This window comes from Suncus etruscus, chromosome 13 (genome assembly GCF_024139225.1).
Source record: "Suncus etruscus isolate mSunEtr1 chromosome 13, mSunEtr1.pri.cur, whole genome shotgun sequence".
NCBI lineage: Eukaryota > Metazoa > Chordata > Mammalia > Eulipotyphla > Soricidae > Suncus > Suncus etruscus.
In genome coordinates, this window is record NC_064860.1 from 8,084,661 (window position 1) to 8,228,839 (window position 144,179).

General features: G+C 33.7%; 1 protein-coding gene across 1 annotated transcript; it reads right to left on the bottom strand.

The window, feature by feature from the left end:
* Positions 1 to 12,912: 12,912 nt before the first annotated feature.
* Positions 12,913 to 80,340, bottom strand: MEOX2 (mesenchyme homeobox 2). Its single transcript, XM_049785699.1, has 3 exons — positions 79,827 to 80,340; positions 30,729 to 30,901; positions 12,913 to 13,137 (listed from the first exon to the last, which is right to left on the bottom strand). The coding sequence occupies exons 1-3, from the start codon at positions 80,338 to 80,340 to the stop codon at positions 12,913 to 12,915; spliced, it is 912 nt and encodes a 303-aa protein (XP_049641656.1).
* Between the last annotated feature and the right edge of the window lie 63,839 nt (positions 80,341 to 144,179).

Genomic DNA, 144,179 nt, shown 5'->3' on the forward strand with positions numbered 1-144,179 from the left:
CCCTAGGAACACAAAAATACAATACAAAAACCCCTTCCTTACACCTTTATTCATTGCAGCACTATTTACCATAGCAAGACTCTGGAAACAACCAAGATGCCCTTCAACAGACGAATGGCTAAAGAAACTGTTGTACATATACACAATGGAACATTATGCAGCCATCAGGAGAGATGGTCATGAAATTTTCCTATTGAATCTATTATGCTGAGTGAAATAAGTCAGAGAGAGAGAGAGAGTGAGAGAGAGAGAGAGAAAGAGAGAGAGAAATGCAGAATAGTTTCACTCATCTATGGGTTTTTAGAAAAATGAAAGACATTCTTGCAATAATAATTTTCAGACACAAAAGAGAAAAGAGCTGGAAGTTACAGCTCACCTCAGGAAGCTCACCACAAAGAGTGATGAGTTTAGTTAGAGAAATAACTACATTTTGAACTGTCCTAATAATGAGAATGTATGAGAGAAATGGAAAGCCTGTCTAGAGTAAAGGCAGGGGTTGGGTGGGGAGGAGGGAGATTTGGGACATTGGTGATGGGAATGTTGCACTGGTGATGGGTGGTGTTCTTTACATGACTGAAACCCAAACACAATCATGTATGTAATCAAGGTGTTTAAATAAAATATATATAAAAAAGAATAAAAAAAGAAAATGAACCTAATTTAAACGTGGACAATTATTTTCTTTTGTAGTTGAAATGCATTCAGCTTCAGGAATGTGATAAAAAGGCTAAGATACAACAACTTGCAAGACACAGGTGGCAGAAATGGGTGTAAGCAAAGGAAGAATGAATTCTGTAAGGGAAATACTTTGATAGAAGAAAACAATCAAACAAAACTACAAACTAGTATCCCTGATTAACAAATATGTAAAACATTTCAATAAATCTTAGCAAACTTAATCTAACAAGTCATTAAAGGGATCATACATATAACTAAGTAGGATATATTTCAAGTATTTAAGGATTCTGTGACATATACCAATCAATTAAGGAAAGAGCATGTTATTTTATTAATAGACACATTGGGAGAGGATGGTGAAAATAAAAAAATGGAAATCAATTATTGAAAGGACAGAAGAAAGAGAAGAGAGAGAGGAGAGAGAGAGAAGAAAGATGGTATGAATCATCATACTGAAACTCATTCATGAGCAACTTCATAACTTGGTGTTTAAATTAAAGGAGAAAATAATAGTTCTGCCTTATACCCTATGAGAGACTTCTCTAATGTAATATTTTGATTCTTCGTGGAGAACATAGGTTTCCCTAAACAATTGGGTTTTTTTTTTCAGAATTTCTTTAAACCAAATAAGTCTATGTCAAAAATGTATTAATATGAATTTATTCAAACTATTTGGGACTGGAGATTTAGTACAATGAGCACATGTCTTATATATGAACAGCTGAAATTTGATCCCAGCTTTGTTTGTATTTCCTTTAGAAAAAACACTAAGAGTATTTCCTGAACACAGAGTCAGGTATCATTTCACATCAGCAAGAGTGTTGTGGTATATATCTGCCAGAAACAATAAATATTGACAGAAGCATTGCACAATAAAGGGAATATATTAAAAACTTGATGTCATGACTTTTGTGTTAACATGAATGAAACTTGTAGATGTCATACTCTTTTAAATAATTAACAAGAAAGACAAATAATAAATAATGCCACTGATGTATAGAATATAATTAAGTGAAACAATGGAAGGGACCAAGTTAAAAAGAAACACTCAGTGGCTCGAGAGATAGTATAGTTGGTAAGGCACTTGTATTTAGCCAACCAGGATTCAATCTCCCCATCCATGTGTTCCCCTTTGTCCACCAGTTGTAATTCCTAAATCCCACCAATGCTGTGAACCACAGAACCAAATGAAAAGAAAAAAAGGAACACTTGAACCCTGATGACAGAATTGAGGTTGCCAAGAAGAGCAATTCACTGGTCTGTGATGGAGATTTGCACTTTTAGGATGGCTTTTGTATGGCACCAGTCTAGAAAATGTGTGGTATTTTACCCTATCAACCAAAGTTACTTCAGTAAAAAAAAAAAATTATGATCTTTTTTTCCCCTTATAATCTGATGGTAAGAGTCAATACAAAGACTCTCTTTTTTTGTCTTTACCATACATTGCTGCTAGTAAACAGAAAAGTTGGGATTTCCTAAGAATTTCACTCCATTTCTGCATTTGTATCCTGAGAAAACTGGCAGAAATGGTTTGAGAGAGTGTCATCCGGATCATCAGAAACTGTAAAGTAGTAAAATAATTTCCCCTTCCCCTTTTAGAGAAGGTGCTTTGTTGAGGCACCTCATAAATTTATAAACATACTTAAATTTAAAGCTCTCTTTGTGGGGACAGAGCAGTGGTGCAAGCAATAAGGCATTTTGCCTTGCTTGCGTGCTAGGACTGTTTGATCCCCCCTTTCCCATATGGTCCCCAAGCCAGGAGCGTTTTCTGAGCACATAGCTTGGAGTAAGCCCTGAGCATCATAGGAGTGGCTCAAAAAAAAAAAAAAAAAAAAAAGCTTTCTTTGTGATTAGTGCAATATAAGCAATATAAGATTAACTTTGGTAAAGAAACCAAATGTTAAGCCTTAAGAGTTTACTCACTGGCAATCTCAAAAGTGAAGCCAATAGAAAAAAGGCTGGAATTTGAAATGGATTCTATTGCAAGATCTGTGGAGTTGAAATCCTAAAGGGACTTAAGCACAACCTTCTGAGAAACAGAGAAAGCATCTGCTCAAGAAGTTTGATATTTACACCAATGTCTGGTTACTCTTAGCCTACAGGGGCTTGGGGTTTTTTTTTGTTTTCTATTTTTTATATGGGAACTGTTAAACAATTAAACTAATGGATTTTTTAAAAATAAACATTTTTAAGTAAAATATATTTGAATCAAAAGGAGTGGAGGTAAGTATAATAAAAAAAATTTAGAAGCATAAGGAATTAGGGACAAAGAAATTTAATGTTTCTTTGGATTTCCTCTTCACATCTCAACTTAATTCAGGCCCAGAGCAGAAACTGGTGAACCCTCGAGATAAGAGACTCCATTTCCAAACAAAGGCTTTGTTAAGAATTTAAAGGAATGGAGAAACTATTCACCCAATACCATCAGGTAAGGGGCTAATCTCTAAATATACAAGGTACTGGAACAACTTAGTAGAAAAAAAATCTAACCCCATCCAAAAATAGGTAGAAGAAATGAACAGACACTTTCTCAAAGAAGAAATACAAATGGCCAAAAGGCACATGAAAAAATGCTACACAATACTAATCATCAGGGTGGTTAAATCAAGACAACAATGAGGTACCATCTGATACTTCAGAAACTGGCACACATCACAAAATTTAAGATCAGTGTTGGCAGTGGGGAGAAAGGAACTCAAATTCACTGCTGGTGGGAATACCATCTAGTCCAGCCTTTATGGAAAGCAATATGGTGATTTCTCAAAAAAAACCTGAAAATTGAGCTCCCATATGATCCTGCTATACTCCTAGGGATATACCCTAGTAACACAAAAACACAATACAATAATCCCTTCCTCACACCTATATTCATTGCATTGCTATTTACAAGAGCCAGAATCTGGAAACAATCAAGATGTCCTTCAACAGATGAATGGGTAAGAAACTGTGATACATATTCACAATGGAATATTATGTAGATGTCAGGAGAGATGAAGTCATGAAATTTTCTATACATGGATGTACATGGAAACTATTATGCTGATTGAAATAAGTCGAGGAGAGAGAGAGACACAGAGTAGTCTCACTCATCTATGAGTTTTTAGAAAAATAAAAGACATTGTAATAATGACCAGAGACAATAGAGATAAGGGCTGAAAGGGCCAACTCACACTCTGACGGTTCTCACAAAGAGTGGTGAGTTCAGTTAGAGAAATAACTACACTGACAACTATCGTAACAATATTAATGAGTGAGAGAAGTAGAATGCCTGTCTCAAACACAGGCAAGAAGGAGGGAAATGGGGGGCATAAGTGGTGGGAATGTTGCATTGGTGAAGGAGGGGTGTGTTCTTTTTATGAATGAAACCCAACTGCAATCATGTTTGTAATTCTAGTGCTTAAATATTGATATTATCAGAATTAAAATATATTTTAAAGGAATCATCAGTTTCTAATTAGGAAAAAAATGATTATTTGGAGTTTTAGGACTGCAGTTTAAAGACCCAGAAAAATCCTGAGGAGCCAGACTGATAGGTTGGTTGCTTATCTTGATAGCAGCTAAATCCTTGACATCACATGAGATCCTCAGAACAACACAAAGAGTAATTCCTGTATGCAGAGCCAAGATCAATGCTTGAGCATCAACTGGTGTGGTCATTTGGGTGTTGGATCTTGAGTTCTGTACTTTAACAATGTAAAGTTGGTGAAGAGTTAATAATAATTGGTTGAGAATCAAACAGAGACAGTTTGTGTTTTGTGCCTGAGAATGAAAGAGTAAGAAAGAATAAAGTGCTTGGACACCTGAAATATATTTCTAAATGGTTTCATCAAGATTAGGATTTTTAAAATATATACACATAATTATATGTAGAGATTCACATAAATTCAAATATATAAATTCAAATTATATATTTAAACAAAATGATTAGTGTGCTTTAAGTCTCTTGATATTAAAAGACTCACTTGGTTGATGATGAAGGTTAGACATTCTAATATACCTATTTGCCTATACTACCATGACCAACTTTTAGCAAAGAATGAGCCATGCAAAAATAATATTTTTAAATGTTAATTACATTTTTATGACAACCTGACTTAATAAGAAAAAATATTCTCTCTCTATATATTTGTATATGTTTAGGGAAAAGGCTATTTTATAAACAAAACATAAGGTTTGGGACTCTGGATATAGAACTCAATGTTTTTGTGTGTTGGATGACTCCAGCCTTATATGGTCATAAATTTCCAGAGATGAAGATCCTGCCCACCCCCACACCCCCACACCAGATACCTGGCAGGTGTGATTATGAAGTACTGCAACAATAAGATATCAAGTAAAAGGCCTTAAGGTACAACTAATTTGAATTAAGGTCCAGTTTCTATTTTGTGGAATGTGAGTACAAGCAAAAGACTTCAATATACTGAATTTCAGTTATCTCCCCTGTAACCTGGAACAAAATGTCAATAAGAGTTGCCATGAGGATTAAATAACAATGTATTAGTGGGGCCGGAGAGATAGCACAGCAGTAGGGCATTTGCCTTGCAAGCAGCTGACACAGGACTGATGTTGGATCAAATCCCACCATCCATCCCATATGGTGCCCAGTGCCTGCCAGGAGAGATTTCTGAGCACAAAGCTAGAAGAAACTCCAGAACAACTCCAGGTGTGGCCCAAAAACCAAAAGAACAAAAAAAAAACAATGTATTAATGTATTGATCAGATAGAAACAATAAATAAAAATACAAATATGGCAAATAAAATTATATTTTATAATTTAATATATATAATTAAATATTTATATTACCAGATAAATCTCCATTCATATGTGAAATTGTTGTCTGAGAAGTTTAAACTGATAACACAATATCAAATAAATCAGTATCATCAGTAAGTGGTGCATGTTAAAAGATTATTATATTATGATTAAATATATACTTGAATAAACCAATCATTCTCTTGAGGAAGCTAAATAATGCCATCAGAACTATTTACTTCGATATATAATGCATGCATTTAGTGACCATGAAAAAATGATTTGAATAATTGTAAATAATTATTTTGTATTTGGTGGTTATGCTTTTGATTTAAAAACCTGTTTTTCCTACATGGACTTTTCATAAGAAAAAAATAATCATGATGTTTAATCAGGGAAATCTATAACTTTGATCTGACCAATTGTCTTGATTTAAAATAAAATTTTACTCCATTCTTGATGGAGGAAATAGTTTAAAAATTTGTTAGCTTTGTTAGGCAGTCCAACATTTGCAAGATACCCCTCAAAACGAAATGCTTACCTACCTGCTTATATTCCACATTTCAATATGGTATAACATTCATTTTTCAATGCAGCAGTGATTTTAGACAGTTGTAAGCTTGACACCTGATTTTACTTTACAGCACCTGCTCAGAACGTAATTAGCAGTCCACATCTAAAAAAAGGACTTCCATACTGCACAGATGGCATTCCTCAGACCAGACAAGCAGCAAGCAATATCTATTGGCAACTAGCCAAACAGTCTGCACAAAAATTGTGAGAATTTCAAGACAAGAATCTGAGTGAAAGGCATGCTGTCCTTTTTCTCTCAAACTATAAATGAACATCTGTTTTAAAAAAAACTTTCTTCTTAACTTTTCTTTGGACTATAAATGAATGTATTATTAGTGGTCTTTTTTTTTCCACAGTTACTTTTTATTTTATTTATTTTTTTAAATAATACCTTTATTTAAGCCCCATTATTAGTGTTCTTTCAAAAACTATAACCAAACTTTATTTTGCCTAATATATCTACCTGCTCATTAGGATTTTTGTTTGTTTGTTTGTTTATTTTGAGCCCCACCCAGTGAGGCTCAGGAGTTACTCCTGGCTATGTGCTCAGAAATAGCTCCTGGCTTGGGGGATCATATGGGATACGTGGGATAGAACAAAGGTCCGTTCTGGGCCAGCCGTGTGCAAGGCAATTGCCCTACTGCTGCTCTATCACTCAGGTCCTGGATTATATTTTTTATAAAAGTGATTTATTTTTTTCTACAGAGTTCAATTTTAGAACTAATCTAGATGCGCACACACATACATTTGGATAAATATATAGAGTCAAATGGATTTTGTGATTTTATCAGTGCATCAATTAAGCAAGTATTTATCAATTGCTATAATTTGTCTTCTTATGAATAGTTATTCACTGATCATTACCGGAGCTATAATTAACTTTCCAATTATTATATGGTTTTATAATGATATAATTGGAAAGAATTTCTTAAGTAGAGATCATTTTGTACCCTGTAGGTCACTAGGATATTTCAAGCAGAAATGAGTGCGAATTGAGGGTGGTATACAAATAAGACTCAGAGACCAACCTGGAAAATGAGAAGCCTTAAGAAACAAAGTCAGATGGGGACCATAGTTGAAAAAGATGAGACTCTCTGAAGTAGAATGCCAGTCTAGAATACAGACAGGGGGTGCGGAGAGAAAGGGGTGGGGACATGGGTTGTGGCAATATTGCACTGGTGAAGGAGAGTGTTCTTTTTATGACTGGAAGCCAATTACAAGCATGTTTGTAATCATGGTATTTAAATAAAGATATTATTTTTATAAAAAAAGAAAGCTTAGAAATTAACAATAAATATAAAGAAATAAATGAATATGTCTCCATCCACAGATAATTGTTCTTAGTATTTAGGTGTATATATAGTTACATATTCAAAAATAGGATAAAAAAATAAAAAGAGACTCTCTGATGTAGGCCACCAAGTGTTGGTATTATAATATTTTGATACAAGAAATCACTTTTCTAATTTACATAGATGCAGTATATGGTCTTCCAGAGACCGACCAAAGTGCTGGGCATATAAGAATATGCCCAATGTACAATATATTTGGTCTCTTCAAGTCTTCAATCAATAAGAGAAAGAAAGAAGCAAGAAAACCAGTCTTATTTCTAAAAGGGTTAGAGGTTCAGGTTTTGCCAATACAGAAGTAGAGACTTACACTAAATGACAAACCTGTTTCTGGAAATGTGTGGTCATAATTTCAGGTAGAAGGATTAGGGAATACAAATCCTGTTTAGAGAAGTGTAAACTCCAAGTGATAAAGAGAAATTGTCCTGTGGCCATGCAGGGAAAGTGTCAGACAAGACTGTGCCATTTGTGGGCTGATCTATCTTGAAGCCTAGGTAGGAAATAGTGTTATTTTTGTTCAAACTCATTCCAGTGTTATATGAAAAGAATCTGGTTGCTTTTTTAAAGAGAGTGAAATAGAGAGTAAGTGAGAGAGAGACAGAGAAAGACAGATAGAGAGAGAGAGATCTGCCATTGTAAGAAGGGATAAGAGCAGAGGGTGGGAGTGAAACTGGAGAAAATGTGCACTAGTGAAGGAATGGGTGTTGGACATTATAGAAGTCAAACTCAATAAAGATGTTAGACACTGTATGACTGAATATCAAGCATGTACAAATTATTACTGTATATGTTGATTTGATTAACATTTTATTTTTCAAGTGTCTATATGTTTCATTTAGTTTAGTAGCTTTCACTTGACATTTTACCTTTGGAAAGAAAGGTAACCATGACTCACTAATCTTATTGCATAGTGTTATTGTTACTGCTACTGCTGTTGTTGGTCTAGGGAACAGAGGGAACAGAACTGGTGGTGCTCAGGACCTAGTGTCTGGCTTGATTTTTGTGGCGTTAAAGAACCCATACTGTGCCTGAATTATAAGAGTACATCTTGATTGCAGGGCAAACACTAGAGATTATTGAGAGCTGTCTCTGCCCCTAAATTTTGTTTTAAAGGAACCATTTAATTGAATGAATGATAAATCACACTGATAAAACCAAAAGTAGGAGGACTGCTAAATGCGTTACAATTTTCTAAAAAAGTTTGATTGTGGCTTCTCACGGTCAGACTAATTCATTCATCTGTCATCTTACCTAGAGAATCCTCTAGAATTTCAAACGATGTTGGGCATAGAGCCACTATTTCATTGCTGGGTTCAGAAATCTTCTCAATCCCTGTGTGCTTACACCCTGGGAATACTCATGGTTCCCAAATTAACAATACACCGTGTTGCTGTGTGGGAAAGGGGGTATTAGGCCATCTGGAGAGGTTCAGAGCTCACTCCAGTCTCTTTGCTCAGGGACAACTCCCAACCTCCTCGACATAGTAAAATGTTAGCAAAAACAGGAAACTGATAAATAATAAAAGAAAGAAGAAAGAAAATATATTTGTTTTCTTTTATTTTCTTTTTATTTGTTTGCTTGGTGTAGAGACCACTTAATTGTTGTTAGGATGTCACTTTTGCTCCGTGCTCAGGTATCACTCCTGGCATTATTTGGGGGAACATATGTTTTGCTGGAGGTCAGCATCATACAAGGCAAGCCCATAGAGCAGTAATGCTTTAAAAATGTTTCTAAAAAGGAACATTAGAGACGATAAAATATTGAGCTTGAGCAATAGTTCAGTGGGTAGAGTATTTGCTTTACACACAGCTGGCCTATGTTCAATCCCTGGCATCTCATATTGCCCCTCTCCTTTCAGCCAATTAGGAGGAATTTCTGAGTACAGAGCAAGGAATTATCCCTGAGCATTGTTAGCTATGGCCTAAAAACAAAGTTAAACAAAAAGATAAAATAATAACTTTTATCATTTACTTTGCTTTTCCATCTGTCATAACATTCTGCCCACATTTATATATGTGATGTTATGCATAATGGTATTAAAGTTCTTTTACCTTGATTTAATCCATGAGAAACAAAGCGTAAATTCAAATCATAGAAGAAAATATATGCTGACAAGCTTAGGAACTGTGGGAAGTAAAGGAAATCCCGGCCCTGTTAATAATGTATTAAAATATGCTGTTCAGATTTAGAAAAACTTTATAGCATTCAGTTTTTTGAATCTTACTGGATAATAAAATCCCAAAGCCCTCTTACATGATTCTTACAAAATTCTTAAAATACTGTGTGTGCTATTAGGAAGTTCCACAGCGTACATGATCTGGGTTAGAATTATATCAGTAGATAGTAATGAAAAGCTACAATGCATGCCAGGTTTATAATGTAGAATAGCATATGATTTTTACAGATCTTGCCAAACTGGAAGCAAATTAACCACAATAGTAAACAATAGTATCTACAATTTCCTTATCATAATAGGTAAAAGGGATTAGAGCTTTGGTTATACAGGTTATGTAAAACAGTTTTGTGGCCATAAATCTAAGGAACAGACTCAGCGGCACAGAGATCTAAACAAGTGAGATCTAAACTGCAACCACCAAACTTTGGAATTTTCCTGTCAATTTAGGGAAAACGGGATGATAGGGCATGCAAACACTGGTGATGGGAGTTGACAACGGTGGTGCAGTTTGTATACAAATTGTATATACTTAAAACACAACGGCCAATGACTTTGTGCATCAAAATTCTTTAAATAAGTACTAAAAACCAATTTCTTTGAGGACATAACTCTAGAAGGGTGTTGAAGAATTATTGAGCACATTTACATTAAGAGAGGAGAACAATGAATATATTATGCAAATTAGAAAGTTTGGGAGAGAGCACGTACCCCCAACCAGTGCTCTGAAAGCATAAGAGTAAGTCCCTGTGATATTAGTTTGTACACACAAAATGATTCTGTACTAAGGGTAGTGAGGGGCAGCAGCTCTTTTAAGTTAAAAGTAATCTAGTGAGTTTAATTTAGTTTTCAGTCTATCATCATTGTTCTATGAAGTCCCAGTAACTTAGGTGGTGGATTGTTTTCATCATTTATATATTAAATAAGGCCCTTTTGGTCAGCTGGTGGCTTTTTTTTAATTCTTCCTCCCCATTCTTTGAAACCATGTTCTATTATATTACTTTAGAAGAGCTCCCAATTTTCTTATAAAATCATGACCCATAATTCCAATGTCTCACATTTGCTGTATGTCATCTCTGTTCAGAATCACTTTTCCCTACTTCATTTTTCTTACCAAATTGTTTGACCACAATCCTGATTTCTTTCATTTGCTACTTCAAATCAAGGTTTTTTTTTGCTTATTTCTGGAAATTATTTCCCTGCCAAAGTGAATTATCTTCCACTTTGTCTCTATTAAACTCAATTCATTTTATAGTTTTCCACTTCTCCAATTTGTCAAGATGTTTCACGTTTAAAGCTTACAATATGAATGTCAGTCCTGCCAAGATGTCACCAGTGAAAATATATACTTTGTATTCTTACAAGTGAATGACAAAAGAGTGTCTGTTTTATGCCTGAAAAACAACATTCTGAAAATTTTTACTCAAAGTTAATTTAGACATACCGCTAAGAACCATGCTGAAATTTATTACAAAAACAGAAAAATATGATACATGTTTACCAGTTACATTTTCAATACCCTGAATCATGCTGACAACAAATAAAGTGACTGAATCTGTGTTATGCTAATGTGATTATTCTAAAGCAAATTGGTGATGTGTTGATGATGTGTGTTACTGATTGTTTTTTCTACTTCCATTCCTAATTATCTGGGCAAAAAGACTTGATGAATGTTTCCAAACACTTCGAGCTAAAATATAAAAAAGTAAACTCAGATTTGTGAAGTTAAAAATAAGATTCAGATATCCAATGTATATAAACTCATGCAGGATACAAAATACACTATATTAGCATCATATTGACTTCTTTTACTGGTAATGTTGAAAAGAACAGGTTGTTTATTTAGCTTTTTTTTCAAATCAACTTGAGAAACAGTTATTGGATAATCTGATAGAGACAACTATTGAAATGATTAATATCTATTCTATAAAACTTTTAAGATATGGATATTGTTCATCTTTTTTTTCAAAAATACTTCACTTTTTCTTCTAAATTTTTCTTTGATTTCATAAGGTATACAAGAAATCCATTTGACAAATTATTCAAATAGAAAAACAATTAAATATACACATGTTTTATATAATTTGTCTCCCTATTAATTGAATTAGAAAATAACATATAAAGGAATTCTTAAATATGATGTTTTGATTTATAAAATTTCAAATACATTCAGTACTTTTGCAAGTATTAAAATATGTAAGGCATTTAAGGAGTTGCAGTAAGAAAAAACAAACTTATTTATAAAGGATCATTTATTAAACAAGATTCATTTACAAGATACAAATATTGTTGTTCTGTGTGATACATCATGTATGAGAAATAATATATTTATTCAACTGAATCTGCAGATATTCAAAATTGTATTATCTACCACCAGGAGAACTCAATTTTATTTTGGCATTTGTCTGTCATTTCCGTACAAGGGTAAACAGTTCTTTGTTAATTAAAATGTATTTGTAAAAGAAACATTTTATAGAAATAAAACCAGTGAGTGTAAGAGAAAACCTCTGCTGCAAAGTAACTCAATTGTTTATGATCCTAAATTTTTCAAGCTATAAGAGAGGAAGAATGGAGGCGCAAGGTAAGTTTTATAATAAAGTATGAGCAGCAGATGATAAAAAAAAATGCAACATAAGATTTGTTTTGTCTGTGGTACAATATGCCCTATCAGACTCTAAAGAATGTTTCTCTACTTGAACACAGGTAATCATGTGTTGATTGTTTCTGGAATGACAAAATGTATAAAAAGACAAGACAAGAAGTTGGTTCTGATTGCTTATTTCATCAGCTAATATGAATGCACTGCTAAACTTAGTGAAGACAGGACAATGATTTTAGGTTAATATATACAGAGTTAAGATACATTTTTTTTTAAATCCACTTACGAGTGATTTTAGGCACAGTGGCTGTCCAGGATAAAATGTTTCCTGGTTTATATTTTGAAAGCGATTTGTCAGTGCAAGCTAAAGCAAAATACCTGCTTCCTTCATCCTTCTCGCCTTGTACATCTGGAATGTTCAAAGCAAAGTTCATCATTTTGTCTTCATTCTGAAGCATCTTGAATAAACAAATATGTCTCATGCTTTGCTTTTGGCGGCAAGGTAACTTTCAGTGCAAGCAAAGCAAACACGTCCTTGCTGTCATATACAAAACTTACACATTCGAAAGGCAATCAAAGCAAGATCACCTTCTCTAGCTTCTCTGTGGAACTATCAGTGGCACTTAGTGGAAACCCTTTGGGACCTATTGAAAACATACTTGAGATGCCCGGACTTAATAATATTAGAAATTATTGTCATGGTCACCTCTGTGTGTAAACGATTTTTGCTTAAGGCTTGCGGTCATAACACTCATTTCCTGAGAACGGAGTGGATCATTTCTGGATATCATAAGTGTGCGTGATCAGAGCTGTGGTCGCTGTCGTGACTGTCGTCATTGGCTAACGAGTCCCCTGTTTGCTGGAGTGTGGCTGCCCCAATCCCTGAAAGCTCTGAGGGGAGCAGGGTTCCTTTTTTCACATTCACCAGTTCCTTTTCTCGAGCTGCAGCTCCTTGTTGTCCTCCTTTCACTCTCTTCCACTTCATTCTTCTGTTCTGGAACCAAACTTTCACCTATCACAAAGAAAAGAAGCACAAATAGAAAAAAGAAATTGAGTGGCTGGTTTTCTTCTTCCTCCCCCATTTTTTTTTCATCTATGAAAAGTCATTTCTCAAAGACTTTTACAAGAACACTGTGATCGAGAGACTATGAAAATAAATCAGTCTTCAAAGGGTGTCTAATCTAGCGTTGTTTCATGTTTCACAACATGCAATACAAAAGCAGACACCATTTACGTTTGCTCAAAGTTATTTGCTTCCAAATGTTAGGATAACCTAAATTGACTTAGTTTTTAATTCTCACGTCAGTTGAAATTGTATTTGGGAAAGAAAGAGAGAGAGAGAGAGAGAGAGAGAGAGAGAGAGAGAGAGAGAGAGAGAGAGAGAGAGAGAGAGAGAGAGAGAGAGAGAGAGAGAGAGAGAGAGAGAGAGAGAGGTCTAACATTTTCAAATCCCCAGTTCTTTACTCTGCCAGAGGATTGGGAATGAAGCTGTATCTCACAAGTTATTATGTCACTGAAATTTACTCCTGCAAAAATTCACGAGCCTATTTGATCATTCTGGTTCAGTAAAATTCTATCCTCTTTTTAAATACCTTTTTTTTAATCTTGGTTTGCCATTTAGTACTTTAATTTAACTTGAAAATGTCACTAATAATTTCTGAAAAGCAAATCAAAAATGTCATCAGCAAACTAAATGATAATTGTAAGTTTTTCTTATGATTCTATTAGATTCAAAGCAACTTTGAAGATAATTTTTTCTTTTAAAAATTGTCTAGAGTACAGGTAGGGACGGGGAAAGGAGAAGGGATATTTGGGTCATTGGTGATGGGAATGTTGCACTAGTGATGGGGGGGTGTCATCTGATATGACTGAAACCCAACCACAATCATGTTTGTAACCAAGGTGTTTAAATAAAAAATTTTAAAAAAAGAGGAGGAAGACCTTGAAAAATAATAACAATTATTATTTAGGAAAAAATTGATTTTAACTAACATATTTGATATATACCATTAGATAAAAATCTAAACACATGCAATGATCATAAATCATCAGAGCCAGAATGATGTTGGCATTAGTATTTTTAATTTCATTTAATTTTAGATTCTGGATGTATTCTGGGCTTGTTACTTCAGATAAAGCTTGGTGATCACAATGGAGCATAGAAGATCAAGGACTCTACCCACCGAACACTCTTCATCTGCATCATTGTACCTTCTTGACTAGGAGACATTTTCTTCCTCTCACCATATTTTTTCAATATTTTTTATTTCTTTCATTTGGTTTTTGGTTTTGGAGCCACACTCAGTGACTCAGGGATTATTCCTGGCTCTGCCCTCAGAAATTGCTCCTGACTTGGGAGACCATATGGAATACTGGAGATTGAACCCAGGTCTGTTCTGGGTCAGCTATGAACAAGGCAAACGCCTATAGCTTGTGCTATTGCTCTAGTCCCTCACATTTCATTTTTATATGTTTTTATTAAGCTATGTAATTCTGTTACCTTGTATTTTTGGTCTAACCCACTTAAGGTTGTGTCTAACTCACTTAAATTTGTGGCACATATAACCCCCAAACTTTATCTCAGACAAAAAGTAAAGTAAAACAACATTTTAACATGTAATCATTAGAAAATATTGATTTTAGGTTTATCCAAGTGGATTATCAACTACAGACTTTTGTATTATTATTGATTAAAATCTTGCAAAAATTCATTTTTATAACTATTGTTTCAATGTGATAATAAACCATAGTTTAGCCATTTTTCTGCATATGGACAGTTGACTTGCTTTCACTGTTTTCCTTTAAAAATGATGTAATATTTTTTGCTATTGTATTTTTTGGGGGAAGGATCACATCCAGTGATGCTCCGGGGTTACTCCTAGCTATGCACTCAGAAATCGCTCCTGGCTAGGGGATGATATGGGGCATTGGGGGATCAAACCGGACTGTCCAAGGTTAGCGCGGGCAAGCCACAAGCCTTTCCCCTTGCGTCATGGCATTGGCCCCTGCCATTATATTCTAATAAATATGTCATAATATTTTTTTTGGTATGTTAGGGACCATATAGATAGCTCAAATAATTAAAGCACATGTCTTACCTATAGGATCCCCTGGTTTAATTCCTAGTATTGCATGATTCTTTGAGTTCCATGTGGTATGATCCAAAGACAAACAACAGAATAACTTCGTTGACTATATATTTAGGGATCTAATTGTTGGTGACTAGGTATAGGAATGTCCAATGTTTTCAACAAACATTGTTTTTGTTTTTGTTTTCGGCCACACTCGTTTGATGCTCAGGGGTTACTCCTGAGCTAAGCACTCAGAAATTGCCCCTGGCTTGGGCGGACCATATGGGACGCCAGGGGATCAAACCGCGGTCCTTCCTTGGCTAGCGCTTGCAAGGCAAACACCTTACCTCTAGCGCCACTTCACCGGCCCCTTGAATAAACATTTTATGTAACTTTCACTTTAAAGTTTTCATCCCTACAGGCCATTATGAGGTTTTAATTTATATGCACCTTATTGAATTGGAGAGTTAGTCTTCTTTTTCCATGTTCAGTGACTATATATGTTAACAAAACATGCCTCTTGTTTTTTATTTTTTTATTTTTCTAAAGAAGTTAACATATTCAGAATACCAGGTTTTTAGATAAGCATCAGGATATGGACTTAAAGAATGCTTGCAGTGATTTGATTTTGTTAATAAAGAAAGCAAAACTAAAAATGAATGGAGCTCTATCAAACTTAAAAAGTTTCTACATGGTACAAAAGTAAATGTAAATACAAAGACATTATGCGCATGCAATACATCAGAAAACAAGTTAATATTCAAACTATAGAAAACACTCACAAAACCATATCACAATAAACCTTGAAAACCCATCAAAAATTTGAAGGGGAAGTGACTATAAGAAGATATATGAATTTTCCACAGGTATATGAAAAAGTATTCATTATCAGTTATTAATGAAATACAAATATAATGAAATGACAATGAGATGTAAGCTCACACCAGTGATAATGGTATACATCACGAGAAGCAAAAGGTCTTCATTTTTTTTCTTTTTTCTTATTTAAACAACTTTATTAAATACATGATTGTGTTTGAGTTTCAGTCATGTAAAGAACACCACCCATCACCAGTACAACATTCCCATCACCAATGTCCCAAATCTCCCTCCTCCCCACCCAACCCCTGCCTGTACTCTAGACAGGCTTTCTATTTCCCTCATACATTCTCTTTATTAGGATAGTTCAAAATGTAATTATTTCTCTAACTAAACTCATTCCTGTTTGTGGTGAGCTTCATGAGGTGAGCTGTAACTTCCAGCTCTTTTCTCTTTTGTGTCTGAAAGTTATTATTGCAAGAATGTCTTTCATTTTTCTTAAAACCCATAGATGAGTGAGACCATTTTGCGTCTTTTTCTCTCTCTGACTTATTTAACTCAGCATAATAGATTCCATGTACATCCATGTATAGCAAAATTTCATGACTTCATCTCTCCTGACGGCTGCATAATATTCCATTGTGTATATGTACCACAGTTTCTTTAGCCATTCATCTGTTGAAGAGTATCTTGGCTTTTTCCAGAGTCTTGCTATGGTAAATAGTGCTGCAGTGAATATAGGTGTAAGGAAGGAATTTTTGTATTGTATTTTTGTGTTCCTAGGGTATATTCCTAGGAGTGGTATAGCTGGGTCGTATAATGGGGAGGAAAATGTACAGACACTTTGACAAAGAAGAAATACAAATGGCCAAAAGACACATGAGAAAATGCTCCACATCACTAATCATCAGGGAGATGCAAATCAAAACAACTATGACGTACCACCTCACACCACAGAGATTGGCACACATCACAAAGAATGAGAACAAGCAGTGTTGGCGGGTGTGTGGAGAGAAAGGAACTCTTATCCACTGCTGGTGGGAATGCTGTCTAGTTCAACCTTTATGGAAAGCAATATGGAGATTCCTCCAAAAACTGGAAAAAGGTCTTCATTTTAGAAATGCCATAGACAACTTTTTTGGTTTACTTGGTCTACTATATAAGTGACTAATAAAAGACTATATTGTTTTGAGGTAGCTATACATAAAGCTTCTATTTATATCAAACTTGTGATGTTTATAGAATAATTTTTATTCTTTTATTTTATTACCTATAGTGATTAGATTACATATTTGTTGCTGGAATTCCATGAAGTAAAAGATCAAAATATGATATATACTTACATTTTAAAGAAATAAAAAGATGAGTACAAATATAATGTTATCATGTCCAAGTTTATTTGTTTATATATATTTTTTTGGGGGGCCACACCCAGTGACACTCAGGGGTTACTCCTGGCTATGCACTCAGAAATCACTCTTGGCTTGGGGAACCATATGGGACATGTGGGGATTGAACCTAGGATAGAGAGTGCAAAGCAAGTGTCCTACCACTTGTGCCACCATCTGGCCCCTCCAAGTTTATTTTTAAAGATTATTCTAAGACATCAGGTGGCTCAAAGAAAGCTATATATATATTTAAGAAAATAATATTCTTTTCTAACAAGCATTTCTTAAAAATATACAAAATTACAGATTACATATCAATATTGTCATCTCGTATTTACCTGAGTGTCTTTTAAACTGCTTATCTTAAAAAGTCGAGAGAGAGCCTAGATCAAATATTTTACATAAAATTTAAAAAAATCTCTCATTTGGAGAAATGATATATAAATTGAGTGAATCTTTATAATTATATTTTGTCTTAATGTCAATTTATCTTACTAGTTGATAAATTATTTTAAATAAATAGGAAGATGAGTTTTAAATAAATTATTAAGCTTTAGTCAAGTTTTTTCCCAATAAAAACTGTCATAGTAATTTTGAACAACTGAGTTTACAAATAAATCTAATATCTTTAAAATTTAAGAAATAAAAATATAATTCATAAAATAAATATATGATTTCAGTCTAACATATCCTTACATGACCATAACATGTTTTTTGTTTTTGTTTTTGTTTTTGGCCACACCCATTTGACGCTCAGGGGTTACTCCTGGCTAAGTGCTCAGAAATCGCCCCTGGTTTGGGGGCACCATATGGAATGCCGGGGGATCAAACTGCGGTCCTTCCTTGGCTAGCGCTTGTAAGGCAGACACTTTACCTCTAGCGCCACCTCACCAGCTCCAACCATAACATGTTTTAATAATAGCATCACTGTGAAAAATAAATAACTGTGTAACATTATTTTATATTTCTAATAGATATTCAGTTATGTAATGTTTTAACATCAGTCTCATGAAAAAAATCTTACTTTTTATACTTAAATAACAGAATTTATTATTTCTATTTCCAGATTGGTCAAACTACTTTTTAAATACATAAGAATATATCTATTTCCAATTTGACTCCTTATCAAGGAAAGAAGATAAGAGAATTTCTGCATTACTGAATAATAAAATTTTAAATCTAGAAGTCATTCTATTGTCTTAAATGAAAAATTCCATAAGAATCTTTCCATTTGCCATACATTGAATCCATATCTTCATTAATTTATCCACTCACATTTCTGTCTGTGATATATAAATTCACAATATCTGTTCAATTAAGTTTCAAATACATTACAGGAAAACCAGTGAAAATATGTAACTGTATTTTCAAACAATATTCTAGATAGGCAGAAACAAATGGATTGATAGCTAAATAGATAATTAAATAACTATATTAGTAATGTAATTAATAGATTGATAGTTAAAATAATGCTATAGCTATATTTAAATATCATCCATGGTATTTCAATATGTTTCAAGTAACAAAGAACCATAAAACCAAACATCTGGATAAAAAGTAACTACTTTAGGGATGAATCTAAATGTCTCTAAGCATCTGGAATTGATATATTTAGTATTGTAACTGTTTCAATTTACTTCTGTGCAGTTGAAATACTGGAGACACTGTCAACAAATATTTATTCACATCTTTAACATGAAAACATGCAACAAGCAATGTTAGAAATAAAATTTTCATATTTAAGCACATCCTCTGGGATTAAACTAGATCATAACAAACAATCTTGTACTGTATTTGCCGGCGTATAAAATGACTGGGCGTATAAGACAACCCCCTAATTTTACAGTTAAAACATAGGTTTAGGCCTCTATTCGCTGTATCAGACAGAATGTTCCTGTGCTGCAACTGTATGTACCACAGTGAGCCAATCACAACAAGCAAAGGTTCAAAGGCTCTACTGTCATAGACTTCCTCTCTGACTCTGGCCACTCTGAGCAGGCTTTTGACAGTGTAGATTCGGGTCCAGAACATTGTCTAATTTGCATGCATCAAAAGCCTGCTTGGATTGGCTGAGTTAGAGAGGCGGTCCGAGCAGCCTTGCAGTGATTGGTGCAGAACAGTGTCTAATTTGCATGCATCAAAAGCCTGCTTGGATTGGCTGAGTCAGAGAGGCGGTTGGGGCAGCCTGGCAGTGATTGGTGCAGGATCGAGTTGGAAAATTCGTTTTGTGGCAATATTCAGACAATTCTCATTTAGAGGAATATTGAAACATTTTGGGGGATATACTCGGCTAAGGCAACCCCCCATTTTTGGTTGACTTTGTTTTTGTTTCAAAAGTCATCTTATACACTGGAAAATACAGTAAACCCCATGCAAATGAGCCTTAAAAAGACTTAGGTGGTTCATTAGTTTAGTCAGTAGCTGTGTTAAAGAATTAGAACCTGGGGCCAGAGCAGTGGCGCAGTGGTAAGGCATTTGTCTTGCAAGTGGCTGACCTAGGAGGACCACAGTTTGATTCCCCTGGCATCCCATATGGTCCCCAAGACAGGGACGATTTCTGAGTGCATAGCAGGAGTAACCCCTGAACGTTACCAGGTGTAGCCCCAAAACCAAAACAAAAAAAACAAAAACGAAAAAACAGGGATCAGAACCAAAGATGCACTCTAAGGTAAAATTAAAAAGTAGCAAAAGGAAGTTTCTTTTTTCTTTCTTCAGATTGATACCGTATTAAGTGAAAGAATTTTTCAGCTATTTCCAAGAACACTTGGGAGCTATCAACTGGCTGTTCAAATGGTGTCCAAGTAAGAAACTTGGTATTTATATTGGAGGTTGAAGAGAATGATAAACAACTATGTTATTTTCCACCCATTCCTCCTATTTTAGTGTGACATTAGTGAACAAGCAAACATTAATTCCATGACTTCGTTTTTCTTTTCTTTTTTTACATGACTTCATTTTTCAGTTTTCAAGCTAACTTTCTTTCCTTTTTTAATATATATATATATATATGTATATATATAATTTTATATATATATTGATTGTTGGGCCACACTCAGCATTGCTCAAGGGTTACTCCGGATCTGCACTCAGAAATCAGTCTTGGGTGACCATATGGGTATGGGGAATCAAATTGGGTCCCTCTCATGGTGGCCACATGCAAGGCAAATGCCCTACAACTGTGCTATCTCTGTGCTCGCTATTTTTATTTTCTAATGAGGATCTTTGTTGAGGCTTACCCTAGTCCAGTTTTTAATATAACTTAAAGCTATTTGGATGTACTTTTTAGTTTTTTTAAGTTAAAATGTTCAACTATTTCAGAAATTAGTAGTGTCTGAAAGTCTCAGTGGAAACATTAAAATAATATTGTTAGTAGCATTGGTAATCTTAATATTGAATTTGGAAAAAATTAAGTGAGACCCTACTGTAGAAAAAGCATTGATCACAAGAAAATTTTGTATTCTGGGCTACTTGTTACTTATATTCATCTTTTCAAACTATTGAGATCAACTAGAAATATGGCTTTTGTTCCCAAGATTTTACCTAATTTCCTGCATGATTTTTAATAATCACTGTCAGCGCAGAACTAATATATATGAATAGTGAATGGATAGTGATGACAATGGGAATAAACAATTGCAAGGCATGTGTGTAGCAACTGAATATGGTGTCATGTATTCTATGCACTTTTAGTGTGAGAAAATTTATTTTCTGAGACACAAGTAAATTTATGATATCTCAACTAAGTGTATATAAAGTAAATATGTATACCATTTATATATTTATGGCTAAAGCATATCTAGCCATGGGTATATAAATCTAAAATATACTTTGTTGAATCATGAGTTCTATCATTATATTTTTATTTAATGCAAAGCCACATTGCATGCATTTGTGTCTTTTTTTATTTGATTTGTTTTGGGGGGCCACACCCATTTGATGTTCAGGGGTTACTCCTGGCTATGAACTCAGAAATTGCTCCTGGCTTGGGAGGAATCATATGGGATGCCAGGGGATCAAACCATAGTCCATCCTAGGCTAGCATTTGCAAGGCAGATGTCTTATATCTAGTGCCACCACTCTGGTCCCAGCATGCATCTGTTCCAACATGACACAATGCTCTCCTCAGTGGTTACTTCCCTCCACCACTGTTTCAAAATACCCTAACAATTACTCTTTGGGCCTTATGTTTGGTCACTCCTCAGGTTCTGTTCCTTTGGTCCATTTGTTATTTACATATTTTGTTTATTATACTCCACATATGAGGGAGATCATTCTGTATCTGTTTATGTCCTCAACAACTTCACTCAGCTTGATAATCTCTAGTTTTATCCAGGTAGCATGATTTCACATTTTCTGTGCAGTATTCCTCTGTTAACTCTTTTGTTTTTATGTCATACCTGTTAATACTCAGTTCTTACTTCTGGCTATCTGTTCAGGAGACTTGTTCAGAGTCCCTAGTGGGGCTTGGGAGAACATATGGAGTGCCAAGGATTGAATCCATGTCTTCCACAATTAAGGCAAGAACCTACCCACTCTACCTCTAATTTGTTAGGCTATCTTATTGTAATAGAAGTTTCTTTCATGATGCTGAAATATCTTAATGTAGTTCTATATTTTTGAGTTGTTTTTATTGCTGTTGAAATTGAATTATTTGATGCCAATAGCATGTACAGTTTATGTTTCTTCAAAGGTTTTATTAATGGATTGTGATGTAACATCTGAGTATTTTAATCCATTTTGTGCAGGATGTAACATAATGGTATAATTTCAGCCTTTATCACGTTTTATCAAAGCTTTATCATTAACAATGACCAAGAATTTATTATAAGCAACCTTCATAATTTTATATTCTTGGCTCTTTTGTCATAAACTAAATGTCCATACATAAGAATATTTTTCTGGACTTTCAATTCTATTTTATTGGTTGGTGTGTCATCTTTTATTCTAATTAGTATCACAATGATTTGATTACTATCACTGTAATTTAGTGCTCTATACTTTGACAATATGCACTTATTTTACTGTAGGTAAAAAAAGTTAAACATTGATTGGGGGGAATTTACAATGCAATATGGGACAGAGTACTCATTTACAATATAAGGGAGTCTATTATACTAGATAAGAAAGGAATAAATATCCTAGAATCTCTGACTATAAAAGTAGTCTTAGATTATCTTGAGTGGACATTATTTATGGCCATGAATTTATACTTTATTAGCTAAAAACTAAAATACTTCATGTAAATTTATTAAAAGGAAAACCTCCCAAGATTGTTCCCATTGCTGATGAAAAGACAGAATTGATAATTTAGAACAAGAAAAAATTCGCTTGATAGTTATTCCCAAAAAAATGCCTATTTTGAAAACACATGGAATTGAACCATTTAGTAATTTATGAGTAACAAACAAAACAGAATTCTCATCTTCACTGCTGAAAAAGAAACCGACTAGGTATGATTCTCTATTTATTTTAGCAGTGATATCAAGAATCTATTGTGGAGAGAAAGAGGGAGGGGGGACTCCTTGGTGATGCTCTGAGTCCTAGAGCCAAATTGCTGCTGAGCTCAGGAACAATTTGAAGGTTCTGGTCATTGGCAGGAGCGTCTCTGGGAAGCCCAATCCGAAATCTTTCTGGAAGCTTTGGGGAACAAAATTAAGTTAAGGGAAGCCATGGGGACCTTGAAGGTCACTTTATATTTGATCTTTGCCATCCCTGTGGCCACCATAGGTTCCTTCCAGTTTGGCCACAACACCGGTATGATCAATGCTCCAGAGAACATAATCAAGAAATTTCTGAATAACACTTTGATAAATAGACAAGGAACGGTACCTAGCAAGGTGGTCACCATGACCCTCTTCTCCATCAGCGGCATGATGGGATCCTTCTCTGTTGGAATCTTCATTAACCACTTTGGCAGGGCAATTCCATGCTTATTGTCAACTTTTTCGCTGTCATTGGTGGCTCTTCCTGGGGTTCTGCAAACTGACAAAGTCATTTAAAATGCTGATCATTGGCCAACCGATCATCAGCTTCTTCTGCCGTCTCTGCATGGGTTTTGTCCCAAATGTACATTGGGGAGATCTCTCCTGCTGCCGACTGGGGGGCCTTTGGCACCCTCAATCAGCTAGCTCAATCAGCTAGGCATCGTCATTGGCATTCTGTGGTCCAGGTCTTTGGTCTAAAATTTATCATAGGGTCTGAAAAGTTATGGCATATGCTGCTGGCCTTCCCCATCATTCCAGCCATCACCCAAGTCTTAACCCTTTGGTTTTGCCCAGAAAGTCCTCGATTCTTGCTCATTAACAAAAAGGTGGAGGCAGAGGCAAAGATAAACTTCCAACAATTGTGGGGCACCAAAGACATGGATGATGACATCCAGGAAATGAAAGTAAAGAATGTCCGGATGTTGCAAGAGAAGCGAACCACCCTGTTGGAGCTGTTCAGGTCCTCCAAATATCTGCAGCCCATCCTGATCGACACCATGCTCCAGCTCTCCCATCAGCTCTAGGGAATCAGTGCTGTGTTCTATTACTCAGCAGGGATCTTCAAAGGTGAAGGTGTGAAGGAATCCACCTATTCCCCCCTTGGTGCCGGTGTGGTTAACATCTACTTCATTGTAGTATCTCTGTTTCTGGTGGAAAGGATGGGCTGGAGTACTCTTCATTTAATAGGCCTTGCAGGAATGCTGAATGCTCCATACTGATGACAGTCTCCTTGTTACTGAAGGCTGAATATGCTTCAATGAGCATCGTTTGCTGGTCTTTGTGGCTTCTTTGAAATCTGCCTAGGTCCCAGTCCTTGGCTTATTCTGGCTGAGCTCTTTAGCCAGGAACCCCAGCTAGGCCTTTTGCCATGGTTGTGGCTGGATGTTCCATCTGAACCTCTAACTTCCTGGGGGGCCTGCTCTTTCCTTCAGTCACATTCTATATGGGACACTACATGTTTGTTGTCTTCACTTTGTTCCTCTTGTTTTTATTTGTCTTCCCCTACTGGAAAGTCCCCAAGACTTGGGGCAGGAAGACTTTTAAGATCACCGGAGCCTTTGAAGTAGGGTGGGGGAAGGTTAACACTGATGTGTCCATGAAGGTGATTGACTCCTCTGTGACTACTACAAAGCTGAGGACGATGACTCCATGGTAGCGCAAAGCAAAAATGAAAGGGTCTAAGCCAGACTCTCACCTTCTCACCTCTCTCCCAACACAGAAAAGCACCCTCTCACAGGAGGTGAGGAGGCACCTCATGAGTATGGAATCCAGTACTGTATACAAATGCTTCTACTTAATCTCTTCTCATTCAGGATTGTCTAATATGGGCTCTTGAGGTGCCATTTTGCGTTGGTTGTCTCTTCAATGGCTGTCAACAGTTGTTCTTTCTTGGATATTTCTCTTCCATTGAGGAGAAATAACTTGGCCATTTTTCCCTTGGGTTATAATATTGCTTCCAGGAAGGGCACTTTGGAGGGAAGGAGGATATCATGATGCCATCTGCCAACCTCAGAAAGCAGCAGATGTGCCATGGAGCATGGAGGACAAGAATCAGGAATCCCATAAGGCACCTTGCCTCCCTTCTGTATAGCTCAACAGAGCACCTTCACTTGAGTTTTATTCATTTTTATCTTCTATTGTTATTTCATAAATATTTATATTTTAACTGTAAAGGAATTTTACCAAATAATTATTAAAAATAATAAAATAAGGGAAATTTGGTTTAGAAGGAGGTATCTGAAGAGAGGTGAGGGAAAGATAACTGGGATGATGAAAGTGAAGCTTAAGAGAGGGAAGTGAGGAAGTTCTCTGAAGTTGGCCTCAGTCCCTCTGAAGGAAACACTTTCATTTCTCAGATACAGTTCCTGTATGAAGAAGCTACTGAGGTTTTCTTTGCTTGAGATTAAATGTAGTTATTACTTGAAATCTAGGGTTATCCGGAAGACTAGCATTCTAATTGGTGGTGGCTGCTGGGTTTTCACTAATGGGAACTGAACAAGGGATAGTTCTTTCTAGAGATCTATATCCTTGTTGTATAAAAATCTCTTTCCCTTTTGTAGTGGAATTACTTTAAAAATAAAATAACTACTGCAGTACACATGGTAGGAGCCAAGACCTCTGTTTGTTCTTGGTTTGAGATTTATTATTTTCTCCCATTTTTATCCTTTAGGGGATTTTTGGATATTGGCTTTTTGTTGTTGTTGTTTATTTAGTTTTAATCTATAGCTTTAAAAGATATACTATTGATAGCTGCTGTGAACTGATATGGGATTTGTAAAGTTGTCTCTGAGAGTCTGTTTTTAACTGAGTGGTTCTTAAGTGAATATTGTTGATCTTAGGGTACTGACATGCTTGTCTATATTTATGAACAGTATTAATGTGTCATGTGCCTGGATCTTTCCACCAGACAGCTTCAAGGCCACATAATCTCCAGAGGTTTTTTTTTTTGTTTGTTTTTGTTTTTGTTTTTTATCTCTGGAGGAGGTCCTGGACAGCCCCATTTTTCCTCTCTTCACATTTTATTAGATTACTTCATCTCCGTTTCCCTTGGTGATTACACATTTCAGATCCATGCCTGGAACAGGATTCAGTTCAGTTCTCACCCCTCCTCTCTAAAGTTGGGATGTTGGGGTAGGAGGGTTGGCTGGAACATGGGGGGGCTCTCACTCTGGGTGGGAGTATTCCCCTTTTTTTAGTGACCAGATGGTGAATATTTCCAAGTGGGTTTCTCATTATTCATGTTAATCTGGTTCTCTATTTTGAAATAAAACATTTGAAGAAAAAAAAACAAACAAACAAAACAATCTATTACATAGACTGTCTATTGTAGTTAATCGACAAATTTGCACTATATCTTTGAGGACCTCTGAAAAAAGACTCTCTGAAAAGACAAACATTTTAATCCATTTTTATTTGGCAGTTTTAATTGTGCAAATTTTCAATTATTTTTTATTTTGGGCCAAACCCAGTGATACTTAGGGGTTATTCCTGGCTATGCGCTCAGAAGTCACTCCTGGCTTGGGGGACCATAGACACCAATGGATTGAATCACAGTCTATCCTGGGTCAGCCTACCACTGCGCCATCACTCATACCCCTAAAATATCAATTTTTGTCTAGAGAGACGGTGAGACATTTGTTCTGAATGCAGCCAATCAAGTTTAGCGCTGATACACCCCACATATACCCCACTCCTTCTACCCCAAGTCCCATCAGGAGTGAGTTCTATAACATAATTTGGAGGACACCCTTACACAGTTGAATGTAATCCAAATATAAAAACAAACATATATGTATAGTCACTCTTTTGATCGTTTTATGATGCTGTGTTCTCTATTCCTTTCCCTAAGAGATACTAGCCAGGTTTTCTCTGATAGGTGAAAGAGCCAGAATAAACCCATCAAATTTAATAATATTCTGGGACAGGGGAGGCTTTAAAATCATTGTTCAAGATGTTCCAATTGATTGTGAAAGCTGAAGATTATTAACTGATGATTGATATGGGTAAATGAGAAACTATAAATAGAGGACAGGAATACTAAAAAACTGGGATAGCAATAAAGCCACATTGTAAACGAAATATAATGAAAATATATACAAGCCTAATTTGGTTCAAATATCTCCTATTTTTAATAATATGATAGTTTTCTTTAATTCCTGAATGCAGTAGGTAGTCATTGAGCTCAAGAGCTCCATTTATTTCCCTTATTTTAAATATATGCTTTATAAGAAACAAACATAATTGTGTGACACATTTGATTACAAAATTATTATTCAATGGTAGGGGGTTAAAAATTCAAATTTTGAGTTTTTTTTAAGTTTTCAAATAATTTCCTGAAGAAAACGAAATAATTATTACAAATCACTACAATGACAAAACCAGGATTTATCATGCATGACATACAATGCATCCATGTTATTGTGCAAGTAAAGTCAGAATATACATATATAAGGACTACTCCCAATACTAATAATTTAAAGTAGAAAATACTTCCATAAAATAAGCATACAATAGATTGAAATTAGTTAATATAAATTTGCTTTATATATTATATGCACAAAATATTTTTATCTCTGAATTTTAATTTTAAAAGGCTTCAGGGCAAAAGAGATAGTGTCATGGAGAGGTCAGTTGCTTTGCATGTGGCTGATCTAAGTTTGATTCCAGTCATCCCTTATATTTCCCAAGCTTTTCATTAGTGATCCTTGGACACAGAGCTAGCAGTAAGCCCTGAGCTCTACTGGATTGGTCCCCTTTGAAAAGTTTAAAAGCTGTTACAAAGTCAGAAAACTATATTAAAATTGAATATTCTACTAAAGTCAAGGAACATATTAAAAATGTAGGATTGTATTTAATTCTTTGGTATATACATTTAAGTTATATTATTAAAAATTATATTGTTTTAGGGGCTGGAGAGATAGCATTGAGGTAAGGCATTTGCCTTGCATGCAGAAGGTCGGTGGTTCAAATTCCAGCATCACATATGGTTCCCCCCAGAGCCTGCCAGGAGTGATTTCTGAGTGTAGAGCCAGGAGTAACCCCTGAGTGCTCCCGGGTGTGACCCAAAAACAAAAACTACAAAAATTATATTGTTTTAAAATATAGAAAAGTCAAATATTCAAAATGTGAATGAGAAAATATGTTTCTAATGATATAATATTTTATATGTATAAGTTCTATAAAAGTGTGAGTTAAAAATAAACAGTGTCTGTAGTTGGGTTTCTGTCATAAAATGACTATCTCCCTTCATGGTGCTTAAGCCATATTGGGTGCAGAGATTCGAACAACAGTCCCTCCTAGGTCGACTGCATGCAATGCAAATGCCCAACAACTGTGTTATCTTTCTGGCATGAAATAAAGACATTTTTTAAAAATTAGAATTAAATTGGGCCCGGAGAGATAGCACAGCGGCGTTTGCCTTGCAAGCAGCCGACCCAGGACCAAAGGCGGTTGGTTCGAATCCCGGTGTCCCATATGGTCCCCCGTGCATGCCAGGAGCTATTTCTGAGCAGACAGCCAGGAGTAACCCCTGAGCTCCGCCGGGTGTGACCCAAAAAAAAAACCAAAAAAAAATTAGAATTAAATTAAAATAAAGTGTCAAGTTATAGATTACATGATAAGTATGTGTGACATTAATGTAAAATCAAGGTATTGAAAGTCATATTCAGATTTAAAGATGAAACAATTTCCATTAATAAATATACATACAAATTAAAAAACCCAACTTTAACAAAATAAAATAAAATTATTTCTTCAGGACATGAGCTATATTATGTTAAACATAGATATTTTGAAATTTTAAGAATAGCAAAGCTGGTAACTGATAATACATACATACTTTTCTGTTAAATTTAACACAGTAAAATTCATTTTAAAAACATAAATAAATCCAGATGAGTAATTTAAGAAATCACATGTGTACTGAAGTATAGCTATGAACTAAGCATTGGTTTATCCAAAAATGTCTTTCCATAAAACTCTGTCATTTTCCTCTTATTTTAATATGTCACAATAATTACTACTTGATTTTTGTACCTCTGTCAGATCAACTATAGTCTTGTCAAATTTGTTTTATTAAACAACTTGTATTATTCTAGCAATGATGTTAAATATTATATTGAAAATAACTAGGTAGAAAATATTTCCTCCCTCTAGTCTAGATGGTACTTATATTCTGTAGTTTATATAAAAATAATCTTAGGATTTATATGGATATATAAACATGAATAGAAGAAATATAAAGTAGTTTTAACTTCATTTAGTTTCTTGAAGAGATTATTTGATTACCTCTTCAGAATTTTAAATTACACAACTGGGATATTTGGTTTAGATTCTCCTTACAACCACTTACATTTTTTATCAAATAATTGTTCTCTAAAGGCTTAATTTTGATTGAAAATTTATATTCAAATATAGTAATTTCCTTTTGCTATTATCCTGAAAACTACAATTGTATAAAATTTTATAGGATTAAGAAAGAAAAATAATGTTCACAGTATCGGTTTTTGTTTATTTGAAAACCTTATTTTCTTCTGGTTGTTTTTTATCTGCCAGCTTCTAGTTGGTTCATTAATGATTATTAGTCTTCTATGTACTGTTTCTTAAGTTATGCCTTGTAAACTACATTGAGCTTTGCCATGGATTGCTGGTGATAATGGAACATAGTAAATATATTCAGGCTTTTTCTCTTAGTATTTCTAGAAATGTTTCTACATCATACCTTAAAGTTCAGGGGATCTTTAATTACACAAAATGATATCTAACAGAGACAAGCTGCTGCAGATGAGACAGTCACCTTACCACTGATTCCAGATCCAATTGAATATTGTGTCAAGGTAGCAGTAAAAATATCCACTGAGTCCATTCCAAATCCAGAACACAGGGTTCTGAGCCATAGGTCAGTGTCTTGCACTGACCTGGAATTGATCTCTGGCATCATATGATCCTCAGAGCTTTCCTGGAGTAATTTCTGAATATAAAAGTCAGGAGAACCCCAGAGTGCCTCTGGGTGTGTTCCCATACCCTCAAAGAAGAAAAAAATATCCTGAACAAAAATTGTGCATACATTAAATATTGGTTATTATTTAAAAACAACTATTATTTTTTCAAAACTTTATTACATAGTAAATATAATTGATAGAAAACTGAAAAGGTACTTTTAGAAAAATGCAAATTAAGTTACATATATGTGAACACATATGTACATACATGCTCATATAGAAGTATTATTATTTTGTGTACTACCACTTGAGTGGGGAAAAAAACGAGGGTAAAGAGCTGGTGTGGCAAGGTTTTGCACTTTTTTTTTTTTTTGCATAGGGAAATTAGAAAGGGAATTCTCTTGGCCTAAGAAATACAGGGTTTCTCCTACCTTGAAGCATACTGCCATGGAAACAACTTTAGGCTCCATGCATGCTCATTTTCACACTCCAAGGTGTTTTTATGGTGCCAGGAAACTTTCTGCTCAATTACTTAAACACCAAACCCAAAGTCAACGACAACAGAATAGATACCCAATCTCCCAATCTACAGCAAGCTATACACAGAGGGAACCAGTTACACTAGCAGCCTGGGGGGGGGGGCAAAGGAGGGATATATGGGATGCATGCTGGGAACAGGGGTGGAGGGAGTACAACACTGGTGGTGGAATGGCTGTCATTCATTGTCACTATGTTCCTTAAATATTACTGTGAAAGAATTATAATTAATTCACTTTGGTCACAGTAAACAATTTTTTAAAAAACCTAAAGCACCAGGAATTTAAAATTAGCAAAAGCAGCACTATATGGTTTTTGACTTAAAACAATTAAACATAACATCTGTTTCATTGCCCAACTTCACCTGTCTTTCAGTGAGATCCAGATTCACTGCTATCTCATAGCGTCGCAGTCGGGTCAGGTAATTATGATGGGCAAATTCTGCTTCGAGTTCTCTGATTTGCTCTTTGGTAAAAGCCGTCCTCTCCTTTCTAGGTTTGCTATTGACTTCTGATTTGTAGTTTCCTTCCTGGGAGTCTAGAAACCAAAGGAACAACAACCGCCAAATAGTTTAATTTAGTTAATTCACCCCAAAACATTCAATCATAGAATTCCTGCCATACATATTTATTAGGTAATTACCATTTTAAAGGTAAACAGGTAGAAATGAGAGAAACATGAACCAAACATAGACTGACCCCAGTTTACAGGGTGAGATAAATGTCTGTCCTGAAGTAACCAATACCTTTATTTAAAAAGAGTTTACCTTTCTTCTATAAAAATATAAACTAAAATTTGGGCCCGGAGAGATAGCACAGCGGCGTTTGCCTTGCAAGCAGCCAATCCAGTACCAAAGGTGGTTGGTTCAAATCCCGGTGTCCCATATGGTCCCCTGTGCCTGCCAGGAGCTATTTCTGAGCAGACATCCAGAAGTAACCCCTGAGCACCGCCGGGTGTGACCCAAAAACCAATATATATATGTATATATAAACTAAAATTTGATCTGTTTTTTGAATAAAAGTAAGGAAAATAAAAATATTTCTAGAAAGCAGGAAAGAAATATATTTTGACTCAGGTCATTAACACATATATTGTGATCTAAGTACAATTAAGAAGACATATCCTAAAATATAAGATTTGTAAACAGAGTGTGAAAATGTGAGAAATCTGTTTAAATAGTACCTCAGAAGTCTGGTCAAGCTCAGTATAGTCAAAAGTATTTACATATATGTGTATCATATGTGTTAGACAGAATGTTTAAAAAGGAAAGTAAAGTACAAATAATACCCTTATTTTCTGTAATAATAACTAGTTTGGAACTTATAAAAATTGTCTATATAACTTAAAGTATAAAGGCTGTAAACATTTCTATTGTACATAAAATCAATAAAAGATGTAAATTAAATATCAGTACCAAGTTGTAAAGCTATATATTTTATAACATAAAAATCTTTCTAAGGATCCAATAAACATAGCATGTCATTTATTTTAACACTGTTTTGTGATATAGTTTAGAACACACTCTCAAATATTATAGGAATAATATAACTAATTTTTTGAAATTCCTCATAATCTAAGTAGGGGCATTTCACTGGCAGATTATGTAATGTTAATCAAACTGATAGCAACATCTTGGTAAAGTAGAGCATTTATATTTCTTTATAATTTTTCATTGATAAAATATCTGATGTTTCCTCCAAAAGTTAATAATATGACTACCATATTATTTAATAATCCTACTTCTGAATATTTATCCTCATAATGTGGAAACTGGGGGGGGGTTGGACCACACTAGGCAGCGTTCAGAGGTTACTCCTGGCTCTATGCTCAGAAATTGCTCCTGGTAGGCTCAGGGGGCCATATGGGATGCCAGAGATAGAATCCAGATCTATCCCTGGTTGTCTGCATGCAAGGCAAATGCCCTACCGCTGTGTTATAGATCCAGCCCTAATATGATTTTTTTTTTTTTTTGGTATTTTGGGCTACACCCAGCGTTGCTCAGAGGTTACTCCTGGCTGTCTGCTCAGAAATAGCTCCTGGCAGGCACGGGGGACCATATGGGACACGGGGATTCGAACCAACCACCTTTGGTCCTGGATTGGCTGCTTGCAAGGCAAACGCCACTGTGCTATCTCTCCGGGACCCTAATATGAAATTTTTAACTCAGAATTGTTATCCCCTTTAACTGTAACATTATGAACAATAGCTAAGTTACAGAAACAACTAAAGTTGCCGTCAATAGGTAACTGGATAGAGAAGTTTTGATATTGGTATTGATGCACAATAGAATTCTAGAAGCTAAGAAAAGAGTGAATGTTTGTTACATGCAGCCAATGGAAAAAGTCTGAGGGGATATGTGAGCGAAATTAGTTAGAAAATAAAAGACAACATTTTGGTTTGTATTTGTCTGTTACTGGGTAAAAGCTTTTTAATTTGATCTAGCCCCTTTTATTCTTTCCTTAATTTACCTTGCTAATGTAGTTGTTTTTAAATACTTTTCTGTTATTGAGGCCCTATGGAGTTTCAACTATTTCCTTGAATGTATTTTTATGGTTTGTGTTCTCACATCCAAATCTGTAATCCATGTTGTGTTAATTTTTGAGACTGGTGTTAATGATCCTGCTACTTTTTGTCTGTCTGTTGCTGTCTACTTTCTTGAAACCATTTGTTAAAGAGCCTTTCCTATATCCAATGGGAAAAAAATGAAAAAAAAAATAAAATAAAATGCAATTAATGAAAGCAATAAAATAAACCGATGAAAGGTCAAAAGAAAATAGTCTAGTGAAAACTGAGTTATAAAAATGGGAAAGTTATTGGGAGATGGACAAAAGATAGAGGAGCAAAACTTATTTTCAAAATATATTTGTTTTTTTTTTCATTCAGTACTGAAATACATTAAGAAATTATTTTTCCTTTTCTCAGGGTTCCTTTTCTTTCTTGAAAGAAGTCTCTTTTAAGTGAAGAGTGTCCTACATAATGGAAATTCAGTAGACAAAGTACTCTATTGTAAACAATTCTGGTCTTATTCTTATGAGAATTGAAATAAGTCAAATATAAAGATTTTTAGGTCTAGAAGCAGCAGCAACAGTAATAGATTCACATCAAAATTTTGGCATAGTGGATTTAACTTTCCCTCTAAGGGATCACATAATATGTTTCACTAGCTGGTGCATTGGCACTGTCAGAAAAGTTTCATAATTTATTGACCACATTTCTGGACTCCTGACTTTAATGGCTCTCTACCTTGGCAGAGCAGGGAAAACTTTATCCAGTGGACGATGATGTCTGCGATACGTCACACATAAGCTAAACTGTATTTTAAAATAAGTCACTGGGACCAGTTTTGCTACCTCATGGATGATTTGTGAGTCCTCAGTCCATGTTTTCACTATGCCAACTTAACCTGGCCAAGGGGGAATATGCATTCTATCATGCACTTCTCTTAGTTTCAGAATTTCTAACACATGTCTTTGGAACATAAAACCATTCAATAACAAGTAAACAAAACTTTCAGATGGTTGAATTAAAAAAATATTGTGTCTCCATTGACTATTCTGCAAGACTTCAAACTTACTTCGAACCCAAAATATTCACTCAATATATACAGACTCATTGAAAATAGAAATAGGCAACAGAAATTTTATATTAAGATATCCGTTGAACAACTTTGGGGATAAGTGTAAGCTCCACTTACAAGGATCCATATTATTACTGACTTAAATGAAGTTTTGCCAACTTGGATCCTTGCTGGGTCTGAAATCTGTGACTGATTATTCCTTATGTGGGGACAATGCTATTTTCCTTTCAGTGCAACAATGCTAGAAGCTGCCAGCAAAGCTAGAACATATTTTCTCATGAAAGATTCAAGCTGAATGATTCATGATTAACACATTCCCTTATATAAGCATGAATGAGCAAGTTTACAACCAGGAAAACATAATGACTATTATTTCATTTTGAAGTCTGTTGTTTTTTTTTTCTTTTGTGGTCCTCAAAGTCTTTTAAAAAATATCTTAAATATATACAAAGACAAAATGTGGCCAATGGCTGAACAAATGGATACATGCATTCTATATATATACAGGCCCACTGTAAATAGAAATAGGCCACAGAAATTTTATATTAAGGTATATGTTGAACAGCTTTGGGGATAAGTTACCATTTAAATCCAAAAGCAATTTACTGAATTAGTTCATCATAACCAAATTGCAACAACAATAACTCACATTGTAAATTAATGGCTGAAATTTAGGGAACCATAAAGACTTGGCATTTACAATAATCAAAAGGAAGTAAATTATAGGTAAGATGATAAAATGTATGTCCTTTTTCCCATCACCACCTATGAAAGAAACCATCCATGTGTTTGAGGTAGAACCATTGTATTTCTGAAAACACTTGTATCCCTATTTCATCAATTCTGTTGTGGTTTTCCCCATAATGTATCCAGGCTTTCCTCCTTATAAAGAGACACGGTCGTTGGAGCTGCATTTCTGAACTGGTATTTCCTATAACTTCGGATTTAATTTTTTTTAACAGTTTTTCCTGCATTTTCCAAAGACTAGCATTTACTGAACCGGAGCTTTCTTCTGCAGTCACCTGACGAACTTCTTTGGTGGAAAATGGGTGGAACCTCGGGGGAAGCCTTTGGCAAATTAGACATCAGCTTGCATCTGTGCCCCAGCTGTTGCAACTGATGCAGAACTCTCTGCGCTTTCTTCAATGACTTCCACATCCTATGCCAAATGGTAGGTGTTGAGGGGGAATCTGGAAACTGCCTTCCTTTCTTCCTTACAACCACAAACAAAATGTCACCATCTGTCCAGTATAGCCCAATGTAATATATTGCAATTATTGTTTCTCGTCTCAGATACTTTAATGCACATGTGGGTACAATCTCACACCCACGCTCCACTTGGAGGAAATGTTGACTTATGTGTTCAGGTAGAGTTGGCGGTCTCAGTGCCCTAACCTTTTGCTCCCTGGGACTCTGTGCTAATGGAAGAAGTCTGCATTACTTCCGTGGAGGATAAAAATTGCCCTCTAAGGATCATTTATGTCGAGCATTTAAAACTTGTCCAAATGCAACATTTTATTTTCCCTAGTGGAAGAGGGGTGGTTTGTCAAGATGATATTTTATTGAAGACAAATGGGAAAGCATATTCAAGTGGCATAGATAGCATTTTAGCAAGAAAAGAAATATTAAATTGTATTGGAGTGCATTTCGTAGTGATTCTGGGTAAAGGTAATAATGAGTTATGTTTTTTTTTACTAATTGTAAATTTTATTAAAGAATCTAGCATGTCTTTAAGATATCAAAACATGAAGAATATCTTTCTATATTAGACTCGTATGGTGGAGTGTATTTTTTGGCGATTCTGGATAAATGTATTAACCATTTATCTTTAAGCGATATAAATGCATTCAAGAAAAAATATATTTAAGATATTAAAATATAAAGAATGTAGTTTAGACTAGAATGCATTCTAATTTCTAGTATTTGATATTCTCAAATAGGAATGAAAACTAAATCACATTTTGTTTTAGCCCTTTGGAACTTTTTATCATCTCTCTTTTGTAAATCATTGAAAACATTCACTTAAAGGTAGGCATCAAAAGTTAACAATATTTACATGAGCATAAGAAATGTGGATAAGAAAAGGGAACTGTATAGAATAATTTCATTGATTCTAGTAATTTTCTCTCTCATTTTATTCTTGTTTGTTTTGGGGCTACATCCACCAGTACTCAGGAGATACTCCTGGATCTCCACTCTGAAATTAGTCCTGCAAGCTTGGGGGACCATGTTGGATGCCAGGGATTGAAGATAGGTCTACCGTTTGCAAGGAAAATACCTTACTTGTTGTCCAATCACTCGTCCCTCCCCTTAAATTTCTCATTTTAAAGTGAATATCTTTAATGAGAAATTTATCCTAAATGTACTCCCGTTTTGAATGCTTGGATGGGTAAGGCTTTCACTTTTTATAATTAACCAAATTCCCAGGATTTATTTTTTTAAATAATATAATTATTTAAGCACCATAGTTAAAAACATGTAGTTGGGTTTCAGTCATAAAAAGTACACCCTCCTTCACCAGTGCAATCTTCCTCCCACCAAAGTCCCCCATTTCCCTCCTCTCTCAGGATACCTTAAGAATTCTCATTGATCTACTCTGTAGACTGGAGGACCATAATCACCGTAAGACACATTAGAAATGAACGTGTTATTATTTGCTGAAATGTTTAGATTCGAAAAAGTAGAACTGAAAGTCGTTATGTTAAATTCAGAATAGTATTCAGCACAAAAGTTTTGCATCCTTTTCTATATATTTGATTCAAATAAAATATATGTATGAAAATAATTTAGGTTTACTTATCAAATACATTTTAATCTAAAAGAACAAAGCAGTATTTCCATTCTTAATAAGTCATTTTAATAAATAACTTTTCAGAAAATTATGGATTTAGTCAATTATGTTCTTAAATGACTAAACATGCAGAAAATATTTAGCAGGCTAGACCTGTGTATTTTTATGGTTTTATGTACTCTTTCAATAAACAGTCTTCAAGTTCATGGTCTCCTGCCTTATGTATGAGACAGAATAACATTTCTTAGAGTAGAATAATACAACTGAGTCTATATTTAGTAAAATTGAAGAATATCAACTTTTAATTATATGGATTATATTTATTATTTTTATTATATTTATTTAGCTAATTGTGTCTTTTTTTTTTCAGCTTAAGGGATCATATGCATATAATCATAGGGATTGTACTGAGGACACAAACATGCCAAGCAAACACCTAAACCCGTAAGCAATCTATTTAGGCTCTCTACTGTATCCTTTGAACTAGTAATTTATAAAACATATATTGAGTCTTATTTGATGGGTGATATTGAGAGATTAACTACTGTGCAAATTGAAATTGTTTTTCTAAAGTTCTTCAATTTTAATGTCCAGATCTGACCATTTATCAATGTATTATGATCCATTTAATGTCTTATTCTATAATTAATGTATTTTAGTTCATCAGCAATCATCAGTTTTTCAATTATACATATGATGAAATAGCAATATAACCATCATTCACCACTGTATAAGTTTATATGATCGCAACATTCATTGCACATTGACTACGAAGACATTCAATATGAGATTTAAACTTTCATTTGCATTTGGACATTGAAAAACACTTTTTTTCTCCACCACTCCCTTTCTATTCCTTTGTTGATGTTCTTATTTAAAGAAAAAATATTAGTAATGTAGTGTAGGAGATTTTGAGAGTAAATAGCTAATGATAGACACCAACCTTATGATTACTAACAACATACAATCATAAAAAATGAATGATTAATGATTAAAATAATAGATTAATGATAGAATGAATAATTCTATAAAGAGAAAATTATGAAGACATAAACTTTTGATCTGTTTTCATTTGTTACTTGTGTAATAAAATACAATTATAATTTTTAGAAATATATCATATAATTATCATGAGTTTTGAAAATTCACCATGAAAAATGTAAACAAAGTCAAGCACAAATACACTGTATATTTATGTGTGTATTTGTGTGAAAACATAGTGATTATAATACAAAATTATTTTTAAAATTACCACCAACTTTGTAACTGAGTGTGAATATAGATATGAATAATTTGAAAATCTAAACTTTAGAATTCATATAAATATGAAGACTGAAGGATGAGAAAAATAATACAAATGTTAAGGCATTTGCCTTTCAATTTGAAAATACTGACACAAATTCCCTTAACACCATCAGAATTTTCCCCTAGGCACTACTGAACTACTGTGTGTGACACCAAACCTCCCCAAATATATAAAATTAAGTAAAAATGTTATCTAAGGTCATCCACTCTGCATATGTGGATTACATAGGGATCACATTAGGGAACATACAATCACCTTGTCGTTACATTGTACTCTTAATTTAAGCTGACAAGTATTGTAACAGAATATTTTATTCATGTTATTATCCTTCTTTCTCATTTTGAGATGATAATAATTTCAGAAATTTTAACTAATTAATATATATCCAGTGGGCAGGAGAGATTTTTATAGGTATTAAAGTGCTGATTTTAAGTGTGACTAACTCATGTTTGACTATCAGTGCACCACATAAGATTCCTTATGTATTTCCAGGAGCGATCCCTGAGCAAAGACACACACACACACACACACACACACACAGGAGCGATCCCTGAGCAAAGACACACACACACACACACACACACACACACACACACACGCTTTTAAATATATCGGTATCTTATTTCAATCCGTCACTTTTTCTACAACCAAAATATGAATCCAGTTTTACCTTACAGTTCATGATTAGTTTAGTACCTTTATTTTTAAATACTGAAACAAAAACAGTTGACATTTAAAAATATTTATGACCTTGGGGCCGGAGCAGTGGCACAAGGTGTAAGGCATCTGCCTTGCCTGAGCTAGCCTAGCATGGACCACAGTTTGATCCCTGGCTTCCCATATGGTTCTCCAAGCCAGGAGTGATTTCTGTGCACATAGCCAGAAGTAACCCCTGAGCATCATCTGGTGTGTCCAAAAAGCCAAAAAAAAAAAAAAGTTATGACCTTGATTTTTCTTTTATTTGGTTACATGTATTTCTTTCTATTAGTAAAAAGACCACACCAAGTAATTCTCCCCCCATTATTAAAGCTAAAAATAAAATCTCCAAAACCCTAAGAAAAATTGATATAAATAGTATAGACTGTTGTATAAATTTAAGTGTATTTCACTGAAAACTGCTTTGAAATTTTAGAAAAGAAGCCAACTTACATAAAATGAGAAGCCAATTCAACTTTCTTGAGTAAAATCTATTATAAATTAATTTTTATTACCAAGTCCAAATCACATAATAAAAAAACCCAAACCATGTCTCCTGAGTAAGTATAAACTTATCCACTATTTATACACACTTTTAGAAATAGAAACTGATTGATTACAAATTTGACTATAGTTCTACTTCTATATCCAGAGATAAAATATAAAGAAAGAACATAGTAATCTATATAACCAAACAATACATATGAACATATTTGCATTGCCCGATGACAAAGTCCTTCACTAAAGCAACCATTTGCACCTCTAATAAACATAAAAACAAACCCAGTGGGAAAGTATTCGACATTCAACAGTCTATCCACTTCTTGATCATTTTACTGTTGATAGTATTTTATTTTAAAAATTTAAAGCACTGTGGTTCATGCTGCTGTAATAGAATTCATATAAAATGAAGATTGAAGGATGAGAAAATAATACAAATGTTATTATCCTTCTTTCTCATTTGAGATGATAATAATTTCAGAAATTTTAACTGATTAATATATATCCAGCAGGCAGGATACAAAATCTGATATTATATGGATATTAAAATATATTTTAGGCAAACTACTATTTTTGTTATTTAGAAAATTGAAGAAATATAAAGATAATATTACTTCCATATTATATATTTACATAAATAGACAATAGACAAGGACATGAAAAAATAGATATATCTTCTATCAACTATTTATCCATTAATTCTATAAATATATTACTAGAAATAAAATATTTGAATAAAACATTTTGTTATAATACTTGCCAGCTTAAATTAAGAAAACAATGAATGACATGTGAGTAATAGAGCTGCATGAAATATTGTTCCAACACCACACCACCACGCCACCACCAGAATGCCCATTTCCCCCACTCAGTGTGCAAAGAATTTCTCCCATCCAGTCTCACATCCCTCTCCATAAGGTTGACTCTTCAATTTTATTGCACTTTGTCATTTGCTGCTCCTTTATCTTTTAATAACCCACATATTGAGAAGATAATTCTGTATCTGAAACCCTCTGCCAATCATATTTGTTTAACGAGCATACTCTCCTTTGGGATCCCATAAAATTGAACTTATTCTTGGAATAATTACATAATCTGATATTATATGGCTATTAAATTATATTTGAGGCAAACTACTATTTTTGTTATTTAGAAAATTGAAGAAATATAAAGATAATATCACTTCCATATTATATATTTACATAATATAGACAATAGGCAAGGACATAAAAAACAGATATATCTTTCATCAACTATCCAGTACTTCTATCAATACATTTCTAAAAATGTTGTGTTATATTCAATTGAGGTAATAGGAAAAAGAAGAAACTAATTTTACAAACTAAGGAAAATGGATTATTCAGCAATGGCTATAAGAATTGTAGGGGACGAAGGGATAGCATGGAGGTAAGGTGTTTGCCTTGCATGCAGAAGGACAGTGGTTTGAATCCCAGAATCCCATACGGTTCCCCGAGCCTGCCAAGAGTGATTTCTGAGCATAGAGCCAGGAGTAACCCCTGAGTGCTGCCTAGTGTGATCCAAAAACCAAAAAAGAAAACAATCATAGTGTGGGGTTAAAAAAAAAAGAATTGTAACATTTCTCATTTATAGCTTAAAATTAAACAAAACAAAGCAAAACAAAAATGGTATTTCTTACATCAGATACCACAATATATGTTTTGTTTTAAGTCAGTAATTATACAAAGAGTTTGTTAAATCCCTAGGATATGTGACAAGAGAATTTATATAGAATTGTCTATGATAATACAAAGAATTTTCTTTGTATTCCATAAAAAAAGTCTATTCCTTTTTTTTTTAATTAAGCACCATGACTGCAAACATGTTTGTAGTTGGGTTTCAGTTATAAAAAAATCCACCATCAATATCACTCATCTTTCTCCTCCACCATCCCTTGCCTGTATTCTAGATAGGCATTCTCGTTCTCTCACTCACTACCATTGATAGTTGTCAGTATAGTTATTTCTATCTACACTCACCACTCTTGTGGTAAACTTCATATCATGGGCTAGTCTTTCTAGCTCTCATCTCCATTATCTCTGGGTATTCTTACAATAATGTCTTTTATTTTTCCTAAATTACACAGATGAGTGAGATAATTCTGTGTCTATCTCTTTCCCTCTGTCTCATTTCAATCAGCATAATAGTTTTCATATCTATCCATGTATAGAAAAATGTTTGTAATTAATAAGTTCATTACAGATACTTCTGTTACATTATAATCTAAATAAACTGAAACTATCACACATTGAGAGCAATTATTTTGAACAAGTACTTCAAAATTTCATGAAATGAAAATTAATTTTTCTTAGTGGCTGCATAGTATTCTATTATATATATGTACCACTGTTTCTTTATCCACTCATCTGTTGTCAGACACTTTGGTTGTTTCCACATTCTGGCTATTGTAACAAGTACTGCAATAAATAAAGTTGTGCAGAAGGCATTTTTATATTGTGTTTATGTTATGTTATATTTGTGTTTATGTTACGTTATGTTATATTTGTGTTCCTAGGGTATATTACTAGGAGTATAGCTGGATCATATGGGAGACTAATTTACATTTTTTTGAGAAATCTCCATATTGTTTTCTATAGAGGCTGGACTAGATGGCATTCTCACTGGCTGTGAGAGTTCCTTTCTCTCCATATCCCAGTCAGCACTGATTGTTCTTGTTCTTTGTGATGTGTGCCTGTCTCTGTGCCATGAGATGGTTCCTCACTGTTTTGATTTGTATAAACTTGATGATTAGTGATATGGAGCATTTTTTTTTCATGTGCCTTTTTCCTCTTTGTAGTTCTTCTTTGACGAAGTGTCTGTTCACATTTGCTCTTCGCATTTTTTGATGACGTAGATGTTTTTTTCATATCAAGTTCTGGCAGTACCTTGCATATCTCAGATAAAATCCCCTTATCTGATGAGTGTTAGGTGAATAGCTTCTCCAATTCTGTGGGTGGCATTTGTATTGTAGTCACTATTTCCTTTGAGGTGCCAAAACTTCTCAGCTTAATATAGTCCCATTTGTTTATTTCTGCTTCCAATTGTTTGGACAGTGCTGTTTCCTCCTTGAAGATGGCTTTAGACTCAATGTCATAGAGTATTTTACCTACATGTTCTTCTAAATACCTTATGGTTTTCAGTCTGAGATCAATGTCTTTAATCCATTTTGACTTGATCTTTGTGAATGGTGTTAGATGGAGTTCCAAGTTTGCTTTATTACATGTAGCTGAAAATTGTCCCTGCACCACTTGTTGAAGAGACTTTCCTTGCTTCATTTTACATTTCTTGCCCATTTATCAAAGATTAATTGCGTGTAGGCCTGGGGGACATTCTTTGAATACTCAAGTCTATTCCATTGATCTCAGGGTCTGTCTTCATTCCAATACCATGCTGCTTTAATGACTACTGCTTTGTAGTATATAAAAAAAACTACAGAACACTGCTTTAAGAAATAAAACACAAGGAAACAGAGGCATATACCTTGTTCACGGATTGGGAGGATTAACATTAGTAAATGGCAATACACTCCAAAGCATTGTACAGATTTAATGCAATTCCTCTAAGAATACCTATGACATTACTCAAAGAAGTGGATCAAACACTCTTGAAAGTCATTTGGAACAATAGACACCCATGAATAGCTAGCTAGAGCAACCCTTGGGAAAAAAGATGGGCAGCATCACTTTCCCCAAATTTAAATTGCACTGCAAGACAAGTCTATACTCCATTCATATTATGTCGTGACACTGTATTTGACAAGACACTTTAGTGATTTGCATAACATTATATTAAAATAACTTGTAAATTACTGAATATTGCTTATATCTTTCCATCTTCTGCACTGCAGTCTCAGTGTACCGTAAGATGAAGAAATCAGTCTTATTTATGCTTTCAGTTCTAAGAATCAAAATCTTAATTATTCTGGTTCTTAGACTTTACCCTCATAGATCTTGATCCCAATGATAATCCTAAGGAGTCTTGCTATAAAATTTTAACGGATCTCTAGTTATTAAATAAAAGTGAATGAATCACTTATTACAGTTTTATATTAGCTTTACATAATATTCTTTAGTATAATTAATGTAAGATGGGTAGATATACCATTTTACATCTATGTTTATAAACATTTGATTATCAAGTGTAAGTTCTAACTACTATGAGGAAATGATTGCTAGTGAAGTACCTAAGTTATTGAAAGTGATAAGTCTGATAGGATCAGTGGTTTGCAAAATTTTTAGCTTTAAGGATTGTTTTCTTCTAAAAACATATTATTTCAGCCTCGAACATAAAATGTTTCAATTTTCCACAGTGAGTAGAAATTTGAATTTTACAATGAAAAATAGATGAATCCCTAAAAACATATATATATTTGGAGCAAATTCATAAATGAAGCTCAAGGTATAATCATCATTTTCCAATGAAACTGGGTGAAGGTGAAATTTTCCAAGTTCTAGTGGAAGAAATGGATGCTTTTTATTTTTCTGCTGAGTTTTATTGAGAAGTGTGATGAAACTTAACTAACCCTATTCCGCTATGTAAACTGGAGTTAGATAGTGTGCTTATATGTATATATTTGTGTGTGTATATACTTGCATGGTTTTTCTCTTTTTAAGATTGGGGTTTTGATCACACTCAGCAGTGCTCTTGGATTATTCCTGAGTTAGCACTCAGGAATTCTCCAGGTGATCATGGGAACCATATAGTTTGCCCAGGATCAGACCAGGATCCATTGTACATAAAATAAATGCCCTTCTTCTTGTAGTATCTTCAACCCCTGTTTCTTCTCTTTTAAAGAAAAATTTCCAACAGTCAGACATATTGATTTAGACAGATAGGACTTATTTCTTTCTCAATATTGTTTTATACAAAATATCTTACTAATACTAGTTTTACTAACACTATCATTATGATTTTAAATGGCATATCAAAAATATTTACTAACCCATTATAATACTCCTCAAAAATATTTGTATTTTTTCTCTTTCTTATTTGTATTTTTTCTCTTTCTTTTGAAAATAATGTCTCAACTTTCTTCCCATGGAGGATTTAATAACATGCCACTTAGTTATGTTCTTAGAAAGATTTCAGAAAGTCAAATTGTAAGATTAATAGCAAATTACATATAAATTGATTTGCTTTCATTTCATAATATAAAACAAATTGTTAAAATATATTCAAGTAATAAAAAATAGTTGGGTGAATCAAATCAAGCTTGGAATTCTGTCCTATGCACCAAGCAGCATTAGTTTTCATTCAACAATTGCTGTGAAATTACAGATTTTGTGGTCTATTTTTCTAATGCAGCTGTACTGGCAGGAAGAAAAATAGTCCCAGGATGATTAATCTCCATTAAGTAGATTTTTGCTTATTTTGTCAAGGGATTTTCCTAATTAGGAGAAGTTTAGAAAATTAGGGTTTACATTTATGGAACATGATTTTAATCTCATCTCCTAAAAGAATGACAATAAGTCAGTGTTTAATAAGTGACCAAATATTATATCAATGATCCACAATTAATCTGACATATTTTATTAAATTATTTCCCAAATCAGATAGGAAAATTTTGAAATGAAAATTTAAGTGTGTCAATATAAAAAAGAAACTTGTGCCTCTCTTATTGTATAAGTTCATATTATTTTTTATACATTTTTCTCTGCCTCATTATATTGCTACTTAGTATTCTATATATTATCTGAGCTGAGAAGAATAACTTGGAAAAATCTGTCACATAAGTTTCGACCAAGTGCATGACATTTGATGATACATGTTAAGAACTTATGTCTCATGTTGTAAAGGGGATACTAGCAAAGGTAGGAATACAAGGGTCACAGAGATATTGAGTGAGAAATTTAATATAGATTTGATATTTTGAAAGATGATGGAGGAGGGTAAGGTTGGTGAAACAAAGCGAGTCTGGGTGAGTCTAGGATTCTACATCTTGAACAAAGTAAACTGAAAATGATTGTGGCATCTAAGCTTTGCCAATTTGTAGAAATGAGGTTATCAGCAACTGGCTATCTTGTTGAATTGTGTGATACAATAATAAAGTATTATTTATGGTATGATTGATGTGGCAATACAACTTAGAACCATTTTCAGGTACATAAACAGTCTAATCATTTCTCCAAGAAAATTACTTTTTTTTGGTTTTTGATTTTGGGGTCACACCCTGTGGTTCTCAGGGGTTACTCCTGGATCTGCACTCTCAAATTGCTCCTGGCAGGCTCAGGGGCCCATATAGGATGTCAAGAATCAAATCGAGTTCCGTCCTTTGTTGGCCGAGTGCAAGGCAAACACTCTACAGGTGTGCTCTCTCTCTGGCCCCAAGAAAATTATTTTTAAGTGTACAAAGCAATTAAACAGTTCTGTATATATATTGTGTCACACTAAGTGATGCTCAGGGGTTACTTCTGACTTTGTACTCAGGAATCAGTCTTGGTAGTGCTGGAGGACCATAAATGCCTTAACTCTGGTAGTGTTGTACCAGCCTCTCCTCAAAAATTCTGCAGTTAAGATTTGCAAACTACACAGGTAACTTCTAAATGGCATTTTTATATCTTCAGTGCAATGACACTTTCTACATAAAAAACTTAAGAACTTAAGAAATAATTATGAAAATACAACTATTTCTAATATAGTATATTGAAAATATGAGTATGATTTAAATAAAAGACTGTCATATTTTAGTCTTTTAATTTATTTCTTATGTTATTGTGTATGTTTTAATTTTGGGATATGACTGGTGATGCTCAGGGCTTCCTTCTGGCTTTGCACTCAGAAATTACTCCTGAGTAATGGTTGAAGACCATATGGTATGCCAGGAATTAAACCTAGGCCAACCACATGTAGGCAAGTGCCACACCTATGGTCCTATCTTTCCAGGACCCCATCTTTTAATTTTAATTATATTACTTAACACTTATCTCATGACTGGAATATACTGAAATAACTTAAATATTTTAATGAAATTGATTTTTGAAAGAGGTATATATTTTATACCAATACATAATTTAAAATATATTAACACTCTTAACAGTGAGCTTTAAATAAACAATGATCTTAAAATAATAGTATCCAAAGACAATAGAAACTTTGGGTGGGAAATGCAGTTAAGACACAAAATGGACCACTATGACAATAATTATTGAAAATGATAACTCTTGGAAGGATCTGGACATGTAAAGAAAGGAAATTCATGTGTATGATATCCCCTAAATAAAAGTATTTCAAACCATAGTGCCTATAAAGAAAAAAGGAAAGAGAGAGGGAGAGAGTGGGGAGAGAGATACATAGAGAGAAAGAGAAACAAAGAGAAACTTAAGGGGGGGGAAGGTATCTGCCATAGGGATATGTTAGGGGTGGGGGTAGAATTTTGGGAGGCAGGGTGGTAAATGGGTCAAATTTTTGGTGGGAAACAGAGACTAGGATTAGAACATTGTAGGTTCAAAACTCAACTCCACAACTATTACTCTGCACTTTACAATAATTTAATAAGGAATAATAATAAGAAAAACTATTTGTGCTCTTTATTCTTTCAACCTATTATCCAGGTTTGATATGTTTCTCAAAAATACAAAAGAAAACATTTTTAAGTTTGCATATTTTTTCGTTTTCTTATTTCCTGTTGATAGTTTTGCTACAGAAAGCAAATTCAAAATGAAGCATTTAAGTAACATTTTATTGTTTTTTGAATTAAAGCAAAATAAAATGTGCTTGGTGGTATATGCATGCACATATATTTAAAATTTAAATATTTTAATGATTTTTCTATAGTTATAATTAGTCATATGTATTTAATATTATTTATTCCAATTCTGTTTCATATATAAAGCACTCCTAGATGTTTTAAATCACATAATTTATTTGAAGATTCTTAAGTAAATTAGGTTCCATACCTTTTCAGGACCTCAGAATAGGGGAAAATTCTATGGTTGATATAATCGACCCTTTTCTCTGCCATAAATAATCACTTTTTTATTAACTTTTATTTTTAAATTTTTTATATATATTTTATTTAAACACCTTGATTACCTACTTGATTGTGTTTGGGTTTCAGTCATGTAAAGAACACCACCCATCACCAGTGCAACATTCCCATCACCAAGGTCCCAAATCTCCCTCCTCCCCACCCAACCCCCGCCTGTACTCTAGACAGGCTTTCTATTTCCCTTGTACATTCTCATTATTAGCATAGTTCAAAATGTAGTTATTTCTCTAACTAAACTCATCACTCTTTGTGGTGTGCTTCATGAGGTGAGCAGTAACTTCAAGCCCTTCTCTCTTTTGTGTCTGAAAATTATTATTGCAAGAATGTCTTTCATTTTTCTTAAAACCCATAGATGAGTGAGACCATTCTGCTTCTCTCTCTCTCTGACTTATTTCACTTAGCATAATAGATTCCATGTACATCCATGTATAGGTAAATTTCATGACTTCATCTCTCCTGACAGCTTTTTAGTAAATTCCAAGTCACTAAGTTAAAGTGCTCAAGTGTCTTGAAAATGAGACCTCTTATAAATGATTCCAAGAACTTACTGATGCAACAAACAGCTGCAACATCTTGCTGTTTTAAAAACAGAAAGTTTGCATTCAGAAATGATGGTAACTACGGAAAAAAGGAAAGTGACAAGCAATGTCACAGTGGTAGGGCTTTGCTTTGGACACAGCTGACCCAGGAACGACTGTGGTTAGATTGCCGGCATCCCATATGGTCCCCCATGCCAGGAGCGATTTCTGAGCACATAGCCAGGTGTAACCCTGAAGCGTCACTGGGTGTGGCCCCAAAATAAATAAGTAAGAACATAACTATCGTTAAATTTGAAGTACATATAAAATGAAATGAATAGATTCTAGAAAATTTCTCATTGTGAAATATTTTATTTTAATAATTTATCTTCCTTGACATTTTGCTGTCCTCAAAGTACTAAATATTTTATATTGAAATGCATATATCAAAATAGAGTTGCTCACCTTGATGAAAAAAACACAAATTTTCTATAGATATGAGCACATACATCAAGAATCAGAGTAGATATACATTTATTGCTAAGTAAATAATAACTAACTTTGTTATCATAGATAGAAATGTGGTGATTGAAAAAAATGTCTTAGTTTAGGCACTTCAGTCATTCAAGAAGAGGAGGTTTTTATTAACTGAAGTAAGGAAGATGACAGCTGAGCTTTGTGTTAAGAAAAATAATTGCAACAATTCCAATAAAACTTTGTTCTCAAATCTATATACAAAACGTTGGGAGAATATTGCCATTGCTTACTTACAGGTTTGCTTCTGAATCTACAATAAAGTTTCAGAGCTTGTGCTTTCTGTATTTCAATGTTAAGACATTTCCAGACATAGGGCTCAAAGATATGTTTTAATTCGTTCTAGAGCTAACTTCAACAAGCACTAAGATGTTGCTTATTATGCAAATGCTACTTTGATGGCTCAATTTCTGTGTCTTCTCATATTACACCACTTCCTTTCCTTGACAACTGTTTGGATTAACATAGCAAAACACCAACGATCATGATCTAGGTTCTAAAATGTAAAACAGGAAGCTCAATTTTATGGAATATGAAACTAAAGTGGCTGTGAAGTTATTTTATACTATTGGCAATTCTGCTTGACTGAAACTTTATAATTGTTTATAATATCCACTAACAATAACAAATCATGAAAAGTTTATCTGATATTTCCCTGAAATAGTTAGAACAAAACTGTGTGTTTTAACTATTTATAACTGTCCTGGTAAGAAAGATTTTTAACAAAATGCCAAAATTTTAATGTTTAATAAACTATGAAGTAATTACTTTTTTATAATTATATTTACCGTGTATATATAGCTCATCTTACAAGTATGTTACTTCAGAAATAATGGATTTTTAAACTCCTTTATTTAAAAAATTTATTTTGGATACTCTATCACAAGAAGAAATAATAGCAATATTATAATCTCAGAACAATTTGTTTTACCCATAAAACTGAACTTGGAAAACTTAGTCTTCAAGACACTGGCTATTAATATATTGATTATATCTTGCTAATATATACTCAAAACTTTAAAATTCATCCTTATGTGATGCCATTTTGTCTGTTTTTTTTTTGTTTGTATTTTTTGTCTTAAGGGGCTATGTTTGCTTTTTTAAATTTGTTTTCATGGGATAATGAACAACACTAATGAGCAACACTAATGGCTTACTCTCTGCACTCAAGAATCATTTTAGGCAGTGCTTAGGGGACCATATGGATATTGGAGAACAAATTCAAGTCAGTTGTGTGCAATATAAATGCCAAACCCATAGTACTATCTCTCCAACCTCATGTAATGTTTTTAATCAAATCTATACCTATTTTAAAAATGCAAGTGATATTATCTTCATTGTTTTATGTCTTTCAGATATAATTAAATATTTGTGGGGCCGGCAAGGTGGCGCTAGAGGTAAGGTGTCTGTCTGCCTTGCAAGCGCTAGCCAAGGATCAGGACCTCGGTTCGATTCCCCGGTGTCCCATATGGTACCCCCAAGCCAGGGGCAATTTCTGAGCGCTTAGCCAGGAGTAACCTCTGAGCATCAAACTGGTGGGGCCCGAAACACCAAAAAAATTTTTTTTTCTAAAATATTTGCTCTTCTGATTTAGCAAAATAAATAATATATACAAATAAAGAATACATAAAGTTAAAAGTTCTTAACAGTATCTTATTAACTTTCAAGATATTTCTGTACTATATGGATAAGTATGATTTTTCCTTTAAAATATGTGGCCAATGCATACATAAACTAATTTTATGCTGTTAGAGATGGAAAAAAAAAAAAAAGAAAGCAAGGATCACATCACACAGTAAAGAATTGACAGATTTCATTGGAAAGTTTAAGATAGGCCTCTTTGGAAGTTGTCCTGTGGCTGCTGGGATATAGAAGGAAGGATAGCTGGCCAAAGAAGGGAATCTGGGTCCTTTATTGTTACCATTAAAATCTTACATAAAACTGTCTCCACATTCCATAAAAATGCCATGGCGCTTCAGGAAAAATACAGACCTATGACAACAGTTTATTTTGGCTGAAACTGAAGTTTCAGAACTGAAGAATTACTGCCAGAAATAGAAACTCACTTTGAGAAAAAAAAATGAACTGAACTAGGATGCTACAAAAGTGTTGCCACATTAATACCCCAGTGATTTGGAAACTGAATCAAGAGTTCTTTGTTAAGAATCTTGTAACCTAATTAATCATCCAGAGGAAGTAAAGAGATTTGAGATTGCCGTCTGTTTAACCAGGGAATTCCCCTTTCCACTGCACCCACTTCCAGTACAGATATATAATTGGAGCAGAAATGTTTCACTCTCTAGGTGATTAATAATAGCGTATTTACATACAATTAATTTACTACTAAATGAAGCCACAGTTGACCTTAGTTTGAAGGAGGCCCTCTCACAATGTTCTTGCTAACCAAAACACATCCCCATTTCTGGGATTCATCATCTCCATTCCCTTCTACCTTCTTGAAATGAAGGATTCTCCAGGCTTAGCCTATGACCATCTTCTATAAGTAATGCCAATGTCTTAAACATGTCTTAACTTTTAAGGTGTCTATAATTATATGGATCCCCTTGTTACTGAATGACTTTGAAAAAAATTAGTAAAATATCCTGTAACTTTACTAAGCATATTATACAAGTTGTATGTATAAGTTTTTGTTTTTGTGTGTGAGAGAAAAGGAGAGAGAAAGAAAGAAAGAGAGCATAGTGGGAGAATAGATATGCTGAAAGCATAATTAAAACATTCAGAAATGAGAGTGTGAGATATTGAGCATTGACCTGACACACCGCTGACCTTTTGTTTTGATTTTTTAATAGAAGTATCATGAAATACAGTTATAAACTTGTTCATGATTAAGTTTCAGTCATACAATGTCCAATACCCATCCTTTCATCACTGCACATTTCCAGTCACTAATATCGCCAATTTCCCTCCTGCCAACCCCGAGCCAGCCTATACCTATAGAATTTTTCTTCTCTCTTTATATATCTATTTTTCTCACTCTTTCTCTCTCTCTTACCCTTTTACACACTGTGTTTTGCAATATGATTACTAAAGTAGTATTATGCATCACTTTACTTCATTTCAGAGCCAGAAGAGATAATATTAAGTCCTTAGTATCACTGGTTGTGAAGAAGACAGCAAAAACAACAAAAACAACAACTACAAAGAGATAACTTAAAACATCAAAGCATCAGAAAACAGGCTTAGTCAATGACAACAGATTCAAAACCCAATCTACAACAAGCTAGACACAGAGGGGACCACATATACTAGTAGCCCGGGGGTCAAAAGAGGGGTATATGGGATGCATGCTGGGAACAGGGGTGGAGGGAGGACAACAGTGGTGGTGGTAATGCCCTTGATTCAATGTCACTATGTGCCTAAAATATTACTGTGAAAGATTTACAATTTACTTTGGTCAAAATTAAATTATTTAATTAAATAAAAATATAAAAGTTAAAAAAAGAGATATTAAAAAAAAGAAAACAGACTTAGTTATTTCTAGAGGAGTGAAACGCCTATTTTTTAAAAGATATGTAATGATTTTTATAAATATAGTAAATATATAAGACAGATTTATTTAAAAAGGAATTTAAAAAGAATGGAGAAATGCCACATCAGGTAAGGCACTTGATACTTGTGTATTCCCAACTTGAATACCTTCTGGGCACTATCAATAGTGATTTCTGAGTATAGAGCAAGGACTAACTCCTGACCACATCTAGGTATGGCCAAAAACAAACCAAACTAATTTTGTTTTTTCAAAAATAAATTTGTTTTTTCAAAAAAAAGATATATATATGATTTGTCAAGAGTAAACTGGGTTTCTACAATGGGAGATGACAGAAAAGAGAATTCCAAAAGATGGGGAAAATATGCAAATCTTACAAAAAATTAGGTACTGATGGACTGGATATTCCAAAATACTGAGTCTTGGGTATTTGCAAATAGATGTTTTAAAAATGATAAAAAATCATTTTACTCAGAAAAATATTTGAGGCTAAAAAGAGAAATAAATGATCGACTGAGAAAATTAGGTGTATGTTTTTAAGGAGAAAAACACGTTCTGCCACAGTAGTAAGGAAGTCATGCAACAAGAGATCATGTTTCAGCTGATGGAATCATGGGGTAAGGAAGTGTTAGTTATATAAACTACTAAATAAAAATAACTGATAAGAAACAGAAAACTAGCTCTTAACTCAGGAGATGTAAGATGAATAATAAGTCTATTTTTTGTTTTGTAATTATTGAAATGGTGGAGAAGATGGTGATAGTTACTTGTATATAGAGTGATCTGAAGTTTACATAATATTGTGCTCCAATAATCAATACAAATTAATTTTAATAAATACACAATTCTGCTCATAAATTATCCAAGTGGCTAGAAATATTGCCGCAGGATTAAGGCATCTAATTCATTTGTAGCCTACCCTGATTTAATCCCTGGTACAACATTGTCCCTTGTACTACCAGGTGTATAATTTGAGCTTCCAAGTACAATGGGATGTGGCTTCAGAGTTCCCATCACCAGCAGGGTGGCAGGGTAATCTCTGCATCACTGAATCTTTGTGCCTTTGCATTGAACCACCAGTCCAGTTTGCCAAGAATCAGTTGGCACAATCTACAGATCACCAATAACATCATGGGCATTCATTCTTCCTCCAAAAAAGAAAATCTGCTGTTTATAAACCATCTAGAGTCTTGCACAGAATTCTAACTCAACAGAGTGTGTGATAGTCTAGAAAAGTAAGATAGTTATTATTACATTCAGCCAGAATTGTAATACTTAAGATATAAAATAGAGCTGTATAGTTTGCAAAATAAGTCATCCTAATCTCTCAAGTTTCAATTAGGATTATGTGCAGATCAATCTACTGCACATTAAGTCACTCTAAGTCTCAAATTTGGCAATTAGATCAAATTGCGACATCAGATCAGTTCAAACCTATAAAAGCTAAATCTGAGTGAGTCATATTCTAAATGTCAATGGGCCATTCCTACTGCACCGTCTTGCCATTTCTATGATCCTACAGATTTTTATTCCTCCCACCTAAAATTCATTCCTGTTTCCAACCCCATTTTTTACGGGCACAAAATTTTTTAGACCACTTTCCTATTCAAATTCTGCAGAGTTTAAAAAAATTAATCATTTTACTTTCTCTATTCTCCACAATCAATTAATCATAATACCCCATGTAATTTTCCTCTGGGAAAATAAAGAACACAGAAGTCTGTTTCAACATCCAATGCTATGATTACTGCAGTAATGGCTTCATCTCTACCTTCTGAAACTGTGGTTATTAAACTGTGGTATATGAAGGCTCAATAAAATTTGACTTTAAAATTAATCATCAATAAATGTTTTATTTGTGTGATGTTCTATATACCTAAGGCTGCATCCACATTTCTGTGATGAAAAGATTTTAAAATGAAACAAAGAGTTAAAGAAATGATGGAAGCCAAGTTATACTTACCTCACTGTATTGTCTAGGTACTTCCAAATTTACTCTAATTCTGTCTTTTAAATGTATGTTCTATTCTGTTAAGGTAATTAGCACATATTAACATAATGCTGGCCTCACTACCTATTGCCTTAGACATTTAAAATTTCAATTCTTCCTCCTCTGAATGCAATTGCTAATAAAGTACATATAGAGTGATTGCTGAGGGTACTATGCAGGGTGCCAAGGGGGCACAAAAATTAGAAAGAACATTTTCTTGTCTTTAAGGAGCTCACAGAACTGTGGCAAAAAGTGGGTGGAGAGGAGAGATTTAAGAAAACATGGAGGCCAAACATAAACTTCTTTGTAATTTGCTATAGTTATCAAGTTTAGATGTAAACGTAGGTTTAAATAAAAAAAAAAGCCAGAAACGTAAGAGGCAAAAATAATAGAAGTAATAGAGAGGAAGAGCTGCCATAATAGTCAGAGAGAAAGGTGATAAATCTGCCGACTCTTTGTTGAGGAAAGCCCATTTGGAAAAGGCAACATCCCCAAAGGATTATCAAAATGCAATAGGAAGCACAGGACCCAAATAGCACTCTTCAATTCAGAGGAAGCACTGTCTCAAACTGCAAGAAATTAAGATTTGGAGAAAAGAGCAGAGACAAGTTTGATATTTCCCTTCACATCAATAGTTTGTGTTTAATTAGTAGGTGAGTGAGCAAGATCAATTTTGAGCCTCCATTTATAAATATAATTGAAATATGATCTGTTCCTTCTCTTTACTGTAATAAAAATTTCTTCAGATCCTTTGATATTTAAAGAATTTCTCATCTCTTTGGCTAGTAAAGACAAGAATCACTTTATACATAAAACTAGTACTGGTTAAAGGTAGGTGTTAAATAAATGTCAAATAATTTTATTATTTTAAATATATTATGAAAATACAATATTATTTTATAAAGTTTCAATCTAATGTATTCTAGTAACTCACATAAAAGGATATTATTTACTGTTATATTAATAAATTGTGTGTTTTGTTTAAGAATATGATTTCTGGGGCCGGGCGGTGGCGCTAAATGTAAGGTGCCTGCCTTGCCTGCGCTAGCCTTGGATGGACCGCGGTTCGATCCCCTGGTGTCCCATATGGTCCCCCAAGCCAGGAGCAACTTCTGAGCACATAGCCAGGAGTAACCCCTGAGCGTTACCGGGTGTGGCCCAAAAACCAAAAAAAAAAAAAAGAATATGATTTCTCCAGCATATTTATGTTGACATAAATAGTAATAGTTAACTGATAAATAGGGCTTATAATGTATATAATTACATTATATACAGAATGAGCTGTTATTCTAGGCACTTTCAGTTATAAACTCAATAATTCACTTCAGGAATAGTCACTGAAGAACATTATTTAGTAAACACATATAAGGAGACATAGAAAGCAAGGCATAGAACTATATTCAAATTTGATAAATATTGCATTATTGTATGGCATGTATGGCCTAATTACCATTGCATAAGGAAATATTTGTCAATTACACAATGTTTAACCCATATCAAAAGATTTGCAAAAATGTATTAGTAGAAATGCATGAAATGGAGAAAAAACAATATATTATTATTTTTCAATCTAAAATTTTTAAACACATAAGTTAATTTAAAAATGTTAAAGTCTTTAATTACGTAAGTAACCACATCATTAATATATTACATAATAATTTGTTAACTCTAGTCCGCATTAAAAGGACTCTGAAAATATTCCTTTGGTGGTAAAATAAAAGCCAACACTCATTCAATATATTTGTTTGATTTGTAGCCACACCCAGTGGGCTCAGGGCTTACTCCTAACTGTGCTCTGAAGACCACATAGGTAGGATAAAACACAAGTCAGCGGCATGCAAGCCAAACACTCTGATTGCTTTTACTATTACTTCAGTCTTAACATTAAGGTAATTTGATAAGTGCCATCTTTAATAGTATGATATTATTTATTGGATATATTAATAGGGTTTTATGCTCCAATGAAGTAATTTTCTTTTGACATTTTTAAAATTTTTCTTCAAATATCTGTGTCTTTTCTATGATTGACAGGTTGTTAGGAAAGTACTTTAGAGGGCCTAAGATATAGCACGAGGGTAGATAATTTGCCTTGCAAGCGGCAGACCCAGGACCAAAGGTGGTTCGAATCCCGGTGGTCCCCTGTTACTTCAGGAGCAATTTCTGAGCACAAAGCCAGGAGTAGCTCCTGCTCACCACCGGGTGTAAAAACAACAACAACAACAACAACAACAAATGGAGAGTACTTCTTTAGTACTTTAGTGCAAAGCTCCAGTTCAATTTTCCTTGCTTTAAAAATATTATTATTAAGTTCCATGATATTTTAATGAAATATTGTGTCATCAATATGAAACATGTAGTATCTTTAGTAAACAAAACAGATCTCAACCAAAAGAAGTTCCTAGTCAGAATGGATCATTTAACATTTCTACACTGAAAGAAAATATCACTTAGATAATATACCATATCAGTCCAATATAAATAAATTAAATAAACGTATAGTATCTATAAATCATTCTAAAACAGTTGTCATGATTTTATTTCTTAAATAAATTATTGACTCTGAGATAATTATTAAATTATTTGCAACTACAGGAAAGAATAGCAATTCAATAAATTCTTATTCCAGTTTTACCCAATGGAAACATCCTACAACACTCGAAAACAATATCTCCATCAGCATTTTGGCACTGAAATAGGACATCTCTATCATTATCTAGACCCTTTGTTCTACTTTCTATAGCCATCCTCATTTTCCTCTGAACTTTACTCCTTCTTCAACTCCTGGGAACAACTAATGGTTTTCCTGTTTCTAAAATGTCTATATCTCAGGAGTATTAGGTGAATGGAATAATATGGCATATCTTCTTTTCAAACAGGCTTTTTTCCACTTACTCTTCTTTAGAGATCCATTTATGGTGCACATTTACTAAGAGTAGTCTCTTCTGTAGTTGAGTTCCAAGGTATGTGGAGTTTGTTAACCATTTACTTTTTGAAGAGCATTTGTGCTAGTTTCAGGTTTATAAATGATTTCTGTTAAAACAGCTATAGCTTTTTAAGCGTATATAAAGACACTTTCTTCATCTATTTGAAATAAAATTATAAAGTACTAATAATGTATATTCAATTATGATTAGTAAAATAGTAAACTTTTCCACAGTGACATTGTCATTACACATTTCTACTAATAACTCATAAATAATGCAGACTGTCTGCATAGTTGAAAGAATTTACCATTTTAAAATTTCAATATGTGTGTATTGCATTGAACTGTAGTTTTAATTGGCATAAATATACAATGTGCTTCATGATAATGAATATACCATGTGTTTAAATTCTACTTTAAACAATCACTAAAGACATCTTTTGTCTATTTACTAGATTTGCTATTATTGTGATTTGAGGGATCTTTAGTGTATTTTGATGGTAAAACTTTTATTTTTTATGAATTATACTTTTAGCAAACACATTAAAATTACTTGTCTATATTCGAACTACTTCCCCAAAATATTATTTTCACTTCACAATTATTTTCTTTTATACTTAAGACCTTGATTCAAATGAGACTATTATAGATGTCTAAAACTTTCTATCAGAGATATTTCGTATTTCTTTATATTATTGGGTCAAAATTATATAGTTATACTAGTTTTTTTACCCTTTAATATATACCTTAGAATTTTATCATGTCTATGAACATCTCAGATATTCTGATACAAATATCAATTTAGGGGCTGGAGTGATAGCACAGTGGTAGGGCATTTGCCTTGCAAGCTGCTGACTCAGGATGGACCTAGGTTTGATCCTCAGTGTCCTATATGATCCCCTAAGCCAGGAATGATTTCTGAGCACATAGCCAGGAGTAACCCCTGAGGGTCACTGGGTGTGGTCCACCCACCCCAAATATCAATTTAGAGAGAATTAGCACTTTAATTTTCTCCAATAGCATACCTTTATTTTTCTAGATCTAACTTAATTCCATCATTATTTTGAGTTTTACCATTAAAAAAAGCTGTTTGTGTTTTGTTATATTTGTACCTAAACATGTTTTAACTTTAAATTTAAATTTTGAATTCAAGTTTTTGTTTATTTTTCCTTTCTTTCTGATATGAATATTTTATTTACTTTTCCTGACTTATTGCAGTGGCTAAAATGCCTAGTATTATATTAAAGAGGATTGGATAAAGAGGATATACTCCTCTTTTCTCAATCTGAAGGTGAAACAATCTATCTTCCATCATTAAGTATGTGACCTATAGAATTTTATGTGTTATATTTCAAATTAAAGTTATTTGTTATTTTTATTAAACATGTAAAATATTCTAAGTATTATAAAATAATTACTAAATTATTTTTTCTGCAGCAGTTGTTATACATTTTTTACTGATATATTACTATCTTCTTTCTTTCACAAGCAAGTCAAGATCTGTAGTAAAGATAAAAGAGCTATAGTAATCAGCATAAAATGAGATCAAAATATTCAGATTATCTAAATGTAACTCTTAACTAACTCACAATCAACTTTACTTGGTCAGTTGATGCTTATTAGAAATGTTTGCCCTTTATATTAGATTTTTGTGTTTAAAATCAAGCACACTTTTTCCACAAATTGCAGCTGTTGAGAACCACTCAACACGTACTTTGTAAATGACTCAGTGAAAGGGGCAAATGAGTCAAACATCTCAAAATATGCCTCATTATTTCAAAGCAGCGTTCGTAAGTGGGTTTCCTATTTAAAACTAATCAAACTTGTAGTTCTCTGCGTAACACTTATTATATGACCCACATGACCTGCAAAGATTAGTACAATAATTTACAGTCACTAAAAAATGTATTCCTCTGCAAGAAATTCTTCATAAACTTTGATTTGTAGATTTGGTGTTACTAGCATTATTTGTGTTGACAAAAATTTTAGATAGATAAGTTAACAAATAGATATTGATATAATATATGTATATATGTATTGGTTAGTAGATAAATATTACTAATACCCTAGTAGTATTTAATCACCTAAGACAAGAGTAGTATGCAATGGAAATAAATGAACTATAAGGGACAAAAGAAACAATTATTTTATTTATTTAATGTTGATAACAATGCTCTGTATTCAGAAATTGCTCCTGGCAGGTTCCGGGGGACCATACGGGATACCAGGATTCCAATCACCATCTGTCCTGGGTCAGCTGCGTGCAAGGCAAATGCCCTACCACTGTGTTATCTCTCTGGCCAGCAAAGTAATTTATTTTCTTTTTTATTATAGTCAGGACTATTGCTATACTTTGGAATAAAAAAAGGACAAGTAAACTATTCCCCAAAATATGGTTTATTCTCTTTACATATCTAAGGACTTAAAGAGCAAAAAATAAGCAACACTACAACTTTTTGCCTTCTGGATTATTTTTTAAAAGGGAAAACAGTTAAAGACCATTATTTTAGAGAATTCTATATTTAGCAATACTGAGGTCTTCAGAGAAGGCAGCCATATGAATCTAATAATAATTTTTCTTTAAGAAAGTGAGCCTTAGTGTTTTTTCAGTTTTGCTAAGCTAAAGGCACTTCATTTTTATGGAAAGAAACGTTGCATCAGCTCTCATTATAATCAACAACAAAATAAATGCATCAAACATGTATCAAATAGCATCTGAAATATGGGAGTTCATTAGCTCTATAAAATTCTAATGAGATTTTAACTATAAGCAGATCACAAAATTTTAATGATATAAAATTCAAAATAAATGAAGAAAGATAGAATGAAGGAAATGAAACATATTTTGCAGTTGCCAGGCAATGTGACTTTTCAAGGTTGAGTAATGCTTTAATCTCCTATAGGAATAATCAGACATTTAGTTTCCATAGTCTTACAAGCCAAATTTTGATAATTAAGCAAATCCCCATTTCCTATTTTTTCCACATTCTTATTAATATCTAACTAATACAAAGATGGATGGTGTGTTTTTGGTAAGTTATTTGCATTTTATCCTGAAATTAATAAAGAATAAAACTACTCTAACTTATTTATAACTGAGAGCAGGATATAAGACAACTTAAAGAAAGTGGTTGACCAGTAATTCAGTAGCTGTCTGTTAGAGTTAAAAGGTCTTTTAAATTTTTATCGAATAATTCAAAGATAAAAACTGTACAATTCTTGACCATATAAATAATTTATCAAGCAAGGCATTTACCTTGCACACTTCCAACTTGATTTTCTCAAGCACTGATTTAAATTTTATTTAAGTAAAGTGCTTTGGTTCCTGAGAATAGTGGTTTTTAGCATTTGGATTGTTAATTATCAACCATGGTTGTACTCAGAAAGTTTTTTTTATGTCAAATACCATGCTATTGAGAAAAAAGTTTTCATAAAATAAAGAAGAAATACAAATGATAGGGACATGACTGTCATCTTTTAAATTTAATTTTGTGATAAGTTTATTTTTCCTAATTTTTTTACATCATTGTTTGCCCTTGGTCCTTTTATGAATTCTGGCAATTGCCTTCTCTTTAATTTTTAGATGACATAAGAAAATATCCTTACGAATTGCTCATTTAGTGCAAGTTTAGGTATAGTAAAGAAAATCATTTATTTTGATTAAGAGAAATGAAACAAAGGTAGAATTCTCTGAAATTAAAGAAAACAAATAAACAAAACAGCTCCATGGCAAGCATCCTGTAATATTTAATACTTCCTCAAGCTTGTCTTTTAAATAAAATTTGTTAGACTAGTATCAATTAAATTAACACTGGTTATATAATCATTTAATTTAAAGAATACTAAAAATAATATTAAAAGTTTTTAAATAAAGCAACTTGAGTGGTAAGAGCAATAGCACAGCAGATAGGGTGTTTGTCCTCATGTTCAACCATCGACCAACCTAGGTTCCATCCCAGGCATCCTACATTCTTCCCTGAGCCTGAGTGATTCCTGAGGGCAGAGACAGGATTCACCCTGAGCACAGGGGGATGTGGCCCCAGAACAAAATAAACAAACAATAAAAGTAAAGTCAACTTAAACTAGAATGATTGAACTTTCAAACATTACGAGTTGCTCTTCTTGCAAAGAATAAACCTGATTTGATCCTTAGCACCACATATAAGCACAGCCAGAGGTGATCCCTGAACATGGATCCAACAGTCAACCCCCAAAAAATAAAATAAAACAAGATGGCCAAAAGGCAAATGAAAAAAATGCTCCACATCACTAATCATCAGGGAGATACAAATCAAAACAACAACCAGGCACCATCTCATGCCACAGAGAATGGTAGAAATCGCAAAGAATAAAAACAATCACGGCTGGTTGGATGTGGAGAATAGGAACACTCAATCACTGCTGATGGGAATGCCATCTAGTCTTGCCATTATGGAAAGCAATATGGTGATTCCTCAAAAAACTGGAAATTGAGTTTCCATATAATCCATCTATACTACTCTTAGGAATATACCCTAGGAACACAAAAATGCAATATGAAAATTCCTTCCTTACACCTATATTCATTGTAGCACTATTTACAATAGCCAATGGAAACAACCAAGATGCCCTTCAACAGATGAATGGCTAAAGAAACTGTGGTACATATTCACAACAGAATATTATGCAGACTTCAGGAGAGATGAAGTCATGTAATTTTCCCATACATCGATGTACATGGAATCTATTATGCTGATTGAAATAATTCAGATGGAGAGAAATAGATATAGAAATAATCTCACTCATCTATAGATCTTAAGAAAAAAAAAGTCATTATTGTAGTAATGCCCAGAAACAATAGAGATGACGGCTGGAAAGATTGGCTCATTATGTGAAGCTCACCACAAAGAGTGGTGAGTGCAGTTAGAGAAATAACTACATGGACAACTATGGGGACAATACCAATGAGTGAGAGAAGTAGAATGCCTATCCCAATATTGGCGGGTGGGGGGATAAGGAGGGAGATTGGGGACATTGTTGATAGGAATGTTGCACTTCCTGAAGTGAAGTGAAGGAGGCTGTTCTTTTTATGACTGAAACCCAACTACAATCATGTTTGTAGTCAAGGTGCTTAACTAAAGATTATATTAAAAAATAAAATAACAAAAAATATATTAGAATAAAATAAAAATAACTATAGTTCTATTTCAGTTGGAGGCCATGGGTTTTCAGATTTTTGATCTCTCTCTTAAAGTTTCCAAATTCCTAGACATCAAGATTTCTATTTAGGAATTTCCAAGGACCCTATAAAGTACACTTTTGATCCTTTTCTGCACATTTGTTGAAGATCAAGGATTGAGTTTTGGTGGAATTTCTGATTTTTGGATATGTCCTTGACTTTCAGGGGTAAAGACTTTGCAGCTATTTTTCTTGCATCATACCATCTTACTTCCACCTACTTTATTAGAATTCAAGAAAAGTGATTTTTCTATTTCCTGGTAGTCTCCACATAAAAAGACATCATAGGAATTTGATCATTTTGGAGTAATGAAAAGTAGTGATAACATGTTTATTAAAGTGCAAATCACACACACACACATTACACACATGAACACACACAGTGAAAATCCATTCAAAAAGCCTTAAAATTTACAGTTCAATTATCTATCTAAGTACACACAAATCTACAAGACAATGTTAAATATTATATATATATATATATATATATATATATATATATATATATATATATTGGTTTTTGGGCCACACCTAGTGACTGACGGTCAGGCTATGTGCTCAGAAATTGCTCCTGGCTTGGGGAACCATATGGGACGCTGGGGGAATCAAACTACTATCTGTCCTAGACTAGCATGCGCAAGGCAGACCCCTTACCACTTGTGCCACTGCCCCAGAATATTTTGTAATTAAAACTCACATTTTTGTCACATTTTAAAACTAATATGAATTTATTTACATAAGGGACAGGATGACAAGTAAAGAAAATCAACATATTAAGGACCGGATGCAAGAGCACAGCAATAGGGCATTTGCTTGCATGCAGCAGACCCTGGACAGACCTGGGTTTGATCCTTAGCATCCCATATGGTCCTCTTAGCCTGCCAGGAGAGATTTCTAAAAGGAGAGCCAGGAGTAACCCTTGAACTCCAATGGTGTGTCCCAAAAGCCAAAAATAAAAAAAAAAATTGAAAATCTTAAATTTTAAAAGAAGAAAGAATCCTGATGAGTTTGCTATTTTGTTGAACTTTTGAAAAATATTCAAGGCACTATTAAGCCCAAAGTGGCCAAATAAAGATGTCTGATATTTAGAAGGACTACTCTCACCAAAAGCAATCTCTCAAAAAGTGGGCTTTCTTGTGATGGGTATGCTATTGGAATCATAGATGTAGGAAAAGGGTAATTAACTGTACTGTAAACTCTGGCAACTCAATAAAAATGAATTATATAAAAGAACACAAAAGACAATCTTCAAATTAGAGAGTAATTTCAAGTTATATGTATTATACATCTAACTTTTATATGAATTATTGATAAACATCTGTTTTATTTATATTTTCAGAAAATAATTCAAGAGTGTTTATAAAATGGCACAACCTATTTCTTCTTAAAGAATGGCCAATTATGTCAGAATGTAAATGTAATGCAACATAACCACTAAACATTTATCAATGGAGAATGGACCTTCTCTGATTCATTACAAAAGAAAGCTAAATAGAAAACTTATGTTTAGCATTCATTAAAACCAAGAGAATAAAATAACAAAATGACTAATCTGAGAACGTCAAAATTTATAGCTATCATAGTACTTTCTATAGTAAGTGGCCAAGTGGGCAATTCTGAACTGGGAAATATCAGCTAATTTATATTTTTGTGGCTATAGGGTATATGGGGAGATGCTCAAGGGATTTAGGAGCAACTCCATGCAATTCTTAGCAAAACAGTACTATGGTCCATTGCAAAAACTCAGTGCTGTTGCTCAGGCCCTTTGTTGTCAAGAACTACCTGAGCCATCCTTGCGCTGCTTAGGGGCACTTAATAAATTAATAAAATAGCATTGCCATTTTGTAAAGCAATATGGATATTTCTCAGTAAATCAACAACAGAAATCCTATATAGTAATGTTATTCCAATTCTGGATATTTATCCCAAAATACAAAAACAACTTTGTCAAAGAAATCAATGCATCTTCTGCATCATTTACAATAGTCCCAAATTAGAAACAACTTTAACACCTGTTATCAGAGAAATAGCTTAAATACTTCTGGTCTTTTTGCACAGTGGAATAAACAGTAAAAATATATCATTGAGAGATACATGGATTGTTAGAAAGGCCATTACCTGAATGGAATAAGTCAGATGAAAAAGAGACGAACATGATTTCCCTCAAATGTAGCATATCAAGAAATACTAATAAAATAAATTTCACAGTTATCATGATATAGATAGAAAGGAGAAATTGTCTATAACATGAGGAGCTCTAAAAGGAATGAAGCCATTTCACTTGTTTTACAAGGTTCCAAATGGGTTTCCATTCAGGGGTCTCGCAGGCCGTGAGTTCTTTGTATAACTAAAGACTCTCACCTCCTTCAGTTATGCCACAAACTAGAGAAACTAGAAGAAATAGACACATTTTGGACTCAAGACCACTGCAGGCTGAACCAAGAAGATACTGAATATTAAACAGACATATTATGATCTAGGACGTTGAAATGGTAGTGAGAAGTCTCCCTCAAAAGTAAAGTCTAGGCTTACATGGGTTCACTAGTAAGTTAATTCAGAACTTTGAAGAAGAATTCCAATCCTTTTGGCCTCTTTACGAAAATCAGAGAAACAAACAGTCCCTTACAATTTTGTTGAAGCAAATATTACCCTAATATTGAAAAAAAAATTTTAAAGGAGAAAGAACAATTACACCAGATAGTGTAAATGGAAATGCTTTTTAAAAAGATGAGGTAGGTAGGGATAGCACAGCAGGTAGGGTGATTGTCTTGCATATAAGAATCCTGGGTTCAGTCCCTGATATCCCCATTTGTTCTCCTGAGCACCTCCAGAAATCATTTCTGAACACAAAAGCCAGCAGTAACCACTGAGCACCACCAGGTGTAGCTCCAAAACAAAACAAATATACATATGGATAAGTATATAAATATTTCCTACTTTATTGCACTAAACTGACACATTTTAACTAGGGATCTTCTTAATAAGGCTGCTTTGTTTTATAAACTATATTTTCTAAATGATTTATATTTAAAAAAATAACCTCAGATCTACTTACTGTGTCATGGATGAGAAAAAAAATCACTTATTTTTAAATAGGAGAAACTAAAATTTATACAACTAAATTTAAAAATCTATTAGTAATATCAATTGCCACGTTCACACATTTATACACGAATGATCATCAAATATCAATGAACAAATTTTCAGTATAAAAACAAACACATATATTTTGTTCATTAAAATGACTAAAAGGTTTCCCTCATTTTTTTATATTGCCAATAAAACTTTATTGCAAATCATATTTGCTTTGGTCTGATATAGTTCCAAAAACTCTTAAAAACAATGAGACATGCTAAGACACTTATGTATACTTGTCCCAGTGCTCTAATGTGTATTTCATTTCTGTTTCCTTGAGATTTCCCAAATGCAATCATTAATATATTTCCTACATTTTATAGTTAAATGTGCATTTCAACTCATGACATCTATGGAGAATACATATAGCATTGCCTAATATGCTGTACTATTATTGCCCCCTTTAATTCTTTTTTTGCCAGATATCTAGTCATTCAATCATTAATTGAATAATGAATTGAATAATTGTCAGTTACTTTCTCTTAAAATGAATACTGAGGAATAGTTTTTCTATTCCCACAAATGTTGTGGTTGTAATGTATGGCCCTAGTCAAGTATACCCAGATGCTTTGCAGTATAGATGTATGAGTAACTGTGAGAATATTTGCTTTTTTTCTAAATAGAGATGACTTCTTTTTTCTCATTTTTCCTCTGAAATAAAGAAAACCCTCTAGTAGACATATCTCTTTATTAAGTACCTGACTTGCAATCCTGGATCACAAATAAAGATTAAACAAATCTTTGGAGAGAGTTAAAAATTTAATAACTCTATGTCATTCATTGCCACTGTCTCATTCTATTACTTTTTCCATACTTTCCCCTGGAAAATCTAACCCAATTCCTGGCATGTTCCCACCCTTTCCCAGAAATATGTTCTCCTCCCTATTCCTCAAGAGGACTGGAAGAATCTCCCTAGTTGACCTTACATTTTTAAATATGTTTTCATTGTTTCTCTTTTAACTTCCTAAATTTTATTTTTTTGTATTCTCAATTATTAAGTTGTGTTTTCCTTTGATAGCATTTCACACCTAAGTTTACATAAGCCATATCACTTATTTTATTTTGAAAAAATTCCAAATCTCAGGGTTATATGTTATATTGAATAACTATATGAAAGTGCAATTCTATCTCTTCAACATTATTGAACACATTTTATTTTAGTGAATTTTTTAGTTAGGCCAAAGTAGCATTAATTCAAAAGTGTTTTAGTAAACCACTATCTTCTGATCTGCCTCAACATTTTTCAGCTAGACATTTACTTGTAGCTGGCTTCATACTGTATTTGAGTTCTCATAATCTCTTTGTCCATTTCAGAAGTTCCATTTCACCCATAACAACTTTTTTGGTTAACTGAAAATAAAAAAGTGGGTTTTTTTTTGCATTTTTTTTGTCCAAAAATGCTGTCAATTGGACTTTCTAATAGAAGAAAATGTTTTATATAAGCACAAATCATTATATTCAATGATCGCATGACTAGTAGAGTCGATTATTAGTTATTGGTTGGTTATTGTTAGAGAGGAAATGAATTTTATATTTTATATAATTGAATGTTAAGTAGTGATCTGTACCTGCCAACTGCTACTCTGCATACTAAATGTCATGATGATTGAAGAAGACTGCATGTATTTAAAAGAAAATTTATAAAAATTCAAAGATTTTCTTGAGCTATCAAAGATAGAGTTGCTTATCAAATGTAAAAATAAATATTGAAAGCTGATTATCCAGCTCAACAGTCTGTATAATGCAGGTGGCCTGGGTTCAAGGCAGAGCCTGGCATGTTTCAAGTTTCATCAATGAGTAAAACACCTAGTACTAAGCCAGGATTTAGTCTGAGCACCTATGAATTTGGGCACAACAAAGAAAAATGTATAAGGCTTTTATAATACAGAATCACACCTAAGAACTTTTCATTCTACAAGAAAGAATATTATGAGAGATCTTGATCTTGGCAATATAGAAGGATTACCCAAGAACTTTAAAGAATATCAATGGCCAGACCAAAGTAACTGTACCTGATAAATATATATATATATATATGTATTTTTAGTTACTTGTTATATGAGAAAGGAGCTTAGTATTGTAAATGAGATACCTTGTCACATTTAATATATAATGAACCCTATAGGCTTGTTTATTTATTTTCTTTGATTTCATGTATTTTTTATTTTAAAAATATGAATAGGATATGTTTAGGAAGAATTGTGAAAGAAGCTGATACAATGAATCATCTGACACTATTAACCTGTAGAATTTGAGGTGCATATTACAATTAATAATGTAAAAGAATAATCATTTTTATTATTTTGAAATTGAGATTGTAGTTAATTAAAACTATTATTGATAGACACTAGTTGATATGTAAGTACTGGGTATTAGTAAGTTATTTTGTTTTATTTTATTTTTGGTTTTTGGGCCATACCCGGTGACATTCAGGGATTACTCCTGGCTATGTGCTCAAAAATTGCTCCTAACTCGAGGAACCATATGGAACACCAGGGGATCGAACTGTGGTCCGTCCTAGGTTAGCACTTGCAACGCAGATGCCTTACTGCTAGCGCCACCGCTTCGGTAGTAAGAAGTAGGTTCTATAGGAACAAGTAATGATTAAGATTCTATAATTAGTGTTAGAATGTCCCCCAGTGTGACATGGTTCACTTTACTAGGAAGGAATAGATATTTCTGTAATTTAAAGATTACAAAGACTATGAGTAGAAAGAATAGGAGACATAAGGGAAATGCACTTAGCGCAGACAACCTGGTCACTCATTATTTCTGAACATCTTCTGTGAAGGACTATTTAATGCAATAAAAATAAAATCAGAACTTAGAAATAAAATTGAAATAAAGTGAACTTTTGTTGACTTCCTATTTTTCTTTCAGTCATAAAACAAAGAAGTACATAATACATAAAGCTCAATTAAATTAATTTTCATTGTATTAAATTTTCTTAAATGGATAAAATAGTATTCAGTATAGAACTGATGGCATAAAATATAACTTCACTCTTGCATATTACCTGATATTAAACTTTTAAAGATATTTACAAAGTAAATATTTTGTATAATATGTCAGAAATCCATACTGGTAATTGATTTTTTTGATTTCTAATAGTCTAATAGTTATTTGTTGCATGGCTATATGGTTAGTGTATGGTTAGTTGTATGGTTAGTTTCTAATTATATTCTAATAATATGTTTAACATTATAGATTTCAACTCATTAATAAATATGAAATTTGGAGGTCATAGACTAGTATAGGTGGTAAAATATTTGCTTTGCAAGTGGCCAACTAAAGCAATATTCCTAACACTATATATGGTCCACTGAGTCCAGTCAGGAGTGACCCCTTAGTGTAGAAATAGAAATAAGCCCTGAGCTATCAGGGTGTGTCGCTATATCCCCCCAAAAAGTCCCATGAACTTTAGGAGATAAAAGGTTGGCCCTTTTTGTCACTGTAAACTATCATTTGACATTTAATGCTTGTTTGTCTTTATCTCTCTACACCCTTCCAGACCATCCATCATTTAAAAAGGAATCTATCACTATTCTTTCAAAATTTTCTACTTGTAAAGTTTTAGAGAATCAATTACTATGAGTCTAAAAATCTATGAGATCTAAAAATCTTAGATCAACCCTCGGCATTTAGGCTTTTAATGCATAAAGTATTTCATTCTACTATCACATTCAAAAACAACTCCAAAAATTACCACTTGTCATATGTTTCCATTTCTCTGAGAGACAATCCTTTCTCAGTTCACCACACTGAACTATGGTTGAAATAAAAATGACTAAGTTGAGTGAAATTAGCCAATGAACCACTGTTTTCAACTTGGAGAAATTGTACATTTTCTGTTACTTCAACCAAAGCAGTGATTTGGAAGAACTTACTTAACAAAATAAACATAAACATACTTAATCTTTTTTATGAAAAAATATGAGCCAAAGCAAAACTTTGTGTGCTTTGAATTTATACTATATAACAGTTTATTTATTGCTAAAATATTATGCTTATATGCCAAACATGAGTGTCTTCAATGGAACCAGTAAAATAATAAAGAGCAGCAATACATGAATGCAATCAGGAAAAACTCTTCAGTACGACAGAAAAATGATATGTTCAGTTTCTAATCTTTAATTTATACTTCAGATTTTGTTGTTATCTTAAATTGTCCTGGTTTAAATTTGTTTATTTTAAATAAATGTCCCTCAACTTTTCCCTCATAGATAAACATTTTAGAGGGAGTAATAAAAAGGCAGCATCTGGGGCCGGGCGGTGGCACTAGAGGTAAGGTGCCTGCCTTGCCTGCGCTAGCCTTGGATGGACCGCGGTTCGATCCCCCGGCGTCCCATATGGTCCCCCAAGCCAGGAGCAACTTCTGAGCGTATAGCCAGGAGTAAACCCTGAGCGTCACCGGGTGTGGCCCAAAAACAAAAAAAAACAAAAAACAAAAAACAAAAAAAGGCAGCATCCATAGATATAATTTTAGAATGGTGTACACATACCCAAGACATAATTGTACCACTATTGATAGATGATAAAAATAATAGTTAATGTCTAGGAAGATAACTCAGGTGATCACATATTTCATATGCCCCAAAGCCTGTGCTTGATCCCCAGAACCACAAAATAAATAAAAATAAAGATATTTCATTTGGGGCAGGAGTGGTAGCACAGTAATGCAAGGCACTTGCCTTGCATGTGGCTGACTCAGGACGAACCTTGGTTTGATTCCTGGTGTCCCATATGGCCCCCCAAGCCAGGAGTGTTTTCTGAGATCATAGCCAGGAGTAACCCCTGAAAATTACCAGGTTTTCTGAGCTCATAGCCGGGAGTAACCCCTGAAAATTACCAGGTATGTTCCCCCAAAAAACAAAATTTTTTCATTTTATTTCAATAACATTTAATGAAACTTATGTGCATTACTTTATTTGTGTATTATTTAATTTTAAACAATTATATATATAATAAAATGGTTAGGAAACTAAGGCACATCTGCTGTCCTCAGAACTCATTTCTATCAGTACACAGGACACCATACTCAGACCAATTAGTTGCATGTAAAGCAAACATCTTATACACTTCACTCTCTCTCTCTCTCTCTCTCTCTCTGGTACCTACACTATAATTCTTTTACATTTAATTTTATTTAAGTCCCATGATTTATAACATTATTCATAGTAGAATTTTAGACAGTGTTCTGACGCCAGTTTCATCACCAGTGTCAACCTCCCTCCAACAGTATTTCAAGTTCCCTTTCCTACCTTTCCACACTCAGCCTAGAAACTAATGGTATATCAAACGTTGAATTAAGGTAATTTAGGAACAGAGAGACACGTTTTTCGAGATCTTTCCCAACCTTTCTCCTCAGTGACCATATTTATTCTAGGTGGCTTCTGGAAATTTCCTCCACCAAGATTATCTTTTTATTTCAGTTGGCTACTGTAGGAAGATAGCAAGAACTGGGAGCATGCGAACAGATGACAATCTTTGCTATCCTCTCTCTGCAATTCCAGCTTTCTACAAAGCCTCTCCATTGCTTTTTTCTCTGGATCCTGGTTCTGGAAAAGGCTCTATTTGTTCTGTAGCATTATAAGAACTAAAAGTTTCCACTTGCGGGATTATTCTAGTTGATTCACTACTGCCAGTTTCTTCCCTGTGTATCGCCTACCATTAATTGGCTACCATAATGCCTTAGGAGTCAAACTTTTTAAACAGGGGGCCAGTTCACTGTCCCTCAGACCATTGGAGGGTCTGACTATAGTAAAAACAAAACTTATAAACGAATTCTTATGCACACTGCATATATCTTATTTTGCAATGAAGGACAAAACAGATACAAATACTATATGAGGCCTGCGGGCCATAGTTTGAGGACCACTGAGCCTTAAGTCATGCTTTTGAGGAATGTCACCTAAGACAAATCTTATATGATACTTTATGATTTATCAACTTGCAAATACATGGACGAATAGATATACAGTTTCTATTTACCGAAATATCTGGAAGCCTAGAATAGAAATTAGTAAAGATTTACTTCAAGAAGTAAAGAGTAATTCTAGAGTAAGATTAATTCTGGAAAAAAATACTAAATTTAATTTCATCAAGTTTGATGATAGGCATTCAAAATATGATGTGTCTAGAAAGATAGGTGACATCTGGCACTAGACTTAAATGCCTACCTGTGATTTTCCTGACATTTCAATCAGTCTTAACTAGTCATTTACATCTAGTGCTGTGCAGATTAATGCATCAAGGCCTGTTTATATTGTCGGTAAGGGAAAAAAAAAACACTAGCGTAAATGTAGCCTGTAGCTGTAGAAAGTCTGTTAAAGGCCACACATATGCTCAACTCATTTTTCTTTTGAGAAATATGAAATAAGCAGAGATGCCGCTTGCTTTCAATCTACCCAACAAATTATGACTTTCTCTTTAAGATGGTTCTTAAAAAGTGAAAGCCTGTTGGTGAACCAGTGCTGTATATTCTACAAAATCAAAGCTACATTTGTTCAGTTTAATTCACACTACGATTTTTAATGGTGCAATTCTATTGTCCTAAACTACATTATCAAAACTGTTTTAATCATGTGTGAATATGACTTGAAATCATTCAATTCATTATAATACTTGCCTATTTGTTATTTTTTACTATTAATAATAATAGTAATAAAAATAACCTACTGTAATAAGAAGAACTTAGTAATACCATACCTCAGTTTAGAGTGTGCCTTTTTTCAGGCAGTTCAGAACAGTCACCCAAAATGGTGTGCTCTCCAGACAGTCTAAGAAGCTACCTCTGCAGATGCCGAATACATTTCACCACTACATTTGCAAATAACTGTCACTTTACAAAAAATAAATTTTTATTTGGGTGTCATTTCTGGCAAAGCTTTAAGGATATATTTCAGAGCAAAATTCCAGACTCTTCAAGTTCTACTGGCAGTTTCTAACATAAGCTGAAGCCTTCCTCCCCTAAATTACTGAAAAGCCTGAGAGAAATTACTTCGTCTTATTTTTTTTTACCACAGTTATAAACAACAACTAATTGTTTTTGTGTTTCTTTATTTTTAGCTTTATGGTAATATGTAGAATTGTGATATGATAAAAATAAAATAATAAATGTCGGACTAGGAAGATTTGGCTGAAAAAAATTTATTGATAATTAGCTATAGACTGGGAACTCTACATTGTTGTATATGCTTCCAGCTTAATATTTTATTTTGTAAATGCAATATTTAGCACCATAGTAAGGTTCTTAATCTGGATGCTATCTTTAAGAATATGTTACCAAGAAATAAACTTAGGAATTCTAGTATTGTGTATATGTGTGTCTAGACTTTTTAAAATCAATGACTTGTATTTAAATGTATTTTAAATATAATTCCAATGTCCTAGTAAATTCAACACCCTCCTCTCATTATTCTCATGTTTTCTTTTTCTCATTAATCTTTCTATCAAAAATATTATAAATAAATAAAAATGTAAAAAAACTTGGATTAATAATTTAATCATCATAGCTATTTAGGATACAATAAACTAACATTTAACACTTGAGGTAAAGAGTTATAAAGATATACCATAGAATTTATAAATTCATTGGGACTATTAAGATTAAATTAATCCTGTTAAATTTTGAAGAACAAGGGTTTTGAATTTAAAACTTTAATTAAAATCCTAAAGTTTTTACCACAGTACGTTATTTCCTATAAAACATGTTACATTTGCAATAAAAACTAAGCTTCAAGAATATATTAATTTATTCTCCAAATATAAAGTTTTAGAATAATGAAACCATCCAATTATTAAAAAGAAATTCTGCGTCACCAGGTGTGGCCCCCCCCCCAAAAAAAAAAGAAATTCTGACTTTTAAAGATAGGTTGAGAATAATATATGTCAAAGAACCAATTTTAAAACAATAGACCATAGGAACAGTAAAGTTTCATTTTAAAATTATTTTAAATTGTCTATTATTTTTGTGTAAACACTTTACAAGGTATACATATTATATACTTTTTATGATTATGTTTGTTTAAATATAAGTGATCAAGTATATTTTCCTAACTTAAGTAAAAGAAAAATTCCTAGGACATGTCTAAAGATATATAGAGTACCTTATGCATTCAGAAATATCACATTGTTTGGCAACATACTGAGGATAAGTTTTCATGAGTAATGGGATATTTTATAGTATACTAAAATTTTCAAAAAAAAAGAAAATTAATAACTGTTCCATTCATAAATGAGAACAGATCTGCTTACAAAATAACTGAGTAATTAGTTTGTCAAAAGTTATTAAATGAAAAAACACTGAAAACCAAAACAATACCTCTAGTTTATACAAATACAGTGATATCACTATTATTTGTATAATATTAGATATAATAACAGTTTTTTATTTTTATTAATATCTTCATTTAAACACCTTGATTACAAACATGATAGTAGTTGGGTTTCAGTCATGTAAAGAACAACCCCCTTCACCAGTGCAACATTCCCATTACCAATATCCCAAATCTCCCTCCTCCCCACCCCATACAGTTTTAAACAGAAAATAAATTCTCTACATTCTTAGACATAACTAAAAACTTACTAATGCAAGGAACATTGGATTGAAATGAGTTTCGTGCAACACAGACAAATGCAAATTTAGTCAAGACCTAAATTACTTTTACCAATTTAAGTTTTGATCCATGAGGAAAAAAAGTTTTCCAAAGGTTTTCCAACTAAATTTTGCATATAATTGATGACTAGAAGTTAAGAGTTGGACAGAGTACCACAGCTAATTTTTCAGACTATACCATCACTTGTTAAGAGTTCTGAACTAATACAGCTATCCAAAGAAGTAGTAGAAAGAGTATCATAATAAAGATGTGAAAAAAAATTGTGTTTACTTTGTTCTAATTAAAATATGAAGTTACTAAATCATACAGCTAGAAATATGTTGTGACAAAATGTATTTTTGCCTATACTTATTACATAGGAAATATACATGACTTACCACAACTTTTAAGTTATGGTCTTTGATTTTAGTCATTACATTTTTTATATACAATTTTGTCTTCCTTTCAGACATTAGAACTAGTCATCAATGTAAAATCAGGACTATAGTTTAATGGGAAAATTGAAAATTAACTTTTATATTTTATGATTACATCCAACAAGAAAAACTGCTATTTATGACAATCTCACTGAATGTGTTAATATATTTCCCCCAAAAGATGGCTTATTAATATTAAAATAAACAATTTTGCAAAAAATAAAGAGAATGTTAAAAAAGATAGTCATCTGCCACTATTAATTCTACAAATATACGTTAAGAAATTATTCCACTCATTTTTCATAATTTTTCATTTTAACATTTGCCATTCACAGAAACCTATGATCATTTTGCTAATACTTGAAAATAGGTAGGTACTAAATATTCTAAATACTTCAATAAGTAATTAAAGTAGCAGCAGCTTAAAACCATGTATGATTTTTGTCTCAAAGTAAATATCTAAAAATATTCTCATATCTTTGGCTTATGTATTAGGGTGCCATTTTACACACCATAAGAAAATATAGTTGCCTTCTTGTGTATGTACATGCATATATGCATATTGTTGAATTAGAATATATTAAAAGAATAAAACTGGCATCATTACAAGGCCAAGTATATGCAATATTTATATATTAGGTCTCTTACATAATTCAGCTATTAATTCTCAATACAGAACTATACATTTTACTAAATATAAGATTACTTTTAAATTTTTCTGTTTTATATAAAATTAAATCCATTGTATCCTATTATTTTGCAAAAGTTTAACCTCTTATGTAATGCGCTCTAAGAAATATGTTGTTTACCTCACTGAGATATAATCAAGACGATAACGCTAAAGCATTTTGTTTTGTTAATTTTTTAGTGGAGATAGTTTATACGATAGTTCTCGTGAATCATTTCTATGAAAAAAACTTGAAGATATAATGGTGGATTTTTTATCCACACTGAAGTCTTTTCAATGCTATCCATATCTCTCATTTCATAATTTCCATGTACGTATTTATTGTGTAAATAATGTATTTACACAAAATTGGTACCATCACAATTTTTATTCTTCATTCAATTCACTATTGTTTCAACAATAAAACAGTATACTAGCTAAAATAAAGTTTTGCATAACTTTTTGTCTATAGTTTAATCATATTCATGTAGGTCTTGGCACTCAGATTTTTTTAGGTCAGGTCATAATTTTAAAATTAGAATTAGTCACATCAGGAGACAGAGCAGTGACTCAAGCAGTAGAGCATCTGCCTTGCACACACTAATCTAGGACTGACGGCAATTCGATCCTCTGGCACCCCATATGTCCACAAGCCAGTAGTGATTTCTGAGGGCATAGCCAGGAGTAACCCCAAGCATCACTGGGTGTGACCCAAAAACCAGTAAACAAGTAAATAAATAAATAAAATAGTTATATCATAAGTTATTCTATTATTCCAGGGAAAAGACTTATTTTTTCTATCCAAATGATTCTACTTTTAATTTATTCAGTGTTACCCTGTATATTTAATAATCAGATTATTTCTATTCTAAAGCAAATGCTAAAAGTTTATAATTTAATAGCATAGAAATTATAATAAAGTAATTTTTCTCCAGAACTTATTACTGAAATATCTTGGAAAAATCTGGAAACAAAGTTTAGAGAGGTAAATTATCATTTTGTATTTAACTAATATAATATCTGCTTGTTATTCTACATAGTAGTCATATGTAACTTGGCACAATTCTTCTTTATAATGTAGCAGCCATGTATAAAATATTGGCAACTTTACTAGAAAGCAATATGGTTCAAATATGTGTAATATATAACTCTAAATAAATCCCCTTTAAGAAAAAATTTTGACAATTTAAAAAAGTGTATTCATATTTTTTCAATGAATTTTTTCAATGAAACACATTGCTTTGTCATATTCCCCCTGTGGGAACTAAAGTTGGGTTTTGTTATTTTAACTGAAATTTAGCAATTTATACAAATTATATTACTTAAAAAAACAATCAAAATAAATGAAGCTAAGTAAGTATATAAACTCTTCCCCAAAAAAATATATTGTCAGCTTTATATCAATTTTTAAGTAATGCTGTAAAAAGTTTTGTGTATTAAGATTTTCTTTGAAGATATGGAAAATGTTGACATGACAAATGATGTTGAGTGTAAGTATAGCTGGTTTATAACAATTTTATAAATATAAAATTACAATGTGCTTTTCTATTAACTTGGTTATTTTCAATTGTCAATAAATTGTAGCAAAAATAAATATTCATAAATATTTATCTCTAGACTTTTAAGCTTCTTGACTTTGTGTATGTGTATACGGGAAAGCAAATGTATATAAATGCATAGTGAAAAATGTTACAGATAGTACTTATACCAACATTATGACTCATAAATTTTGATTGCTTTAAACATGTACTAGTTTTTCAAATATATTAGAATTTTATATGGATATATTCATGATATAGTCACATAAAATTTGGGTTTTAGTTATGATTTTACATAATATTTATGAATTGCATAAATTCATAAATTCTCAACTATAAAAAGGTAGTTATTAAATTATCTAGCAAAACACATTGGCCTCCATTATGTGTAATGTGACCTTCAATTTTATGTCAACAAATATTTCAAAATCATTTTTATTTCATTACTACAAAACCTACTATAAATAATATGTACAAATAAATAATACCAGGATTAGAGTGATTTGCCTCATTGTTCTGATTTGTATTATTTCAAGACGCTTTTGTAATAATACGGTAGGGAATTGTTATAAGAGTAAATGCGGGAAGAGCAAATGCACTATCATCGTAGGAAAAAATATTTGTTGTTTAACCTATGAAAAAAACTAATAAATGTTAATTGATTAAATTATAAAATGGGAAGATTGAAATTTTCTCTTAAAGAGTATGCCTATAATTAACAGATGCTACAATGGTATTTCTATTTAGTAAATAAAGAATTTTTAAAAAAACATATCCCATTAAACTAAATGTTCATTTTATCTGCCCAGTAATATTTTTCTTTTTAAGACTAGTCTTATTTCTCAATCAGGAGGAAATCTATTCACACTTCTGAATCACTCACAGTAATTCATACTCTATCCAGGCATCTGATGCAAACCTTTATGATCCAATTGTATCTTTGGTACTCTATCAGTTTCAATATGCATAAACAAATATATATTTTTCAACCAAAGAAAGATAACAATATTATCGCCATTTCTTAAGAGTGATTATTAAAATGTCTGGAGGCAATACATCCTTAGATTTCTCTTTGTATAACCCAGACCTAAAACCAAAATACTGTATCAATATTAAATTTTAGTAACTTAATAAAATGCTTAATTAAATTTTTCTATCCAAGGACAACCCATCAAAAAGTTCTTATTGCAGAAAGTAAATTAATATTAATTACATCTGGAAATTGGGAAGTGTGCCGCCAACAAATCTGAACTTGAATCAACTTTCTAAATTCCATATAGATAAAAAATAAGTTAAATATATAATGGAATTGATGAAAGGTTCGCTCTGCTCTCAAATTGACTTTTGTGTGTGTAAATGAAGATGGAAAAACCTTACTGTGACAAATCATTCAATTGTGCAGCAAGAGATTTTCACTTATGGGGAGTGAAACCTATTTACAATGATCTTTGCTTGTAACTTTCTTACATAAAGTAATTGCTGATGTCTCATGAAAATTCCATCTCTGAATACGGATAGGTAAGTCAGACTTTCAATTTGTGACAGAAGATGCTATCATACTGTGGGTAAACAACAGTTGAAATCACTCCTGCAAAGAAAAAAACTCGAATAGATGCACGATCATTTATCTTGGACCTAGAGCTACATTCTAAGTGATAAACATTATTTCAGTTTTTCCAGGTAGTATATGGAATATCTTATAGAACTCTTAAACCAATGCTAGCCACCAAGGGGGGTTAGATAGTATAGTATAACATACATAATTTAGTATGAAAATAAGTCCTTTGAAAAAGAAGAAACCTCCAAAAAAAAAAAAAGTGCCCGGAGAGATAGCACAGCGGTGTTTGCCTTACAAGCAGCCAATCCAGGACCAAAGGTGGTTGGTTCGAATCCTGGTGTCCCATATGGTCCCCCGTGCCTGCCAGGAGCTATTTCTGAGCGGACAGCCAGGAGTAACCCCTGAGCAACGCTGGGTGTGGCCCAAAAACCAAAAACCAAAAAAAGAAAAGAAAAAGAAAAAGAAGAAACGGAGATTTACTATAACTACACGAAAATAAACTGACAGTTCCCATTCATGAAAAGGCAACTTTCAACAATTTAATGTAAATGGACTAAAGTTTGCCGGGGAAACTATGGTTGCTCTAGGTTGCTACTATTGAGTTTGCAGCCTTTAAACGTCCATTTTTCCTTAGAATTCCCCTTTTGCAAAGTGATCAGTCAACTGATTTCCAAACTGATCAGCGCCTCCTGGGAGCTCACTAACAAACCAGCCCAGAATTTTTTAGAACCCAGAAACACTCACTCATCTTGCTTTTTTGTAGACCAATGTGTATCCACCCATACAAAGTTGGAGTATAATTTCACTTTCCACTTTTTGAAATTCAGATTTTTCTCATGAGCTTAGCAGCTCTCATTTAGTACAACCTCTCAAGAGTTCAAGGACTATGTATTATGTTTTTCTGACACATTTCTTACAATGAACTGAATGCCTATTTCCTCACGGGGAAAGGATTCTTTTAATTTTTTTTTAAACCAGTTGGATTAGGTTGCTATTTAAAGAACTCTAAAATCCTATTTTTAATTTTTTTTTTCTTTTAAACACACAGACAAGTTCCTTTACAAGTTCCAAATAGTGTGCAAATATTTGAAAATCCCGTTAAAAACGGGGAGAAAAAAATAGATCTTTCTGAGCTGGGATTTGCAAGGGAAAGGTCCAAAGTGGTACCTGCAGAGAAGCACAATAATGCCTAGGTGGATTGGGCATCCGGTGAGCTCCCATCCATTTCGCCATCCCCATCTCTCTCTCCCCTCTCTCATTCTCTCTCTCTCTTCTTCTTCTTCTTCTTCTTCTTCTTCTTCTTCTTCTTCTTCTTCTTCTTCTTCTTCTTCTTCTTCTTCTTCTTCTTCTTCTTCTTCTTCTTCTTCTTCTTCTTCTTCTTCTTCTTCTTCTTCTTTTCTTCTTCTCTTCTCCTTCCTCTCTTCTTCTCTTCTCCTTCCTCTCTTCTTCTTCTCTTCTCCTTCCTCTCTTCTTCTTCTCTTCTCCTTCCTCTCTTCTTCTTCTCCTTCGTCTTCTTTTTCTTCTTCTCTTCTCTCCCTCTCTCTTTCTCTCTCTCCTTTCTCTCTGTCTGTCTGTCTGTCTGTCTGTCTCTCTGTCTCTGTCTCTCTCTGTCTCTCTCTCTGTCTCTCTCTCTCTCTCTCTCTCTCTCTCTCTCTCTCTCTCTCAGCGAAGTCACGCTTCACAATTAAATTCAATTCTTACTGTCACTTGTCATTTTCTTTTCCAGCTCCCGCTAAACTTTGGGGAGTTACTTGAAGCAACACGTGCCTTACCCAAACAGAACCAACGCGGTGCTTGGGGAAGTTGGCACAGCGGAGCCAGGGAATCCAAGAGCGCTCCCATTTTCCTCGTTCCCTCACTCCATGTCAGGAATCCCCCCAAGCACACACAACACACACAAACACACATACACACCCCTTCGCCCTCCCTCCAACTCTACGGGTGTCCCGACATCGCCCCCTTACCCGAGCTGTCGCTTTTTCTCTTGCCTCCACTTCGCTTCTCCGCCTCTGCCGGTGACAGCGCCTGGCGGCCGTAGTCCCCGGGCGCGCACGCAGCCCCGGACGGGGTGCTGGAACCCAAGCTGGAAGAATTGGAACACAGCACCGGCGGGCTGCTCCCCAGTTCCGGAGGCCCCCCTGAGTCCGGCTGCAGGCAAAGGCTGTGCCGGGCCGCGCTCGGCGGGGAGGCCATCTGTTGGAGGTGCCAGTTGGTGGGCAGCGTCTGGTGTTGCGGCTGCTGGTGATGGTGGTGGTGGTGATGGTGATGGTGGTGGTGGCCCCGGTGGTGCTGGCTGGCGAACATGCCCTCCTCGTTGGGGTAGCCTGCGATGATGCAAGACGAGGACGACGTGGAGAGCTCGGGGTAGGACATCGGGTCGGACCTTCCATGGAGGGCCAGGGAGGACTGGGAGAAAGGATGCAAGCCTTGCGCCGTGGCGTGCGGGCTCCGCAGGCAGCCAAAGAGAGGGTGTTCCATAACACGCAAAGTCTCGGGGCGCAGGCAAGAAAGAAGACTTCTCCACGGTGCTCCAAGCCCACCAGCCTGGGTCCCTTGGCGCTGGAAAACCTGGTGACTTCTCCCAACACCCTTCCAAGGCGCTCCAAGTCGCCGGGGGTTTGGGGGAGCTGGAAGAAAGAAACCAGGGGACCAAGCACTTAAGGATCACCCTCTCCGTAACATCCGAACCGCTGGAACCTGAGGCAGCTGCGCTCCAAACTACTCAGATGTCAAAGAGTGGCCAGAGGTGGAAGCCAAAAGAAGGTGGTCCTACAGAAGGGCTTTGGTGAGGGAGGGAGGGGGGGTTTGAAAAAGACTGTGAGAGGTTATAAATAGAGTGTAATGTGAGCTGGGGGGCTGGCTTTAGGAGCCCAGAGCTGACCACAAGCCAGCGGCCCCCAAATCTCCCGCTCAGTCCCAGCCACGCGCTCCCGGTCCCACTTCCGATCCTTGGCGGGACTCCCGCATGGCGCGCCCACGCCTGTGCACCCCTTCATCTAACAGCTCTCCAGAGGCCACCAGTTCCCCCCCACCCCACCCCACCCCACCTCTTCCATCTCCGGCCAGTGGACGGGAAAGGGGAGGGGATGATGGAGTAAGGAGGTGGGGACAGTGGCGCACAGCTTGGCGCGCCTGCATGCCCTAAGCCCTTACCCGGTCTCTTGGTTATTCTCTGGAAAAGCAATGCTGTCACCCTAAAGTTTTTTTTTTTTTTTTTTTTTTTTGAGAAGTTTTAAAGGGAATGAGCAGTCAGAGCAATGGGGAAAGGACCCGAGCAGGCTGGATAGGCGCGCTTAGGAGTTTGGAAACTTCTGATCACACAGTGGCCTGGGCGCCTTTGCGCGCCAAAGCTTTGCAGCTGGTGTCTGTGGGTGGGTGTTGGAAAAGCTCCGACTCCTGGACTTGGGTTGTTCCAGGGGGAGAGAAGGGCTGGCAGGAAAGGGGTCTCTCTGGGCTCGGAAAGGAGAGAGATCTGCTGATGGTAGAGGGGAGGAGAAAATGAGGTGGTCACAGTAACAGATGTTCTGGTCCTTGCAGTCTCATCTGAGTGTTCAGGTGCCTTTGCCTTTCTCCAAGCTGCCGCAGGTGTCTACTCGAGCTCACCCCGTTTGCTTTAGGAGCCCCTCTCAGTATCCTTATGAAAAGTCCGCAAAGAACCATTTTCAGCAAGCAACAGTCCTGAGGAGCAGTTTTATCCTGGTTTTATACTGCGCGCACCTTGCTGACCTTTCCAGGAACTAGCTTCGCTGCCAAAAAATGCATCCCGCCTGCCGCTCAAAAATCAAATAATTGCATTGCCATCTCGCACCCGGACTCCTTTGCAATAAATGCCAATGACCACCACCCCCATCCCCGAGTTCACTCAACTTAGGTACCTTGCATCTCCTCTCCTGGCTATGAAGTTGCATCACAGAAAATGAGATTCGAAAACACGCCGTCCTTCCTTCAATGCCACCGAGAGATGTCCTTGGATGGAGACTGTCCCTTGTTGGAGGTGCAAAAGTCTTAGCTGAGGGCAAACTGGTTTGCACAGGGCAAGCAAGACTTACATCCTGACCTGGAGAAGTTAGGGAGCACATCCTGGATGACCAGAAACATTGAGGCTCAGGAGTCGAGTGCAACCATACTCACCTAGCTGTGCAGGGACCTCAAGTGCGCCCCCACCAGCGTCACCCCATTATTTTCATTGTCTCAGGTGTCCAGAGCAAGGGGCCCAGATCTTTGAAGTTACTAATGGGATTAATGAGTAGCAAACTGGGTCAACCATCTGGTTTGAATTAGGCAAAAGATATTGATGAATCTCGGAGAAGGGTCCCCAAGGCAAAACATTTTCTCTCAGCTATCCCCACCCTTTCAACCTTACTATCTCTCTCCTTTTTCTTCAAGGCATACTCTAGAATAGTAATTTTGCAATAAAACTGAACATCTGTGTGAAAGATAGAATTGTTTGTCTCTGTTTAGAGGTGGGGTGGGGCGGGAAGTTGATCAGCAAATCAAAGATTTGTAAGTCTGCCTTCTTTAACGGAAATTGAGCCCTATTTTAAGGGAAATTAGTTTTGCAGACTTCGTTTAAAAGAAGTTAAAACTTTTGTTTAGCAGCTGCTCAGATTTTCAGTCTGGGTCCGAACTGGAAGCTGCTTGCAAACCTTTGACGGTAAGACTCTCTGCGGGGCGTTTTGGGGCTCTAATAGGTTTTCAACTTGGAAAAAGGGGGGTGTTTCTTGAGGTTGCAGGTTTCTAAAAGATTTTAATCCTGGCAGGCTGGACTTAGATCTTAAGAATGTTTCTTACTGCCACTCCCCATGCCCTTGGCTCTTAAGAATAAAATAGGTGGGGGGGGGGGGGATAAAAAATTTCTTCTAATATTGTAAAATTTTTTTTGAATTTACATTGTGTTTATGGTTTCAATATGTGCTCTGATATTAAAAGTTGAAGTACAAAGAGCAACTCTCAACTTCCAAAACTCGGGTAGCTTGCTGGACGACGGAGTCTAGCTGTAAGTATTGAAAGTCTTTATCCAAAGAGAAATTCAGGCGACTTCAATACAAAGTAGTCAGAATCTTTACGAAATAGAATACTGTCTACTTGAAAGCACGGTAGAGAATGTCAGACAAACCTGACCAAAGATGCACTTGATCTATGGCCAGCCACAAAACATCATAAATAAAGCTTTGGGGGGGGGGTTTCATTGTTGTGATTTTGCATTATTGAGAAACTGAACAACTGGGAAGTAGCTGAGCTTGAATTTAAGATCCATGTCCCATCAGTTTTTGAACTCTAGGAAATGACACTTATATTTGAACTTACCTGGAGATGTTTGGTTTCTCCTCATTCACCACTTAATATATCCTGAAATTTCTCTTCAACCTGCCTCAAACAGCTTCTGAACCATGGTACCAGTTCAGTCTTTGGGGGTAAATAAAAGAGAACTTTTTAAAGGAGAAGAGTTTTTTTTTTTTTCAAAGATAAGCCAAAGATGTCAGAAAAGGTGTTGTTGTTGTTGTTGTGTGTCTGTTTATTAATTAACTTAACAAGATATCAATAAAACTAGTTCCAATTTTTAATATAAATTATAATAGAAGAGAAATGTTTTGGAGAAAAAAATGTTTTCCTCATAGTCTGAAATAAAATCACCCCATTATAAATTTCAAAATATATACTCATCATGCCATAAAGATTTTTAACGTGTAAATTTCTTAGACTAATTATGTTTATTTACTAGGCCATTTGGTTTTTTAACGCACTACTAAACGGAAAAAATTTCTTGTGTTCTGTAATAACTACTTTCTGTAATAGCTAGTATCAACCACTATAAAATTCAATAATGAAAAATGACTTATCATCTATGTTAGATTATGAAAAATGATAAAATTTACCATAGGATTTCTACTGCATTTATTAAAAACTATATATATGATACTTATATATTTCTTATCCTATGAATGTCATATATACTTGAAGTTTCCTTAAAATATTTCATTAGTAGTAATCCTTCATGTCTATACATTTTAATTTTTATGACAAAGAAAATGTTATGAAAATGTTAAAAAAGAAAGAAAGAAAGCTGGCTTATTTTGTAAGAAGCATAATCACAGAGATTTTAACCATGTACTAACTAAACTCTTTAGACTTGTTTTAATGCATATCTTATTTCTTCTATTTAAGTGAAATAATGCAGGTAGAAACTTTAAAATTAGGATTACATTATTTTAAAGGAACCAGAGTTTAACAAAAACATTGTTAGAATTTGAGGATTAAGAGTAATTATTATGTTATTGATGAAGTATAAGTTATAATGGAATTAAATATGTATAATAAAAGGCAATAATTAGTTGCAGATATTATAAAATTGTCCTGAGTATTTTATCCCGTAGATAAATTTGCTTTGCTAACAGTCATGCTATATGAATTCTGAAGTGGAAAATTAAGTAGAAACAAGAGTTTTCTCTTAAAGATTTTTTTAAATTAAAGATTAAAGTGCTATTTATTTTTCTCTAGAATTATGGTAGTCATGCCCTTAAATTGGGTCTTTGGAAATAAATATTAAAACATTAAAAATGTGCTGAATGCCAATGCTAATTTATATAATCTAACGTATTATATTTTACATTTTATAAAACTAAGGAATTTTTGGCTTTCCAGTACTTATGCATTGAATAATAAAGTGCAGTATTCTCATTTTTATCCATCCTAAATTTTAATTTAAGGTGATGATTTCCTTAATAAATAGATATTTCATCCCATTCAAGCATCATAGAGTAAATTATCTTTACAAAACTAGTGAAAAAGTATGAGTCCTGAAAAATTTAAATTTATGAGTCTGAATTTAAGCCACAATTTTTTATCTTTTATAGTTTTACTTGCTTTATTTTATGAAATTCTAAAAATTGCTAACAAATCATTATATAAAATTTATTCTAATAACTGTGTTTGTTTCTGTGGTGGTGAGTGCTAAAAATTGGAAGTAATTTATTACTTTTTAAATTTCAAAAAATTTTAACTACATTTGAAGTTAGTTGTAATACTACTACTTTTGAAATTACATTTGAATTAGTCATTCCCTTAATAATATTCATATAGAAATAATTATTGCTATCTCTAAATCTTTATTTGTACTTTTATTCCATATTATTTTATAGATAAATATATTCATAGTTAATTTTAAATGTTGAAAATTGTCTCCCTTACATGTATTACTATAAAGTATATAGGTATATCTATCACAATATTTTATAAATTGTGTTTTATTCTATGCTATAATTTCACAATTATCAATATTTTAGTTTGACCTTAATAAAAACAAATTATTTATTGCATTTTTCAGTGTCATAGAAAGCAAATTATGAGTGAATTGAATTTGAAATTTTAATAGCGTTTGAGGGACAAAACAACCTATAAAAACTTTAAGGATAGGAATTATAAGTAAAACTTAATATTATATTTTACATATTAAAACTTGGAGACTATAACAGGACTTGTAAAGTTTGACACTGGTAGGTTATGTATGTAGTTTTTTTATTTTTTTCATGTTTAACCAAATTATGGCATGTTTTACTTTTAAAGCAGCTCATTGTGAACTCAAGTTTATGATTTAAATGATTACAATCCCCTACAGTTAGTAATTCTGTATTGGTTTAGTTCCCTAAAAATTTCTAATATATATGATTCAACACAGCAAAAAAAAAAAAAAAAAAAACTTTGTTGTCATCATTTTTGTTACAAGAATAAATGTATAATTGTTGATATTTGTATGCATCGAATAAATGGTTGAAGCTAAGTGCATGACCCTGTATATCAGGGGTCTCAAACTCAATTTACCTGGAGGCCCGCAGGAGGCAAAGTCGGGATGATCCTTGAGTGCAAAGTCAGTAGTAAGCTTTGAACATTGGGGGGTGTAACCCAAACAACTAAAACAAAATAAAACAGAAAAAGATTCCTCTAGGGCAGGTCCACAAAATGTTGTATGGAGGGCCATTTGCAGTCTGTGGGCCATAAGTTTGAGACCCCTGCTCTATATAATTCTTTATAACATTTTAATATTTGTTCTTTAATTCAGTTCATATTTATGTAAAGATACCTTTCTATGGATATGAGGTGGGATACATGAAAATAAATCCAAACAGAAATGAAAATGACTAAATTACAACTGAATATTTATGTCTTGTCTAAAAATTAATTGAAAAGATAATAGGATGTTCATATAAGCAATAGAAAAAGCCCGGTGTTTAGCAAGTGAACGTAAAGCAAATAGAAAATAATTTTACATTTAATAACATAAAATGTAACTGATGAACCACAGACATGTAGAATAATGGTTAAAAGTTCCTGGGCACTTCTAATTTTTGAAACAGTTTTTATAGTGTATAATTAGGCAGATTTTTTTAAATTAAAGTATATAGCAATATATATTTGATAAATTAATAACAACAAATTACTTTTCTGAGAAGCATTTTAAAATAACATATGTATATCACATGAAACTCAGGCCAGCATCTGGTTGATGCCCTGACTTATTAAATTTTGGGTGCTGTGTATAAGCATTGTTTTCTTGTCTTAGTAGTCTGTAACCTGAAAATCATTACAGTCATATTTTTCAAGTTTTCATTTTTAGAGAAGTACTTTGCTAAATCAAGGTATTTTGTATATGGGAAGTTAATAAACTTCTGAACACCCTTCAGTGAATGATAACAACTATATTGGATCAAATCCTTGCTAGATAATTTTATAAGTCAAGGAAATTTTAGTAGAAAGAACAGTAACCAAAATACAGAAGAAAAATCAATTATTTGACTAATAGTTCAGGATAAGGCAATTCCTTAAAACATTATTTAATAGCTACTTTTACCAACATGAAAAACGGTGATCAAAGGGAAATTTTATTGTTACTACATAAAAGTGTCTAAATTCTAGACAAAATCACTTTAATCCGTAGAATGACTACAAAGATTCTCTCACCCTACTTGACATATTTTCTTTTTATGACTCTTTACATAAAAACTTATATTGAAGAAGACATCTGGTCCAATGCCATGTTTATAATGGCCAGCTCTTGACAGCATGAAAAACTAATAGGCAAAAAATAAAGATATTGAAAAAAAAGAATAATATGACTCTCCATGATAAAAATAGCAAAACTTATAAATGATCTTTAAAAGTAATAGAAAACCTAACAGTTCTTTCTAATTTTTGTTCTACTCTGTGGTAACAGTCATTAAACATGATTAAGTGTGTTGGTTATGTCTAGATTAGTATTTCTATGAAGAATACTCAAAGAAAAGTTAAATAAACTTAATGTGTTATAAATAACAATGATTCCACTTTTATGGAAAACAACTTCAAGAATATTATCTTGATACAGAAAATATGCGAACTTAAAAAATACAATTCTGACTTTTCGAGGTCATCCTTTTCATAAGTTGCCATCTGTAGGCTCAAAATACTGGTCAATAATATAATTCCTGATACTTTTAGTTTCAGTCATCTTTTGCATTGTCTGCTGGATAATTAATAATGAGATATAATCTGAGAAAGAAGACAAATTTCTTTGGATTTTAAGATTAGATTTTCCAAAGTATATGATATACATCATCTAATGATTTCTGCCAAAAAAAAAAAAAGTTTAAGCCCAGGTGGTATTGCTTGAAATTATTCTTTCAGGACCAATGATAAGCATATAATTATAAAACTCTGGGGGGAAAATCCCCAGTTTTTCTTGCATGTATGATAAAAAATAAAGGGGAACAATTAGAAGAAATAAAAAGAAGCACGCAGAAAGAAAAAAAAAAAGAAGAAGAAGAAGCACACAGAAGCCTGAAATGCCTTGTGCTGTACTTGTAAAACTGCTGAATGATTTATGTAATGATTTGAAAACTCCCAAAATCATGTGTTGTTCTTTTAAATAAACCACATTTTTCTTAAATAGGAAGAAAGTGTTGATAATATAATAATAATAATTATTAACAATGAGTAGCATTTGTGATTAAATACAATACTGCAATGACTGAAATCAAACACCTGGTCTCAAAAACTGTTAAATCTCTTTCTGAGTGTCATGTAATTTTATCTTTAAATGACATTGATAACTCAGTCTCTCAAGAAATAAGATTTGACCTTATGCAAGCATTTTTGCTCCATTTTCCTTCAAACGTATAAGCAATAAACCTTCCTATATAGAATGGCAAAGTATACCTCTTTCATGGACTCCATTCTTTTTTCCATCCCCCATCATGAACACAATCACTTTATTTGATGACCTCATCCTCCTTTTTGCATTACAGCAGAGAAAGCTGCAGAGAGGGGTCGGACATTAGAGAGATTGAATACTAGATGTGTCAGACTTTATAAGTCTGAATAATTTTTTGACTCATAAATACAGGGATGAATAGAGTTCTCACTAACATGTAAGTTCACTAAAAGTAAATTAAAGATTCCTTATGGTTTGAGTTGAGCCTTATTGTTTATTGAGCATTAAAGATGCAACTAATTCAAAATAAAATGTGTTTAAAGATTAATTTTGTAAATCACAATTCAAATATACCAATAAGTTGTAATAATGAGCACATTTAAAAGAATAGTCTATATAAGGCTAAAAAAAGTATTATATTATATTTTGCTTTAAATATTTAAATGATTAGAATGTTCAAAATTATATGTGAGTAGCACTATATGTTTTGAGAACTGATCTAGAGAATGTCATTTAATCCTTTCTCTCTTTTATTCCTTCTCCATCTCAAATGGGTACCAAATTACATATGTATCTGTCAAAATGATGTAGGGCCTGAAATCTCTCCGTAAGTTAATCCTCTTGACCCCATGATTTGAAGCTTCACAATATGATACCACACCTGGAAACATCCAGAAGAAGAACTCAAGGAAACACAGGAAATTCCTAGGGAGGCAAAACATCCCATTTGAAGACATAGTTAGTCTTCTCTGCTTTAGAAAAATCATCTTGAATTAACTGTTGAAGTACTTGAAAGACTTCATTTAGAAAGATCCATTGCAAAAACAAAGAAGCAAGCAAACAAACAAACAAACAAAAAACCCTATGAGATAGGTATTTTATTTATGATGGACCAGAAAATAGTGCCACATTGTTTTATCCTACATTACAGTCCTGGCAAAAGTTAAGCCTTAAATACTTAGAACTATTAGTTCAAGATGGTTGGCCTTCCCAGGAGCTTCTGATTTTGTGAATAAGTCAAGCCAGAAAGTTTTCAAAACTTCACAGAGTTCAGAAGACAAATGTAGGGACATATACATTGCATTACATTGTTTGATGCCAAGGTTATACATGACAATACATAACAAAATTTAGAATATTAAAATATTGGAATATCTTGGAGGCCACAAAAAAGTAATAATCACTTGAGAACTAGTGTTCTACAGCTGAGGTTAAACTCTATTTCTGTTGGGATCTAGAACAATGGTTTTATCATATATAATGACATTGGTTTTTATTCTTTGGAAAATGTTCCTTGATTCTAGAAAGTTATTCTGCAAATATATGGTTTCATTGTATCTGTGTAATTTAAATTTACTTTCTTCAAATATTATATTTTACTTTCATTTAAGACTGTCAAATACATACTAATGCATATTATGGACTCTGAAATGACATTTTATATTGCATCTTGTTTTCCAGTTACCACCACTTTGATCTTGGCTACATTAATTAGGATTAGGACATATCTATATTTTTTATCTCTAACTAAAGTATTTCTATTATTTGATGTCAGCAAGTAGCATAGTGAAAAAGCAAGACAATCAAAGTTTGATAAATCTATTTAAAAGGGAAAATAACAACATTACTATTTCATAATTCTGTGGTTAAACATAAAATATAAGAAATCGTGTGGTCAGAGTGGTGGCACAAGAAGTAAGGCACCTGCCTTGCCCGCACTAGCCTAGGACGAACTGCAGTTAGATTCCCCATTGTCCTATATGGTCCCTCAAGCCAGGAAGGATTTCTGAGCACATAGCCAGGAGTAACCTCTGAGCATTACTGGTGTGGCCCAAAAACCAAAAAAAAAAAAAAAAGTAATTACGATGCTATTTTCCTGTATGTAGTTATTCATTGCATTTACTCTCCAATTAACACTGATATTTAAACATTTTGTCACAGGATAAAATTTGATAGTCATTAAATGAAAGTATAAAGTACTAGTTAGAGGTGTAACTAAGACTAGCAATACATTAAATTTAGTAGTCTTGCACTTGCGTTTATTTTACTCAATGTCTTTGCTGGCTTTAAAATATGATTATAAAATTAGACAATTGGTAAATGACAAAATTCATTATGACTGTAAAGAACTATGGCATTCTGATTAAACTATATGACATTGTTTAAATATAGTATTTTAGAATTATCTTAGTTATATTTGACATATTTATTTATTTATTTATTTATTTTTGCTTTTAGGTCACACATAACGGCACCCAGGCCCTCTGCGCTCAGAATCCCGAAGCACTGTCTGTCCTGGATTGGCTCCGTGCAAAGTCAGCGCCTTACCGCTGTGCTCTCTCTCTGGCCCCAGACATATTTACTTTTAGGTTTTACTCAGTCTAGCTTTTAAATTGAAGATTTGGCAAAACTTCCTCTTTTCAGAAAAAGGTTACTCAGATCCTTGTGATTGCACTCAATACTACTACCTCCTTATCTGGATCAAACTGACACTCTCCACAGGGACACCCACCTAGCCCCCCATCTCGTCCCCCTGCAAGAATCTACAACCAACACCCCTGCTGACTCATGCTCTGTGGCCCTCCTTTTCACACAACAGTCCCCCAATGTGGACTGTTGTTTGATACCAAACTCAGCTCCAGGTTACCTAGTGCCAGGACTCTACCCGAGCCCTTTCTGCTGCAGTTGTTTCTCAATCTCAACAAGACCAAGGTGCGTGATGAAAATGTGCTCTGGATTCCACCCCCCCAGAGAAAATCTCAAAAGACAATAAGGAAGACTATATTTCCTTTATAAGTTTAAGAACTATATAATATTACCTCTTAACTTGTTTATCCCCAAATGTAAGAAAGCCTCCTGCATCACTTTGTTCCCTTAATACTTTTTAAACTTATTTTATTTATTTTTTCCTTTATATATATATATGTGAGTATATATATATATGGCCATATGTACGTATACATACATATGTATATGTATATACTAATATATAATATATAAATATGTAATATAATATATAAAAACATTTCTGTTTTCTTCCTTAACTCCTCCTTTTTTGGTTCTTCTTGATACAAAACCTACAAGAAAAAGTCTTGCCAAGGAAAATAGCTCAGGTCAAAACCAGGGCACAGAGATGATGGAGCCTGACACTCTCACCTCTAAATGCACCAGCAATATAATATAGCACCATTTCTTCTTGCAAAGGCATACTAAAAAAGGGGAAATTTTATGTATGGAAACAAGCTCTTATCTACTATGGATAGGAACTCATATATTTTACAATACAGGGGCATCTCTCACCTGAACATAAGTCATGTGGTCCTAATTTAGACTCCATGTGATTAAACAGGGACCATCCAATCCTGAACCCTAGATCTCAGACATAGAACTGACACAATTCTCCAAAACAGTTCCAGGAACCAAACTCCCTCTGGGATATTCTTAATACTACTCTGACATCATCATATGCCATTTTTGATATGACAACCTCCTAATGAGGAAATGGCAAAAACTTGGACCAAGAGTAAGTTGTATTACCTCACCTCCTAATGATAAGATGAATTCAGAAGATATGTCATTTTTTGATTGGTACAAAAGCCAACTTCAATAACTACAAAAGACTGACTGTGATAACCATGACTGGGCAGAACTTACCCAGGGACCAATTAAAAATACCCTAATCTAGGCTTTGGTCAAAGATCTGTACAACAACCAAGATCTCTAATTCCAGAGGTCTGACTGAAACAACTGCAACTGTGCAGATCTTCTGGATATGTAAGGGAAGTCTCTATTCTATGCTTCATCCTGCCATCGGGGCCAAAACCAACTACAGAAGACTGATTAAAACAACAATGATGGAACAGAACTCCTAGAACCATAAAGGAAGACTCCATGCTAGGCTTCATCCTTTGACCTGTGCAAATACCAAGGTTTCTAATTACAGAAGCAGGATTTTATCATCCACGTTAGGGTGGAAAGTTTCCAGACACCAACAAAAGACCAAGGGGAGAGTAAAAGAACATATATGGAGCCTTTAGTTATTCCCATGACAGTATACTTCAAGGACGGAGAAACCCTGTATCTATTAGGCCAAGGGAATTCCCTTATTAATTTTCCCAATATTTACTGTGCCTATGCAAGAAACATAAAACTAGAGATAGAAGCACAAATTGACATTTTTTTTGGTTTTGCTATTGTTGTTGTTTTTTGCTTGTATTTTTTCTTCTGTGGGTTTTTTTTTTTTTGTGTGCGTGTGCTTTGTTTTTTGTTTGTTTGTTTGTTTGTTTTTTATTTCAGAACTGTGGTTATTGTGTGGTTGGTATCTTTATTGCTGTGGTGCTTTTCAAGTTTTTTGTTTGATTTTTTTTTTAATTTTTAGTATTGTTGTTAGGTTCCTCTCTTTTTCTCTTTCTTCTCTTAAACTGATATTATAGCCTCTAGAAGAACTTTTCCCATTTTTTGCTTGTTTCATTTTCCTCCCATTTTATTTTTTTTCTTTTCTTCAAACAGAACCACGTAATTTGAACCATCTTATTTTGCCTCACAAATTGAGGGGGAAACAATGGAGGGTACCAAGAGCAGACAGTTGTTCAAACATTAAGTAGACATGCTAGATACAGGGGGAAACACTTATACTAGCAACCTGGGGGGTAAAGGAGGGGGATGTGAGATGCATGCCTAGATCAGGAATGAAGGGATGACAACATTCGTGGTGGGAGTAACCCTAATTCAATGTCACTATGTACCTAAAAAATTACTGTGAAGGATTTGTAATCCATTGGTCACAATAAAAATTAAAAAAAAAAACACTAATAGAACAAGGAAACAAAGATAAAGATTTTTAAAAACGTGTGTTGTGATTATAAAAGCCTCTTTTTTTTCCCTCAAGGAAAACACAATGAGAGCAGCAAAGTTCAAGTGAATATAGGTAAATGGATCCTAGTAACATTTAGAACCTCTTACCACCATAAAATTTCATGTAGTATCTATGAGAGAAAAACATTTCTGGGGACTGGAGCAATAGTACAGCGGGTACGGTGTTTGCTTTGCACACAGCCCACCTGGGTTTGATCTTAAACATCTCATATGGTACCTATAGTACCATATTGCCCATACCTGTCTTCCAGGAGTAATTCAAAGGCATATAAAAATGAGTAAACCCTGAGTGCTGCAGGGTGTAACCCAAAAAGCAATAAACAAACAACCAACAAAGTATCTGGAAACACAACCTGAAAACAAATTATCTTTATAGCATAAATATATTAAAAGTTTTTCAGTATATAATAACTCTGAAATTATGAGCATTATATTTAAAATATATTACCAAATAAAATCGATTAGATATTTCATAGCAAATCACTATGACAAATATAGTGCAACTTAGAAAATTAGTCAATACGTTTTCTAAATGAATGGTAAATCACTATGGTAAATACAGGAATACATGTTCTAACTTAATAAATAAGAACTTTGCAAATCAGAGTCTGGAGAGGTGGTGCAACTGGTAGAACATCTGCCTTGCACGCACTAACATAGGAAGACTGCATTTTGATCCCCCGGTGTCCCATTTGATCCCCAAACCAGAGCAATTTCTGAGTGCATTGCCAGGAGCAACCACTGAGTGTCACCAGGTATGGCCCCAAAAAAACCCCCCAAAACAAACAAAAACACGTTTTGGAAATCAGTGATAATACCAAAATCAAAAAGCAAATTACTCAAGTATTATAAATTACATATCCTTATATTTTATGTCATTATAAATGATAATCCAAAAATAATCATATGACACAATTTTTGAGGTGCATTTTGGGGCATTAAAAAATTAAAAGTATCAACAGTAAAGTGATATTACTTCTGGTTGGTAATAATCACAAATATCAATTTTTTCATATGCTCAAAATTGTTTTATAATTTTACATAATGATATTTTCACTTATAATCAGACTAAAAATTAAATGTAAAAGATTCTATTGTCTGCCTAGACAGCAGAGTAAACAGTTATGGAGTTATAAATTATAAAACTAAATTCACACTGCATTTTTGGAAGTAACTGGAATATAACCAAAGGAATTCAGTCCTTAATGGTTTGAATTATAGTGAATTTGAAACTTATTATTCTTCCATGTGTGAATGTGAGATTGGGGAGGAAACATATTTTTCCAATGGTTGGTTAATATTTATTGGTGGTAAGAAAAATAGGGAGTGTTCTCAAACTTAAAGTATATTAAGAAAAACCTCAGTATCACATACACCTATTGTGGAAGAAGAGTTATCATGGTGTTAAAACAAGAAGTTTACAGTTTAAATATATAAATATCTTTTAGACAATATGGATCACATAAGATATGGTTTCTTTCATTTAATAACCCTTTGGAAAATACATTATAGTTTATTAATTGGTTAATGTTCAAATTAATCTATTTTACATTCTTTATTTTAAACATGTACAAAAGCATATTTTAATATTTTTCTTTCTATTCCTTTCCCTTTGCTATTTTTTCAATAACTATATTATATCTGTGGTGCCTGATAAGTATAACATTTAATGAATTTGCTTGTACACATCTGGCTCGGCTGTCCCTTATGTGCCAGGATCCCATAAAATAATGCTGTGTGTATGACATGAGCGCTATGACATGTTAGATGGTTATGGAACTCACAGACAGTCTTATGCCTGAAAGATATATATTTTCCCACTGAACTATTCCTTTTCTTAAATGCTATATATATATATATAATATGAATATAAAATATTTTATATATAATATAAATATAAAATATGTATATATAGCATATGATCATTCAGACCACTGAAACAGTTAACTTCAAACAACAGACTTTTATTACAGGACCTACTCATCAAACAAGCTTGGGCAAATTAGCTTTCTCTTTTCATCTCTCTTCTTTCTATTTCTTTCCTTCTCCTCTTTCTTCTTCCTCGTCTTCCTCATCATCATCAACTCAATCCATGTCAAATAAAACCCACACTGTTAGATTTTCTTCAGGAAAGAAACTTCAATACATGAGATGCAGCGGACACATACTACATTAGGTAGTCACCTACATAGGGTAGCCACCTATATAGCTACCTACATGTACATATCCACCTACATAGCCTCATTAACACATGTTGAGTACTTGAGATGAGAAACCTATGTGTATTCTAAAGTGCTCCAGCCATTATCTAACCATGAAACCTTCATTTATCAAGGCCCAACCCCAATACAGATGAAATGCCCCAAAACTGGGAAAACCTCCCAACACTGACACACTGACTCAATCTCTTTTATTTGATTTATTAATTCTTTTACTTTTTAAATATCAAGACCAACGTCCATTCCTGCCCCAATAAGCTATCACCCAGCTCCCAAGTGAAAGGACACCTACTCAGCCTAACATCTCATCCCCTAGCAAGAAACTACAACCAACACCCCTATTGACTCATGCTCTGTGGTCCTCCTTCTCACTTCTCCTAAATGTGGACTGTTGCTTAATACCAGACTCAGCTTCAGAATGATCCCAGTACAAGAACTTTACCTGAACCCTTTTCTGCTGCAAATCATTTCTCAAAATTAAGAAGACCAGGAACTGAGATGAAAATGTGCCCGAATCTCACCCCCAACAAGAATATCTCAAAAGACAATGGGGGAAGCCTATATTTCCTTTATAAGTTTAAGACCTATATAATACTACCTCTAAATTTGTTTATCCCCAAATGTAAGGTTGTATCCTGCATCACATTTTTCCTTTAATTATTTTTAACTCACTTTAAATTTTTTCTTTATATATATGTGAGTATATATATATATATATGTATGTGTATATATATATATGTCGTGATTCTGTTTTCTTCTCTTAACTTCACCTCTTTTGGTTCTGCTTGGTACAAAAACCTACAATAAAAATGTCTTGCCTGGGACAATAGCTCAGTTCAAAACCAGGCCACAGAGATGATGGAGCATGACACTTCCACCCTCAAATACACCAGCAATATAATATAGCACCATTTCTTCCTGCAAAGGCATACTAATAAAGGGGAAATTTTATGTATAGAAACAAGCTCTTATCTACTAAGTATAAGGACACACACTTTTTTACAATACAGGGCACCTCCCACCTTGAACACATGTCATGTGAACCCAACTTAGACTTTAAGTGATTATACAGTGACCATCCTACACAAAACTCTAGATCCCAAATATAGAACCGACCCAGTTCTCTGCAACAGCTCCAGAAAACAAGCTGGCTCTGGGACATTCTTAATACTGCTCTGACACCAACATGCGCCCGTTTTGGCATCCTGATAACGAGGAAATGGCAACAGCTTGATTTAAGACCAGGTTGTCTTACCTCAACATCTAAAATAAGATGAAATCAGAAGATGTCATTTTTTGATATGTGCAAATGCGAAGATCACTATCTACAGAAGACTGACTGTGACAACCATGACTGGGCAGAATTTATCCTGGAACCAATTAAAAAGACCCTAATCTAGGCTTTGGACAAAGATCTGTACAACAACCAAGTTCTCTAATTCCAGAGGTCTGACAATTGCAACTGTGCAGGTCTTCTGGAAACATAATGAAAGACTCTATTCTAGGCTTCGTCCTAGGATCAGTGCAAAAACAAGACCACCAACTATAGTAGACTGATTAAAAAAAATGATGGAACAGAATATCTGGAACTGTAAAGAAAGACTCCATCCTAGGCTCCATCCTTTGACCTGTACAAATACCAAAATCTCTAGATACAGAGGTCTGATTTTATCATCCATGACAGAGCAGAAGGTTTCCATACACCACCAAAGGACCAAGGGGAGAGTAAATGAACATGTAGGGAGTTTGTAGTTACTCCCATGACAGTGTACTTCAACGGCAGAGAAACCCTGTATCTTTTAGGCCGAGGAAATTCTCTCTATAATCTCCCCAATATTTACTGTGCCTATGCAGAATAATAAAGAAGCAGCACAAAATACTCTTTTGTTTTTGTTATTGTTGTTGTTATTTTTATTTTTGTGCTATGTTTTGTTTTTATTTCAGGACCGTGGTTATTGTGTGGTGGTTGTCTTTATTGCTGTGATGCTTTTTGGATTTTTTGTTTGAGTTTTCTTTTTGTACTGTTATTGTGTTTCTCTTCCTTTTTTCCCTTTATTCTCTCAAATTGATATTTATAGCCGCTAGAAGGACACCACCCATTTTTTGTTTGTTTGATTTTTGGCCTATTTTATTTTTTTCTCAAACAGAACCACATAACTTGAACCATCTTGTTCACAAATTGAGGGGTTAAATAATGGAGGGTACCAAGACCAAACAGTTGTATGATCATTAAGTAGTAAGAAAAAATAATCAGACTTAAACTCCAAATCCAAAGCCAATGGCAACAAAATTGATACCCAATTTACAACAAGCTAGACACAGAGGGGACCACTTATACTAGCAGCCCAGAAATTTTTAGAGGAGGATATGGGATGCATGCTGGGAACAGGTGTGGAGGGAGGACAATTATGGTGGTGGGAATGCCCCTGTTTCAATGCCAATATATACCTAAAATATTATTGGGAAAGATATGTAATTCACTTTGGTCAAAATAAAAATTGTTATTATAAAAAAGCTAGAGTAGCCATAATAATATTAGGTGACACAATCTTTAGACTCAGTAAAGTTAGAATGGACAAAGATGGTTATTTTTTACTAATCAAAGAATATGTACAATAAGAATTCACACTCTTATACTATATATGCACCCAATGAGTGACCAGAAAATAATTAATACAATTGTATAATTGTATTAAATACAATACAAATAATAGTGTGAAGCATCAACATTGCCCTATCACCCTTTGATAGGACAGCAGGTTAAAATCCAACACAAATATACTAACTCTGAAAAGAGAAATGGAAGAAAGTGGACTAGCATATATATACTGGGCACCCATGCCCAGAAAACTGAATACACATTCTTCTCCAATGCACATGGGTCATTCTTCAAGGTAGACCACATGCTGGCTCATAAAACATATTTCCATAAATTCAAGAGAATAGAAATTGTACAAACTTCTTTCTCAGATAATAAGACACTGAAATTAAAAGTGAACTACAAAGGGACACAGAAGAAAAACATTAACACGTGGAAATTAAACAGCTCACGACTGCACAGCCAATGAGTCAGAGATGAAATCAAAGAGGAAATCAACACATACCCAGAAACAAATGACAATGAAGACACAAATTATTAGAATTTATGGTACACAGCTAAAGCAGTAAGAGGAAAATTTATAGCTTTGCAAGCACACATCAGAAAAGGAAGAAGGGGCCTATATACAAGCCTAATAACATAGCCTTTAAAATTAAAAATTGATCAACAAAGGAACCAAAATAGGTAGGCAGAAGGATATAACAAAGCTTAGAGTAAAAATTAATTAAGTGGATCCATGAAGAAAATGCACCTGTTAAGAGACAATGAGTGGCAAAATGAATCAAAAAGCTGAATCCAACATTTTTCTGTATCCAAAAAACACATCTGAATAGTGAGAACAACATAGACTCAAAATCAAAGGATGGCAAAAAAAAATCCAAGCAAACAACTCCCTTAAAAAAGCTGGAGTGATCACATCAATATTAGATGACACAATCTTTAGACTTCGTAAAGTTAGAACGAACAGAGATGGTTATTTTGTACTAGTCAAAGGATATGTATGACAAGAAGAAATATGTACAACTATCCAAGAGATCAACAAAATTAAAATTCAGTTTTTTAAAATAATAAATAAGAATAATAAACCACTAGCAAAACTCACAAAGAAATGGAGAGAGAGAAAGCTAATAAACTGAATTTGAAATGAAAAGGGAGTGATAAAAGACTCTGCAGAGATTCAAAGGGTAATCAGAGACTAACTTTGAAAAGCTCCATGTCACAAAACATGAGAACCTGGATGAAATCGATAAGTTCTTGGAGTCTTATAACTACCATCGTTAAACCAGGATGATCTAGCATATCTAAACAGAAGCATTGGGGCCGGGTAGGTGGCGCTGGAGGTAAGGTGTCTGCCTTGCAAGCGCTAGCCAAGGAAGGACCGCGGTTCGATCCCCCGGCGTCCCATATGGTCCCCCCAAGCCAGGGGCGATTTCTGAGCACATAGCCAGGAGTAACCCCTGAGCGTCAAACGGGTGTGGCCCAAAAACCAAAAAAAAAATAAATAAATAAACAGAAACATCCCTACTGAAGAAATTAAGATTGTTCTAAAAATCTTCCCCAAAACAATAGCCTGCACCCTGATGGATTCACTAACAAATTCTTACAAAACTTTCAAGAGGAACTTATACCAATCCTCTTCAGGCCCTTTCATAAAATTGAAATATCAAGAACACTGCCAAATAGCTTTTAGGATGTTAACATCACCTTGATACCAAAATCAGACAAAGATGCTGCAAAAACAAACAAACAAACAAAAAAAAAAACTAAAGACCAATATCCTTGATGAACACAGATGCAAAAATCCTTAACAAAATCCTGACAGACAGGATCCAATGCCTCAGCAAGAAAGTAATACACCAAAATTAAGTAAAATTCATTCCAGGAATGCAAGGATGGTTTAACATATGTAAATCAATCAACAAAATATATCATATCAAGGAAAAAATATAAACCATATAATCATATTAATGGATGCAGAGAAAGCATTCAATAAGATCCAACACTCATTCTTGATAAAAAAAAACTCTCATCAAGATGAGAATAAAAATGTTTTTAATATCATTAAGACCATCTACCACAAGCCAACAGAGAATATTATTCTCAATGGAGATAAATTAAAATCTGGTACAAGACAAGACTGCCCTCTCTCACTACTCCTATTCAACATAATGCTGGAAGTTCCTGCCATAGTGATTAGCCAAGTAAAGGATATCAAGGGCATCCAAATAGGAAAGGAAGACGTCAATTTCTTACTATTTTCAGGTGACATGATACTATATTTAGAAAACCTGAAAGACCCTACCAAAAAGCTTCTAGAAACAATAAATTCATATAGCAAAATGGCAGGCTACAAAATTAACATGCAAAAAGCAATGGCCTTCTTATATATCAATAATGATAGAGAAAAATGGACAACAATAAAACAATCACATTCACAATAGTGTTCCATAGCTCAAATAACTTGAAAAGGACCTAAGCAAAGAAAATTATAAAACACTGTGCCAAGAAATAAAGAGGACTCATGAAAATGGAGACACATAACCTGCTTATGGATTTGGAGTATTAACATCATTAAAATGTCAATACTCCCCAAAACATTGTATATATTTAATGCAATCCTTCTAAGGATACCCAGGACATTCTTTAACACCAGTATCCCGAATCTCCCTCCTCCCAACCCCATCCTTGCCTGTACCCTAGACAGACAGGCTTTCTATTTCCCTCATACATTCTCATTGTTAGAATAGTTCACAATGTAGTTATTTCCCTAAACTAAACTCATCACTCTTTGCGGTGAGCTTCATAAGGTGTATAGATCCAGTCTACACTATGTTAATAAAGTATTTAATCCATTTTAATTGACATTTATTTTGATGTGAAATTCATTTTATTGCTTATGCTTACTCAATTTTTCTAATACTGTTTCCCTAATAGTCAATTTTTACTGAATTGTATGCAAGTAGTTCTTTAGTCAAAGAGTGACTTTTCATTTATTTGATGGTCTGTTTTTGGGCTTCCAGTACTCTTCCAGTCTGAGAGGCTTCCTTTTGCCCAGCATAACACAATTTTGATTCCTTTAGCTTTCTAGATATAATTTAAATGAACAGTAGCAAGCTGAAAAAACCTCTAACCACCACCCATTACTTTGGCTATTTAAAAATTTGTCATTTACATATTTTAATAGTAATTGGTCAATACCCTTAAAAACGACATGGAGGGGCTGGAGTGGTAGCACAAGTGGTAGGGCATCTGCCTTGCGCGTGCTAACCTAGGACGGACCTCAGTTAGTTCCCCCAGCCATCTCATATGATCACCAAGCCAGAAGCGATTTCTGAGCGCATAGCCAGGATAACCGCTGAGCATCACTGGGTGTGGCCCCAAAACAAAACAAAACAAAACAAACAAAGAAAAAAGACATGGAGGGACTAGAGCTTTAACATAGCAGGTAAGGGTTTCTTCTTTCACGCAGCCAACCCAATTTCTGTTTTCAACATCCTATATGGTGCCCCAAACCTGCCACATGTAATTTTTGAGCTCAGAGACAGGAGTAAGTCCTGAGTTCTCCTGAGTGTGTCCTTCAAAATGCAATGCAAAATATGTGTGTTTGTCTGTGTGTGTGATCCCAGGATTCTTTTTTGTTTGTTTGTTTGTTTGTTTTTAACCATCAGGGAAGTAGTTTAATGTAGGTACCAAAGACCCTGTAGTATCAGATATTACTACAGCAGAGACCTTCAGGTATATCTATACCTGGCAATGATACAGGATCATGGATGCCCACACTGACATGAATATCCCTATAATCTCAATAGTCCTGCATAGAAGTTTGGATAGGGACTGCAGTGAATCTGTTTATTTCGTTGGCTAGTATGACTGCTTTAATTCTGTCAATGCTTCCAATAAATTAACAGCAAATTTTATTATTTTTTATGCTCTCTTTTTCTTTCAAAAGTGATCTATACATTTTGCTGTTATAAGTCATAAACCTTAATTGTTAAGGCGATTTCCAAATGTTGCACAGGTGAAGGGATGCTGTTATTTTTATGACTGAAGCCCAACTTAAAACATGTTTGTAATTTTTAAGAATAAAGTATTATTATTATTTTAAAAATGAATAATTAAAAAATTAAAAAAGGTGATTCTCAGGTACTTGATCTGTGGAGACTTAATTCTGGGGGCCATAGATATTTCTGTGCATCCAATCAATCTTAGACAAATGCAAGAAAAGCAGCTTATTAGCTATACTCGCTATTTCCTCCAAAACAGAGAAATTTATAAAAACTAATAATATTTATATTGCTTCAATATCCCAGAAAAGGCAGGTGTCCCTAAATAAAATGAAAAATGAGAAAATTGAAAGCAGTCTCAATGCAAAAAAAAAAAAATCCCTGGGAGCCATGAGTTAAATTTTTTTAATGATTTTACAATTTTCTCAAGCTGTCAATGGAAAAAAATGGGTTGCCATTGAACACATACCAAGTCAGTAGCAAAACTATTTTATAATGTTTGATTCATCATTGAAAAAATAAAAGTTTAAAATTCAATCCATGTGATGGAAATGCTACATAAAAAATGCCATTCATAATCCAGAGCTGCAGGAAAATTGTGGTTATAATTTTATTCAGCAGCAGGGTTCTTAAAGTATTACTAATGAAATGCCTCCTAAAATGTGTATGCTAAGTATTATTAATATAAATGTTTTAATCATAAATGTAACCACTAGTAAGAAGAAAAATATAAACTGATTTTAATCTTTATTAGTTAACACTTCAAAGTTTATGAAGTTAATTAAAAGGATTCCTTCAGAAATATCCATTTTATTAATCCACTTGTGATTTCATTCATTCATTTTACATGAGATATTGAACATTTGCTCTTTTTATTTCTTCTAGGCATTTGTCTAGGTATTTGTCCAGCTAACATTTACATGTGAAGAATTTTGAAGCTCTAGGGAAGTCTTTGAGAGGTATGAAATTCATGGAAGTTTGAGTGTAAACAATTTGCAGAACTATACTTTAATTCATATAGAACAGGTGTATTTGTTTTGTTTTTTATTTGGAGCCACAACCAGTGGCACTTAGGGCTTACTCCTGGTAGGCTTGAGAGAGCATATGGGATGCAGAGAATTGAACCTGGGTCCATCCAGGGTTAACAGCATGCAAGGCAAACGCCCTACCATTATGCTATCACACCGGCCTAAAACATGTTTTTAAGGGGTTTAAATGCCATGAAATTCATTCCCAATTATTTATAAAAAATAAAATTATATCAAATGAAGAAGTTATTATTATTATTATTATTATTATTATTATTATTATTATTATTATTATTTTGGGCCACACCGGTGATGCTCAGAATCGCTGCTGGCTTGGGGGACCTTTTGAGATGTTGAGGGAAGGATCAAACCATGGTCCATCCTAGGTCAGCTGTTTTCAAGGCAAAGGCCCTACCTCTGCGCCATCCCTCCAGCCCCTAAATGGGAAATATTCTCAATTCAAAATATGTTGTGGAAAGCTATTATGAAAAATTGAATGATCTTAAATCACATTTAGAAATCATATTCTTCACATATGACCACATTTAAGAAAAAATTGAGACCTATAAATTTTCAACTGTTGAATTTGTGTGATTTCAATAATTCCATTTTCTTCATTTTCAGAATCCCCAGTCATTGGTTTTTATGGTTATTTATATATATATACATATATACATACATATATACATACATATATGAGGGTCTTTAAATTGTTTATTAGCAGTAACAAAAATTAAAATGAGTTTTGCTTTTTAGAAATCATTTCTCTCATTGCTTTCTAGGGAAGTTTTTGTGTTTGGATAAAGCAGCAGAAATCATGACGAAAACATGGAAGTTCCTTTCCCAGGTGTCAAGCTAGCTCTGGATACTGATCTTTGCCATTAGTGACAATATGTATTTTTTTTCTTAGAAACTGTGAAAGACAAAGCTTGTAATATATGTAGATTCTGTATTTACAAAAAAGGAAGAGAGTAACAAAGACAAATTAAAAAAATTCCTCCAAAAGTATCTGCATAATTTTTTTTTTACCAGCTTTGAAAACCAGTTTTGTAATTAGTGGAAGTGAATTTCTATAAAAATGAACATTTCAGGTAGTAATATAGATCTTTAAGATGTTTTCATTTTTCGCAAAGCACATTCCAAGTCAATAATTAATTTGAAACATATCAACTTTAAAACTCAATCCTATTTGTTAAGTTGGTTGTATATTTCAATGCTTATATATTAGTAACTAATTGAAACTCCTATAACATACTAAGAATTTTTCAAGTTTATAATAGTTATGAAGAATGGTTGATAAAGTAAAATAAGACCAGAAAAATGTATTCTAGAATTATATTTTATTACAATTAATTTAATATATGTGATTCATTAAAGGAAAAATAGTATGAAGCTGTCTGTGTGTGTTTGTGTGTTTAATTTTCTTTTATGGAAGAGGAGGAGGCTTTGATCCCACCTGATAGTGCTCAAACTTTACTCCTGGTTCTGTGTTCCAGGGTCACTATTTTATTCCACAGAGAACCAGGGACCAATAGTGCCAGGGTTAAAACCAGGGGCGGGTAGGTTGCATGCAAAGCAGTCACTTTAATCCCAGTACTATTTATTTTGCACCTGTTTGTGTTTTTAATAGATTTTATTTCAGTTCACAAAAAAGGGCAAATACTTCTAATCATTGGCTTCATGTACACTTTGAAATCTCTCTGAACAGATACAATAGTGATGCAGTAAATATACATTACAACATTTAGGTAAAGTTTGTGATTCACCTTAAGTTCACTATTGTTGTGCATTCAATAGATTGGACTTTCTGTAATAGCATATATCTACAATAGAGAAAGATTTGCTATTCTAATGTTCCTCTGTGTTTGGTCTATTCCTTCTTCTCTTCCCTGAACCCTTTCCCTTGGAAGTACTGATTTATTTTATTTTACTTTATTCAAACACCTTGTTTAAAAATATTACTCACATTACAGTTTTTTACACCCAACAGCTACAAAATTGTTCATGATTTTTAGTTCATACAATGTCCAACTTCCATCCCTTCGCAATTGTACATTTCCTGCCCAATGTCTCCAGTTTCCCTTTTCTCCTATCCCTGGCCTACCTCTGAGGCAGTTACTTTTTTCTCTTTCTCTGTTTTTCTCACTCTCTCACACTTTCTCATTCTCTATTTCTCTCTTCATCCTTTTCTTTTCCTTTTAGACACTTTGGCTTGCAATATTGTTACTGATGGAGTATCAAACATATCACTTTATCTTTTTTTAGCATACAACTGGGTGGTGTCTAAAGTGATATACTAATTTTTTAATTAAGTCCATCATTTGTCTTTTCCAAAATGTCATAATTGAAATCATGTAGTAGATTGAACTTTTGGAGAGATTTATTTTACTTAGTGATAGGCACAATATTTGCTTTATGTCTTTGTACAGCCTATTAATAATTATTAGTATAATTATTTTGGTTTTTTGGCCACACCCAATGACACTCAGGGGTTACTCCTGGCTATGCGCTCAGAAATCGCTCCTGTCTTGGGGGACCATAAGGGACACTGGGGATAGAACCGCGGTTCATACCAGGTCAGCCACTTGCTATTATTATTTTTTTATATTTATCTTTATTTAAACACCGTGATTACAAATATGATTATTGTTGTATGATTACAGTCATGCAAAGAACACCATATTGAATTGCATGCCACTGTTTGGAGTCGTATTTTATTTATCTACTCAACTATCGAATGTTGTTTCCATATTTAAGTAATTCTGAAGATCAATTTAAGTAATTATAAAGATCAGTGTGCAAGTTTATTCCATTTATTTAAATACCAATGGTTACTGCTGTATCATGTGGGAGGACTATGTTTAATTTTATTAGAAGCTTCCAAACTATTCCAAAAGTGGCTGTACTATTTTATAATGGATGTGTGTCCCTATTGTTACACATTATACCAGATATCAGCATTTGGTTGTTAGTGTTTTAGATTTTTTGTCATGTATATAATGGTATGTTACTGTTACTTTAACTTTTAATCCCCTAATAACATAAGCACAGAACATCTTTTTATATGCTCACTGCCATTTGTACATCTTCACTGATAAATATCCGTTTAGACATCTAGCTTATTAAATTTTCCATTTCTTGTTGAATTTTAAGAGTTCTCTGTATTTTAGGGAAGAAAACTTGTTATCAAATATACCCTTAAAATATTTTCCCCTATGGGGCTGAAATGGTAGCACTAAAAGTAAGCTGCCTATGCCTTGTAAGCGCTAGCCTAGAACTGCGGTTGAATCCCCCAATGTCCCATATGGTCCCCTCAAGCCAGAAGCAATTTCTGAACACATAGCAAGGAGAATAACCCCTGAGCGTCAAAATAATGTGGCCCCCAAAACAAAAACAAAAACAACTAAAATATTTCCTCCTGGTATTTAAATTTTCTTTTCATTATCTAAGCATTGTAATTCACAGAAAAAAAGTTTTATTTTAATTTTAGTTAATTTTTTAACAAAAACAAATTTTGATGATTCATTTACAATGAGAATAACTGGAAAGAAAAAGAAACAGACTAAGATTATTATTAAGTTTTGATACTATGAAATATAATGATTAAAGGAAGGAGAGAGGAATCTAATTTTTAAATCAAATTTTGTTTATGGAATTGTTCTTAAACCTCTTGAGCAGGCATCTTATTTGCTTGTCTCTGTTTTCATGTTTTATTATATCCACTCTGAAGAAGGTTGTTCCCCACTTTTGTATTCCCCACTTTGGTTCCTTCCTCATCTTTCTAAGCAATTCTTAATGAACAAAAACGCTTTCTTCAGCAAAAAGAAATTGTTTATCAATACTTGTTTTCTCATGGATTTTTACTTTTGTAAAAATGTTTTTAATTTTGATAAAAATTATATCTTAATTTATATTTTAATAATTATCTTACTGAAGCACCTTGTTACAAAATTATTCATGTTTGTGTTTCAGTCATACAATGAACACCAGTGCACATTTCCTGCCACCAATATCCAGTTTCCCTGCCACCATCACTGCCTCCTTGCCTGCCTCTGGGATAGAAATTTTGCTATTTTACTTGTTTCTCTCTTTCTTTCTCTCACATTTTTCCTCTTTGACACTGTGATTTTCACTATTATTAAAGAAGTGGTACTATATATATGGTGTGTGTGTATATATATACATATATATGCCATATATATGGTACTTTATCCCTTTATCCCTTTTAACGTCCAGTTCTTTTCTTTTAATTTTTTATTTTTAATTATGAGAATAAAGATACAAAGAAAGAGGACAAGGTAAAGTTACAGTGGAAGGAAAATCACCCATAAACAGAATTCTAAGTAGTCCCATTGCTGATATCTTAACTTTGAACTTTCAGCCAAAGAACATTAAGAAAAATAAAACAGAACCCATGTACAATTACTTTGTCCCTCAAGTCCCCAGATGGTAGTACATAATATTTTTTAGCAGCACACAAAGCAATCTAAAGACATAAAACTTATGTAACTCCTTAAACATTGAAGGCAAAGTACTTTTTTACATTTCCATGCACATGCATATTAATTTAAGTTAACCTCAAAAGTTTAAGTGGGTTGTTTTTCTTAAGGATTAGAGTCAAAGGAGAACAGAAAAAACGGTGTTAGAGTGGTGATTATTGTTTGCATAGGCCCACCAAAATATGAGGGAAATGGAAAGGAAAAGCCTTGGCCTAAATACAAGGAGACCCTATCCCTGAAGTTTCCTGGCAAAAGACCAACTCTAGGTTCCAGGTAAACTAGCTTGTCCAATCCAGGCCATTGTGTGTAGTGCCAATATACTTTTATTTTTCACACAGTCTCTGTTGTTGGTATCATGTTTATGTATTAAAGATCCTGGAATCTTCATATTCTATACTGCAGTCAGGATTGTGCAGAGTGTCTTCTCGTTTCACCTCACAATTAAAGGGCAATGCAGAGAACCCTGTCCTGTAAGCAGGTCGTTGTTGTTGTCAAGTCTTCTGAGTGTTAAGGGAAGTCTCTTTTGAGCAGGTCGATGTCAGAGCCATGGTAGTGTCTTCCCTGGTAGAGGACTGCTTCCAGGTGTTGTTATAAAAAACCTTGGATGTTTCGTAGATAGCTTCCCTGGTTCAGGGGTGAATGGAGGATGCCCATTCTTCTGAGGCCTGTGCCAGGTCTTTATATCAACGTTCAGGGTGTAAGGTCCCATTGCACTACAAAATTAGTATGTTCCAATCTCTATTAGATAAGAACTTATTTGTATGTATAGTATTTTCCCCCTTTTAATGTGCCTATGCAAACCAGGAACAATGCTACGTGGCATTATCAGCGCATATGGGGGCCATAAGAACAAGTCCAACAATCCCCATGACATGGTTCAATCATAAGCATTAAACTGAAGGACTCTCCCACCAAAATTCCTTATTGAACAGCTCACAAAGAGAAGACAAGATAAACAGTGGGTATAATCATCACGGTAAAAAATATTTAAAGAGTTATAGCTGTTAAAGAAAATACACATAAAATATTCAAAAGACATATATGTCCATTTTATGTCTTTTGAAATAGTTGGGAGTTGTTAAATACAATGCATGACTTTGTTCTGTGATTAGAACTGTGTAGTACTGAAGTTAAAAAGTGTAAATGTGAGGTTCTGATGGTTGTGGGTGGGAGATTTAAGGAGTAATAATGACCTTTGTAGGGATGTGCAAAAGGGCAGAATCTTTTGGGGCAGGAGGTCGGTCTTGGTGCCTAACAAATTGAAGAACTGAGTGTAAAGAGGGTTAATTAAGGGGAAGATAATAAATCCGGATAGGAAGATGAGGGAGTAGAAGGGGAACTGCGTGGAGGATGGGAAATATATCAGAGGGGATATATACATTATAGATGAATTGTTTATGGATTAGGCTTGGTAGTCAAGAGGACCACTGTATAGGAAGTCACATCTACATATACGCTGATTTTAAAGATCTATTTGAATTTTATACTCCAAATCTAGGGAATTCCATTTTTTTCCTAAAAACAGTCAAGAATTAAGAATATTTTTGGGTGTTGTTAAAAAGTTCAGAGTGACTGGTTCCAAGTACCATTGTCATAGTAGTCCCTTTTCTGTGCAAACTGCACTGCTCCAATACTATGGCACACTTCCTACCATGAACTGGTCCCACAGGCACTCATCTCTATTGTCTCTGGATATTATTACCATACTATCTTTATATTTCATCAGTTTGCTTCTTCCTAGCCCAAATCCTTGGCTAGTCCTTTTTATTTTTTCCTGTCTGTAGTTTTCCATATTTTTATTACTAGTCCTAAAATAGCCTAAATATTCTCTTGAGATCTTCTAGGAATGCCGTAGTTCTGCATTGTAAATATAGGTGTGTCATAAATATTGTGGTTTTATTTTTTGTTTTGTTTGCAAAATAAATGAGATTCTGAGGATCAAATTCAGGTTGTCCACTTGCAAAGCAAGGGCCCTATATGCTGTACTATCTCTGGACTCTCTAATTTGAGTTTCCTTTTTAAAAGAAATCAATTTCTTTATCTTGCTTTTATATGCACATGTTAATTATATTCTAGTATTTTACCTGCTATTTGGAATTTAGATCTTTCAATATCATTTTTTGCACTGACATTTGACTATAACACCTTAGGAGAAAATAAAAATAATAACATCGACTTTATAATAAAGAAACTGTAAAACATGGGATAATGGCATAATAATTTTATAAAAATCAGAATAAACATTGAAATAATTTTGTATTAAAGTTATAACATATAGAATTATATTGTACTGGTTAGTAGAAAATAGTAATTTGACTATTAACTTGAGTAGTAATTATTATATACGTTTTTAACTAAACTTACCCCTCAAAAAACCTTTCTGTAAATTAAAGGGCATTCCTTAATGTAATGATTAAAGAAAGAGGTAAATAAATCTTTATTTCAGTCATTCTGTCTCAAAGTCAAACAACTTTTGTTTTGATCAGAGTAAAACTACTTTAAGGTTTACTGTTAAAAGTCTCTCTCTTCAGAGAAGCTTTATAAAATTTATAAAATGCATTACTTTATAAAATATCTATCCTTTAAATATAAAAAATTCACATTTACCATAATAAGATTTATTATTATAAAAGATTTTTAGAGTTGCCTGATATTTTAGTACATTAAATGTTTCTTACTCAATCAACAATCAGTTCTCTTTTTATTGTGTCGTCTTCTGAAAGTCGAAAGTTATGGTCAATTTGTGAATATATATGCTCATGGGCATACAAATGCTGTTTTTATGAATAGAGCTAGACTTTTGAGAACTGAATATTTATGACTCTTCTAAAATTGAGCAAAGGTTGATGCTAAAAGTGGAAAACTATATTCAGAAATGAGAGGAACAGAACTCATTGACAAAAAAACTTAAGCGACTGAGGGACAAGAGTATGTTTCTTTAGTATAGTTCCACATATATTATTTTAATGCCTTATCCTTTCTAAAGACAATAAAGACACTATTGATTCATTTTTCTATTCTAGGTATATTTTAAAACAAGCAGATTTACTCTATTTTTTCTCAACCCTCAATCTATTTTCTAATCCTCAAAGGATTACTGTCAGCTTGCACAATTTTTGACTAGACTAATAGCACATAGATTTATTCACACAGAAACAATAAAAGTATACAGTGCATGCTTGAATAATACCAAAAATTTAACTGTGCTCTTTCAGAGGTCAGAAATAACAGTAAACGAATCCATGCAACAATCAATAGAACATTACAACCCTCTTTGAAAACCAATGCCTATATAATAAATTTGATATAGTCAATCAATCTTTATTACACAAACACACACAAATAATATCAAATATTGTTTAACGTGAGATAAATAAGAAACAATCTGAAAGATATTTTTGAGAACATATAAGTTGGTACACAATTGAAAGTTGCAGTGTGTTATCAATTTAATTTAAATTTATGTATGTCAGTGCCACTAGATTAAGTTGTTTAGTCTTGTAGATGTAGGAAATATTTTATTCTTCCAAAAACAATACACTAATACTCTAACCAAAACTTTGTTTCTTATTTCTTTGTGTTTCAGCATTAAAATTTTGATATTTCCTGGAATATTTACATATTTATTTACATACAGTTAAGCACATATTAATTTATTTACATTGTATTCCATTTAAGTCTAGGTATGTTTCTTACTTCATCTAAATTTTAATTAAGTTACACTCTACTTTTTTTTTATTAATTTTAGGCAATGGTATAATTTTCTCAGTCAAGTCTATATAGTTTAAGAAGACATGATGAAAATGAGGAAAACTTAGACCTTGCTTTTCCCATTTTCTACCTTCCTTTATAGTAAAATATGAAACTTATCACCTCATCATGTTATTCTGTCTGAGATAATCTGCTTTTTCCCTGAGCTGATATGCTAAGTGATAGAAGATAATGATTGATATCATGATAGTTAGACTGCCTCTGTATAGACCTTCCACAGAACATTGACCTCAAAATTCTGTTCCTCAAATTATTACTCACATGTGTTCTAATGTTTATATAATCTGAAAGAAAAGAAAAAGGACACCATAAGAAAAATAACTCAAGGAGGATAAAAAATAAAGCTCTCTTTACAGTCTATACTGTTTGGTAATAAGTATGATTACTGATAAAACCACTAAAGGGTTTTATTTTCTGCCTCAAAGACAGGAAAACAGAAACAGTTACGGGTTTCACTTTTTTCAACTAAAGAGACAGAATAAACAAGTCTGGGGAGTAAGAACAGTCAGCAGAAAGTAATTTTAGCATTTAATGCATACAATAATGCAGACGTTTGTCTGAGCAGTCACCTTACATTGATGAAACCTGAATTTGATCCTCAGCACTACATTCCTGTTTCTTTCATACATGTATGAATGAGATTCCTAGACATTGCTGATGATAGGAGACATTGCTGATAATAGTAGTTGTCTTGTCTTGGTGTTTTCCCCAACCAAATTTACTTCATCACTGAAGATTCTCTTGGGTAAGATATGATGCCTTGGAGTTCATAATACACCAGGCTCTCAGAGTCAGTGTTAGGACTGACCTGAAATTCTCTCATCTATATGTGACTTGACAAAATCATTATTATGTTTAATGAATTTCACCATCATGCCTATTTGATTATTAAGTTATTTTATTATTAATCCTTATTATATAAGGATTATAGAGAACATTGTGGGTTGGATTAAAAATAACACAACTGCTGATAATATTTATTTTATTATTTTTATCATTTACTAAGCAACCTTGTACGTATTCTAGATTGAAAGCCATGGATAATTCAAGAACTATATCATATATAGGACATATTGAATATTATTGACTTGCATATAATTTTCTCCAATTCAGTGATATTAGAAAATTAAAAAATTAAAGTGTCATGGGTGATTGCAAAACTTTGTCTTCATTTAAAAACAGTTCAAAATATCATAGTTCTTTGTAAACAATGAAGTATAAGATATATGAGCACAGATTTTTTTTTTTTTTGGTTTTTCGGGCCATACCCATCTGATGCTCAGAGTTTACTCCTGGCTAAGCGTTCAGAAATTGCCCCTGGTTTGGGGTGACCATATGGGATGCCAGGGAATCGAATCATGGTCCTTCCTTGGCTAGCTCTTGCAAGGCAGACACCTTACCTCTAGCGCCACCTCGCCAGCCCATATGAGCACAGATTTATTTTTTCCCCACACACTTGTATCCTAATGTCAGGATATATATTTGGGTTCCCAAGTGCTTACCCCCTGAGAGAATTTTAACTACTCTGCAATTTTCAGCAATGGCTATGAACAACTTTTTCACATAATATAACATTTCTTTCAACATAGCAGTTGCTGAGGATGACATAGTTAACTGAGACACACTTCCACATGATAAATATATTTGAGTGCCAAATTAAAGTAATCTACAAAGGCAAAGAAAATATTCTAATAACATATGTGGTATAAGTGATAAAATAATTTTACACTGTCTTTTCTATTTGGGTAAATAAAATATATAATTTAAAGATCTCCCAGAATTATATTTAAAATAAAGCCCAAAAAAGAATGGTAACTACAGAATTATATGACTTACATGTGGTCTTTAAAATAACTGTGTGAAGAAATACAATGCTCTAATGGTAGTTGTGTCAAACACCATTGACTCCACAGTATAGTTTCCTTCTTGGAAACAAACTGAGTTGAAGGGGAGAAACAAAAAAGCTTATATTTTCTTTCATACTCCAAAGACACCTGTAGCAATAGATACAGCAGTTCTGTATGGTATATTCAATAATGTTCTAATGCTTTTATCCGGAGAAATAAATGCTATGTTACTACGTAGTGCTTACTATAAGAATGTTTTGGAATCTTAATTTTAATATCTATAATAACTCTAATCTTTTATTTCACAGTGATTCCTGAAGCAAAGGTTGGTCACCCTAGTTTTTATTATATTAGGTAACAAATACAGTGCTCATTATTATATCTTGACAAATATTTTAATATATAATTTTTATTTGATGATGCCTAATAAAGTGATTTAATGTTTATGTCCAAAGTTACCATTGAAATAGGTAAGTCCATGCCATAGAATCTTGCTAGAGTGCTCATTCATTTATTAAGTTTTTGAAATTAATTTTCAATTCAAACTAGTTTACAATTATGTCATACTGCCCATGTTTGCAGTTTTCTTTCAGGAAAGGAACATAGATGCTCAGGATTTGTTAGACAAAACTTAATGGTGTAGATTCCTTTTACAGTGCTCATTAACGTATTGTTTAGTATTCTAGACTTAAAAATTATGATTTTTATTATTTAAACCAATATATTTAAGCATCATGATTACAAACATGTTTGTAGTTGGGTTTCAGTTATAAAAAAGGAACACCCCATTCTAGTTCCCTTTCTACAACCCATATACCCCACCATCACCCCCCGGGTATTATTATTATTATATCAATTATATTATATGTTATGTTATGTCACTATATTATGTTATGTTAGTTTACTTCATTATGTTAATCAATTTTGTCTCTTGAATAAATTCTTACAATAAAAAAGAAATTAAAAAAAAAGGAACACCATCCTTCACAAGTGCAACATTTCCACCAACAATATCTCCATCTCCCTCTTCCCCCACCCCCTGCCTGTATTTAAGACAGGCATTTTACCTCTCTCACTCACTACCATTATAATAATTGTTGATGTAGTTATTTTTCTAACTGCATTCACTAATCTTTGTGTCAAGCTTCATATCATGGTCCGGTTCTTTCAGCCCTCATTTCCTTTGTCTCTGGGTGTTATTAAAATATTGTCTTTTATTTTTCTTAAAACCCATAGAAGAGTGAGTCTATTCTTTATCTATCTCTCTCCCTCTGACTTATTTCACTCAGCACAATACTTTTCATGTCCATACATGTACAGAAAAATTTCATGATTCATTTATTCTCATGGTTGTATATTATTCCATGGTGTATATATACCACCATTTCTTTTGTCACTCATCTGTTGTCAGGCATCTGTGCTGTTTCCAGATTCTGGCTATTGTGTATAATCTACAATAAATATAGGTGTGAAAAAGGCATTTTTGTACTGTATTTTTGTGTTCCCAAGTAAATCCCCAGGAGTGGTATATGGGAGCTCAATTTCCAGTTTTTGAGGGATCTTCATATTGTTTTACAAAAAGGCTGGACTAGATGGCATTCTCACCAGCAGGGCATGAGAGTTCTTTTCTATCCACATCCCAACAGCACTGATTATTTTTGTTCTTTGTGATGTGTGCCAGTGTTTGTGGTGTGAGATGGTACCTCATTATAGTTTTGATTTGCATCTCTCTGATGATTAGTGATGTGGAATTTTTTTCATGTGCCTTTTGGCCATTTGTATTTCATGCAGGAATTGTCTGTTCATTTCTTCTTCCCATATTTTATAGGGTTAAATGTTTTATCTTATTAAATTCTATCAGTAACTTGTATATCTTAGACATTAGTCTCTTATCTAATGGGTATTAGTTAATAGTTTCTCCCATTCTGTGTGTAGCCTTTGTATCCTAGTCACTATTTCCTTTTAGGTGCAGAAGCGTCTCAGCTTAATAAAGTCCCATCTGTTTATCTCCACTTTCTATTGTTTGAACAGTGCTATTTCCTCAATGAAGATGCCTTTGGTCTCGAACTCAGAGAGTGTTTTACCTAAGTGATTGCATTAAATCTGAACGATGCATTGGGGAGTATTGATATTTTAATTATATTAATCCTTCCAATCCATGAACATAATATATGTCTTCATTTCCTTGTTTCTTCTTTTATTTCTTGGTGCAGTGTTTTGTAGTATTCTTTGTATAGGTCCTTCACCTCTTTCCTTAACATTGAGGGAAGGAGGTCAACACTGGTTGTGAGAATGGTTCTGATTCACTGTATATCTGAAACCTAGCTCTGATCGACTTGTAAATCACAATTGTTTCAATAAAATAACAAAATATTGAACACAGACTTTTAACTGAGAACAATTATTTTACATGGTATAAATGTTATTGTCTCAAAATAAATATGACATATTTGTTTTATCATTAAACCCAAAGCATTTGCTGTATCACTAAATTATATTTCTAAACTCAGAATGCTTTTGACTGCTCAATGTATTACATGACCTTAATTCTATAACAGATTGTCCTTAAGGAGGAAAAAAGCAGTGCTAGTCAATACATTAAAGAATATTCCTATATGGAGAATACTAAAAGTCAATTATAATTTGTATTATTTTTATATGTACTTAGATATTTAGACTACCTATGACAGTCTGAATTGTTTTAGCAGTATCTATCACAAAGAGAGAATCTTTAGATGATAGATGAGTCCTGTTAACTTTGTAATGTTCTGAACAAAATGTTATATTTTAATTTTAGAATATAAAACAACAGAGTAGACTTCTTCCACTTAATGGGATTTTAATTTCTATTGACAAATTATATCTAGAAAAAATTCTAAGCAGTGTTTTATTATTGTGTTGTTATCTAACAACACAATATAAGATAGATGTGGAAAATCCCTATTTTTCCCATGGTCAGATAGTTTTTACTTGTGTTGACTGAATCATAAAAAATGGCTTATTATATCTCTATAGTACTAAGAAATCGATCCTGAAAGATATATTTCTTTTGTTTCCTATATTTTACTCTTTGGAATTGTTTATTTTTTAAACAAAGTTTAGAATCTCTGCTTAAATTTAAAATGATTTATTATCCTATTATGCAAAAGAAAATTGTGCATACATTTATATGACTGGAAGGTGAAAATAATGATTTATAACATAACTTATGATTTTGATAATGCAGAGTTTATGTATTTGGGAATAAAAATAATAAAATTGGAGGCAGAGTGGGAAAAAGAATGAAATTGTATCACAGATACTAAAGTCATTTTTTCTAAATTGGCTCAATTTTATACAGTTTTATGATATAGTACAGAAAGGAAATAGAAAATATTATTTTTTAAAAGTAGAAAAATATACCTCAGTTGTGGAAATGTATACTAGATTCGGATTATGTATACTAGTTATTTGGATAGCTAATTATTCCTTAAAAAATATAATGGGGGGGCCGGTGGCACTAAAGATAAGGCATCTGCCTTGCAAACCCTAGCCTAGGACAGACTGTGGTTTGATCCCCTGCATCCTATATAGTATCCCCAAGCCTGGAGCGATTTCTGAGCACATAGCCAGGAGTAACCCCTGAGCGTCAAATGGGTGTGGCCCAGAAACAAAACCAAAAACAAAATATAATAATGGATACTTTTAGAATGATCAAGAACATCATTTCTCAGTATGTTTAATACCTAATAACATTAATAACAGTGCAGAATTTATTGCAGAATATATCGCCATCTATCTGGTGAAACTAAAACTGCAATAATGAGGTATTCCTTGTATCAGCCACATTAGTTTATGTTAAAATTAAATATGAACTAAATACAATGTTACTAAGTAATGTATAGCATAATAATAAACTTTACCACATTCTTTATGTTTAAGTAGTCTGCTTAATATAGAATAGTTTATTTTGAGTTTAGTTTCTTATACATCATGCCAAAGGCATCTTACATGTTTGAATATTATGTGACTATTCTTCCTAGGAAGGAAGCCTATAAGCTGTGAAATTAGCTTTCTTCCTATACCTTCTCAACTACATTTGACTTATTCCAGTATTATTTTTTAAAGTTTGGAGGAATTCAGACAGCTGGCTAGATATTTCTTCCCATGTGTTTTAAATAATTTTTATTTCCCTAAGGACTAGCTTATACTACACATTAGAATTAACATAATAACTTAAAAAAAGTAGCAGCATTTGAACATACAACTGGATATTCTAATTTAATTAGTCAGCAATGAACCTGGTGCCTTTGTAGCTTATAAAACCTTCCACATTATTTCAATGTGTGGCTAGACCCAACTATTTCCACCATTGATTTCTTTTTATTTTTTAGGGAAAAAAATGCTACCCGGATATGTTTTAATCAATTTGCACATGGCTCAAGCACTCTATTTTTAGGCAGGGGAAGTTGATATATAATTTTAGCTTAGAAATAATGGTAAATTTAAAAATATTTCCCCGCATTTTATTTTGGAAACATCGAGGGTTAATAGTGTCGATAAGGACCAATAAAAAGAAGGAATCATTGCATTCCTTATTATCAGTCCTTGACTTTGTGGGAAAAATAACTTAGAATGTGATTACACTTGATTGAAAGGTTCTTATCTCCCCAGAGGTTTAGTCATATGGTGAAAAATATTGAGTATATAACAGAAAATTATCTCCATTTATTTCTCTTCAATTAATATTTTTAGTAAGTTTCTGTAGCCCTAAACTCAAGCCTTTGCATGTGCTTTGAATAAGTTGTACCTCTATTTGAAATGTCAAATATCAATTTTTAATATTAAAACTGCACATTAATATATAATGAACTATTGTTATATCTGACATCATACTACAGGAGCTACTAAGACTCTAAGGATCTGTGACTATCTAATTTTAAACTAATTGTAAGTATTGGCTCTCTTGTAATAATTATTTTGGTTCTCTAAGTGCTTTAGAAGAAATTACTTAGAGTTAATATGCTCATCAATTCCTCTGTTTTCCACTATTCCTTCATTGAAGTTTGGGCCACAATGGGTGGTGCTTAGATTTTACTTCTGGCTGCAGATTCAGGGATCCCCTCCTTGCAATATTTAGGGGACCCTATGAAATTTTAGAGACCGAAACAGGGCTGGCCATTGTAAAGCAAGGATGCTTCTCTCTGCTTCATTATCAGTCTTTTTTTTTTTTTCATGAAAGGACTTAATCTTTGCTTTTCAGAAAAAAAATTTATCTGACCTATAGTACCTCATGTTAAGCTTGGGTCTAAAACTGAGTTTCTCAAGCTTTTTCCAAACATGACCCTCTTTCACAAATTTTTCTTTTCTTTTCTAACCTAACTGTTGGCATAGTTCCTCACTTTTGCACGACTAACCTGTAGCACTTTAGAATACCCCGAGGCTCACAATATTATCTCATGTTGAGAAATGCTAGTGTAAAGGATATGCTGTGCCTATTCCATAGTGCAAAGATGGACATTTTCCTTACATATATTTATTGTTTTGTCATTGACTAATTTATTTCTTTTGCAATAACTCAAACTGAGTAGCAGAAGCATTCGAGGGATAAGTAAAAATTGATCATTAAATTGATAAATTTACTTTTTTTTTCTGGGTCACACCCGGCGGTGCTCAGGGGTTACTCCTGGCTGTCTGCTCAGAAATAGTTCCTGGCAGGCACGGGGGACCATATGGGACACCGGGATTCAAACCAACCACCTTTGGTCCTGGATCGGCTGCTTGCAAGGCAAACGCCGCTGTACTATCTCTCTGGGCCCTGATAAATTTACTTTAATTATACATAATAATAATAATAATAATAATAATTAATAATACATCCTAAACATTTATTTTAATAGCCAAGTGTGAGAGTGACAGGTTTTCCTTCTATGCAGAATAATTCTCTGCTGGTGCTTGCCACTCATGGACTGCAATTGTTCTCCACCCAGATGGGTCATCTTTCTCTTCTCAATAAAGACCTAGTCTCAGGAAGATGCTGCTTACAGTTTCATTTTCCACAACTAGTCTGTCTATCTGCCTCCTGTTCTTTTGCAAGTGAGCAGAAAGTTTATGAAGGAATTTTTCTGAAACTGCTTTATTTCCTTCAATCTGTGTGAATTATTCCCTGTGTCGCATATGCTTTAAGTCCCTGAGGATTGGGAGGGGAGGGGTGAGGCTTCCTTCCTTTTAACCTTAGAGCAGCGAATAAAACATGCTTACCTTTTATTGACCATGCCCCCCATCTAAATGATTTTTCCTTTTGTAGCCTCCCTTTCTTATTGTAATGTACCCCATTTATATGCTTTCACCTGTTGCCCTCACTGAGAAATATAACAAAGGGTTATGGAACATGACTGTTTAGATTGATCTACAATTTTCATTTCTTTTAGTAGAAATAGACTTTGACTTTAAACATTGAACCGTGAAGTGACCCACAAGTCATGTGATGGAAGAATAACAAGTAGAACTTGAAAGGTGTGAAAAGCATGTTAAATGTTAAGTTTTATGGTACTTTATATTCTTGTTATTTTTAGTATATAGCATAAATCATAACACAACAACATAAGATTCTTTGGATGAACAGTACACTTTTGTAAATGTTTAAAAGATTGCATTCAAGCACTACTAAGAGACACATAAAATTAAGGAAGAAATTCTGTCATTTTATAAATAATGAAAGTAATAATGTATTAGCTCTTATGCCAATAATAATAAACTCTTGGGGCTGGAACAATAGCACAGTGGTAGGGCATTTGCCTTGCATGTGGCCAACCATAGGCAGACCTGGTTCTGTTACAGGCATCCCATATGGTCGTCGTAAGCTGCCAGGAGTAATTTCTGAGTGCAGAGCCAGGAGTAACCCTTAAGCACTGCTGGTGTGGCCCACAAACAAACAAACACACAAAAATAATAATAAACTCTTACAGAAGATAGCAATGAATTTTAAGTTCTATGATTGAGAAATAGTATCATTCCTTTCATTGATAATTAAGTGTAATCAAATGACTAATTTACATATGTAAAGTTACATGGTTGCAATGAGATGAACACAAATTGCAAATGCCAAGAAGTCTCATTTTAGAGTCCTCATTCTTAAGTCTCCCGTTTTACCATTCTGTGAGATAAACTTCCATTTTTTATAGTTGAAGAGTTGGAAAACTATTTAGAATAGCGGCAGTATAAAGAATAATAGTATGAAGAGTGGGGGTGACAGAGGCAAAACATTTCATTGCAGCTGGTATTCTTGGATAGTGTAGATATTAAATTAAAAAAAAAACACTATTTTGACACTTTTGTGGAGGGTTGATCAGGAAAAGCATTATGTCCAAAGATTATATCAGTGCACTAAACTGGTTACTAAAATTGTTTATGTTGATAAAAGAGAATAATGAGTTACAAACCATCCAAAATGTTACGTATAGGTCATTAAAAGTTACGTTCCACCGAAAGAAATAGGAAAATTAGAAAGCATTCTCTTTTCATTGGGGGGCGGGGGTTGTGGGGATGGAGGAATAAGGGAGTCACATCTGGCAATGCTTTGGGTTAAAAACCCTGTACATGAGTATTCCTCCAGGAAGTGTTTTAAGGACAATAAAGTTATAGGGGGGAAGTTTCCATTTCTGATAAAGTAAAAATTATTGATTTTTCACTTGTGTAATAATTAGGTTATGAGCTGGGATATGAAATAGATCTGTTCTTTTCAAGTGAATTGTCTTTCTGATTATATCCAGGTTCCTCTACTGCCATGTTGTTCAGTATATCAAGCACACATTTCTTTGTCAGCTGGTCTTAACTGTCTTTGCCATGTTCTTGAAGATGTGTCTTCTAATACAGTATTCACATATTGATATCTGAAGAGCTCCATATTTTATGTTTGATATATTGTCTTATTTTCCTCATGGTTTAGATATTATGAGGGCTCTTCACTCTATGCAATGGCTGAATTTCAAAGTCAAGTTTTAATTTGTTAGATAATTGAATCACTAGTCATTCTTCAAGGCACTTATATAGTTCCATGGACTTTAGCAATTAAGGATGTATGCTTAATTAGTCGCAGCATGCTTTGATTGTCTTTTTCTAAAAATGTATAAATAACTTTATTTTTTTAATCTTTATTTAAGCACTATGATTGCAAGCATGATTATAGTTGGGGTTCAGTCATAAAAAGAACATCCCAATTTACTAGTGCAATATTCTCACCACCAGTGCCACTAAGCCCTCATTTTTTACCCTTAAATGTACTCAAGACAGGAAGGCACTCTACTTCTCTCACTCTTTTATTTATTCTTTTGTTTTTATATTTTGGCCACATCAGGTGATTCTCAATGTTTACTCCTGGCTATGCGCTCAGAAATTGCTCATGGCTTGGAGGACCATATGGGATGCCAGAGAATTAAACCAAGTCCGTCCTAGGCTAGCATGGGCAAGGAAGATGCCTTAACACATGCACCACCACTCTGGCCCAGACTTCTGTCATTTTTAATATTGTCATGCTAGTCATTAGTGTAGTTATCTCCCTAATAGCATTGACCACACTTTGTGGGGAGCTTCATATTATGATCTGGTTCTTCCAGTCCTTCAGACCCTTAACTCTATTGTCTCTGGGCTGTATTATAATAATGTCTTTAATTTTTATTAAAATACACAGATTAGTGAGGCTACTCTGTGTATATCTCTCCCCATTTGACTTATTTCACTCAGCAAAATAGATTGCATGTACATCCACGTGTAGGGATAGTTCATGACTTCATCTCTCCTGACAGCTGCATGATATTCCATTCTGTCTATGGACCACAATTTCTTTAGCCATTTATCTGTTGAAGGGAATCTGAGTTGTTTCCAGAGTCTGGCTATTGTAAATAGTGCTACAATAAATATAGGTGTGAGGAAATATTTTTGAATTGTATTTTTGTGTTCCTAGGGTATATCCTAGGAGTGGTATAGTTAGATCATATGGGAGTTCAATTTCCAGCTTTTTGAGGAAACTCCATATTGTTTTCCATAAAGGCTGGATTATATGGCATTCTCACCAGCAGTGAATAAGAGTTCCCATCCACAAGGGTATAGTCAGAGGAGTGCAGCCACTCTGCTTCACATCCATCCCTAGCCAATGAACAACACCACAACATATAGAAAAATCCACAATACAAGCCTGAGAGTGGGAAACAACACAGGCCAACACCAGGCATAGAGAATGAAGATGACAATTCTGATGACCCCCAAAACTGCCAACCATCTAGTAAGTTTCTCAAATATGGAGTTAGAGAAGAAAAATGGAGGATGTTCATGGAACTCAAAGAAAGCATAGATTGAGCTGAATGGAACACAAAAAGGAATCAAGATGATACAAAAATAGAAATAAGAAAACTGAAATAACAATTCTGAAATACTCAGAAGACAAATCGAAGGCCTCAATGGAAAGCCACTCCAGCAGGGTAAAAGCAGCTAAGGATAGAATCAGTGAGCTGGAAGATGAGATGCAAAATAACTCCATACAACAGAAGAGATTGGAAAAAAGGCTTTAAGGCAAATGATCAGACAATGAAAAAATTACTCAATGAATTTGAACAGATGAAAATAGAAGTCTTTGATAACAAAAAAGGAATGGCTAAAGAACTATGGTACAGAAACACAATGGAATATTATGCAGCAGTTAGGAGAGATGAAGTCATAAGACTTTCCTATACCTGGATGTTCATGGAATCTATTATGCTGAGTGAAGGAAGTCAGAAGGAGAGAGATAGACGCAGAATAGTCTCACTAATCTATGAGTTTTAAGAAAAAAATAAAAGACATTTATACAATAATTCTCAGAGAAAAAAAAGAGATGAGGCTGGAAGGACCGGCTCATGATATGAAGCTCACCAAAAAGAGTGGTGAATGCGGTTAGAGAAATAACTACACCAACAACTGTCATGACAATGTTAATAAGAGAAGTAGAATGCCTGTCTAGAATACAGGCAGGGTGTGGGGGAAGAGGGAGATGGAGTTATTTGTGGTGGGAATGTTGCACTGGTGAAGGGGTTTGTTCTTTTTTTTTTTTTAAATGTAATTTTTTTTGTTTTGTTTTTGGGCCACACCCGACAGTGCTCAGGGGTCACTCCTGGCTGTCTGCTCAGAAATAGCTCCTGGCAGGCACGGGGGACCATATGGGACACCGGGATTCGAACCAACCACCTTTGGTCCTGGATGGGCTGCTTGCAAGGCAAACACCACTGTGCTATCTCTCCGGGCCCGGGTTTGTTCTTTTTTATGAATGAAACCCAACTATAATCATGTTTGTAACCATGGTGCTTAAATAAAGGTATTATTTAAAAATAAAATAAATAATAATTATGTAACAGACACAATCGAAATAATTACAAAGTATAAAAGATTTGTGATTTTGGCAGTCAGGACTATATTTTGTTCAGCCTTACATATTCTATATTCTTATGGAACAGCTTATTTAAGTTTTTGTCACTCTTCTCCAAATTTATTTCACAAATTTGTACTGATTATAAATATATTTGTGATTACATTGGTTAAAATTTTATAGTCACCAATCAGTTATTAGTTACTATATTTTAAAAGATGATTAGGAATTGAAAGGGGAATAAAATGAAAAAGGTACATAACTGTAGAGAGAAATTAGGAATAAATTACTAAGAAACCATTGAACAATTCTTTTCCTCTTTCTCATTTTTCTGTTCATCTTCACCTTGTTTGTCTCCTCTAGAAAAAAATGAATCAATTGATGAAGTATGTCCATAACTTCATATAGCTAAAAATCTCTATCAATAATTAAATCAGCTAGAAATTTATTTTACCATTCTAAGACATCTTGGACATTAGAAAGCTATACTTGACATATTATTTGAATTACACAATTTCTTGCTCTCAGAGATGTGATTACAATATCTATTAACTTAAGACAAAATTGATAAATTCAGATTAGAGACACATTGAGGTAAATCCTTTATATAAAGTGATAAATATGCCATTTTTTACTTATATCATAAAGAATTAATGTACTAAAGAAAAATTTCTTTATGATCTTAACCTTTTTCCTTTTCCTTTTTTAAGCCAGTTTAATGGTGCTCAGGGGCTACTTTGGGTATTTTCTTGAAGATCACTCTAGACAATGCTTAAAAAACAAAGCATCAGGCATCAGATCCAGGGTTCTTCAAGTAAAGAAACTTGTACAACATTCTGCCCTGGCCTGATTATATGTTGTTTTGTCTTTTTTTAAACAAAACACGTTAATTTTAATAACATATAAAGACTATAAAACAGATTATTTCATAAAAGAATAAATGATAGACTTGTGAATCTCAAAAATCTGTCTTATTTTTTTAGAGTTGCCACTTCATAGTTATAGGAATGTGGTTCATTTTCGTGACCAGTTTGAATCAGAGATGATTTTTTCCTGTCTTTCCATTGTAATGGGAAGACTCTATAATGGAAGCAGACTTATGGCATATTGTCTACTCCTGGATCTCTACCTATATCCTATTGCTCTGGACCTCAGTCTCTTTATTTTTGTAACTGAGACTGTATCAGATCATTTCTTAAAATTCTTTCATATTTTATGTCACAAGCAATTCGATTTTTTATTCAGCTTGTCAAGATAAGTTGTCTTTAAATTCTCCCAATTCTTTATTTTCTCAAATTATTCTGCAGGGCAATTCTTAAAATTTAGTTGTAATTCTAAGAGTAAAATAAACCCACTGTGTTAAGTGTCCAAATAGTTGTTTTTCCAGAAAGTACCTTTTCCATTAGATTTCAAACAATGCTAGGAGTGGTTTTAGAAACACATTCTACACTACAACTTCACTTCCCAAGGGTTCTGAAAGAAAGACCTCTCCTAAAACTTACATTTTTTTGAAAGGTGGAGCTGAACTCTCATCTGTTGAAAACATCTGTCAGAATAAGTGACTCATTGCCAAAAATCCTGCTTTGGAATCTTTATTCAATAACAACAATATATAACAAAAAGATGCTTTGTATTTTGGTAATGCTTTTATTTAGACCACCTTTCCAACTCATATATAAACATGTCTAAGAAATACAGGCTATGTCTAGACTAGCAAAAAAAAAAAAAAGACACCAGAAGTGAACAGGATGTGTTTGATAACTGAACTGCTGAATCCAGTAGTTTGAATATCTTTGTAAGCTTTTTCCACTGATAACTTTCCTAAGGATTAATGGAATAAAAATCAAGTTGAAAACATTGAGTTACATTTAAATTTTCCTTATAAGTTTAATCTAATTTAAAACATGTTTTTCAACTAAAATAGGTGCTAGTGACTTAAAGAAATGTAGTCAATGCAGAGCTTATAGGCATGAAAGGATAAAAATTATAGCAAGAGTATTCTTTTGTTATCTTCTAAGTACTGGATTAGAGGATCACTTTATGTACTGAAGATTGAATTTACTTTACATAGACATGTGTCTCAAAGTCATTAGTTAGACTTTTCATAATTGACATTTGAAAGTTATTTTAAAGTTTGTATTTTTGTTTTTTTCCTTTTTATTTTTGTTTTTGGACTACGTAGGCCCAGTGACGCTCAGAGGTTACTCCTGGCTGTATGCTCAAAAATCGCTCCTGGCTTGGAGAACTATCTGGGACGCTGAGGGATTGAACCCAGGAACGTCCTGGGAAGCCACATGCAAGGCAAACACTCGGACCCCCAAAATTTGTATTTTCATATTAGAAATTCAATTCATTTGATTAGATTATCTAAATATATGATCGCAGAAAATTGATATCTTAAAAATGTTGAGACATATAATACATGAATAAAAAGTTTTATCCTATTCATACCTTTCCTTTATTTTACACTTCCTGATAGGTTGTCCTATTTTATTTTACATTTATGATTTTACACTTCCTATATTATTTTACACTTCATAATAGGTTCTTTCTGATAGGTTTTATACCTATTCTTTTATATTTATGTCTAAATATTTTATATTTAATATTAATTATATGGTATTATTTCTATTTCCAGTTGTTCACTGCTCATTTATTATAACAAGTAATTTTTCTTTATATATAGTATTTTTATATAAATGATTGTCTTATTTTTTTCTACCTGACTAGACAGTTTAGAAACCCCAGTATATTATTGAAAAATTTGAGAATCCACTTCCTTTCCTTGTCCCTATTCTTTATCAGATCTTAAATATTTTCCACATTATCAATATCTGAAAAAACCTCAGATTCTATAAAACATAATTATGTGCGACTATCATTTAATGTTAAAGGATTAGTAAGGTACAAAAGAAAAATTGCTCAGACACTAACACATGCCTGAAAAGCTTGTGATGTCCAGAACCATCATTCCTAGGCACATGCAACACAAGTTCAATGTTGATTCTTGCATTAGAAGAGACAATACAAGAAACTCTGGCTTGTAGGAGATACCCTAAATTTTCATTGACATTTAATTGTTAGATCCAGGCTTGTTGAAGAGGTGAGACCAGTTACAATCAACAGTCAAGAAATCAGGGGATTATGGCCTTTACTTAGCTTTGAAATTTAAATTTATAAGGAAGAAAAGTTAATTTTGACAAGTAGTGCCCTGAGGCCCAGGGTCCCCACCTTCGATTCTTTTTCAATTAGGATATCAATTCAGCTCAAGAGCCAGAGTTTAAGATGTTGCGTATACCTGGTCCACCGGAGAAATGCTGCAGGCCTCCAAAACTGCACCTGGAAATGCACATACAGTTGGGATAAAACATTTGGTGAGGTTCATGTTTATTTTGTACTGTTATACAGTCCCTAAAAATTAAACTTAAACTATAGTTAGGTTTTGAGGGCATACCCTATGTTTTCAATGTTTGTTCCTTGCTTTTTCTTCAGGGATCTCTCCAGTTGAGCTGGATGATCCATATGGGGTGATGTGGATCAAATTTTGGTCAGCTGTGTGCAAAGCAAAAGCTCACTTTCTTTCTCTTTCTACTTAAGATCAAACTAACTTAAACTTTGCATAGACTTTGTTGTCTTATAGGCTACAAGAGTTCACAAGCCAGACAGCAAAACTCATAGAGAAAGAGCTTTTACAATGCAGTGGTAAATCAAGTCAATAATTCTTTAGTTTAATGTTGAGTTCTTTTCTTAAGCAAACTACGTTCTTATCAGGAATGATGAATCTTATCAACTACTTTTTCTGTAGATTTAGATGAAGAGATGGTTTTCCCTTTCATCTCTTTTTAAGATGTATCACATTAGTTTATTATCAAGTCTTAAACTAAGCAGGCTTCCCTGGATGATTTTCATCTGGGAATAATTTTATTTATACATTACTGGACTTGATTTTCCAAAACTTTCTTAGAAATTTTGACATCTGGGCATATTTGAGATATCCACAAGTTTTATTTTTTATAACGTTTTATCTCAAGTTGGTATCAGCATTATAGTGATATCATAGAGCTTGGAACAGTTTTTACTTCTTAAAATTCTATATATAATATATGTATATGTATCAACATATATAAAAGTATATATATATATATCTTTAATGGATATATATGTATATATAAACATATTTAAAGGATAGATGCTCAGAGCATCAATGTATGAGACCTTCTCCAGTGGTCCTCAAACTATGGCCTGCAGGCCACATACTGTATTTATATCTGTTTTGTTTCTTCATTGCAAAATAAGGTATATGCAGTGTGCATAAGAATTTGTTCATAAGTTTTGTTTTTACCATAGTCAGACCCTCCAATGGTCTGAGGGACAGTGAATTGGCCTCCTGTTTAAAAAGTTTGAGGACCCCCTCTAAGCAATAAAAACAATAAAAAAATTACACATCTTATGCTTGTATTTTTATTTGGTTTAATTTCTTTAATTGTCAATTATTTTTTGACTCATAAATTACTAAAATATTAATTCTGGATTCAAAAATTTAGGATTTTCCTAATGCTAATAAATAAATAATAAAATAGATTAAAAGTATAAATAAATTAACAAAAATAAACATATCAATTGGGATTTTTTTTCTTTTTTGGGTTTTTTTTTTTTTTTTTGGTTTTTTGGCCACACCCAGCGGTGCTCAGGGGTTACTCCTGGCTGTCTGCTCAGAAATAGCTCCTGGCAGGCACAGGGGACCATATGGGACACCTGGATTTGAACCAACCACCTTTGGTCCTGGATCGGCTGCTTGCAAGGCAAACGCCTCTGTGCTATCCCTCCAGGACCGGGATTTTTTTCTAATACTAATAAATAAATTTGGGGATTTTCCTAATAAAGTTATTGACTATACATTAATATATATCAGATGCCAAAACATATATACCAGTAATTTAATGTGTGTTTAAAGTGTTGAGGAACAGAGCAATACCACAGCAGGTAAGGTTTTTGTCTTGCAGGCAACTGACCTTGGTTTGATCCCTGGCATCATGAAGGGCCATAAATGGATTGAGGATTGGCCATAAGCAAGACACTGACAAGACTCGTTGATAGAAGTTTAGATAGGAACAGCAGTAAATCTGTTTAATGCTTTGACTATTATGGCTGCTTTAATTCTGTTCATCCTTCCAATAAATTGACAGCAAATGTTTTTATCTCTTGTGTTCTCTCTTTCTTTTAATAGTTATCTATAATTTTTGGTGTTAAAAGTCATAGACCTGATTTATTAAGATGATTCCCAGATGTTGCACAGGAGAAGGGGCTGTTCTTTTTGTAACTGAGGCCCAACTTCTAACATGTTTGTAATTTTGAAGAATAAAATATTATTATTTAAAAATAATAATTAAAAATTTAAAACAAGGTGATTCCCAGGTACTTGATCTGGAGGACATATAGTTCTTGGCATCATAGAGATTTTTGTGTATACAACAAATCTTATAATAATGCAAGGAAAGCAACTTATCTGTTATATTCTCCAAAATAAAGAAATTTTCTTTTTCTCCAAAATAAAGAAATTAAAAATTAACTAAGGAGCGATTTCTGAGCACAGAGCCAGAAATAATCCTCAAGTGCTACCCAGTGTGGCCCAAAACCAAAATAATAATAATAATAATAATGATAACAAAATAATAAAATAAATCTTGAGTCGTTTTAATGCAAAAACATAGATTTTGTATTCTCTTTAAATAAATGGGTATATTATGAAAAGAATTATCCTATAGAGGCCAGAGCCGTGGCACAAGCATTAGGGCGTCTGCCTTGCACGCATTAACCTGGGACTGACTGGACCACAATTTGATCCCTCAGCATCCCATATGATCACCAAGCCAGGAGCGATTTCTGAGCGCATAGCCAGGAGTAACCCCTGAGCATCACCTGGTGTGACCCAGAAACCAAAAACAAACAAACAAACAAAAAAAAAGCATTGCTCTATAGCAGTGGTCCTCAAACTATGGCCTGTGGGCCACATATTGTATTTTTATCTGTTTTGTTTCTTCATTGCAAAATAAGATATATGCAGTGTGCATAAGAATTCATTCATAAATTTTGTTTTTACTATAGTCAGACCTTCCAATGATCTGAGGGAGAGTGAACTGGCCCCCTGTTTAAAAAGTTTGAGGACCTCTGCATAGCAATTTATTTATATTTGTTGACCATTTTAATGTTAATTTTGTGTTTATCAGTAAATTTTGTTTTGTAATTATGAGAAATGATTATGTATATGTAGCAACTTATTGATTGTTTTTTATTAAGTACCATGATATATTGTTCATGTCTATACTTGGTACACATATCTTTGGAACTGTGACTGTTTCTGGTCCTTTTTGTATTCTCAAATTGCCTCCTTTATTCCTTTTAATGTTATATGTTTGAAATTCCTTATGTATGAAATTACTTAAACCATTTTATATTTTTATATAAATTTAGTATTATCTTTCTCCATTTCAAATTTTGCTCATTATTTGTTTTCATCTGTAAAAGTATAGGCACCTGTAAAATCACTATTTACTTTTTCCTTTCACCTTCTCTGAATAATTAACACAAGTTAATTAATTAAGTCAACCATGCCCCTCTTCCGGTAATTTATGTTAAATTCTGGCTAATTTAAACAGCTCAGGGGAGAAGCAGAGGTAGAATAAGAGAACAGCAAGAGAACAAAAACAAGCTTCAGACCAGCAAGCTAGAAGAAGATAGATACTAGCGGGGTATCAACCCCCTTGTTCTTTATGCACTTTCACCTGTGTTCGACCTAATTCTTTCTCCTATTATGCCCCATACTGCCAACCCCTCAGTTCCAAGGTTGGCATGTGCACAAACTCGGAGAATACCTTAAACTAGGTTCATAGCAGGCTGCAGTCAGCAGCCATCTCCACCAGGAAACCAGCCAAGAAGTTCCCCACAATTACACAATTATTGAATTATTTTTTTCCTTTGTACTTTCTTTGTTCTTTCTTGTCTTTCTTTTTCTTTCATTTTGTTTTTGGTGGGAATGCTTCAGGGCAATTCTAGGGACTCGAAAGTGACAACCTAGCCATGCTAAATATATATTCTTTCTTTACTTTCCTGTTATTTTGTATTAGCCTAGAGCAGTGGTCAGCAAGCCTCGGCTCACGAGCCACATGTGGCTCTTTACACTTTTAATGTAGCTCTTCTGTATGCCAGGCCGCTCCAGGAGTCAGGACTCTGCTCCTAGGCTCTGTCAGTGCGTGCTCTGTGTGCAGCCCCAACGCCTGGCTTCAAGAGTGTAAGATGATTCCCAGTATCAACCCTAAAAATGGTGTTCCCCCAAGATCATTCTTTTTTTTTTGGTTTTTGGGGCTACACCCATTTGATGCTCAGGGGTTACTCCTGGCTAAGTGCTCAGAAATTGCCCCTGGCTTGGGAGACCATATGGGACACGGGGGGGATTGAACCTCAGGCATTCCTTGGCTAGTGCTTGCAAGGCAGACAGACACCTTACCTCTAGTGCCACCTCACCAGCCCGGTCATCCTTTCTTAAACCTCTTCCTTTGATATGTAAAAGCCCACTGAATATGTACTTTTGTCTCTCTCTCTCTCTTGACCTGAAGCCTCCTGGTATTGGGAATTGGCTTTAATAAAGAAGGCTTTTGGGGCTCAAGGTAGAGAGTACAAGGTAAAAGGCCATGGATTCCATGATCATCCTTTCCTGGCTAGCATGGTTTATTATTTCTTTCCTGCTACCCTACTTCTTCAGACCAGGTTGGGTGGAGTTTAGAAAGACAGTGCGCGGAGTGATCTTAAAACACATATTTTACTTTGCACGAGAGTGGGCATCTTCCATGAAGAGATTCTCAACCCAGAGTTTTCTTTTCCATGGATTCTCATGTTCAGAGTACTCATGATTAAAGTTGTGAGCTAATGCTCTTAAATGCTGTTTTTCATATTGATTATGACTTTCTGCATAATATAAGTTTCGATCAGAAATTTTTTGCAAGAGTGGAAACATTTCAATATCTCCTTCTCAGACACAGCTATCCTAGAATCATATTCTTTTTTGAACACATCCATCTTATATCTCACTGTAAAATATTACTTGTGAAACTCCCCTGCAGAGAAATATTAAATTCATAGAGAAAATGAACAATGTCTGCCAAATACACAAGCTTAGCTACCCATTCCTTGTCCAACTGTGGCTGTACAAAGTAAGAGTTTTGCTCTCACAGGAACTGCACTACTTCTTCCCTCTTGCCAACAAGGCAAGAGAGCTCCCTTCTCCTGAACAGCCACTTCACTTCTTCATGAAGAAGATGCTAGTAGTGGACATCTATACTCTCACCCATGGTGGTGAGTAGCCTGGATTTGATCACAATTGTGAATTTCACAAATTATCTTTACTGTGTCATCTGTCACAGAGTTTAGTTCAGCAGGGAGATTTTTGAATCCAGTCTATCATACAATGAGTGGATACAATATACGGGTGTGCAACTTCTGTTCCTTGTGACTACACAAAAACACTGAGCCATGCACAGTGCATCATCTGTACATACATCAACACGTCAGATTATTATTCTGAGTGAATGAGGCAGAATGAGAGGCGTAGACACTGAATAATCATTTGGGGCATATAAGAATGATAAATGGCAATTTGGCAATAATATCTAGAGAAAAAAGAGGGAAGAAGGACATGAGGACTAGTCTATGATAGGAAACTTGCCCTAAAAAGTGGTGAGTTCAGTTAGAATAGAGAAAGGTACATTATGACATTAATAGTTGGAACTTATCACTCTGGACAAGAACTGGATGCTGAAAATGGATAAGAGACATGTATGGTACCCTTTAATTAACAATACTGCAAACCATGGTGTCATAAAGGAAATTTTGCAAACCTCAGTGTCATAAAGGAAAAGATATATAGAGAGAAAAAAGCAAAATGCCTACCCCTGACATAGGCAGAGGAGGGTGAAGGGAAAGGAAACAAGGGACATTGGTGGTGAGGAAAATGCACTGGTGTGCATTCTATGATTAAAACTCAAGTATGAATAATTTTGTAAGAAATATGCTTAAATAAAAATTATTTTTAAAATAATTTTATCTCTATCATAATTCTTTTATGATATGATATCATATGCCTTTAACAAAGTGCCATTTTTGTTTTTGTGTGTATTTTAGTTTGGTTTCTTGCAGCACACACTAAAGTGTCAATAGATGTTTTTTCCCTTTCCGTGAAATCACTACTTTTCTTTGGAACACTGTTCTTGCTTTTAAAGATTGTTAAAAAGTTTTTATCTTTTACCTGTTTCATATCCACATTGTAGGATTTCAAATTTTCAGCACATTTTGGTTATCAAGAGGAAACGTTTTGAAATATTTTGCTTCCTTATTATCAGAAATCAAAGCATTTTTCCTTGAGAAGGATGTTCACTATCCAGAATTAACACTCAGTGGATTCAAAAACTGTATTTCATGGTGGATGTTACTTCACATCTAAATCACCTTAATCGTAAGCTACAGGGGAAAGGATACACAATTTTTTGATGTTAGAAGTTATTTCATTTGAAAACAAATGATCTGTTTTTGCTCATGATTTTGACAGATACTTTGATTCACTTTCCAAGCCTGTTGAAATATCACCAAGAAAATAATTCTGATATTGACATTACCTATTTTTTTTTATTTATTTATTTTTTTTTTGGTTTTTGGGCCACACCCAGTAATGCTCAGGGGTTACTCCTGGCTATGTGCTCAGAAGTTGCTCCTGGCTTGGGGGACCATATGGGACACCGGGGGATCGAACCGCGGTCCATCCTAGGCTAGCGCAGGCAAGGCAGGCACCTTACCTTTAGCGCCACCACCCGGCCCCCGACATTACCTATTTTAAAACAACACTTTTAAATATGAGGGAAGCTTTTCTCAAGAGGTTTCAGGATTTCAGAAAGAGCAAAGTGACTTTGGCCTTTGTTAAAAAAAAAAAAAAAAACCTCTGGATGCCACTGTAATGGAATTAAATTTTTCTTCCTTTTAAATCGACATTGGCAACTTTGAAATGCAATTGTTGGGTTTAAAAAAACAAAGAACTGTGGAGCTCGACATTTGAATGTCTGTGCTAATTAAGAAAGATTAAAGAAACACAAATGTGAACTTAGTTCACAGCACAAATGGTCTGCTTTGAAAGACCTGGAGAAAGAAGATATGTTGATTTTTAACACCTGGAATAGTATTCCTAACTCATATAATCAACTAAAGAAGCTAGTGTTTGCTGTTTTTTTCCTTGTTCGGGCCTACATATGTATGCGAACAATCATTTTCAAGCATGAATCTTATCAAGAATAAATTGAGAAATCAACTCATCGATAAGAACCTGGAATCGTGTCTAAAATTAAAAACAACAATATACAAACCTGACTTACTCAAACTATCCAAGGAAATGCAAGGCCAATGTTCACATTAGTGTTTGTGACTTTGTCAGTCATTGTCAGGATGTAATTTTCTCTACATTGTAAGGCAAATTTAGTGAAATTTTACGTTATCGATAAATAATATTGTTCTAAAGTTTTTGTTTTATTAGTTGTGTTATTTGTATTTTTCCGACCTTTGTGGATACTTGCATGCAGCATATTCTCAATAAAAACTTATTGAAACTAAAACCAATGTGCCATTCTATGTATTTTTGGTTTTAAATAGGTGGCTCTCAAAATAAATTTCAATTGTGGTTTTGGCAAGATTTGGCTCAGTTGAAAAAAAAGGTTGCGCACCACTGCCCTGGAGTCCTAGATGTGCAAAGCAAATCTTCAATCTTTGAGTAGTATTCCTGTCCTACCCATTATTATTTTTAGGCAATGAATAATATCTGGGTTTTATATTATATCTGGTTTGAAAATTTCTGTATTTTAATAGAATAATAGGACACTCATAGAAATGTAACTATTGACATTACGCTGCTTTTCAGTCATTTCTTTTACATTTATTCATTTTTTAACTTTATTGATTGATTGGTTTTTGGGCCACACCCAGCGGTGTTCAGGGGTTGCTCCTGGCTCAGCATTCAGAAATCACCCCTGGCAGGTTGGGGGACCTCATAGGATGCTTGGAATTGAACTGGGCCCCTCCTTAGGTCGGCCACATGCAAAGCAAATTCCTTACCACTGAGTTATCTCTCCATCCCCATTTTTTCACTTTTCCATTTCTCTTTGAATTCTTACTGACTGATAATTTTCAGTTTTATTTAATTTCCTTTGTCTTAGTCAAGTATAATTGTTTTATCAATGAGATATAAATGCATAATAAAAGGCATGAGACAATTTAAAATAGTTGACTATAAGAAATCACATTTCTATTTATATATTTAATGAATAAAATTCTAGAAAGCATTTTACAGAGATTGGAGAGAGTGGTGCAGCTGTAGGGTGTTTGCCTTACTTACAGCTGACCCAGGGCTGATCACAGTTCGATCCCCAGTATCCCATATGGTTCCAAGCAGGAGTGATTTCTGAACTCATAGCAAGGAGTAGCCCCTGAGCATCACTGAGCGTGCCCCCCCACCCACACAAAAAGAGCATTTTACAAGTATTTGAATTGAGAAAACTAAAATTCTTTTTAACTACTGTTGCAAATATAAAAAATACATGTTAATTTAAGAACATTGAGAGTGTTTTTAAGAACAATGTGTTACGGTTACTTGTGAACTTAGGCATTTATTCAAGGAAATAAAAGTTATCTATATAAATAATAGATAAAATATTATGCTCAAATATATTTAAGATGGCAATTATACTCTGCAACAAGATTGAACTTCAAAATTGTTCTTTGAATATAAGATTTGAAATAAGACAAATTCATAGTGAATAAATAAATATGTTGGCTAGTCATGAAATGTCTAAATAGCAGAGAAAGCATTTCCATAGGTGGTTGTATCGATGTTCTGGAAGAAAACGCATTTAAATTGGCAGCTGAGAAAACTGACTCCTCTATTATAGTAGTTATAGTTCAAAAACTGAAGGCTTGCATAGTACAATGAGAAGGAATATTGGAAAGTTAAATAGAAATAAATATCAATCTATATATTCCTCTCTTCCCTATCTCTCTCTCTCTACAAAATAAAAACATTAACCATCACATAAAATATATACACATTTTAAATCGCCTCCAGAAAATGCAAATTACTCTAAATTGAGAGAGATTTATGACAAGAAACTGCAGGATGATGAAAAAGAAGGATTAGGAAGGATGAGCTCAAGATATATAAAGAATGATATATAAAGAAAGGTAACTATTAAAAACCTATATTCTATGACATTATAATAAAATACTTCACATAAATATAAATTCAGTGCATAAAGTAGGGGAAATTGTTTTTATTGTATAATTTTATAATTCCTGAGTTATTAAGAAGGTACAATAGACACTTCTGAATGTATCAATTGATACCATGATGCTAATGGGTATATATATAAATATATATTTATATATATAAATGTGTCTTGTGACTCAAATTGGCCCTTATTTGGGGAAATATTCAACACTATAAATCTTGTAACTTTATACTAAATGATTGTCTCCTAATAGTGCTAATAAAAAAAATTGTGCTTTGTTTCTGCTTTGCAGTTTAAATGTATTTATCTATCTTTTTCTAAATTTGTTTTTGTGGTAACTCTTCATGTCTATAATAGTATTTTAGTAATTAAAATATATAGACTTTTTTTGTGAGAATTGGTAATCTCTCTATACTCTTTTCATCTTATATATTTCAATTTTAGTGCAATAAAAAAGTCAATGTACCCCTATCTTCTCTATTTTGTCAACTCATATTTTTCACACTTTCAAAACTTACTAGCCTCAAGGAGAGAGGAGACAGAAGCAAAGAAAAACAGTGGCTGGCATATTTTACTCATCCAGTATGATTATTATCTTCTTTTAGCAAATGTTTAAATTTCACACCTCTCAAAGAGTGTGTCATTACACTTCCCTTTCCTCAGTTGATGAATTTATTTGTTTTTGTCTTGCCACTTAACACAAGCTTGTACCCTTATATTGAATATCTCAAGGTATACATATTTGATTGGGGTTATAATAAATTTTAGAAATGGCCCTTCTTGGGGCCAGAGAGGTGGCGCTAGAGGTAGGGTGTCTGTCTTGCAAGCGCTAGCCAAGGAAGGAACGCAGTTCGATCCCCTGGCCCCCAAGCCAGGGGCAATTTCTGAGAGCTTAACCAGGAGTAACCCCTGAGCATCAAACGGGTGAGGCCCCAAAAAACAAAACAAAACAAAACAAAACAAAACAAAAAAAGAAATGGCCCCTCTTGGTTCCACCATTAATCCTGGTTCCCTGCTTCATTGGGTACAACCCTAATTTACAGAAAACTTTAAACTATTGTAGAGATTGCCTTTGCTTACTCCTAGCCCTTACCCTGATCCTCTATTGTCTTAAATGACTTTTTTTCTGGAGGTAGGCACATCCTGCTCAGAAATTACTCTGGCTCTTCACTCATCCATCACTCCTGGCAGTACTTGGGAAGCCATCTGAGATGCTGGAAATCGCACCAGGGTCTGTCATATGCCAGGCAAACTATCTGCCTGCTGTTTATCTTTTAGTGTTACATCAATTTCTTCTACTTATTAGATGATCTGAGCGTCACTTTCCATGATAAATGAATGGTAAGAAATAAACATGATTCTAACTTTCTGACTCCTGAAGTGAATGAAAAGAAGCAAACAGTGGAAACTTAACATATTAATGTTAAATCTTTTTTAAAAAAAGTTTTAAACTTGTTCTTAACAAATTATTCTCTTAGCTTCTACAGCTTCTCTATCTTTATGATACAATGAACCTTGAACTATGATTTGGAAACACTTTTTATTTTTCTTTCCTTACTATTTCCTTTGCTAAACTTATATAATTTGTGTCTCACCTCAGGGTGGAATGCGGAAGCATTTGCTCACTATTGTTTTCTTCTTGGAATTTGAAGTGTCAGCCAAAAATGAAACAGAAAGGTTTCCATATTAACATCCTGGTAAAAGAATATATATTTGCCAAGGATAAGATGTAATTGAATATGTCTTTGAGTCTGTGATTCTCAGAACATAGGACTGCAGACATGTCTTGCCATAAAACATAGTTTTGAAAGAATGTAGAGCATTAGATTATTTAAAATCTTGTTTATCTACATAGAATTTTGTATCACTGTTGTATTAAAATTTGGTTTGAATAATAAAATTGATCACAAATAAAATATTTGGAATGCTAAGTATTGGCAAGAATCTTATTAATATTATTATTAAGTTATGCTATCACAATAAAACTCATGGTTTGAAAAATGACTTATTTTTAGAGTTCAAAGATTTTTACTGTTTTCTATTAAATCATAACTTGCTATTATAGCTAGTAACATATGAATGAATATTCTAGGCACATTGATATTATGAAATGCCAAATGTGATTATCTTAAATTTGTTAGCTAGAATTTAAACTTGCAAATATCACAATGATTAACAATTAAATGGTTTTAAATAAATTAAAACATTGTGGGAAAATATGTATAAATTTGATAAGTTGGCTGTTAAAGACAAAAATCCAAGCAAATAAGAATAATGACTTTATTTTGTCTATTTTATTTGTCTATTAATAGACATACATTGTCAGTTTCTCAGATAAATAGTTTTTATTTGGATGCCTTTTAGTAGAAAGAAAAAATTATTGTTGTGTATGTGGGTATTTTATAGCATTAAGTGTGCTTATAATTTTGGGAATTCAGAACGTCACTGAGGCTAAGATGCTTGTCTTCTACATAATAAATCAATCAAATATACAGTACCATGAATACTACGCTGCACACCCCACTTAGCATTGAGGAAGTGCTTCTTGAGCAGAAGTACTTATCCAGAAGTAATCCTCAGGACCTAAGGTAGGCATGGACCAAAATAGCAATAAATAAATAAATAAATAAATAAATAAATAAATAAATAAATAAATAAAGCAAAATCAAAACCAATAGCCATTGTGTAAGACTATCTATCTAACCGACTATCATTGGAAATAAATATCTCTGCAAGAGAGTTTTGAGAAAAATCATTGTAATTAAGGTGTTCTTTATCTGATCCTGAGAAGTAAGGAAAGAGCTATCTTAAAGGAGACAGATGTCAACAAGAAAGGGCAGTGAAGCTTATGTAAAATCATTGGAACAAATACTGGTTTCTCAGTGAGTGAATTTCTAGAACACAATATTGTGGAATGTTTTAGAAAATAAAATTATGGTGAAGATTTGCTAGCTCACTGTTTTCTCTGAGAAGATAGCTCATATTAAATTCATCATAGTCATAATTGACACTGGGAAGATAAAGGAGGTTGAATTATCAAATCATTCTGAATTTTTAAGAACAGTGGATTTTCGTTTTTATCTTAGTTTTTCATTGCTATTACCTTAACAATTTAAATATTTTGTTGCTGCTGCTTTATAATTGCAAGCATGCATGACCTCAATTGTAACTTATGAAGCACTTAAACTTAATTCCCAATCACATAAAACGGAGTAAAACTAAACACTATTTTAACTATACAGCATTTATCTTAGGCACTGTGATCATAATATAGCAATTTCTGACCTTCAATATTACAAAACCAATCCCATCCGCAGTGTAACATTCTCTCCATCCTTGTCATCAGTTTCAGTTTCCCAAAACATGACTCTTTGCAGGAATGAATAATTTTAGTTAAGAGTTTCCATGGATGTGACAAACAGACAAGTCACTCCAGTTTGAACCATACTATAAATTAGATAATATTTGAGGCAAGCCATGCAGGGGTCAGCAGTTAATCATGGATGACCAATAGCCACTCAGTAACATTGTCATCACCAAGGAGAATTCTAGTTCCACCATGCTATACAATATTTATCAAAGTTTAGAATGATCAGAATGAGTTATCCACAAAGGGATTGTCCATTAGTATCTACAGACAGGCTTATTTAGATCCTAACATAGAAAAACAGTTTAGAAAAGGGATGATGCGTTTGTTTCAAATATATAAATATATTCATATATAAATGTATAAACATGCATCTATGTATACTTGAGAACAGTAATGTATTCAAACAAGTTTACTTAGAAAAATAAGAGAGGGAAAGAAAGAGAGAGAAAAACAGAAAGGGAGAGAGCTAGCATGAGCTTTCTGGTTTGTGAAACTCCACACACATACATTATGAATGAATGCTGGAGCATCAGAATGTAGAAATTATATTACCACAAAAATTAAAAATTATAGGCATACAGGTTATTAAAATATTTTAAGTCAATGCTTTGTGACTTGACTGTTAGAATGTGTAAGAATTTGTGACTTGACTGTTAGAATATGTGTAAGATTTCAGATAATTAAAACTAATGTGGTGGGAAAGTCACCCAAAAAGTGGGAGGTCATTTTATGACTTGGGTATTTGATATTTTTTACATCATTAGTTCTAATAAAAATATAATATATTATTGATATTTCATAGGATGTGAAGGAATCTGAATCTAAGTTTCTGAATTACAATAGAAGAGGTGTTAATGTTCTGTAACAACTAACAAGGACGAATCAGTATTTCACAGGAAAAGTGTATGTGTGTGAGTGTTTAAACCTAAACATTAAACTATTTTCAACCAATGTGTCAGTAATAATAAAGTTACATTAAAAAGATGATATGAGATAGTTATGTCTCTAATGATATATAAAAATAACTAGTCAGGCATTTATTTACTTGGGATACAATGTTGAACCAAAAGTTAAATTGCTAAAAAGTTGTCATGGCAGAGAAATTCTGAAGTGTGCAATTGCTTTAGCTGAAGCAGATGGAGTTAATCATGCCATGTTCAAGACATGTTTCTAGATCTCCCCATTGAAATAATTAGTTACAAGACTATAAGTACATTTTTCATGTCAGATGGACAGTGCCTTCAAAGAAATTGGTGGGAGGAACTGGGAGAGAGTGAGAAAACAAGACTGACTTGAAGCACGAAAGACAAAATATCAACATTTTTTGTATAACCACAGAGCATGTGTCAGCAAGATGAGGTCATTTTTTTCACGGATACAATAGAATTAAAATAGGTATTTTATTAAGAGATCCAATTAAGTGGGGCTTGCTTTATATGCAGACTCCAAAAATTGTTCACTACTGGTGACAACACAAAGGATTAGTTAACTATAAATTTAAACAACCTGAGAGAAAGCAAAATAAAACTGCCAGAAATGGTAAAACATAAATATGGTCTTTGGAAATATCTACTCTGATTAGAAAAAAACTGATACTTATGGGTGAGATTGTCCTATTTGCTGTGAGCCTGTGAGAAAAAACAGTTTGAGAGAGTGCATAGATGAAGCCATTTTAATATATTTTGTTTTTGTTTTTGATTTTTGGGCCACACCTGGTGACGCTCAAGAGTTACTCCTGGTTATGCACTCAGAAATCGCTCCTAGCTTGGGGGACCATATGGGACGCTGGGGGATTGAACCTCAGTCCATCCTAGGCTTGTGCAAGCAAGACAGATGCCTTACTCCTGGTGCCATGGCACTGGCCCCAATAATATATTTGTATTGGGTAGCTAGTCAAGTTATACTAATTGTATTTGAATGTGACCTATAAAGTCACCATGTGTATTTTCAGTTATGGGTCATTCAATTTTAGGAGTCTCGATTTAGAGTGTCAAATTTTAGTTACAGAGAACAGGCATATTTAATTTGTCTATGGTAGTTTGACTTACTGCTGCAACTTGAATACAGTGTTTGTAATCAACAGCAAAGCCAATACCGATAATAATATTTTCAATGCCCCGGTTAAACACCTTTTATTTATCAGAAACCAGAGCTGACATAATATCCTTTGAAATGGGTCCTGTTTTAATGAATTAATTTTACTGAGAAACAGACCAGACAGGTTAAATATGTTCACCATATTACACAATGTCTGCTATTGATTATAATACGGATAATATCTATTTGTTTGCTTTTTCTCAAATGTAGTCTAAGACAATATTTATGATATTGCTATACTTTGAAGATAACCTCAGTATAATTAAATTACTTTTGTTCAGTATTACAGAACAAGATTCTTGGAGGCATACCTATATGAAGTGAATGGAAATTTATGTGCTTCAAAACTATTATATCCTGCATATCATAAAATAATAATACTCAAAGGAAATACATATAAACCTGCATATAAACTGGACTATAGTGATTGAAATTTTTTAAACTAAAAGAAAATTAAGCAGTTTAGAATGATTAATAAATCCTGTGGTATCCATGGACAAATTAGTAATTCAGAAATTTAAAGAAGGAAGAAAAGTCTCAAGGGGTGCTTTTCAAAATCTTATTTTTATTCTGTTCTTTCTATTTGTTAAAATGATCTCTCAGATCACAAATACACTATTGTTTCTCCTGATACCTAAAGCCACTTTGGAGATAGTGATACGTTCTGGAATGTCTGAAATGAAAAAATCAATTTTGAGTTTGGTTACTAAATTTTTAAGGACATATCAAACATTCAGTCCTGCTTAAGGCAAAGGAGTCACTCTACTTACATGGTATCCATTGTAAATAACACTTTTATGATCCCATTATTTTGGAATAAATTTAGTCAGAGTTCTAGTGAGGCAGCAATATGCATATTGAGGCTGCAATATGCATTTTACTGGCTTACTCACTTTTCTGAAACTAAGGTCAAGTAGAGGTCTACATTCTAAGTTACTTCTAGTAGCCTGAAGGTTTACTCTCCTGGCTTTTCCAAACAATTGACCTGACCTAAGAAGATTTGCTTTCTAAAATAGGTTTTGAGTCCTCCAATTGTACTTAGGAATATATCATTCTGGTGCTATTATGCCAATAACTTTTTGTCTCATATTTCATATTCATATATTCTTATATTTCATTTTTAAGATATGAACTTTATGGGGGTAGGAGCAATGGCACAACAGTTAAAAGTCAAAATTTTATGCACTACAAGTTTAACTTAAGCTTCTGCTATTTATGTGAACAGATGTTAATAAATTAAGCTCTTGGTTGCTTCCTTGCCTCAATAGAGATTATACTTTTTCATGCAAACTAGATAGTGCTTTCAACTTTTTTGTTTCTAGGAATAAGGTAAATAAATTATTTCAGTATTGGAGAAATTAAAGAAGGCTACAGAAAAAATCAATAATTTAAAAAAGAATATTTTGTTAAGGTATTTTTTAAAATGAATAGTAATTTTATTTGCAACAAATAATTTATTTTATTTGTAACATATATATTATTTATATATATTATATATATAATTTATTTTATTTGTAACATATATATTATTATAACAAAAGATAAAGAATAAAATTATACTTTTCCTAAGAGTTTTCAATAATGACATGTTGGAGTTTTACCACATTTTCAATGAAGCTTCATGTTTAACAAGTGTAAGTATTTGCCAGTTAAAAAGATAAATACATTTAATGATAACTGAAGTAAGCATTAAAATACATATAAGATACTTAGAGTATAATATATATGATACAATATCTAATGTATATGATGGAAATTGAGTTGTCTGTCATTGGAAACAGAATATAAAGATTCAGATCAATAACATTAGCACATTTGTGTTGCTAAATAACAGATGAAAAATTTATTATTAACTTGCCTGAAGGAATACATCATTATTAGTGTTTTCTAAATTTATTTTAATTAGTTAACTAAGATGCAAAAAATGAAACCTTTGCCAATTGCATTTTTACCATTTTGGATTTTAATGTCACATGTAAACTTAATTTTTTCTTTCTTTCTATCTTTCTTTGTTTCTTTCTTCTTTTTTTTTGGGGGGGGGGTCACACCCAGCGGTGCTCAGGGGTTACTCCCGGCTGTCTGCTCAGAAATAGCTCCTGGCAGGCACAGGGGACCATATGGGACACCGGGATTCAAACCAACCACCTTTGGTCCTGGATTGGCTGCTTGCAAGGCAAATGCCGCTGTGCTATCTCTCCGGGCCCTTCTTGCCCTCCTTCTTCTTCCTTAAATCTTTCCTTCTTTATTCCTTCTTTCTTTATCTTTCTTCCTTCTCTCCTTTCTTTTTTCTTTTTTCTTTCTTTCTTTCTTTCTTTCTTTCTTTCTTTCTTTCTTTCTTTCTTTCTTTCTTTCTTTCTTTCTTTCTTTCTTTCTTCTTTCTTTCTTTCTTTCTTTCTTTCTTTCTTTCTTTCTTCCTTTCTTTCTTTCTTCTTTCTTTCTTTCTTCTTTCTTTCTTTCTTTCTTTCTTTCTTTCTTTCTTTCTTTCTTTCTTTCTTTCTTTCTTTCTTTCTTTCTTCTTTCTTTCTTTCTTTCTTTCTTTCTTTCTTTCTTTCTTTCTTTCTTTCTTTCTTTCTTTCTTTCTTTCTTTCTTTCTTTCTTTCTTTCTTTCTTTCTTTCTTTCTTTCTTTCTTTCTTTCTGTCTGTCTGTCTGTCTGTCTGTCTTCCTTCCTTCCTTCCTTCCTTCCTTCCTTCCTTCCTTCCTTCCTTCCTTCCTTCCTTTCCTTTCTTTTTTAGATTTTAGGGTGATTCTAAGCAATATCTGGAACCTTGGAGGACATTCCCAGAAAGACTTGGTCTGGTGGCATAGGACTAATGGTCTAAAACTTAGACCTGACAAGGCAGTGCTGCTCAGATTGAGCAGGACAAACTCTACTGGGGCTAGCAAACTGTTCTACAGAAATAGTTCAGTGACTGTGATGAAACTTGAGGCATTGCACATGAAAGGCATGTGCTCCAATCATTTGAGTTATCTCTGTGCTCCCCCTACTATTTTTTATGGTAGAAAGTAATTATACTATCTTTTAAAATAGAGAAGAAAATATGATGAAAAAGCTTGATTACTGTTGTTTACATTGTACTGTATGAAGAAAAATAGAGATATAAATCATTTGCACTGTCATGAATCGAGGATTCCCAA

Coding starts and splice junctions, on each gene's coding strand:
- MEOX2 (XM_049785699.1), bottom strand. CDS start 80,340: ATGGAACACCCTCTCTTTGGCTGCCTGCGGAGCCCGCACGCCACGGCG. Junction 30,902..79,826: donor GAGAAAAAGCGACAGCTCGG/GTAAGGGGGCGA, acceptor TTTGGTTTCTAG/ACTCCCAGGAAGGAAACTAC. Junction 13,138..30,728: donor TGGATCTCACTGAAAGACAG/GTGAAGTTGGGC, acceptor TCTTTGTGATAG/GTGAAAGTTTGGTTCCAGAA.